Below are 144,179 nucleotides of genomic sequence, written 5' to 3'. Positions count from 1 at the left end.
GTGGTGGTACATGCTTGTTCCGCACCCCAAATAATTATATAGATCCACCTACCCCGAAGGGCTAGGCCCTTCCCTGGGGACTTTTCATGAAACAAGGGCATGCGTTCTAGGCTCTTATCTTCTCTCACTGGTATGTTTAAGGGGCCAGCCCTCTAAGGTGCATAACTTGGGCCTGTTGGGCGGTTTCTGAAGATCTTTGCCTCTAGCCACCAGAAGCAATTTGCGCAGGCCCTCTGGCTCTACAAAGGAGGACTTTGCTGGAAGCGGGTTTCACTGGCTCCCTGTACCTCCCTTCTCCTCTGGTTTGCCCTCCACAAACCCCATGGCCTCCTATGTGTTTTTCAGGGGACCTGGGGGGGGGGGGAGTGTAATGTAAGTCTTTTGCCAACTAGTCCTCTGGTGGAATTAGGTGGCTTGTGTTTGCAGCTGCCCATTGTTAGAAATTGGGATTCTGGTTGACTAGGATGGAGGCCCTGGTCAAACAGTAACCATGATCCTAGTCAGGGTAAGTAACACACAGGAGGGGAGAGGATGTAACCTTATGGCAACAGCGGCCGACTTTGAAGGTAGGGAGCCATGTTTGAGTCTTAGCATCGGCTCAACTTCCTGTGATTCTGGGCAAATCATTTAATCTCCCCATGCCTACCAAAAATGAATGTGTTCTTGTGCAACGTCACTGGTGCTCATGTAAAGCGCTCCAATACCTTCGGGTCGGGTTCGCACAAAAAAAATCTGCAGAAAAAAAAAACTAAATTAACTTGTGCTTAACTTAAGAGGTAATATGTAACGTATTTGTGTAACACTTCAAATGGTAAAACAGTGCAAACACCACACAAAAAGATTCCACACTAAGGTAAGGAAATTGCTCTTAATTCAATAAATAAAACAAGACAAAACAACAAAAATAGCACTTAGAAGCAATAAGCACTTATTCGGGATAGCTGGTCGCACCAGACTAGGACAAAGTCAAAAGGTCAGGCTGACCTCAATGGAGCACAGGCCAGATACCAGGACCTTGTAAAGTCCAATGAAAAAAAGTACCTTGATCCTGGTTGCAACTGTGAAGATGCATGGTGCAGCTGAGCGATGCATAGGCGTCGATCCTGCAGTTGAGATGATGCATTGATTTTCTCCACATAATGAAGGCGATGAGCCAGTTCTGAAGATGATGCACTGGTTCTAAAATGCAATGGTTCAGAACCTGATGCACTGGGTTTCTCCACACAAGGGCGAGGGGATGTGTCTATCATCTCTCTGTAATGGTGGTAATGCATTGGTTCTGATGGTGATGCGCTGGATCCGAGTGTGATGCGCTGGTCCTGTTCCCGCAACAGCCACGGTACGTTGATTCTGATCTTGCAGAAGAGGATGCGTTTGTTCTGCTGGAGTAAGCACCTTAGGCCCACTTCCAATGGTCAAGATGCAGGAGCAGGAGTGGAAGTCTGTTATGTCCCAGACACTTCAGACCAGGAGGCTAGTCAGCTAGCACTTGGAGACACTATGGTTTCAAGTCATGGAGATTCAGTCTTTATCCAGTAAGAGCAAGCAGCTGGACAACATAGAAAGGAAGCAGTTCTTCCAGAGCAGCATTCAAGCAGAGCAGCAGTTCTTCAGCACATCAGTTTTTCCTCCTGGCAGAGTGGTTTTAGACATCCTTAATGGTCTACTTTAATGGGTGGCACAATCAGTGCTGCCACTAATAGTACTTAATTTAAAGGCATTGGGCACATGTTGTGACTTTTTCTAGGGGCTTATAAGCAAATTGAATATGCCAATTGAATATGATCCAATGTTATCATGATTTTAAGGAGAGACCACAAGCACTTTAGCATTGGTTCGGAGTAGAAAATTGCAAAGACTTAAAGCCAACAAAAATGAGGACAGAAAAAAAGGAGGATGGCAAAACATTTGGGGTGACCCTACTGAGAGGCCATTTTCCAGCATCCATAATTCTGGTGTTGTCGCCGTCCAGGTCCAGGGTCTTGATCTTTGTTTCTCTCTTGTGTCAGGGTTTATATGTGTGGGTTGAAAGTTACATTTGCCAGGCAATAGCCAATCCTAGGATGCCAAATCATCCCTCCTTCCCTACCCCAATACTTATGCACAGCATTCTGGGACAATCTAATTTAGCAGAACTTTTTTTACCCCAGTCAGAGCTCCTGTGCACACTCAGATTTGGTACTATTATACTGGGATAATCCTTTCTTTTGGTCAGTTCGAACTGGTTCTGGAACACTTTTCCCTTGCACTGCTTTTGGAGTGCAATACAGGGAGCTAGCCCACGTGTTAGCTACAGCTGATTGTGACAGGGAAGGCCGCTTTGAAGGTTATTCAGTCACTGCACACAACCAGCAGGAAGAGAACCTATTAAGAAGGAAAACTTCCTCTCCCCAACCAGGGCCCTTTGTCCACTGTCTGTGATCAACCCACTTCTCACCGCTCACAGGGGAGACTACCATGTGACATTTGAAAGCTACTAAGCTTTTGGCAGAAAAATGGGAACTTTTCAAAAGTGCCTTTTGCTCATTAGCTAGACACAATTTAATTGCACCATTTAATTGAATGTTGTGTAACTATAACAATATAAAACAAAGAAATTAGTCCTTGAATTATTTTTCTAGATGGTACCAATCCAAATTTAGTATTTACTAAATGTGAAAATGTATCCCAATGTTTCCCTATGGAAGCAATCTGCTATGCTGCACGACAAATAGCTTTTGGGGATATCCCACTTTAAGGACATGTTCAGCATTAACTTTTACTTGTTATACCTTTAAAAACCATGCACCTTGCCCTTATGGGCAGCTTGGCCTAATTAGAGGTGACCAATATTTAAAAGGAAGATTAAGGCTTCTCAAAAAGGAGTTATTTTGACATGTCGATTCTGCAGTTTAAACCTGCCACAGGCATGTTACCTGTACGCAGCTACCTGGCTGTGCCCGAAGTTAGTCTCTCACACACCAACTGTGCACACATGCATGTAGTCATGTGTAGCCAGACCAGAACCTGTTACCCTAGTTGCTCCTTTGTGCCCTGATCTTAAAGGCGGGCACTGGGGTCAAAAAAGATCAGTCCAATTACCATGAAATTACCAAGAGTGAAACTCAGGTAGTGAGAGTTATCCACAGTAAAGGTCCAAAAACCGGATGATCAACAGAAAAAAATCTTGGTGAACTAAATGTTTGGAGGCTTTCCAAGTCTCATTGGGTTTCAATTTCAACCAAGGAATTACGATGTAGGCAGTCGAAAGTGAATCCGGACGGTCATTCTGGCTGTCTTCCGATGAGCTCAAGAAACCCGTCGGCCATGTGGAGGCCTGCCCGTAATCCCTTAGGACGGCGTTTCCGCCCTAGAGCTTATGATGCCTGTTTCTAGTAGGCTTTCCATTTCGGGATTTCCAATATGGAAAACCTGTCAGAAAGCAACATTGGGGGCCCCTAGCAGGGCCCCCTTCAGCTTGCAGCCTCCAGTTGGGGGCTGAGGGGCCACCTATGGTGTCCCCTGTTAATCCCTGCACCATTTGGCAGGCACCCTGAGGTACCTGCCACGCAGTGCAGGGATGAACACAGACTCTCCCATTTCTCTATGGGAGCTTGTGCTATGGCCGGTTGACACCATAGAAAAATAGAAGTATGCGACCGCACCATGTGCGGTTGCATTGCAATAGTGGTGTCGGGACCGCCAACCGTAAGTCGGTCTGTCCCAAGACCGTAACAGTGGTACGTCTGCTGACATCGAAATTAGGCCCTTATTGTTTCAAGTTTGCGGACCAGGAGAGAAATTAGTGCTTCGTTGGTGATGTTTCTGTATTACCTGACTGGAATCTTGTTGGTCTATTTTGTAGGTCGATTGTGCGTAGGCTTGAATGGAATCATGAAATGTATGGGACAGTGGTCAGACCATTCGATGTCTTTAGGTTGGGAGTGGATTAAGCTGTCCAAGGACAATAGAATGATAACAAGTGTTCTGCCTTTGATACAGGTTGGATCTGAGTGGAGTTGTGATAAGTTTAAAAGTGTTGCTTTGTCAAGCATGTTGCAGTAGAGAATAAAATTCTTGTTTCCCCAAAAAATGTTGAGGTTACACAAATAGATGTTGTATGTGAGCAAGTTATTGGTTTATGGCTATGCATTCATTTATATGGTTGATGAAGTTTGTCTGTTTTTTGGTGATCTGTATTAGGTACAGAAGAAGGTCCGTCCCTGAATCAAGAATTCAAAGGATGGGAATTCCAGGCATGATAGGATTGTAAAGAAGATTGAGCCTTTAAAGGTGATAGCTTGACCACCTGTCTTCCGATCTGATCAATCTTCTCTGAGGATGATATACCCATCTGGAATGAGGAGGTCAATGATGTTCTGACAAATGTTGTTGAACCAAGATTCTGTGATGCAGATGCACATCAGATGTACATTATTTGATTTGATTAGTGTGGCAATTTGTAAATGGTGTGCAAAACGCTTCGCTACCATTGCGGAGGTTGCACTTTATGTACCTGCTGTTAGTTGTAAGGGAATTTAAGCTTTTTTGTGCGGACATAAAAATCAGATTGTCATGCTTTGCTTGCTTATTGACATGCATTAGTAAGATTTTATTTTATGTTGACAGTAATGTGATTGATTGTTCCTAGTTTGTACATAGTGGTTGATATGAAGGTACTGATAGAAGGAGTAGTTGGCCAGCCAAATGGTCTGGCTAATTTCTTGTTGTGCCTTAAGAAGGTGACTGTGATTGAATTTGGGTTAGAGGCAGAGGCTAATATTGGGAATTCATTTTATGTGAGGGTTAGTGGAGATTTTGAAATTTGGGAAAGGTAGAGATTACTATCTAAACTGCCAAGAAATTATGTATTTATTAGGCTTAGCTGTGACGGAGGGGGGAGGGGTTCTTTGCTGTGATTGTCTCTTTTGCTGTCAAGGGCTGAGTTGGAGTTATTTTGCTAGTCCTTTACCAGTTTTGATCACTCGAGGGGTGGGCGAGACTTCCCGGATGAGGCAGAGTCTGGCCGTTGGATCAGTGGTTTGAATTCCCAGTGATGCTTGCTTTCCAACAGAGATGACCGTGCGTGCCAGGAAAAGGCATCGCTGGGACCAATCTCCACACTGTGCTGACCCACCCACACCGCTATATCAGCAACACAACACTGCAACGGCTGAGACATTGACTCTGTCCAGGAGTGTCATGGGATGTTTCTGCAGCACAGCCCACAGTCACACATCTGAGGCCGCAATCAGAACAGGCAGAGATCCAACCTGAGTTACATTAGTGATGGTGGGCAATTCTATATTCGGTCCTACAGCTTGTCGGGCGGTCCCAATTCCCGATAGGGTGCGCCATCCTAATCAGCCCCATAGTCTTCACTAATATAGTTGTTTAAAATTTCGATTTTTAAATAAATATACATTTAAATAATAAACATTAATTACATTAAATATTAATACTAATATAATCAAGCTAAAACATATTTAATATATTTTTGAAAAATATAACAATTAATATTATAATAAATGAAAGCACATATTACCTACTGGCGGTCGCCAGTAGGTATATATAGTTAGGATTTTTTCTCTATGGGATTTTTGAAAATTCTATGTCTAATAACTTTGGCGTTTGTGGACGGAATTGGCTGAAATTTTCAGGAAAATGGAACATTTTGTTTCTGAGCAGCCCCTGACAATTTGGGGGGGTTTCATCAAGGGGGGGCCGAGAAAAAAGGGGGGTCCCAAAACGCATTTTTCCCATGTTAATTTCCATAGGGCGGTTGGCCTCACTTTTAGCTCGAACGGCTGAATGGATTTGCACGAAACTTGGCAAAATTGTAGGGACTGTTAGCCTGATGTGCCTTTGCTAGGTCTCAATATATGTGCTCCAGTGGATTTTGAGTAATTTAGGTTCAAAAAAATATATATATCTGGGCGGAGCCTAACCACACATCTGATCTGATTGGCTGTCAGCACTTCATCCAAGAAGTGTTGGCAGCCATCTTGGGACCAATATACATGATAGCACCTCATTAAAAAGCATTGTAGTTAATAGAGGGTTTTAGGACTTTAGTTACATTATAAATCATTTGTTGATGGTACCATACTCGTTTTAGGAATTGTGGTGGGTTCTAAGGTGATTTTACCATGTGAAAAAACCTTCTGCTGTGATATCATGAACATTGTTTGAAAGAAAACTAATATCTCATGATTTTCCCACAGTGGTTTGGAAGGGGATCTATAAGCTAAACTGAAAGCATATTTTCTGTAAATTCACATTATCTTTCTCAGTCATGTGAAAATGAAGTCTGACATTCTCAGTAAAACATGTACATCCAACAAGGACAGAGACTGTCAGTTGATTCCTTTGTGTTCTACTGCAGCCTCCTAGAGTGTTCTAAAGAACAACTAGAGCGCTAACAGTCCTACTTATTACAAAGGTATGGCACACCTGAAGCCATCTTGATTGGAATAAAGTGGTAACTCTTAAAACATTTAATTTAAAAAGAAACAACATGAGGGGGTATATTTTGCCATAGAAAGTATGATTAGTGCTGCAGAATGAAAAATTAGGGCACATTTTGAGTGACTTCTCAAATCCTTTTCTATTTCATTAAAACATTCTGACATGCAGTCTCCCAAAATGGCCACCAGAGACAAAAGAGCCCAAATGTAGCCCAAATATCACCCAGATGTAGCCCAAGTATAGCCCAATGACAGAATGTCCCAGAGTGTTCTAAAGAACAACTAGAGCGCTAACAGTCCTACTTATTACAAAGGTATGGCACACCTGAAGCCATCTTGATTGGAATAAAGTGGTAACTCTTAAAACATTTAATTTAAAAAGAAACAACATGAGGGGGTATATTTTGCCATAGAAAGTATGATTAGTGCTGCAGAATGAAAAATTAGGGCACATTTTGAGTGACTTCTCAAATCCTTTTCTATTTCATTAAAACATTCTGACATGCAGTCTCCCAAAATGGCCACCAGAGACAAAAGAGCCCAAATGTAGCCCAAATATCACCCAGATGTAGCCCAAGTATAGCCCAATGACAGAATGTCCCAGAGTGTTCTAAAGAACAACTAGAGCGCTAACAGTCCTACTTATTACAAAGGTATAGCACACCTGGAGCCATCGTGATGGGAATAAAGTGGTAACTCTTAAGACATTTAATTTAAAAAGGAACAAAATGAGGGGGTATATTATGCAATAGAAGGTATTATTAGTGCTGCAGAAAGAAAAATTAGGGCACATTTTGAGTGACTTTTCAAATCCTCTTCTATTTCATTAAAACATTCTGACATGCAGTCTCCCAAAATGGCCACCAGAGACAAAAGAGCCCAAATGTAGCCCAAATATCACCCAGATGTAGCCCAAGTATAGCCCAATGACAGAATGTCCCAGAGTGTTCTAAAGAACAACTAGAGCGCTAACAGTCCTACTTATTACAAAGGTATGGCACACCTGAAGCCATCTTGATTGGAATAAAGTGGTAACTCTTAAAACATTTAATTTAAAAAGGAACAAAATGAGGGGGTATATTTTGCCATATGAATTATGATTAGTGCTGCAGAAAGAAAAATTAGGGCACATTTTGAGTGACTTCTCAAACCCTCTTCAATTTCATTAAAAAATTCTGACATAGTCTCGCAAGATGGCCACCAGAGACAAAAGAGCCTAAATGTAGCCCAAATATCACCCAGATGTACCCCAAGTATAGCCCAATGACAGAATGTCCCAGAGTGTTCTAAAGAACAACTAGAGCGCTAACAGTCTTACTTATGACAAAAGTATGGCACACCAGAAGCCATCTTGATTGGAATGAAGTGGTAAGTCTGAAGACACTCAATTTAAAAAGGAACAACATGAGGGGGTTAATTTTGCCATAGAAAGTATGATTAGTGCTTCAGAAAGAAAAATTAGGGATCATTTTGAGTGACTTCTCAAATCCTCTTCTATTTCATTAAAAGAATTCTGACATGCAGACTGAAACATGCACTTTGAATACCAGCAGCAGACGTCCCTGGTGAGCAGTAGCTTTACTACAGTGATCTAATGTGCAACTAGAGTGCTAACATTCAGAATTTATGGCAAATGTGTGACACATCTGAATGCCTTCTTGATGGAACCAAAGTAAACAAGCATTGAAAATGCAATAGATCTCGCCCTCGTTTAAGTTAAAGCCATTCTGTTTGTAATGAGGTGGCTTTTTAGCTTTGCTTTTATTAGTGTTTTTTCAACTTTCATGTAAATAACGCACCGTTTTCACCAAATCGACTTTGCCCAATCACACCCTTCCCTTCGGCCAACAAATCCCAAAAATTCGGCACACCTGCCGATCCACTCTCCCTACAGCTCACCCAAGCCCCGTCCCTCTAGCGCAACTGGAACACCCCAAATTCACCTTCTCCATGCGCACCAAAAACGCCCATTGAATAACATGACAATTCGCTACTCCGCACAAAAATTGCTCTTTAAAGCACTTCCACTGCTCCGATCCGCTTCAAACTTGGCTGGAAACTAGTTCCAGCGATTCCCTAACATCTCACCAAAAATCAGCCCAATCCATCCACTGGAACGGGGACGAATTTCAACCCGAATACGCGCCCCCGCAAACACAAAAAAAGCCATAAAACGGCCAAATCTCGACCAAAAACCGCTAAAATCCCTCAAAACCTTGCCAACACCAATACGCACGAAACTGAACCGGCCCCTCAGCCCTAGGCTCCGGGAACCCTACTTAATTGACCCAAAATCCCTAAAAAAGCAACATAATACACACGAAAACGCCCTAACAACCCTAAAATGCATATAAGTATATGTATGCATGCATTTATGTTTGTATTTATATAGATATACAGATGATATATGTTTATATATGTATGTATATATATATATATTCACTGAAAAAACCATAGGCTATAGACCATATATAGTTAGGAATTAGCATTTACAAAACCTTGAAAATTCACTGAAAAAACCATAGGTTATAGACCATATATAGTTAGGAATTAGCATTTACAAAACCTTGAAAATTCACTGAAAAAACCATAGGTTATAGACCATATATAGTTAGGAATTCGCATTTACAAAACCTTATTTTACTCACACAAAACCATTGAAATTCCATATATAGTTAGTTGCACTAACTATATATCGCGCACCCGCAATCCACTGCTGATGATGTCACATATTACATCATTCATGACATGGTCAGTGACATCACTGATGACATCACTGATGACATCTCAAATGACATCACTGATGACATCACTGATGACAACATCCAGTGACTGTATGTTTCTGTAAAGTTAAAATATGTCTTACATATTGAAGAATGAGTGGATGTATAAGTGTCTGGATGAAGGATTTAGTAGGTGCATGACTGACTGTATGAGTGAGTGATTAAATGTGTCTCACTGAGTGCATGGGTTAGTGACTAAACTGTCTTAATTTGTGCATCATTATGTCTGTTGTTCTGTAAACTGTTGCATGTGTTGATAAGTAGCTATATGAGTAACTATATGGGTTATTGATTGGTTGCCCAAGTATTTGTATGGGAGACTGAGTGTGTGTGTGGGTGGCTGGGAGGTGTATGACTCTGTGCATAGATGTGTGAGCAGTTGATTCACTAGATGTATGGTTTCAAAAGTGCATGTGGAAACAGCTGTATGGGCGGTTGACTGTGTGCATGAGTGTATTGGTGAGTGAATGGATATCTCAGTGCTACATGTCAAAGTAAGTACATATGTAAAACACAGTACATGTGAGAGTTGACATATATAAATAACTGTGCATAAGAGCCAGTGAATGTGTGAGTGGCTGTATGGATCATTGTGAACTTGTATCAGGGATTGTATAAGAGAGTTAATATGTGTTAGTATATGTTTGAATAAGTAAAGTTTGTATAACTGTATAGTTGAGGAAATGGAGGTGTGATTGATTCTTTGATTGACTGACTAGGTGTGTGAGTAACTCCATGGATGAGTGACAGTCTGTGAGTGTCTGTTTACACTGATTGTATCTAAGGTTATATTAGAGTCTGAAGAGGTTCATCGTATTATCACATGAATGATATCATCAGTGATGTGATCAGTAATGTCAAATGAGATATCAGTGATGTCATCAGTGATGTAATTTGAGATGTCATCAGTGATGTCATTTGAGATGTCATCAGTGATGTCATCAGTGATGTCACTGACCATGTCATGAATGATGTAATATGTGACATCATCAGCAGTGGATTGCGGGTGCGCGATATATAGTTAGTGCAACTAACTATATATGGAATTTCAATGGTTTTGTGTGAGTAAAATAAGGTTTTGTAAATGCGAATTCCTAACTATATATGGTCTATAACCTATGGTTTTTTCAGTGAATATATATATACTTGTGTATATATATACATATTTGCATATATCTCATTAAAAAAATTCCTAACTTAATATTTTTAATTTAATGTTTTATACTTTTTTAAATGTAATACCATAAAAAATTAATCCATATACATATATCCAATAAAAGAAATATTTAAAACACAAACCATTTAAATAAAAAACTCAAACAAAATGCAAATGTATAAATTACTAAAAATAAAATAGATATCAAAAATATGAATGAGTATAAATATTATAATTTTAAATAAGCAAAAACATATTAATATACATGTAAACAATGTAAATTAAACTACAACATCTTAAAATGAATACATACACTATTCCCACTACAACTTATAAATAGTGGACAAAGAACCTAATTATGATGTCATGGCGATGCCCCATATCGGCCTGGAACCGCCCAAAATCCCAATTTGAATGCAACTGCCCATAAGGTAGTTGGAAACATCAATTTCATCATGGCAGCTTGTGAGGCGGGTGGAAAAAGCACCCAGCACAAGATGTCATATTAAAATGGAAGTTTGTAACATCCCTGCGCTGTGTGGCAGGCACCTCACGGAGAAAAGATGTTTAGGAGAAGGCTGACATGGAATGGCTGTCGAAACCAACATCATAATCCTGACTGCAGAACTGCCGTCATTTAGGGATTATGTTGTTTTACCGTCGGGCTCCTTGTGCCAATCGGAAATGCTTGTGACAGTCCCTCCGCCTTCTGCATAGTAATGTGGCGGGCGGTCTGCAGAAGCAGATGTTGGTGGGTCTGACACCGACTTACCGTCTGTGTCGGACCCACTGGCATTGTAATCAGCCCCAAAGTGTTGAACTCAGAAGGTGTAAAATGTACAGGTCCCTCTACAGCCAGTGCAACAGTAGTAAAAGTGCTAAATGTCAGAGGGGTCACATTTATCATCCCACTTGAGTCAGTAAAACAGTAGGGAAAGTGTTGGATTTTGGAGGAGTAAAATGTACTATTCCCCCTCTACTTAGTGCAACAGTAGTGAAAGTGTTGGATTGCAGAAGGGTAACATTTACTTTTCCCACTATATTCAATATAACAGTAGGGAAACTGTTGGATTGCGGAGGGGTAAAATGTACTATTCCCACTCCGGTCAATGCAACAGTAGAGAAAGTGTTGGATCACAGAGGGGTATAATTCACTACTGCTGTAAAAAATAGAAACCTTCTCAGGGGTCTCACTGATACTTGGTCCTTTTAAACCAACAAAGAAGAAATTGGCACAGAAGCTGAAATATAAAAAGAACATTTATTAACCTCAAATGAGGCAGACTACGTCACACAGAAGTCTTAGCAACTGAATGAGGCAGCCTAAGGAGTACAGAAAACCTGGGGCCTTATAAATGCTAAGGGTTACATAGTCAGGATAAGACCAAGGGGCAGTCCTGGCACATGTAAGCATGCAAAATGACTAATATGGGCATACAAGATCTGCTTGCTCAACAAAGTGGGAGGAGCTAACAGTTGCTAATTCTAGTGAACCCATCCGGGCATTTACAGTCTAGGAACAGTTGCAAGGACAGCTACAAGCTAAACTGAGCATGTGCGAAGGTGGAAGATGCTGAGAATAGTTTGTTTCTAGGCAGATTACAAGAGCAGTCAACACTGAGAGAGGACAGAGCACATGGCGAGGACGTGGCAGCACATGGCTAACAAAAATGGCTGCCAGAAATACAAAATGGCTTTCAGCTCATGCTAACAAATCCGTCCAATATTTAACACTGCCACTGCACTCTATGCGGCATTAGAAACAGACTATTTCACCTCAAGTGTAATAAATAATTTCAAAACTATAGTAAATAACAAAAAATATATATACATTTAAATATATCATTTCTATTTTTTACATTGAAAAATTACGTGTTTATTACAATGTTCAATACATATAATAAATTAATACAAATACTATTTTTATTAAAATACCAACATCTATCATCAAGATAATAATTAGAAATTAGAAAGCATAACACAATTAACACATACAATAATATATCCTTTTTTTAAGTTACTCTTTTTAATTTTGCTATTACTTACATAAATTCCTACCCTATATATCTACAGGCTACACATACACATACACATCTAAAAATGTATATTAAAATGTATAATATTTATAATAATTACACATTTTACATAAGTATATATCTATTAGAATCTTAATAGTAATTAACTACTGCAAATAAAACAATTACATTTGATTACATTTCCACCCTTTATCTGTACAAAACAAACAACACACATGTAATATATAAACATTTTAAAACATTAATTAAAGAATTTACATAATTAATAATCAATAAAAACAATGAGTACTAATAATTAAATAATAAATATATTAAATATATGTAATTAACTTCCCACCCTTCACCCCTACAAATACAACTCACACATGTACCCTAGGTAATATTTTATTTACATGTTTACATAATAGATCATCATTTAAACTTTTATTAAAAATTAACTTTATTCATTATTATTATAATTTCCTACACATCTTTTAAAAATACAAACAACACAAATCCCCCCCAAAAATATATATTACAAAACTTACATAATTAATTATGAATCAAATAATTACTAATAGTAAATAATGTATATATAATTCGAATTAATTCATCATCATCATCATCATCAAAGCTTTATTCGATATACAAAATATCATAAAAGCACATAGAAGTATAAAACCAGAGTTCATTGACATTACATTTTCTTAAAAAGATTGTGATAAAAACCAATCATATTTCAATAAATACTTTAAAATACATATTAAACTTTTACCAGCTTTGTGATTTTTTTTTTTTTTTTAAACATACAGCTAAGACTAAGAACATCTAATGGCCTTCAATCTAATCAGCCAAGCCCAACTAAGAAATTTGGCCACCCCACACACTAAGGTTGTACTAGTGTCGGCCTTGAGTATTCTGAGTGCAGAGGAGTGGTCCCTGGTTCCGAGCAACAGACACACAGGTTTGAGCCATTTCTGCCTAGGTTTTGCATAGGCTGGACATACAAAAAAGAGATGAGGGATGCTTTCAGACACACCTTCCCAGATTGGGCATGCGGAAGAGATTTGGTACGGCGGCTTCCATTTGCAGGTGTAATCTCAGAGGGGGAGTGTTCCCAGCCTGAACTGAATAAAAAGAGACCTATCTCTGGGTTTCTTGATAAAGTCCAGGTATAACTCCAAGCGAGGCTTTAGTTTATGCTGTCTGAATGCCTCCGTGAGCCTACCTTGGTTTGGGTCCCTTAGTTCTTTGTCATCGCCTCATGTCCAGTAGGCTCGCTTAGTTTTGGTCTTGGATAAGGAGACCCCAGGCTCCCAGTCAGTTGGCAAGCCAGATTTGCGCAAGAGCTTCTTAATATTATGAATCCAGCTAATTTTATGAGCACCATAAAGATTCATAACTTCTCTCAAACCATCTAAATACCTTGAGAACTCCGGTGTCCGCCATAACCGAGCCCAATATAAGAGAGGGCGTAATCTGAATTAATTCACTTCCCACCCAATACCCATACAAAATCCACAACCCTCATGTTAAATCTAACTTAAAAAAATATTGATCCAAATAACATACATAATTAATAATTATTAATAATACAAAAACAAATTATTAATTAATTATAATTAATAAGCTAACCACCACCCCCCTACAAAACACAGAACCCACACCATATAATTTAAATATGTATTAATTATAATTAATTTACTTCCCACCCTTTACTCCTACAAAACCCAAAACCCACAATTAAAACCTAAAGACAAAAAATATTCATTATAAAATTAACATAAATAATGATCAATTAAATTATTGATATTATTTTAAAAATATTTATTATTGAATATAATTAATTTACTTCCCACCCTGTACCCCTACAAAACCCACAACTCTTACCTAAAACTTAATAAAATATTAATTATAAAAATTAATATAAATAATTTTCAATTAAATAATTAATATTAACTTTAAACTTTTATTAATTATATTTAATTAATTTACTTCCCACCCTATTCCACTATAAAACTCCACAACCTGCTACGCTAAATTAAAAAAATATTACATTAAATTTAAAAACTACTATTAATTTACAAACCATATTAAAACATCTAACAATATCTATACAAACATTTTAAAACATATACAAAAAACATATATATTAAAACACGCGCAAATAATACAAATTTATGTTAACAACAACATTAAGATCAATATTCTTGTCCCAATATTCTTGCTCACAAACATGTTTTGATTGGATCAATGAGAAATCAAATGATATCAAGTTCACCATTCTTTGGAATAAATGCACAATCGACTTTCCGGACGTCTCCATCAAAGTTGAAAACCAAGGGAGAGGAACACATTGCTGGGATATGGGAGCCATAATCCGAGGGGCCTACGGGACATTCTGCCCTTTGGCCAGTTCCTGAGGATCAGGAGAAACTGCTCCCACAAGAAAGATTACTTCAATGAATCTGATGACTTCATCAATCGACTTGTGGAACGGGGTAACCAGAAAATGATGGTTACATGCGCTAGGAAGAGAGCTTTGTTTAAACCTAGGGAATCCCTGCTGACGCATAAACAATGCCCAATGGATGCCTTTGTTAGGATGATATGCATTACAACCTACAGCACTCGTAGCAATGAAATAAAGCAAATATTCAACAGGCACTGGAAAGTCATCTCTAACGATCTGGAGATAACAAACCCTCCGATTGCACTCTTTTAAAAAAGGCAAGAACGTTCGGGACTATGTTGTAAGATAACTCTTGAAAGTACTTCCTCAACCCACAATTAAAACAATGTGCCGCCTACCGGAGATTGTCGGCCGCCACAAGTGTGGCAAGTGCAAAGCCTGTAAATGGACCATTGAAACAAAACAGCTTTGCTATAAACAACACAAAGTCGACTTACAGGTACACACGAATTGCAATACTTCAGACATAATTTATGCAATTCTATGCCCCTGTGAAAAGATCTTTATTGACCAAACACGACAGAAGGTTAAGGCACAGATCTTGCAGCGTTGTATTCGGATTAAGTGTAGTTCTGCTGAGGCACCCTTGGTAGATCACTTCCAGGCACTAGGCCATCAACCCGAATCAATCAAGTGGGTGGTACTAGAGAAGGTCACCCTGGGTGTCTGAGGTGGTGATCTCACTTCGGTTCTGAATGTACGGGAGTGTAAATGGATGCACACCATGGACACTGTCCAGAGTGGCCTGAATGAACTAGATTGTAGAAAAACAAGGGTCCTTAGAGCAAACAACAGATGAAAAGAAACAATAAATATATACCAAATGGAAATATATTGTTAGGGGAAATGTCCAGCCGGACAGTTTTATTTCCCTGATATAAAGGTAATTATAAACCAATAGAACACTGAGTGTGATAGAAGCGGGACACCGGCCGGTGTCTGGCTAACACACTAAGAAGACATACAACATACAAATTAACAGGCAATAACAGGACATCTGAGTAGAATAAAACATAAACCAGACAATCTAAAATATACACATATGCAAGAGAAAAGTAACAATTTATGCATTTAGTGTAATTTTGTCGACGACGTTTCGAACCATACTTAATAAAGGTTCATTCTCAGGACAGAGGATCATTGCCTTAAAGTTACACATTCGCAAAGATATCACTAATAGGAATATACATTTGCCATAACAAGAGAAAAGAGGGGAGACATAAAAAGATAAGGGCATGTCATTAGAACATTGTCAGGGCTGCGTTCATAAATTGCATGACTCATACCATGCCAAGGTGCAATCGGCCAAGGGGTGTGGTACATGCTAAGTGCAGGCAGTGGAAAATAACACGAGGAGTAAGACTGGTGGCGCCGGGTATCTATGGTCCATGGCAGTGATTATGACTAGTGCATGACAAAGTGCAATGAATACGCACGTGTGAAGTGAGGAGGCAGCAAACTAGCATGCCAATAAATACAGTGAACTGTGACAGTGCGTGACATTTGTGGGGAAGTCGAGTGGCTTACCAATTGTGTAGCACTCAGTTGAGAAAGGTCTTTTGTATTAATAATTTAAATTTGCTTGGAAGCAAAAAACCATAACTTTCATCATCTAATCCAGCACTTCTATACTAACTCATTGAAGCCTCAGAAATAGAGGAATCCACCGCTATAGGCAAGGAAGTTATCACCAAAAACATAAAATCCTGCTGATTGATCACCAAGCCAAACAATGAAGATCAATTCGAGCTTTTAAGAACAGTACTTTAACAAATAGACATATCCTAGAAAAAGTCGCATCCCAAGAAACTGTGTGAAAATAGCAAAGTTGGAAACTCCACAGACCTCGAAATTGTACTAAGGGCTCCGGTGGCGGATGCTTAATACCCTCTGTTATCCCTATCTAGGTGAATCCTGACAGCTAATAACTATCAAAAAGAAGCAGACATCTATACTGCATTTGATTACTCTTTGAAAAGGGATTTGTTTTTAGGAATATCACGTGGCTACTCCAGGAAGAAGGCGCTGGCCGCCGAAACGCGCGTAGAGTCAAATAATTTTGCCACTCGTCTTATTGAATTTATGAATTTATTGTTCTTTGTATTTTTTAAAAATTGTTTTCACCTGTAAAACGATACTGTATAATTTTTAAACCTTGTGTCATATTAAATGAAATGTTTTCTGTTTTAATTAAATGAATAAAATGTTATGTCTTTTTAGCCAGCTGTAGCTACCTGTTTATTATTCCCTATCAAGCATACATTTCAAACTGTTGATTGCCTAGGTTGTTACTTTACATATAAAACAAATTGCATTCCACCAGGATTGATAGGTAACATTCGTAGCTTACTTCCAATTAGAGGTAATAACATGAAAAGCTATAGCAAGGAAAAGGTCAAGTAAAGGGTAATTCCTGGAGGGGAGAGGAAGTTCCGACGAGAGGGAGCCAAGGAAAATTAGTGAGGGCGAAAAGGGGACCTGGAACTGAAAAATCTTTTGAATTTGCTTCCAGACCAATTGCCAAAACTAGGAAATAGGAGGGCAGTCAAATAACATATGTTTGGGGTCAGACATGAGTCCCTTTCTCACTGCTCCATCAGGATTCAAGCAAGCCGGGCCGAAGAAGGCTGAAATGCCAGAAACCGGTCCCCGGTAGCTTGTCTCCTTTATGGTGAAGAATTGGCTTGGTAGTTTAGTCTGCCCTGTTCCCATGATGCACTGGGCCAGGGACAGACTGATTTGCATATAGCCAGGTTCTGAGCTGGGATGGGGCAGTGAGATAAATAACGGTGATGGATCAAGCCCTTATCTTTGGACTGGGTAAGAGTGGTCTGTTTAACTCAGACACTCTGTTCATCACCACCCCCTTTTCTAAATCGTTTTTGGCCACTATAGGTGTGGCAGGGTATACTCAGACATGAGTCCCTTTCTCACTGCTCCATCAGGATTCAAGCAAGCCGGGCCGAAGAAGGGTGAAATGCCAGAAACCGGTCCCCGGTAGCTTGTCTCCTTTCTGGTGAAGAATTGGCTTGGTAGTTTAGTCTGCCCTGTTCCCATGATGCACTGGGCCAGGGACAGACTGATTTGCATATAGCCAGGTTCTGAGCTGGGATGGGGCAGTGAGATAAATAACGGTGATGGATCAAGCCCTGATCTTTGGACTGGGTAAGAGTGGTCTGTTTAACTCAGACACTCTGTTCATCACCACCCCCTTTTCTAAATATGTTTGGGGTCAGCAGAGGGGGATGGACAGGACCAACAGGAAGAGGGAGTGTCTGTTGAGAAACGGGATAGAGCGAGTGGGGTAAATAAAATTCTATGGTAAATGAAAAATAAAGTCTTGGTAGTATTAGCAGCCCTGGAGGTCTTATGTATTTTAGTCCAAATTTTGTCCCAAAAAAGGACCGGCCATGCCTGAGAAAAGTCCAGCTCCCAAGCAAGCTCAGTACGAGATTTTAATCTATCATTGGTAAGACGAAAAGAATTATATAAAGCGGAAGCAGAAGGAGACGTTTCCAGCAAAAGGGAAGTGGGTTTGCGATCTACCGGGATTTCGTTAGAGGATGGAAGAGCTTGAGATATGAAAGCAAGACTGGATAGAGGGTGTTATATTGCGTTCGGGCAGAAACGGGTAAAGAGAAAAGAGACTGAAGATGCTGAAATGAGAGAGGTTTACCTTGAAGTAATAATTGAGATATCCAGGAGAGACCTCGAGAATGCCAAGTTCTCCAATATATGGTACGGTTGCGGATTTTGAGAAGAGTGTTATTCCAAATCAGTTGTTCGTGAAGAGAGAGAAGAGATGAGAAAGAGGAAGAGATGTAGGGGGAAAGGAGGTTACGAGAATATGAAAGAATATGTGATCGAAGGCGAGTTAAGGAAGATGTAAAAGACAAGAATTCCCGGAAGGTGAAAGGGGAAATGAAAGAAGATTCCATGCTTAACCAAACAGGGGGATGATGTGGCAAATTAGATGATAACCAGCGAGTCGATTGTTTCAGGGAAAAAGCGCGATGATATTGTTTGAAATCGGGAAAGCGCACTCCGGATTGAGCTTTATCTTTACGTAAAGAAGCAAGGGCTATTCGGGACCGTTTACCATTCCAAAGGAATTTCAGTAATAGAGAATCAATTTTTCTTAAAGAAAGAGAGGGGAATGTGTAGAGGGAGCATGGAAATAGTGTAAAGAAGTAGGGGAGACAACATCATCTTTATGGAGTTGAGTCGACCCCCCCAGGACAGAAAGAGCGGATGCCAGCGAGTGATAGCTGTTTCCATTTTCTTATATACATAGTCAAAATTTAGCTTGAGAGTATCGGAAATCAAAGGGGCAAACCATACCCCGAGGTATTTAATTTTGGATGGTTGCCATGCAAATGCTGTACAAGAAAAAAGATGTTTCTGACAAAGAGGATTTAAAGGTAGGATCTCACATTTATCGGCGTTCAAGCGGTATCCGGAGACTGCCGAAAAAGAAGAAACCTGTTGAAGAAAAGAGGGAATGGAAATAGCTGGGTCATAGCAATAGAAAAGAATATCATCGGCATAAACCGAGAGCTTGACTTGTTGGGAACCAAAAGGAAAACCAGAAATAGTGTCATCTAAACGAATTTTAGTAAGGAAGGGTTCTAAAGCTAAAATAAAAAGTAAGGGAGATAGTGGGCATCCTTGTCTAACTCCTCTGTGTAGAGAGAAGTAATCCGAAGACATCCCATTAACAAAAATAGAGGCTTGGGGATTAGAATAAAGTAAAGAGATAACAGAAATGAATTTAGAGGTAATACCAATCCAACGCAAAGCCTGAAACACGAAATCCCAACCAATGCGATCGAAAGCCTTCTCTGCATCTAGGGAAATAGCTGCAAAAGGAAGAGTGAGTGAAGAAGATTTACCAAGTATGCTACGAAAAACTCGAGAATTATCTGAGGAGAGACGCCCTTTGACAAAACCAGAATGTTCTGGTCCAATGATATCCGGTAGAAGAGGATCCATACGTAAGGCCAATATTTTCACTAGAATTTTATAATCAGTGTTAACTAAAGATATCGGTCTATAGTTTTTACATAAAGAGTGATCTTTATCCTCCTTTGGGATTAAGCAAATTAAGGCCTGTTGGAAGGAACCGCTAGAGGAGCCAGCGTCGGAAAAGGATTGAAATAAAAGTAAAAGTTTGGGAAGAAGAAGAGAAGCAAATTGACTGTAAAATTCGATTGTAAAGCCGTCAGGGCCTGGAGATTTACCATGATGGAGCTTAGAAACAGCATGGGAGATTTCAGAAAGAGAAATATCGCGTTCCAGAGTGGTAAAATCAACATGAGAAGTTGGAGGAGAAGGGAGAGATTGAAAATAAGCAAGAAGATCATAAGGAGTAGGAGTTTGCTCTGGGGTATAAAGTGTATCATAGAATTTAGCAAATTCTGTAAGAATTTCTTTATCTTTAAATGTGGATTCACCAGAAGAGGTTTTAATAGATTGGACTTTTGTGCGTTCTTTACGAATCTTCAAGTAGTTAGCCAAGAGCTTCCCCATTTTATTCTTCCCACCATAATATCTAGAATTACATTTGAGGAGGATATTAGAAGCGGCATCTGTTGTAAATTTATTAAAAGAGATTTTTGCGTCAATAAGAGCTTTAAGGGAGGAATCAGATTTAGTGGTGAAGTAAGTGTGTTCTAAAGCTTTGATATCTGCTAAAATGTTCTCCGATTTCGCCGCATGTAGTTTTTTCCGCTGCAACACAAAGTTAATAATAAAACCCCTAGAGGCTGCTTTAAATGAGTCCCAAACCATGACAAAGGGAGAATCTGGAGTTTGATTTAAAACAAAAAATTCCTTGGCAAAAGCAGTAAATTTAGCACCAAAAGTGGGGTCTGAAAGTAAAGCATTGTTGAAACGCCATCTGCCAGAATGTGGGGAGAATGGGAGTAAGTCTAGGTCTAAAATAACTGGGGCGTGGTCTGAGAGTAAAATGGGGCCAATCTCTGAGCGAATAGCGTGTTGGGATAAGGGTTGACTGAGAAAAATATGATCGATACGGGATTGGGATTGATGAGGAGGGGAGAAGAAACTATATTCACGAAGTTCAGGATTACATAGTCTCCAAATATCTACAAGGGCATTATTTTTAAAGGAATTAAGAAATTGCGTATGCATTCTAGAGGGGGTAAATTTGACTTTTGAGTGTCGATCAAGGAAGGGATCTACAATCTGGTTACAATCTCCAGCAAGGAGTATGTACTCACCAGTAAGAGAAGACAATTTGGTAGAAATAGCAGGCCAGAAAGACTTATCGATTGCAGTAGGGGCGTACACATTAAAAAGGGTAAGTGGGATATTATCGATGAGTAAATTAACAATGAGCCAACGGCCATCAACATCACATTCATGAGTAATCGAGGAAACATTCAACTTTTTATGTAACAAGAGTGCAACTCCATTCTTTCTAGAAGTCGTAGGGGAACAAAAAACATGACCCACCCAGCAACGCTTAAGATTCAAAGCCTCCGATTCAGTTAAATGGGTTTCTTGAAGGAGGGCAACATCAGTTTTAAGTCTTGCTAAATGCGAGAGAACCCTCTGCCTTTTGATGGGGTTATTTAAACCTTTAACGTTCCATGTGGTTACACGGAATGAAACAATTTAGAAAACAGCTATAACAACATGCTTAATAATGCATAAAAATACAATTGAGAAGGAATGAGAAGAATAGAAGAGAAAACTGAGAAGAAAAAGGAGTCAAGGATGAGAACAGTGACGGTTGCAAAAAAGAAGAGAAAGAGAAGGAAAGAAGAAAAGGAGGAAAAAGAGTAAAGTCGAGAGGAGTTCAAAAAATGAGAAGTAGGAAAGAGGACAGCAACAATAGAGAATAAAGAGACAGTACATATCCGGAACGAACGACTGAGAGACATACTTACGAAAATGAAAATACCAAACAAATAAGGGGAATGGTGGTGGCAGGAGGTGACGACGAGATACCAGAGCGATCACAAAAACCTCAAGTATTATGACATCCAAAAAGGCAGCACAAGGGGGAAGTAGGGTAGAAACGGAATAATGTGATGAAGGGGAATGCCTGTTGAGAAAGGAGAAACATGAGGATAAATGTTTGAGCGTACAAAGGGCAAAAAGAGAAACAAAGAGAAATGGGATGGAAAAAAGTGAACACATATTGTCCAACATATAAGAAGAGCAATGAATGCTTCATAAGAACAACAATGCAAACAATGAAAAACCAGGACTACAATCAAATGCATGCATCAATAAAGAGAGTTAGTAAGCCAGTCAACCAGGATTAGGCATATCCATGACTTCAGGACCATGTCGTCGAAGAAAAGCTTGTAAGACCGCAGGATCTTCGTAGGTGGTTGTTTTGTCTTTATAAGTAACTTTGAAGAGACAAGGATGCAAAAGACCGTATCTGGCATTGAGGGCTCTGAGCAGCGGTCTCATGTCTAAGAACTTCTTCCTGCGTTCTGCGGTGGCCCTAGAGACATCCTGGGGGATGTAGAGACGATGGCCTTCCCAAAGATCTGTTTCTTGAGTTTGGCGGCTGAAAGAACTTGGAGAAGGTCAGTGTAATGAAGGAAAAGCATGATAACTCCTCTAGGCTTGGTAGCAACTCTAGGACCAAGACGGTGAGCTTGTTGAATGTTGATGGACGATAGAGCTGGTGCATCCAAGATCTTAGCGAGGAAGGACTGGAAGAAAGTGGTAGGATTAGACCCTTCTGAAAGTTCCGGAAGGCCGTAAAGGCGTAAGTTGTTCCTGCAATTTCTGTTCTCCAAATCTTTCGTCTGTCGCTTGCTTAAGTAGTAAGATCTCTGCTTCCATGGATGGGATGCGAGAACAAGAGGATTGGAATGAATCTGTTGTCTGTTCCAAAGTGAGAACACGTGCATCTAGAGACGACCACTTCTCCTGCATCGCCTTCATATTCTTGGTGGTAGCTTCCATAAAAGGCTTGAAAGCACGTAGTTCCTCTAATATGAGATCCATAGAGGAAGGAGAAGAGGAAGAACTTCCAGGTGAAGGTGGATCCTTTTTGAGACGTTTAGATGAAACCAAAGAGGATGGCGTTTTACCCCCGTTGGAAGCTTTTGGAATGGCTCCGTGTGGCGACTCTGATTTTGATGAACGGCTGTCCTCCATGTCTGGAATAGGAGAGTCAGAGTCTGAACCAATCGGAACTTTAGAAGTAGATATGAGCTTCAAATTGCGGATTTTCCCCATGAACGCTCAACAAAACAATTGGCAGGAGTCAAAGAGCCCAGTGAGAGAATGCAGGTTGCCAGGTACAGCAGAAAAAGGGCATAAATTGCAGTCAGGTTAATATCAGAGAAGAGAAATTCAGCAAAACACCCTGAAGGACGAGAGAAAACAAAGGGCGCAGTGTTACGTGGCAATCTTTAAGTGATGTCTTTGTAGCCAGAAGGACAGAGCTGAGTGAGTCATATCAAAGAAGAGCCATGCAATTGCTTCTCCAGTAACAAAAGGAATGTCATGCCAGTGACTGAGCATTGAGATACTGTGAGAATAGCGAAGACATGGTGCAATACTGAGATATGCCTTGCGCAGAGAAGAAATTTTCCACAAACTGAAGAATAATCATATGAAAAGGAAATGGCAACAAGAACAATTGCAGGAAATATCAGGAATTCCAGCTGATAAAGAGATATAGTAGGTGAGGGTCATAAATAACCCTTTCGTTGAGTGCCGATGGAAAGTTGGAAAATGCCTTGTGAGAGATGTGAAGAGGCCCAAAATGGTGGGTGGAGAAAGGCAGGACACTGCAAGTACGAGTAGACAGGCGCTCTGAGGCACATCAGAGTGTAGTATGCAGGCTCACCTGGAAAAACGCTGCATTCTCTGTGCTGGAGGGAAGGTGATAGCACTTATGAAAAGCGCATGATTATTTTGCCTCAGGAAGTTTCCCGCCGGCCGCTGTGTGAAAAAGCGGCCGGCGCACAAAATGGCGGCCGCGATTCTGAGCCTCCACTCTTCCGTGAGAAAAGGAGCCAAAATGAGTGTGGAGCTGGGAAACGGAGGCGGCGGATAGCACGCCTCACATTCCGATCCACGAAGTCGCCTTACAGCGTGCAGGAATGGCCTTCTGTGCTGCAGGAACAAAGAGGATGCCGAAGCTCGGTGCGCAGCTCCGGGTCTACGCCGCCATCTTCACCGGCGGTCAAGCCACGCCCCAATCTGCTCGTTTCTAAGTAAGTGTCAGTAGCATCTTTCTTGCTGGCATTTATCCCCCTTATCCATCCTATTAGCTCCTGCAGGGACTCTAGCTCAATGCATTTTCCCTCTCATCGTCTCTGACATAGGAGCCCCCGGGCCCAACTTCTATTTTGCGTCCAGATTTATCGCTCTGCTGTTAAATCTGTAAACCTACCTTGTTATTCCTCTTCATTTGCATAACTGGCATCCCGCATCACCAGACTAATGTACATCATTTGATTGCTTCAAGGTGCTCCCCCCTCACCTCCCTCCAACATTTGTTCGAGCTGAAGACCCCGGGATAAGGCTCAATTAACCTGTGTCTATCTAGGGGTCGAAACGCTGATGGTCTTTTTTGCGACTTGTCAAACATAGACAACAGAGATGTATTATCTGCGCCTATATTCTGTTCTGTTCTGTATTAATCTGCCAGATTTAGGCTGGACAGGTTCAGTTATTGTCTTTCCTTTTCTATTACCCATACCAACACACATTCCTTCCTGAGCACTCTATTCCCTTCTCCGAGCACCATTTTTATGGAATATACAGACGTAAATATCTTGCTGCTTGCGATAATTATATGACATACAGATAATCATGTGATATAAATAAAATCACATTCATCTGAGTCTATCATGGTGATGTTTGAATGATTCAACTTTATTGTTTGTAAAGTTGATTTCCACTGTGACTGCATCCTTTTGTACTCAATATTTCTGTGTCACGATACTTCCAACTCGATATTTGTGTCAGTCTATATTACTGACTCAATGTTTTGTCTGAACACCACAGCCAAGACCTGGATTGACCTCCCCTCCATGTCTGTACTGCCCCTTGCTTGAAGACTTCCAAAAGAGACTCAAGGCCTGGCCCTTCGACTGAGATACAGCGACCCGATACCCTTAGCGGTGACAGAGTTGGGCTTTACAAATGGGGATTGATCGATTGATTGGCAAGTGCAATTTTTGAAACACTAATATAAAATCTGACTTGACCATTAAGTTGGATTTCAAATAAACTTGCAGAAAATGCAAAAACACAGAGTACATAAAAATGTTTAAAAAAAGGAAAAACAGAGCAGAAGAGGGAAAAATGGAGGGCAGAGAAACGAGCAGTAAAGTAAAAACGAAGGGCAGAAAGGTCAAAACAGAGCATGAAATGAGCAGAGGAGGCACAAACAGGGCAGCAGGTAGACAGACAGCATAGGGTAGCAAATTGCGGGCAAGCTGGATAGGAAACTGTTTCAGGGGGGAGATGGCACGAGGAGGACCTGGTCAATGGGGTCACGATGAGGCCTCCATTAAGTAGGTAAGAGGGTGGGTGGTGTGCTGGGTGGTGCGAGGAGGGAAACAGCAGGAAGAAGGAACAAACAAGCGGTAAGGCAAAACAGAGCAGAATAGGGCAAAATAGAGGCCAGAAAAACTAGCAAAAAGGCAAACCAGAGGGCAGAAAAAGAAGCAGAAAAGGCAAACTGGACGGCAAAAAAAAAGCAGAAAAGGCAAAACAGAGGGAAAAAACCAAGCAGAAAAGGCACATTACAGCGGAAGAGGACGAATCAGAGGGCAGAAAAACTAGCATAAAAGGCAAAACAAAGGGAAGAAAAACAAGCATAAAAGGCAAATTACAGCAGAAGAGGACGAATCAGAGGGTAGAAAAACAAGCAGTGAAGGCAAAATTGAGAGCAGAAAAACAAGCAGAAAGGCAAAACAGAGGCTGAAAACTAGCAGAAAAGGCAAAACAGAGGGCAGAAAAATAAGCAGTAAAAGCAAAACAGAGGGCCAAAAAACAAGCAGGAAAGGCAAAAAAGAGGGCAAAAAAACAAGCAGAAAAAGCAAAACAGAGGACAGAAAAACAAGCAGAAAAGGCATAACAGATCAAGAAATGAGCAGGGAAAGCACTAACAAAGGGCAGCAGATAGACAGGCAGCAGAGGGTAACAGACTGTGGGCAAGCTGGACAGTACCTGCATCATTGAATCATTTTCTACTTCCAAACTAAAGCTACACATTAAAGGTGTTAGAATGTAATCCAGTGCTTATCTACTGGAGAGCCAGCACTGAGAAGATAAAAACAACTTTGGAAGTTTTCACAGCAAGGGCATGTAAAACACAAAATATACATGTACTACTTATTAAATGTGGGCATTTTGGGCATACTGTAGTGGTGTTTTTTAAGCATTAAAACGAAGGTTTGGCCTAGCAAAGGGTGCAATATGCCAAGTCAAATTGAAAGTTCTAAATCAGCTTACCCAAGCTGCAGGATGGACCTGGAGGCATGCTTTGCATTGTAACTTAAGGGGTGGCACAATGAGTGCTGGAGGTCCACTATTGGCATTTAACTTACAAGTCGAAGGTACACATTGGCGCCATATATTAGGTACGTTAAACATTCCAAACAGAAGTGTTGTCAATTTTGACATGATTTTTAAGTAAAGTACAAGCACTTAGCACTGGACAGCAGTGATCCAGTTTGTAGAATGAAAACCAGCACCATAATGTAGTCAAAATATAAGGGTACCCACGCAAAAAGGGGTATTTTCTAAAGCTGGGCAAAGTTCACCAAGTTTTGCTATGCGGAACTCTGTAAAGTTTTAAAAAACTCTGCTGTGCTACTTAGAGCTTCGCAAGAGGTGGAGTGCACTGGATAAATTCTGTTTGCAGTGATTTTCAGTGCCAGTTGCTTGTCTGCACTGTGCAATCATTGCAAACGGCACCATGCACAGTGCAAGCGGAAGCTGCTCCCTTTCTGTCGCTTGAGTAGATTTTTACTCGAGCAGCAGCTTTCTCAACACGAATGGACAGTTTTTCACTGCTAGCGGCGTGAGCATATGCGATCACTCGCAATGAGAAATATGCCCACCTGCGTTGAGAAATCTCACTGGGACGTTCATTTTCCACGCTCACCAACTTGATGTTGACGAATAAGGAAAAGTCTCACCGGCAAGAGGATTTTCCTCACTCGCCAACTTGACGTTGACGTTCAAGAGCAAGGGAAAAAACTCCACTCATCTACGCAGAGTGGAGTTTTTCGGACTTCCGCGATCTCCGCGTACTGCGGAAATTCGCAAACTCAGTGAGTGGAGTGGAGTTCACTGCCCAGACTTTGGGCCTGATTCTGATGCGGTTTGGAAAGCTTCCCGAACGAATCGGTTTGGAAATGGTTTTCAACCCAATCAGAACGGGTGAGTCCGACCGACGGAGTACGATGCATCCAGATGCTTCCAGATACGATTTGTTTGGACTACCGTTGACTTCAATATGAGCATATGTTCCTAACTGCATCATAATTGGGCCCTGGGTCGGGAAGACACGTTCCTGATCCGATTTGGAAGGAGCAAGTGCCATTAGGACATTAGAAGGCCTTCCTAACCGCATCTGAATCAGGCTAGGTGGGAATGCTTTTCTAACCGCAACAGAATCATGCCCTTTGTATTTTCCTACAATATGGGCCATGAAACTTGATTGTTGAATAAAACAATCTATTGGGAGCTACTCCAAAGAAGTGTTCGGATTTTTGGCTATCCTTCATTTCCAGCAGGGCATGCGCCTCAGGATACGTTGAATGCTGCTACCAAAGTTGTAGTCCCTATATGGAGGCAACTTACTGGCTGCAGCTTTATCAACATTGCTGTAGATGATGCTGCGACACTTCGGTCACTCATTGGTGGATGACGTGGAACAAGCAATGAGCTTAGCTAGGACAGGAGACTCAGGGCCGGTGCGATCGGTGCCACTGCACCGGGAGATAACTTGGGGTCTGCCGTCATTTTTACAGGTAATGTTATAATTTTAAAAGCACTAACCTGCTGGCACGTTCCCGGACTCCAGCAATTTTTGTAGGCATCAATTAAAACATTCAAGATAACTCTGGTTATTTATTGTGTTCCTGGAAAGAGACCAGATCCAGTGGAAGTTTTGATTCATCCGAAGGTAGCGCAGAGGGTCAAAAAGCCTGCTGCTAAGAACGTGTACCATGCAGATAATAAAGTGCATGTAAATAGGTCAGTGGGTTACTGCTTCTGCAAGAGAGCTACTTTTGTTACTTGTCGTTTGTAAGTCGAAATCATAATATAGAACATTGAACTATTAACTGTCATCAAAGAGCTGTGTGTAAACATCAAGGTATATGTTAGAGCTATGTTTTGTTGCCCAGTCTTTCATTATCCAAATCTTACCAAAAGGGTTCATTTGGGTGGAAAACCGTTCTTGCTATTACAGAGAACCCCTAACAATGGTGTTACATTTTAAATTCTGAATTTGTGCTTTTCCAGAATATGGACTCTTAAACTATATTGCCTACCAGTATCGATGACATGTCACTCGTACACTACACCTTGTAGTCCTGTCTGATGTAACATTTCCTATACACTGATTTACACACCTATGATTGTCTCTGTGCAATGTGTGTGTGATGTAAAGTGCTTTGACACCTTACACTGTTATAAGTGGTGCTATAAAACTAAATGAATCCGAGAGACAGTGGTTCTGGAGACTTGAGGAGCACTGTTAAAGGACGGTGGTGAGGGAATCCGTGGCAGAGGTGGTCATTGGGAGGGGGGGTGCCAACCGACATTGTCGCACAGGGCACCACCAGCGCTAAAGCCAGCCCTGAGGAGACTCCATAAAGCAAGTGCTCACACATTATGAGTAGTCCAACATGGCTGCAATTTTTCACATAAATGTGCGTTTATGCTGTTGTAACCAGTGTCTACCATATACAGAACTGGACTGGGGGGACATCTATGAAGATGAATACCAGGGCCTCCTCCTTACACCCATAACAGACTAGCACCAGGAGGAACTGGGTTTCTTGGTAATGGAAAAACAGCAAATGTCTCGCCCTCCACATAATTGGGAAATGATGTCAAGAGAATGTGACAGATGGAACAGCTGCTCCTTTTTGGCATGTGTCTCGCTTCACCAAACTCCAAACAAGTTCCATACTCATTTATTAAACGTATTTCATATTGCACACAGCTAATTCCCAGAAGCAGATGGCATCATACAGGAACTATTTTTTATTGCAGCAGGAGTACCTCAAACCCAAAGTTATTTTTGTCGAAAAGGATAAAACGTCATTACATCGAAAAACAATGGTTCAATAGAGAGTGAAGTCAAAGGTTATCTGGTAAAAGTCCTACATTGGTTTAGAAGAAGCCAAGATTGGAACCTATGTTTTCAGTTTCAAAGGTCAGCAAAATGGACCTCTACCCTCAGACCAATGGAAATCAGAGCAGAGTTGCCTTTTTACAAACTCTTGTTAACACTGCTTCGACACAGCTTGTTACTCTCCTCTCTGCTGCTCCGGTTCTCCGGCAGCCCCAGCACGGGTGAATATGAGCCTCGAATTACCATAATGTTGCAGAGCCATCCGGTGTCACTTCTTGACTGCCTCTCCAATTTAAGAAATCCATCCGAAGTGGCTGCAGAGCAATGATAGCTTTTGTGCCCTGATATTTCAGATAGAAACAATTTCCAGTCATTTGGAAATGTTCAGAGAATTGGAACGGCAATGCTTACACTTCTGCTGTGCTATTTTCACGCCAGTCTGGCTGGAAGCTGTTAGGAGGACCGGGCTTGCCAATTTATACCCCTCCGTCCTGCACACGGCGCGAGGCAATCATCACCGCGCGACCACGATAGCAGTCTCTCTCTCCCTTTTCTATCGCTGTAATGGGGAAATCGCTAGCAAAACCAATTTTATGTGGGTCTTTCAGACCGATTATGTGCAAATACGGTAGTGGGTTTCTTTTCCTTTTATTCCCTGGACTGAAGCGAGAACAATATGTTTAAAATGTCAATCCAATGTATTGAGCTGCAGGTCAACTTCAGTGTGTAGCTTTCTTTTATTTCAATGCACGGCGTCCATTTTATTTCAATTCACTCGACCAGGCGAGGCATATTTTAAGAGGTGCATTGATCATCTAATGGCATAGCGGGTTTATGCACTTTTTAGACAATGCCATAGAGTAGTACTTACCTGGCTTGAACTTCAGATGTCAGTTTTGTTCTTGAAGTCGGCTGAGATTTGGACTAGGATTGTACAGCCTTATTCATGAAGGCTAAATCGGCTCGCAAAGGGCCGGATTCTGAGAATCCGGCCCTTTGCGAGTGCGATTTTTGCATTTGGGATTCAGCATCCCAAATGCAAAAATCGGTAATTGCTAAATCGCTAAATTGCGAGGAATTACATTTAAGGAATCTCTATTTGAGATTCCTTAAATGCAATTCATGAAGCATTTGAAAATTGCGAAAATGCAATTTTGGGCTGCTATTTACCGAGAGGTCAGACCTCTCGGTAAATAGCAAAAACTTAGAAAAATGCTTTTAAAAGCATTTTTCTAAGTTGCATGTTGCACACACACATGTCCTTTGGACATGTGTGTGCGCAACACCTGTTTCAATTTGCATTTAAGGGGTGCTACAGGGTGTCCTTTGGACACCCCTGGCACCCTTTAAATCGCTATCTTATTTTTGAGTAGCAAATTGCTAATCGCAAATAAGGAATACTCCCCATGCATTCCTATGGGCCTTTTGGCCCATAGGAATGCATGGGGAGTTATTCCTTATTTGCGATTAGCAATTAGCTAATCGCAAATAAGGAATCAGTGGGAATCGCAATTAATATTGCGATTCCTACATGATTACCGTTTTGCGAGTCTCAAATAGCGATTCCTTATGATTCGCTGTTTGAGCCTCGCAAAACGGCCCGATCATGAATCAGGCTGTATGTCTCTTGACCCGAGATAGCAACACACATATCTAGGTTAGAAGGACTTGCCAGAAAACGAGAAAGATGCCTTCCAGTCAGAGATCTTAGTTGTGAGGAAGGTGGAAACTGGTCGTCTGGCTAAAATAGTCAGAAGTCACATCTACCATTCTCAACATTCTTCTACACATTCATGAGACTGTTGAAAAGCAGACAGTCTGGCCCACAGGGCTAGCAGGCAGTGCCTGATGGGCTGGTCTGACAGATTAGCATGTGGGCCGTTTTGTTAACAGTTTGTGGGCCGGTTTTATGGCCAGATGGACCCGTTTTTACTGTGGATTTCCCTGCTATCACCACAAACACAGCCTCCAGTAGAGACAAATGCATGCATTCTCCGCTAGTTTTCAAAATACCCCTGCAGGGCCGTCTAAGGTATGAGGTGCATTTTCCTGGTTAGTGCGCCCAGCACTAACCAGGTAAATGGACCACATTATAGTGAATCCGCTGCCCCCGGGGCAGCCGTGAACTCGCACTGACCTGCCATGCAGAACCATCTGCAGCCCCTTCTGTAATACTAAAGTGCCCAGGAGGCGCACAAAGTGGGCGCAAAAGCCAGTTGCGTCCCCGGGGGACTTCAGTAATGCGGCCCCAGCAGCGTTCCCCACTGTGTATACTTGTTCAGTACCCATGTTTTGGTATGGAATTCCATCAAGCCACACCAGCATGGTAAAATTCCTATCACAAATTTGTTTCCCTACAAAGTAGCTCCTCCCATGGTGTAAGCAGCTAATATGGAGTACACATATCCTGATGCTACGGTGGCAATGTCTAAATACAATAGACTTTCTAGCACAAATGTGGAGTAGTTGGGGTCTGCCACGCTGATGTCTGGAACTTCTGCCTAAAAATACTACATTGAGCCCTGGATGTTGCTTGCCTCTCCTTGAAAATTGTAAACACAATCAGTTTTGCCCTTCATTTGTCTGTAGGGAAAACTGTATTGATCTAAATGTGTTTTTCCATTAAATCACTTATTCTGTATTCCCGTACATGACATCACCATGAACTGATTTGTAATTTGTGATGCACTGATTGATTCCTAGTTTGTAATTCTCAATCTGTGACACTTGAGTGACAGCTTAATATAAAAAAAAAATACAACATGGAATGCTGGGATTAGAAGATCAATATAAAGAAGTTGTGAGCGGAAACACAAGAGACTAAGGGGCCTATTACAATGTCAGTCATAAGGCCTCCAAACTCAGGTCGGATGCCTTACGACACATCATCGGTTTCAATTCCTATCGGCTGATTTTGATTCAGCCCGTCGGAATTGAAACCGGCTGGTCATTCCGTCTTGCTTCCGATGAGCTTAAGGAGCCCGTCGGCCAGTTGGAACCGGCCCCTAATCCAAATGGATGGAGGTTTACGCCGTTTAGCTTATGATACATGGTTTGTGGAAGAGTTTCGATGCTGGCCTTTCTAACATGAAAACACTGTCAAAAAGTGTGTTTGCGGGCCCCTAGCAGGTCCCCCTTTCCTTTGCCTTTGTGGCCTCCAGTTGGTGGCCGAGGGGCCACCCATGTTTCCCCTCTGTTAATCCCTGAGTTGCCTGTCATGGGGTTTAGGTATTTACACCAACTCACATTTCGCTATGGGAACATATGCCACGGACGGTTTACAGCCGTAACAAATGGTCCCATAAAGAAATGTGTCGCCGCATCTTAATGAGGTGGTCGGGACTGCTGACAGGAGGTCATTCGGTTACTTTTCTGAGACGTTGTCGGGAAGATGCCTGTCCGCCCAACATCGTAATAGGCCCCCTGAGAATGAAAACCTAACATTTAAAAAAAATAAAAATAAACATGAACTATAGTACTGGATGCAAACATTGGTCACATTTTGTGCACCAGTAATTTATTTTCCCTATGGAGTGATAGGTTCCTTCGAAAAATAGGGAATCAGTGAAACTTCAGTGAGAGAAGGCAGTGGTTGACTGGACCACGACCTTCTTCCCCTGAAACCGCATCCATGATTCCCAAAGGGTAAGGTGTCCAAGGAATTCTGATTTCACTATGATAATCACTTACCACCTCAACTGGAGAGTCAATGGTTGGGGACCAGATTTACAATTGCAAACCATTGATAAATAGGTTACTGAATCACAATTTAGAATGGGTCCCCCAAGCACACACCTTCAAATTGTGAATCGGTAGTCCTTGCTAAACCCATTTAGGGATTTGGAAAAACCTTTTTTGAATGACTAAATGGGCTGAGTACCTCTGAAAAAGGTTTTACTAGACACAAAACCTCTGATTTAGCGAATCAGTGAGTGTGCAACTAGTAAAAATATTTGTCCGTCTGGCCCTAATTTCTGCTTTGTTTGGCATGTTCTTTTAGAGAGTTTTACAATCCATCAAGTGCAATTACAACGCTTTTGTTTGCACTAAACTGGTCTAAGAACCTCATTCTCATGTTCTTCAATGCAGTACTTGCGGTGTATCACAATTCTTATATTGCAATAGACGGAGCGGGCCAGTGTTTGCAACTTCTGGAGAGTAGCAGTCTACTACTATGCATTGTCCTGAACAGTGTACTACTATTCAGGGTTACAGTATTATTTGTCATGCTAATGAATTCCTTTTATTTTAATTGCTGTTAGGAACAGAATGAAGACACTAGGTCTTGATGACCAGGTGGAGAACTCCCCTAGACAATAATACCGTAGGCCAATACAAAGGGATAGGTCTTTAAGCCGTCTTCAAATTGTAGAAAGTCATCCTATACACCCATAGTCGGCATGAATACTCAAACGTTTTGCAAGTTGAACCAGGTCAACCTGAGGGGTCTGGTCGCACATTAAGTTGGAAAAACTGGACACTGTTGTTTAGTGCAGATCTTTCTGGACAGATAAGAGTGTTTTGAACTGTAGAAGCTAATGGGGAGAATTCAGGGTTGTGCACCGTTAGCATTTTCTTCAGACAGAAAACCTAGCAAACTGCTTGTGTCTGCAGTATTACATATTTGCTGAACTTCTAGACTGATGGTTATCAGGTTGTAATAGTACTGGGAATAGTTACTGCTAGGATCAAAGCAATGTTGCATAGCTAAGTCAATAGGTAGATGGTGTCTCCTGCAAATGTCTTAGGGTATATAAGATACTTGCATTGACTGTGCGAAATTGAGGTGAGAATGACAGCTGTGATTAAAAGATACCGCCAAGGAAATGCACCTCATGATGAGAGGACAGGAAAGGCACAATGGAAACAGGCTAATTGAAAGCTAGGGAAACAAGAGGCTATTGAGGCAAAATCAAGATCTCAGTTGCTGACGTGTTGTCAGAACGTTCACTCTCATGTGTCTCATCACGACCTGTGATGAAGAGCAGGCAATTAGGTGAAGATACCCAGATCTTTTCTAAATACTGGTGCTTGGTTTAGGTCCTATCAGTGTATATGTGGATGGCATCTTCATACTGGATAAATATGTGGCAAAACAGTGCAATGTATACATTGAAGAAGAATGGAGAAGATGCTGGATCTTAATACTAAGCAGGGGGTGTCCATGATCCTGGAAAGAAATGAAGGTAGCTGTTCTTGGTTTATGTGGATGGCCAGCAATGAGGTGGAGCAAGATTAAGCAGGTGCAAATCCCCAGCCGTGCTTAACTTAACCGCAACCATTCCTCCAAGTGGTGGAAGCCCTTGCAAACCTGGTTCTAGAACCTCAAGACACCTGCCTCGCACCTCTCTCTCTCTCTCTCTCTCTCTCTCTCTCTCTCTCTCTCTCTCTTTCTCTCTCACCTTTCTGTCTCTCTCTCACTTTCTCTCTGTGTGACTTTTGTGCCACTTTTTTCACTCTTTGTGCCTGTTCTCTCTCTCGTTGTGCCTTTTCTCTCACTATTTCTTTGGCTTTTTGTGCCTTTTCTCCTGTTCTTTGTACCTTTACTCTTGGTCGTTTTGCCTTTTCTCTCACTCTTTCTGTGACTTTCTGAGCCTTTTCATTCATTATTTGGGCATTTTCCCTCATTCTGTGTCTTTTCTCCCACTCCTTCTGAAACTTTTGCTCCTTTACACTCTCTACTTGTGCTTTTTCTTACGCTCTTTTGCCTTTTCTCTCAGTCTTGATATGACTTTTCTGCATCGTTTCTTTCCCTCTTCTTGCCTTTTCTCTTACTGATTCTGCTACTTTTTTGTACCTTTTCACTTGCTCTTTGAGCCTTTTCTCTTTTTTTCTGACTGGTGCAATCTCGTCATCTCTGCGTGCCTCCTCCCCTCAACTCTTTACTGCCCTCTCTGCAGCCCTACCCTCCTGCTCCCACTCCTTTCCTGTTCCTTGCAACTGTTCCTTCCCTGCCATCATCATGCTCTTTTCAGCCCACTCACTGCTCTATGTGCTCCTCACCACTCTTAGGACTTTTGCTTAATGGCAGCTGCAACATTGACAAGCCAATGGTGTGCCAAAGATGAGGCAAAGGCAAGACCATCTGTGCCCGATTGTGCCTGAAACGCTTCTAACACCGGAAACCCTGACCCACCCAAGACCCAAGACCTTCCGCAACCCATCCCTCTCCTTCCTGCCTTAAACTCTGAACATTCCACCACCATCTGCAGGCATGCCACACCACACAACAAGGGAGGAGCTCTCACCTGCTCCCTCTACCATTTCACCTGCATCACGGAGCCTGCAACAACATCCAAGAACATACCCACAACTCCCATCCCCACATTCACCTACCAAAAAACACACCTGCACCCCTCATACTCCAACATCATGCATTTTTTTATTTATTTGACATTTATATGGTGCAGCGAATCATCCCCAGGGGGATCTCTCTGCACAGGCAGCACCATGGCAGAACCCTCACCCAGCCTGGCCCCCTAGAACAACCAGGTTTTTAGACTCTTCTTAAAGTGTCCAGCGAGGACCGGCAACGCATCATTTCCGGTAGCATGTTCCAATAGAGGGGGCAAGATACAAAAAAGCATGCCCCCCCATCCTAGATTTATTGATCTTGCAAGGGATTAAAAGATTTTGATTGCTGAATCTCAGCTGGCGACCCAGGGTATACGCTCTTACCTTCTTCCTTAGGTATACTGGTCCCAGGACTTGCCTTGCCTTGAACACCAATATAAGAAGTTTAAAGACTGCTCTCTTCCTGACTGGCAGCCATTGTAGGGCTTGCAGCACGGGTCGGGACGGGAAACGTCTGGGCTTATTCAAAGCCATTCTTGCAGCAGTATTTTGGAATACCTGGAGCCTAGAGAAAAGCTCTTCACTGGCTCCTACCAAGAGTGCGTTACCATAGTCCAACCTACTCACAATCAGCGCCTGGATGAGAGTCTTTGTTACATCCAAAGGGATCCTGGAAATACTTTCCTTAGCATTTTCAAGATCCCAAAACAGGAACTGGACAGTGTCTTTACATGGTCTTCAGAGGATAGTTTGCTATCCAATAGGACTCCTAAATTCCTAACCTGTTTTGTGGGGGAAGGAGACTTCCCCAGTTCCGGTGACAGATGGGTCCGATTCGAATTGGATTATCACCTGCGTGTCATCCGCATACAAAATCGTCTCGAAGCCGCAGGATCTTATAATGGCAGACAGCGGGGACACATATATGTTGAACAGAATAGGGCTTAGGATGAAGCCCTGGAATACCCCTTATCAAGATGGGCGGTTGCTGACATAAATGAGTCTAATTTGACCATTTGTGATCTGTTTGACAGAAAGCATTGCAACCATGCCGGTGCTTGGCCCTCGGCACCAATCTCCTGCAATCTGCAAAGCAGGATGGTATGCAAGATGGTGTCAAAGGCTGCCGACAAATCAAGAAGCACCAGCATAGTGGGTGTCCCTTTGTCTAGGGACATTATAATGTTGTCAGTAACTTCCATCAGGGCTGCCTCTGTGCTGTCTCCTGCTCGGAAACCCGATTGGGCAGGGTCTAGCAGTTGGTTCTGCTCCAGATAGACTGTCAGTTGCTGGTTAATCATCTTCTCCATGACTTTCGAACAGCATGGCAGAGGAGAAATAGGCCTGTAATTTTTCATCTCTGATTGATCAGCTGACGTTTTTTTCAGGAGCGGTCTGATCAGTGCATTCTTCCACTTACCTGGAAAGATAGCCGTGTCCAGGGAGATGTTACAGACTTCAGTGAGCGAGGGAGCTAAGACGGTGGACAATTTTGCCATGATGAAAGGAGGGGCGCAGTCTGACTCTGAGCCTGACTTAGTTGCTGCAAGTGCCACCCTCACTTGCTCCATGGTGTTGATGGAAAAAGAGTCGAGCTTGGGTAAGGAGGGGGTCCTAATATTCAGGTTGAGTGCCCTTGCAGCCTCTCCTCCCCCCACAGAGTTATAGATGTTGTCTATCTTTTCTCTGAAATGGGTGGCAAAATTATCGCATAGATCTTGAGTATGGGGGCCTGCTGCACTACTCACAGTGGGATTGGTAAATTCCTTTAGTATCTTAAACAGTTCCAGTGAGGAATTATTTGCCTCCCTTATTCGCACGCTCAAATGTTCTCTTCAAGCAGTTTTGCAGTGGCCTAGGTAGACTCTATGTGCCACATTATAAGCCAGCTTGTCCTCAGTACATTTAGTTCTCCTCCATTTTCTTTCATGACCCCTGCAACGGCCCTTCTCTTCTTTTAGTTCTTCCGAATACCACGGCGCAGGCGCTTGTTTCTTGTTTATTTTCACTGCTTTAAGAGGGGCAATGCAGTCCAGGGCAGTCCCGACCACAACCTCTCTACTATCCAATGCATTATTGCTGTCTAGCCCCCCTTCTGCAGAAGGGGCTAAGAAGGCCCCGCCGAATGCCTCAGGCTTGACTTTCCTCCAAGACCTATGAACGGCCTTCCTTCCAAGGGGCATTTTTGCGCCTTCTGGCTGGCTAAAGGAGAATCTTAAGGCCCGGTGGTCAGTCCATGTTAACTCCTGAGGTGTTTCTACAGACAGGAAGGGGACGTTGGTAAAGATTGAATCCAGGGTGTGGCCCATGCGATGCGTCGGCTCATACACTCGGGAAAGAAGCCCCAATGATTCCATTGCCGATAAAAGGGCCCTAGATTCTATATCCGAAGACTCTTCCAGATGGTGGTTGAAATCCCCCACTAGCACGAAGCAATCCGATTGTAGGCTATAAGGGGCAAGGGTTTCAAGGAAGGAGGAGCAGAACAGTTGCTTGCTTTCCCCCGGGGGATGGTACAGTACCGCGCCCATCCATCTGGTGTCCTTCAAGGACTCTATATGAAATACCAGTAGCTCTATGTATGTTGTGAGCACTGAGTCTACTACCTTGATATGGTGAGGAGCCCTCGTTGCTACTGCCACCCCACCTCCCCGTTTACCTTCCCTGTCTAGTCTAGTCACCTTGTAATCTTCAGGAAATGCAACGGCTAGCTCTGGTGTTGAATGGCTTTGAAGCCAGGTGTCGGTCAGAAGGCATAGATCAGGCTGTCCTTCTTCCAGAAGGTCCCATAGTTCCCCCGAGTGTTTAGATATTGACCTGGCATTCACATACATCCCCTGGAAGAGTCCTCTGTGTGTTCGATTACCTGACTGGGGGAGTCCCCATTGCGCAAATTCGTCCCCTGTTCACTAGGTGGCTGAGGGGTAGAAAGGTTGTGAGTTAAGGACCTTGCATGCTCTCCCGACCACCCACAGTCCCAACAATGGCCATCCGATGCCTCCCTACTGGCTGAAATATCTCCCCTTCATCCCTGCCTCATTCCCCAGAGTTGCTCTCTTGTGTAGCTGATAAAAGTCATCCTGTCCTAAGGCAGGGAGTCAAGGGCAGCACTTCCTGGCAACCGGTAGCGTCCAGGCACGAACTGGCGAGGATGGGCTCGCCTATGGTGCGCCAGCGGCGCGCCAGCGGCGCGAGTCCGCTGCGCTCCTGCGCCCTATGTCAGCTTTTGTAGCCCCCTCCTAAAAGACTAGGACGCCAACCGACCAAAGATGGCTGCCGCAAATGGCGTGTAGCTGGGCTAGAAGGCAGCCTCTATAAACAGCAAACAGCCCTTCTAAAGAAGCCACAGTGGACTGGAGAATTGCTAAATTAAAAAGAAGAGAAAAGTGAAAAGTTAGCCCTGAAAGTCCTCGTTAAAAACAACAATACCACAGGTAAGAGAATGCTCTGGTAGCCTGTTGTGCCTACCGAAGTGTCTGCTCCCTACTGCGGCGCTCCCGCGCCCTCTGTCAGCTTTTGTAGCCCCCTCCTAAAAGACTAGGACGCCAACCGACCAATGATGGCTGCCACTAACGGCGTGTAGCTGGGCTAGAAGGCAGCCTCTCTCCACAGCAAACGGCCCTTCTGAAGAAGCAGCGGTGGACCGGAGAGTTGCCAAATTAAAAAGAAGTAAAAAGTGAAAAGTTCGACCTGAAAGTCCCTGTTAAAAACAACAATACCACAGGTAAGAGAATTCTCTGGTAGCCTGTCATGCCTACCCAAGTGTCTGCTCACTACTGTGGCGGTCCCTCGCCCTGTGTCAGCTTTTGTAGCCCCCTCCTAAAAGACTAGGACGCCAACCGACCAATGATGGCTGCCACTAATGGCGTGTAGCTGGGCTAGAAGGCAGCCGCTCTCCACAGCAAACAGCCCTTCTGAAGAAGCTGCGGTGGACCGGAGAGTTGCTAAATTAAAAAGAAGAGAAAAGTGAAAAGTTAGCCCTGAAAGTCCTCGTTAAAAACAACAATACCACAGCTAAGAGAATGCTCTAGTAGCCTGTCATGCCTGCCGAAGTGTCTGCTCCCTACTGCGGCGCTCCCGCGCCCTGTGTCAGCTTTTGTAGCCCCCTCCTAAAAGACTAGGACACCAACCGACCAATGATGGCTGCCACTAATGGCGTGTAGCTGGGCTAGAAGGCAGCCTCTCTCCACAGCAATTGGCCCTTCTGAAGAAGCCGTGGTGGACCGGAGAGTTGCCAAATTAAAAAGAAATGAAAAGTGAAAAGTTTGCCCTGAAAGTCCCTGTTATTAAAACAACAATACCACAGGTAAGAGAATGCTCTGGTAGCCTGTCATGCCTACCCAAGTGTCTGCTCCCTACTGTGGTCGGTCCCGCGCCCTGTTTCAGCTTTTGTAGCCCCCTCCTAAAAGACTAGCATGCCAACCGACCAATGATAGCCGCCGCTAATGGCGTGTAGCTGGGCTAGAAAGCAGCCTCTCTCCACAGCAAATGGCCCTTCTGAAGAAGCTGCGGTGGACCGGAGAGTTGCCAAATTAAAAAGAAGTGAAAAGTGAAAAGTTCCCCCCGAAAGTCCCAGTTAAAAACAACAATACCACAGGTAACAGAATGCGCTGGTAGCCAGTCGTGCCTACCGAAGTGTCTGCCCCCTACTGCCCATCCCTTCTTTGCCTTGACACCCACTCACTCAGTAATAGATTACAATGGAGCTCAAGGACCTAGTGGACGCCGCTGCATCGGACCTCCTCTATCTCATGGAAACATGGCTGACCACAACCTCAACACCAGACATCATTACCATCATCCCAGCTGAATACAACATCACCAGGCAAGACCACAAAAACAGGGCCAGAGGGGAAATCACCATTGTCTATAAATACACGTTCATCTGCACCAGCTCCACTGAAGTCTGAACAAATCACATGGAACATTTCAACTTCCAATTAAAGATCACAGCAAATTTCACCCTGGGTGGGACTCTGGTCTGCTGCCCCTATCCCTTGAGCTAACTTCTCAAACAACAATATGGACTTCATCACCCCCCCTAGTGCTTGACTCCAGTGCTTTAATCCTCCTAGGAGACTTAAATTTCCATCTAGAAGACAGTACCTACCTCAACTCAGAAGCCCTTCTTGACAACCTCAGAAACTTGCGACTAATACAACACATCACTGAGCCCACCAACACAGTCGGACACATCTTAGGTCCTGTCTTCACATCCTTCAACAACATCATGATTGTTGGACCCAGCCCTTTTTGCAGGATCACCCCAAATGTTTAGCTTTCCTTTACCTTCCCTTGCTAAACCTATTTTTGTTGACTGTAAGGACTCTGTGCACTTTTTCCCAGCTAACCAGCTGTAGAGTGCTTGTGATTTTTCCTTTTAATTTACTTATAAGTCCCTAGTAAGTGGTACTACATGTCCCACGGGCCTATAAATGAAATGCTACTAGTGGGTCAGTCAGTAGCACTTTTTGTGTCATCTACTAAAGTGCCCGTATAAAACATGTGTAAGGCCTATGACTGTAGCCTGTAATGCAGTTTTAAACAGCCATTCAGGGGCAGGTCGTTCCTCCGTTTGAGAGGAGGAGAGTCTCCCCACAGGCCAGAGCTGAAAAACAAAATGGTAATAAAGTTTGTTTATTGTTATTGTTATTGTTATTGTTATTTTTAACTACAGCTTGTGTAGCGCCAAATCACCTACAGGTCTCAAGGCGCTTTTTGACAGAAGAAAGCTAAGCTAACAAAAAACAGAAGCATAGAGCTATACCCTTAAGTGGAGCTTAAAGCTTCTCTGAACAGGAATGTTTTTAAGGATTTCCTGAACTGCAACAGATTAGATTCTTTACGAAGAGATTCAGGAAGTTTGTTCCAAACCTGTGGCACAACCACCGAAAAAGATCTACCACCTTTCGTAGCTAATTTATAGCGAGGGCTGGACAGTAGTTGAGTATCTGAAGACCTTAGTGATCGTGTCGGTCTATAGACTCCAAGGCGTTCTTTAATGTAAGCCGGAGCTTGACCATAGATTGCCTTATGAGCAATGCACAAACTTTTAAACTCCACCCGTTGTTTTATGGGGAGCCAATGTAGCTTACATAACAATGGTGCTGCATGAGTGCGTCTAGGTAGCCGAAAGATCAGCCTAACTGCATCGTTCAGGACTACTTGCAGTCTCTTTATCAGAGTTTGGGGGAGACCCAAATACAGGGCTTTCCCGTAGTCAAGTCTCGAAATGATTGTAGCAGAGACAATTGTCCGGAGCGTAGAGGGGGAAAGCAAAAAGACTAACTTGCGTAGCTGTCTAATTAAGTTAGTACAGGTCCCAACCACTGAGGAGATCTGGCTGACCATTGACAGCTCATGGTCAATCTTAATGCCAAGACTTTTAACGTTGGCGCAGGGTTTAGGGATCGGGCCAAGATCTTGCGGCCAAAACAAATCACCCCACGGAGACGCTTCCGATGAAACCACCAGGACCACAGTTTTTTTGGGATTGATCTTCAATGAGTTTGCTGTCATCCAATTCACCGTATGGCTAAGTATTTTTTGAGCATGGGTCTGCGCCGATGCAGTGTTATCGATGCTGAGTAACAACTGAGTATCATCCGCATAGTTATAGATTTTGCAGCCCATGCTTACTAAAGAGTCAATTAGAGGCTGCAGGTAAAGATTAAAAAGGAGTGGGGACAGGGCAGATCCCTGGGGGACCCCACACTTCAGGGTACCAAAATTTTATGTACAATCTTTCAATTGAATCCTTTGGATCTTTCAGAAAGAAAGGATTTAAGTCATTTGTAGGCTACATCTTGTATCCCAAACGCGGCCAATCTGTCCAAGAGCAGGGTATGGCTGACAGTATCGAATGCCGCTGACAGATCTAATAATATCAGGGCACTCGGTTTTTTACTGTCAGCCATACTTCTGAGCTCATCAAGCACCGAAAGCATCACTAATTCGGTGCTATGATACGATCAGAAACCAGCTTGACGTTCGTGGAGAAGATGGGGTGACTCCAGGAAAGATGACAAAGACAACAAAACATGTTGTTCCAAAATCTTGGACAAAAAAGGAAGCTGAGATATAGGCCTATAGTTTTTTAGGTTGGTGGAATCAGCCCCTGGCTTCTTTATTAGGGGCCTGACTCGAGCTTCTTTAAAGCCGAATGGGAGCTGACCGGAATCTAGTGATTTGTTTAGTGGGGAGACAAAAAGACTTCGCAAAGCCGGAAGTGCCATCTGAAAGATACTGGGAGGACAAGGACCTGCAGGGGAACCGGATTTTGTTTGATTCATGAGCTGTCCCAAGATCATAGAATCAATCGGAGGAAATTTAGAGATGGTGTATATTGATGGGGGGGATGGGGGATGTGAAAGACAGGGGTACTTGCTCGAGGTATTCTTAATGTCAGTCAGAATAGTTTGTACTTTGTCAAGGAAATAGTGTTGGAAGGTATTACAGTCAATGGAAGATTCTGATCTTTCTACTTTCTTACTCAACTCAGATAGGATCTTAAAGGTTTCTTTTTGAACATTGTCCGCATTCTTAATTCGGGTTTCAGAGTACTCCCCTTTAGTTGATTGAATATAATTCTTGTACAATTTAAGAAACGGTTTATAGTGGTCTTTATCAACGAGATCGTTTGATTTCCTCCAACGTCTCTCCAACAGGCGTAATTTAATTTTATGTTCCCTCAAGGAGGAATTGAACCATGGGGCTCCCTTTACCGTTCTATTTATTTTTTGATTTCTTTCAGGTGCTAATTGGTCAATAGCCTGACCAAGATTTTGCATAAGATAAAAGTATTCCTGATGGAGGTCCCCATGCGCATCGTGAGACTGTAAGTTTTTAAGAAGAGTGTCCGACAAAGTTTCTGAGTCAATTTTCTTCCATTGTCTAACTTTTTTAGATTTAAGAGATAAAGGTTGAGGCAAAAGGCCATCAACTGGAATGTCACAGTTTAGCATATAGTGATCTGACCATATGCAGAGTATAATGTCTGTTAGTGCTACAGCCGGGTCAGAAGTCCAGACAAGATCCAGCGTGTGACCTTTGATATGAGTGGGAGTCTCTACTAATTGTTTAAGTCCAAGTCGTGTCATAGTATTTTCCAACAGTCGCGTTGCCCCGTCTTTACATAAGTTGTCCCAGTGGACATTAAAATCTCCAAATATAAGGACCTTTTGATAACGTGTACAGATGTCTGAAATAATTGGGGTCAATAAGTCATTAAACAATGTAGTAGATTTTGGTGGGCGGTAGACTATAAGGATGACCAAACAGGTGTTTTTCAGTGTAATCTTCACCCCGAGTATGTCCGCTAACTCAATTGTTTCGGCCATTAGTTTAGTAACTTTCAAATGCTTTTTAAAAAGAATGGCTACCCCGCCCCCACGAGCATTGTCGGCACGATTATGCCAAATTGCATCGTAGTCAGAAGGAAGAGAGGCAATAATATCAGGTAAAGAATTATCGCCCAACCACGTTTCTGTGAGAGTTAAAATATCAATGTCATTATCCTGAAAAAGAGTAAAAATCTCGAGATGGTGTTTTTGTAGGGATCTGGTGTTTAGACTAGTTAACTTCAAGATGGGATGGCGCCCCATGCTACTCCTATCAGTGGACAATATGCTGGACTCTTTTAAGTTAGTTAAGATGGTTGAGGGTAATATCAGAGTGCTAGTATGCCACAGGTGTAACTCACCCGAGGAGTAGGTCAATCGACGAGCAGGGGAGTGAGCCCTAGAGCCCGGTCATGCGCGGACGGGCGCAGATGGGTATGAATCTGGCACGACTCCGGCGCACGACCGTCGTCTCCGCTGTGCGCGTCTGCTGCGCGGAGTCATAGCCATCTCCTTTTAAGCGCTACTAGAGCGCGTCACCCGCCCGGCCCACACCTAATATGGCTGCCAAACCCAGGAACCAACCCTCGGCGTCGATGCTCGGCCGAGAGCGGTCCGGGGGCAGAGGGAGGGGGGAAGTGGACACAAAGCACAAGGGAGCAACAGGAAGTCTCCAAGCTTATTAAATCAAGCCTTAAATTAAAACAAAGTTTAAAATGCGCTAAATGCTAAAAGATGCCCAAGATAGGCAGGGGAGACCTCCCGGCTTCCGCCTCAGGAGGGGAGAGTTACTTCTGTCAATAATCGCTCGCACGGGCTCACCAAGCCCCTTTTAAGCGCTACTAGCGCACGTCACCCTCCCGGCCCACATTCAATATGGCCGCCATTTTACCATTTCTGTTTGGACAAACCAAAAATCCTGAAGTGAGTGACAGGACGAGGTGGGCCAGTGCTGCTGTGTGGCAGCAGCAGGGAGCTGTGACAGTGCTCTTTAAAATGCGCATGTCTCTTTGGCTGGCCATCTTGGGATGACCAGACAGAAATATGCATGTTAAAGTTCTCTAACCCAGCTGTCTTTCACAGCTGGGTTAGGGAAAGCACAGGCCACAGTGCTCTTTAGAGAGTTGTGAGAGGGCGCTCCCTCCAATCCTGAGGCATCTCTCATGCTGAGCACTGGAGCCTGCCTGTAAGAGAGCTGAACGGTGGAGGAGCATGTTGCGTCGTGCCGCAAGGTAAGAAGTTTTTGTATTTTTTTTATTTTTTTGCGTCCCCCCCAACCCACCACCCTTGGTATATGACAGCCACCACTGCTGCTATTTCAACCTGGCAAAATACATGTTTTGCCAGACCTAAACCTTCCTTTTAAATACTTAAGAGTTACCTCTACGGTAGGCCCTTAAAATTAAAAGTTACCAAAGGGGATGATGGATGGAGCGCTTGAGCGAATAAAACACTCACCTCCAGTCAACTGATCTGGGTTAATCCCTCATCATTCTTTAGCTCACTCCACCACCCCAGTCCAGACATGACCATATGCAAATCAGTCTGACCCTGTGCCTCATGGAAAAAGTCCAGCCCGAACTGCCAAGCCATGTCTTCCCTGGTCTTGAAACACGTATACAGGGACCTGTTTCTGGCTATTCAGCCGTCATCAGCCAGGCTAGCTTGAATACAGTGGCATAGTGAGCAAGGGACCCTCGTCTGGGCATACCCTGCACACTTAGGGCGAACAAAGCGATACCAAAGGAGATGATGGACGGAGCGCTTGAGCAAATCAAACACTCACCCCCAGTCAACTTATCTGGGTTTAATCCATCATCCTTCTTTAGCTCACTACACCTCCCCAGTTCAGACATGGCCATATGCAAATCAGTCTGACCCTGTGCCTCATGGGAACAATCCAGCCCGAACTGCCAAGCCATGTCTTCCCTGGACCAGAAACAAGTATCCTGGGACCGGTTTCCGGCTATTCAGCCATCATCAGCCAGGCTAGCTTGAATCCAGTTGCAAAGTGAGCAAGGGACCCACGTCTGGGCATGGTCAAAATAACAACAATGACCTCACCCTGACTAACAATAGGCGCAGTATTAGATGGTCTCGTCTTGAAAAAAAAAACAGAACAGATAGCGAAATTGTGTAAATTGGCGATTCCCTTTCTGACAGAGGTTGCAGCCCTACCTGAACCCCTATTGTCTGTGGATTCTCTATCACAACTTGAGGTGCTCTATGGGGACCTAGCAACTAACCTAGCTGAGGTATTGAATCCCAGGGTGTCTAAGAAGGCAAAGGGGTCCCCTGCTCTTCCTGGTATAATAAGGCATGCAGGAAAGCCAAGTTAGAGCTAGTGATGGCCCTCAAAGATAACAATAGAATAGCGATCAAAGACAGAAGGGCTCGGTATAAAAGGCTCACCAAGTGCGCGAGGGAAGAGTGGGAGCAGGAAAAGTGGACCAGTTTATCTGCCGCCCTGGACACCAAAGACTAACAGGACAGGTTAATCGTAAACTGCTATAGAACCCAACCTAGCACCAGTAGTATGGGAAGGACATTTCCGGGCTCTCTACTCGAGCGAGGCTCCCCCGGATAAACACCCTAACCTCCCAACATTTCTCCCACATAATACTCTGTTAGAGGAGTGTGAGGTAACGATGGATGAGGTGTGCATCGCTATTAACAAAATTGCTTCAAAGAAAGCACCAAGTCTGGACAAACTCCCGGGTGACCTCTCCAAGCACCAGCCGAAAATTTGGGGTCCCTATTTCTGGACTGTATTTAATGCAATCATAAGAGGTATGGCTCTCCCCAGTACTTGGCTGGGAGCAGAGATATTCCCTATCTTTAAAAAAGGGCTCACTTCTGCTTCCATTCAACTAAAGACCTATAAGTCTCATTGATGTTCCCCAAAAGATCTTTGCGAGACTTATTTTGGAACGGCTCCAGGACTGGATGGAGGAGCATGCAATACTCAGCCCTTATCAGGCGGGGTTCAAGAAGAACATCTCGACCATGTACCAAATCTTTCGACTAGTGCTATTGCACTGGAAAACGGCACGTATAGAGCGTGGCAGCCTCTATATGGTGTTCGTTGACCTATGCTCCGCCTTTGATCTTGTACCCAGGAGCAAACTCTGGAGTGCTCTTCGTGAGCTTGGGTGTTCCAATCCACTTCCTTTCAGTCCTGATAAGACTACATGAGGCTAACTTTGTGCAAGTTAGATGTGGGAAGAGTGGCAAATTAACATCTAGATTCCATGTTGACTGGGCGTGAGGCAGGGCTGTGTGCTTGCACCGACCCTGTTTTGTCTCTACGTCAACGGGGTAATTGCGCACCTTCTCGGCGTCCAGCATAATGACGCACCCAAGCTAGCAGGGAATAGGGTACCGGGGATAATGTTCGCTGATGATACCCTCTTGCTCTCTATATCCCCAATGGCCATTCAACAAACGTTGGATAGTTTTGTAGAATTTTTTGTTTCTCTGGGACTGGAGATCAACTCACTTAAAACAAAATACATGATCTTCAACCCGCCTAAAACCACAAGACCCAATCCCGCCATAGGTAAAACAAGATTGGAAAGTGTAAGCACCTTTGTTTACCTAGGGGTCACAAATAATGAGAGCCTTTCGTGGGGTCCCCAGCAAACTAAATCCCAACTAAAACTTGCCCAATTATCTGGTGGGATCCTCAAACTATCTAATGTCTCAATGATTAAACCTCTTTACCCCACCTTTGGGGTCTGCAAATGTCAAGCTATGGGTGCAAGTAGTTACGGCGGTGAACTATGGGGTAATTGTAACAACACCCAATTCACTAGGGTAAGAACAACTTTCTAAGGCACTTGCTAGCCCTTCTGCCCAGTACCCCGCTCTTCCCATTAGGAGTCGATATGGGGATTTTGCCAATCGATAAGGAGTTAGCCCTAAAACCACTAAGGTTCTGGCGTCGGCTTTGGGCCACGCCAGAGCTGATTAACAATAGGTAGGAGCTCAGGGAAATACTCACTTCCCTGAGTATACTCAAAATCCCCTGGCTTATGTATATCGAGGAGGAATTGACCAGGTTGGGACTTTACGTCCTATGGTCTGACCTTGAGCAGGGTTGCAAGGCGATTTCGGCCATCAGGCTGGCGAAGGTATATCGCGCTGAGAACTTGAATGTGGCTCTGTGTAATCCCAATATCGGCTCCAGAACCGCTACTTTTCTTTTGATGAAAGATACATATCGTTTTGAATGTTTCCTAGATATAATTTACCCTGTGTTAGCCAGAAAACTGTATGTGCAATGGAGATATGGCGTTCTAACCCTAAGAACCTTCACATACAAATGGGTCATGTCTGCTCCGAAAAATTGCCCTCAGTGCGAATGTGAAAGCGAATCGGAGACACATGTCTTCTTTTTTTGCCCTGCCTATTTAAAATCGAGGAGGCATTGGCTTATCCCATTGTGCAAAAACCTTGGTTTCCAGCAATGTGCGCATGCACTCAGAATATTGAATGAAAACTGACACCGCTGGACCAATTGTTTTTGCTGTTTCAAAGTTTCTGGCAGCTATTTGGCGTATTCGTACTGTTTTAATTGACCAGGGTTAATGCATGGTATATGGGCTAACTGATAAACTTGCTCTGTCTCTTTCTTTAACATTTAAAAATACTGACATGTTTTTAATAGAATTCAATTTTATTGTTCTAATTTGGAAGTGATTTGCAATATTTAATTGTCATGTATAAACTGTAACACCTATACATCTGCCCATGTTTTAACCTGTGCTTTTATGGTTTTTTTTTCCGAAATAAAGATTTTATGATGATGACTTTTAAGTTTTACATGTCCTAGTAATGAAATACAATTGAATTCAGTTTTCACTAATGCAAGGCCTATCCCTCCCATAGGATAATATAGGGATTACCTTATTATAATTTATAAGTGTAATTTCCATTTAGGAAGACATTTGAACCCCAATTTTGGTGTCTCTGGAACCATAATTTAAAATGCCAATTTATGGTGAAGGTGAATTTTAAAATGCCACTTTTAGAAAGTTAAACAAGAAATTGGGCAACCCAATAGGCCCTTGGAGGCTTGGGTAAAATACATTCAGTGTTGGGTAACAGTGCCACCAAGGGATTTTTTTCAAAGTAGAAAGTCTCAAGTAGTATTTCAAAAAATGAATTGTTTAGAGCCCTTTCATTGGCTTTGACATGGATTTCAAAACTGATTATTTAATTTTAAAGCAAATGTATCGTAGCACTAATGCACAGAAAATAAACAATATAAAGTGGATGTATAGTTTTTAGAATACAAATTGATGTAGAAAAAATGTGTTATTAAAAAGGGTACAAAATACAATTCACATACAGACAAATGCGATAGAGATTCCTGACTGTAATTCTTTAGTCTCATGGGCACTTTTGCCATAACTCTTTTCAAACAGAACACAGGCAAATCATCTTTGATTATATAATGAATAATTCCTGAAATAATGGTTGAAATGAAAATGGATTTAGTTGTCAACGTTTCAGTCTGTGCTGTGAAGACATCTTTAAGACCATCTTCAAGACAGATTGTTCCTATGTGGATATAAAGGCTCAGAACATTCAGACCGAGAAAGTAAGAGTAATCAGGTTGATCCCGAAAAATCTTGACGAACGCATGGGTTGCTCTGGTGCAACATTATAATGTTTCTAGACGGGCTTTAAATCGACGTTACAGTTTAACAGTGTGCATTTACTAAAAGAAGGGTGCCACTACATTATATCCGACTCTCTGAACATGATTCTTTTGTCATTCTGCATAGAATTGCTCCATGTACCTGAACATATTATCATGTTCTGAGTCCTTCAGGGTCTTCATCAAAGGCTTGTCCATGGAGCGAGACATTGAGGTATAGCCTGGAAAAGCAGAAAAGACAGAAATTTTTGATTCAGGGGCTATATGCTAAAAGCCATTGGTATGGATTACATCTCTGGAGATTTTTATAAATTCTTTGCTGGGGTGTTCAATGAGTATATGGTTGAGCTTTTCCAGGAGATTACAAAGGGAAGCACTCCACCCAAGAGCTGGGCTGTGGCTAAAATTGTTGTTTTTCAAAAAAAGAATAAATCATCTGCAGAGCTGGGATCAAATCAGCCAATTACGTTCATTAACAGTGGTTCCAAGACTTATTCAAATATTTTGGCCAATCGTCTCTCTGTGGTTATAGAGCGGCTTGAGTCCCTTGTTCAGCATGGCTTTATCCTGGGGAAAGGAGCCGCAGATCATATCCATCGAGTCATCTCCCAGCTTCAATAACTCGGTGAAGGCCCTCTGTTATAAACCCAGAGTGAAGATCTTTTTAATGGGAAGCCTGTCAGATGAAATAGCCATCAAACGGGGGACTAGGCAGGATTATCCTTGCTCCCTCCTTCTATTTGTGTTATATATTAACCCATGTATCAGGCGAATTCAGCAAAGTAAGGCAATTAGATCACTGAAATTGGTGGGGGGGGGGTGACAAAAAGCCTGGCTTATGCTGACGATCTGGCCATTGTTACCCCCATGCCTAGTTGCGCACTTTTGGAAATTGAAAAGGAAGCCAAGGTATTTGGGTGATTTTCAGGCTAGGCTTTAAATTAGGAGGAAACCCAAATTATAATGAATGAAGAAGCCCATATCTGATGGGAGTGTGACTGAAGAAGCACTTTATCATGGTGTTATTATTAATTCAGAAGTGTAAAATCGTGGAAACTAATCTGATACCTGTTAGACCTGGCATCATTGGCATGAGTCTCTCCTCCATTTTTTCTGTTTGCCTCTTCTGTTTACGATCTATTGCTGGAATATTGCTTTGGGCACTGTGCCACTGCTGATCAGTGCCACAGTGCAAGTGCTCCCTATGTTAAATTGATACATTAATTGGATTCCATGTTTGGCTTATTTGGTTTACTATCAGTCCCTAGTAGAGTGCACCAGAAGTGCCAGGGCTTGTAAATACAAATGCTGCTGGTGGGCTTGCAGCACTGGTTGTGCCACCCACAGAAGCGGCCTAGTAAAATATGTCTAAGGTCTGCCATTGCAGAACCTGCGTGCAGTCTGGTACTGCCATGCTGACTGCGCAAGTACACCTACTTGCCAGTCCCTAAAACCTTCCCTTAACATCATGTTAGTCACCCCTATGGTAGGCCCACGGGCAGGTTGCATTGTAAGCATAAGGTAGGACAAGCCCTGATGTGTGTGGCATGTCCTAATAGTGAATTACAGCCATTTTCATTTTTCACTATTGCAAGGCTACCTGCTCTTCTTAGGCCAGACTGGGCTGCTGGAATTATTCCACTATATAATCCTAACAGACTCAGAGAGCATGGTGGAAAGTCGAGTTTAGTATCCCTGAACTCAGGATTTAATAACACATCCTTTAGGATGGATGGTTTTTAGATTCTGAGTTTGAAACTAGCACTTTTAGAAAGTGACTAGTTTCTTGTCTAACTATTTACCTGTCTCTGCTGGTTTGGTGTGTGTGCCACAGGGGCTGGGTGGCTCCAGAGGTCTGAATGAGTCAGTGTGGGGTGAATGAGGCATTTGCGTTTAGAGTGGGGGAAGAGTAGTTCCTGATAGCCTGCCCTGCTTGGCACAATACTGGCTCCACCTCCTGCTGGGCGGCTGAGGACCCTGCCCTGCACAGTGAATAGGCCAGGTGCCTCGGCCTGGCAACACCCACAACAAACCCAGGATGGGGGGAAATTCCCCTGCATGGACAAAGGGATCAAAGCAGAAAAGGGGCATAAGAGAAGGACCCCTGAACCAAGAGTTTAGATCACTTCTGACAAGGAAACCTATACCAAGGACAAGAAGCCTGCTGATCCAAGGACTTGCCTACCCCTTCTGCCAGAGTGCTGTTTGCTGGGGGGAATCCTGCAGTTGCTTCTTTAGTTTTGGCAAGGAACAAGGAGAGAGGAACTGAGTGTGTACTCTCAAGCTTTGCCAAGAAAATCTCCAAGGACTGAAAGAGTGCCAGTCTCCTGCTGAAGTCACAGGGCTAAAGGACTTCGTCATCTACTCGAACTGGAGCGCGGTGTTTCCAGTATTCTAAAGAAATCAGCAATCTCGACGTCAACGGACGCCGCCGAATCCAGCTCGACATCGCGAGTAACTGCTCCAGTGTCCCGCACCTTCGGTGCCGGCCGCCGGGCCCGATCGGCGCCAGTAGCGACTCCAGTGAGTAGCGAGTTCGGCTCCAGCTCCAAGTGACCCTGTGTTGACGCTGCCGCTGATTGCATCGAAGCCGCAGCCCTTCTTGACGCCGTGAGCGCTGCTTACTCTTGCAACAACAACATCGACGGCGATGCCATATCCCGCTTCGCCACTGTGAGCGCTGCTCCAGCCTGACATCTGTCGACGCTGCTGCAAAGCGCCCCGACTCCGAGGCCCGATCGACGCCGAAGACTCGACGCCGATACATCTCGCTGCCGTGGATCATCGTTTCTTCATTCTCAAAGGTACTCTGTTTGTGGGGTCTGTTTCGACTCCGGGCTCGACGTAGCGCTCCTCGCGGTCAACACCGAACCTTTGGGATAACTTTGCCTCGACGTCGTGTGACTCCTGTGGGGGTTACATTGTTGCCAAGAACTGTGCTTTAAAGAAGAAGATTTACTTTTGTTGCTAAAGAATCGTTTACTAAAAAGAGACTTTACCTGAACTATTATTTTTCCTTCCAAAGAGTATTTATTAAGATTGTGGTATATTTTTGTCGTTATTTGGCCTTGTGCTAAGCCTTATATAAACATCCTTATTTTTATAATACCTTCTGTGTTGTGTCCATTTGTGGTGTATTCACTCTATTACTGTATGTGGTCATACATGCTTAACACACTGCCTCTGAGATAAGTCTATCTGCTCTGCCAAGCTACCAAGGGGGTGAGCAGGGGTTATCTGAGTGTGTGATCCCCTTGCCCTGACTAGATGAGGTGGGTCCCTATTTGTCAGACGTGCATACCTCTGCCAACTAGAGACCAGCCGGTTCTAACAATACCCCAGATTCATAAGACTAAGCAAGACTTTGGGAGATGGAATAACTTGAGACCCTCACTGATTGGTCAGAGTAATTTGATAGAAATTATATTTCTACCCAAAGTCTTGTATTTTTTTCAGGCTATTCCATTGGAATTCGGCATTAACTGGTTTAAGGTACTTAATGGGATATTAACATGATTTACTTGGGCGTATGCTAATTCCAGGAGAGCTCTCAGATGTATGACCCTACCGAGAGATTGCAATGGGTTAGCAGTGTCCAATCGTAAGCTATACTACTGGGCTGCAATTTGCTGTTCTTTTGTATAGGAAGGAGTCCGTTGCTGGTCAGGATCCTTAGACTCCATCTATCTATGAGCTGCTCTTAGGGGAAGAAAGTAGAGGGTGTCTGCTCCAGCAAATCGAATTTAGGTACTATAAGAGAGTGCGATTTAAGTTGTTAATGACAGCCTTCCACATTTGGAGTAAAGTCTGCAAAAGATTGGGTTTGGGCAGACTTAACTATTATACCACAATATAGGCCAATATTCTGCTGCCTGAAATTTTTCGTGATATGTATTTTAGTAAATGGAAGACACTTTGAGTCTCTACTCTTGGGGATTTTTTTACTACAAATTTAGTTAAGACTTTTGAAATTCATAAAGATCATGAAGATTTTTTTAAATATCTATAGATTAGGCATTTTTTAAGAAAGAAGGGTGGGTAAACCTCTGATTTTGAAAGAATTGAAACCATCGAGAGGGTCATCGCTGATAGAACCCCAATAGGACTTTATATAGAGTTTTGAATACAATTATGCCAGATGATCTGTCTAGGCATGTAACAGGTTGGGAAGACAAGAATAACTCATCACCTGGTGACCTGGTTAAGTCACTAGAAAGTGCCCAGAAGCTTTTAATTTCTGCTAGCTTACAGGCCCAACATTTTAGGACTTGTTTTTACCTGTATATAACACCAGGAAAGAAAGCAAAGTGGGGGAGGGACCACGGGGGCAAGATGCCCAAGGTGTAAAGCATTCAGGGTGAACCTTGCGCATATGCTGGCTACTTGTCCAGTGTTAGACAGGTTTAAAGCAGAAATTATTGAGTTCTTCTTAAATAAACTAGGGATTGCTACTAGACTGCCACCTGGATTAATATTATTATGGGTTTATCACAAGGCAGCTCCAGTTAATGTACAATCCTTCATGTTTGTGGCTATAGCTGTTTATTGGTTGTGTTTGACTTCAGCCTGGCTTGACCCTTCCCCACCGCTATTTCATCAATGGTTTATGCACCTCTTATCAGTTTATCATTTGGAAAAGGCAATTTATTCTCAAAAAAGTAAAAAGGCACAAACAAATATGATGAAAGTTTGGCTCCCCCTTAGCAATTGGGAACTGATAAATGCCGTAGGGAATAGCGGCGATAGCTAGTTCGGCTTGATGGGAGCAGGCAGCACACCTTTTGGATATGCACTTATTTCCACCCTTATATTTATGCCGACATGTATGTAAAGAGAATTCTTCTTCCTGTCTCCTTTCTTCTTATTAGATGTCTGATGTGATCTATAGATATTGTGTAGATGAAGCTCCTTATGGAATTATGTATTGTCATTCTTTTTACGGACTTGATGTATTTAATAAATTGTCTGCTTGGTGGGCGGTGGGGTAATTGTTATTTATATCATGTAAAAAACAAATGAACATTTAAAAAAAAAAGAAAAGTGTAGCCTAGACAAAACAGCTTAGCAGTTTTAGAAGTGAAATTCTTGAAGTCCATTCTTCCATGCAGAATGGCTTTCCCATATTGCTGGCTGGTTAGTGAAATCGGACATGAACCCCCATTTGACCATGCAATCAGGGTCACTTTGACTATGTTCTAAAGGAGAATTTTCACTGATAGGAACACAGAACAATTTTATATAGTGGGTCGGTTCAGTTTTCAAAGAGAACCCCACTTGTTCTGTGGCGCTGGACTGTTAAAATATTAGGCCTTCTGTGCTTTAATTTGTCTTTGAAAAGTGGTAGCAAATTGATTTATTGGTTATGCTTCTATGTATGAAGTGTGTCCAGCTCAGCAGCATTCTTTGTCTTTTTCATGTTTGGTACAGCAGTCCCAATGTGAAATGTATCTGGGCGATCAATATTAAAGAATGTCAAGCAGCAGCATCAAGACATACATGGCGTATTCAGGCATTGTTGGATTTCAGCACCTGTTTGCAGTGCTCCCCCACTTTTTTCCCGATTTGAGACCGCTAGATGCTGGTTTTCTGACTGTGAGAGTGCCCTGGACTCTGCTCTGAGTAGGCCCCTGGCCAGTGCTATGATGAAAACTCCCACTGCTATGTTGAGAAGACTAGTGAAAACACACTCATGCTTTAGGGTGCACTTTTTTATTAGGGAACACCAATGATGGGCATGATCGACCCTATAAGTCCCTAGTAGATAATAGGGCAGGGGAATTAAAACTACCTGTAAGTCCCTATTATATAATAGGGCATGGAAGTTTAGAGGTCAGCAGCCCTTTCTGCACTTGCATGTGCGCACTGCTGAGCGAATGAGGTCACTTTAAAAGCAGCCCTGTGCTGCAGCACTGCTTTCTAAAGTAAAGGTCCCTACAACCTCAACTTTGGTGGAAATGTCACTTAAAAAGTGATAATCTACAATACTGTTGCATATTCTGAACATTCAAGGTCTCCGCTAGGTGTCCCGAGGGGGAAGAGGAGGCTGGTGGGCATGTAACTATATGCCCTGGTGTTGGAAAAATTGCACATTTCGTTTTCCCCATTGTGTGTTGTAGATCATCATCTACATAGAATAACATTGAAATCGTTTATGAACTCATAAATAATGCATGGAATTAAATAAAATATACTTTAATGACTTAGGAGAATGGTATTGATAAATCCAACAAGATGCTATTGCTGAATGTATACTAAATTGTACAGAAAAGAAGTTATAAGACTTTCTTGTCTACAAACCAAAAATTCAGTCTTCCTGTAGTCTTCCTTGATTGGTTAAATTTTAACAGAATTAGCCAGGCTGCTTTGATGAAGTGATAAGTCGCTCACCCAGGGAGATGCTATCTGGTGGAGAGGGGTCTTTGCTACACAGGAATGCCAAAGCAGGGGGGAAGGGTCATAAAGCATAAAGCTTCAAAGGAGGAATAGGACAGGCAGGGAATGCCAGGTCCAGCTACCCCTATCCCCTCTGACCCAGCAAGACGGGAGGCTTAAGGAATGCATCTGACAATGTTAGGGGGTGGAGAACTATGGAAATGAGCCATGCTGAGAGTTGATTTAGTTAGCTCTTCAAGTTCTGCTGAGATTTGAGCCAGGTTGAATTTTGGAGGAATAGTGCTTTCTGGGAGGAGATCATATCACCCTTTGGAGGAAGTGGGCATGCTTTGGGGTGTTGCCTCCCACTTCATTGGACAGGTGTGCTGTCCTGTATGACCCCAGAGTCACCACTGAAATAAATGTGAGAGGTGCAGGGCATCTCATTTCTGCTTCTTGAAGCTCGGAGAAGAAGAAGGATTGCCACGCTGAAACCTTGATTTTCACCACCAGGCCCGATATTCTGACTGACTGCGTCTGCTGGATTATCTGAAACTACAGCCCTGTGGATTTACCTTTGCTTCTGAATGATTAAAGAGTGGACTCCCTGCAAGCTACAGGTTAACAGAGCTCACCTGCATCATCACCACCAAGAGTCCCCTGTCTGGAGTGCGTCCAGTGTCCAGGTGCATAGTGGGAATTGTGGTCTCACACTTTCAAGGACCATCTTGAAGCTTCCAAACCCTTGTATTGTGTTTTGGACACTTTGGACCATCAAGTGGAACTGCAGGAAGAAGTTCTTGAAGTTTGAAGCAACTTTAGACAAAAGCTCCCTAAGGTGACCAACCCAACAGCGAGAGCCAAGCTGGCCACCTGCAACAGCGAACCGGAACGGATTCCAGGTTCATCCCACTGAAGATCTCTAGACATCCAACATCCAGAGTTTGACTGGGAGCTCCCTTAAAGTCAACTCCGCGAACCCCCACCGAATCTGGACTGGTGAAGAGCTTTGAGGGACCCCAGCAGAAATAGCTTCAGAAAAGTCCGAAGGTAACAATTTGACCGGTGCCTTCCGCTCAGTGTATCTGTGCAGGTCTCCATCCCGGTCGGCTTGGAACTTTGACTTTTTCCCAGTCATGTGAGACGAGATGTCCCAGGTTGGTGCTATATGTGTCTAAGTGCTATAAAGTGTTTTTTCTTTAAAAATCATATCTCCCGGATTTTTATTGTGAGTTGTGTATTAATTATTTACTGAATTGTTGTTTTTAATGATTTACCTACCTGTCTCCTAAATTAAGCTTGCCTGCTCACAGCCAAGCTACCTAGAGCTGAGCGAGGGACTAATTTACTGAGACCTGTACTGAGCCCTAGACTGTGTTAGTGGCCTTATTGTCAGTGGTAGATGCCTATTTACCACTACTATTAACCCACTTTCCAAAATGCATGAACACATATCAAAACATTGCAGTTCACAAATTACCATTAAAATGTTTCTTAAGTGCAGTGGTGTAGTGGGAAGACATTCCACAACTGATGGAACCTAAAGAGAGAAAAATGTATACGCCCCTTGATGCCAAATGTTCTTTAAGGGATCACGAGGAAGCAGCAATGCATATAATTGGCAAAGTAGTGATTGGCCATGAACCTGAGTCAACAACACTATATTGAAGGACTTTCTTTGGAGAATTTGGAGCCAAATCAAACATAAATGTAAAGTTGCAAAACATGGAGATTCTACCAAACGAAAAGCTGTTTTATGACCTACCCTGCTCACGAGTTAAAACGTTATAATGTCATACATTCTGCTAGAGGGGTTATGCTGTCAAGTTCAGTGGTGTGTTCATGTGCCAAGTGATCCCATCATTAAGTCTGTGGCACAGTAGATTGTGCTTACAATGTTATATTACATGTATTATGAGTGCAAGGTAGTGGAACGTGTAAAAGAAATGGAAAGATTTCTACATTTTACCATGATTTGGTCTGTGAGTAAAGACAACTTTATCTCTCTTGCTCGATCTCTTGAAATGAACACAATACATAAAATAATATTGCACAGACATACAAAGAGGGCCTTGGGTCAGCCTACTTCAACCATTGCTCTATTGTTGTGTCATTCACATTACAGTTCAGCCGACAGCTACTATATATAGAGTGGGCACTGGGTTAGTCATTGGCTTTTCTGACAGTGCCATTCAGTCACTCACATACTTTGTCATCTCACAGGACAACAATTGGGCACTTGGAGAGCTGTGCCCTGTAAGTAGTGACATTTTGCCTGTTTATGTTGGAGTGTACATTAGGGAGGAGCAAAGTAGCCTCTCAAGTCATTGCTTATAGATTCGAAAAAGTGAATTTTTAAGCAGATTAACCTGTACATTTACATTTTTTATTTTACTAGGGGCTGGCCTTTCTGTTTTTGCTTTAATTTTGAGTAACCTCCAACAGTACATCTAGAAATCATCATTTCAAGAAACAGTTGTTTTGCTTTAAAGACAGAAGCACATGCCAAACATGTAGGCCCTGATTTAGAAAGGTAACTTACACTTCATAGTAATTTAGATTTTTGAGTAAATTTACTACTTTTTGCTTATTCACAAAATCCGACTGCAAGTTACTGCTAAAAAGAAAACAGTAGTAAGTCCAGCATCACATATTGCCATCAGACTGGTACTGCAACACCCTTCCTCAGAAAATAATGAGGTAAGCAATTAAAATAAAACTCCAAAGGACATGATCTCAAATTAAAATAAATGATTGAAAATAGTTAAAAACATAAATAAATATAATTTAATGGTAGAAAATATGTATAAATAGTAAATATTTATTATAAAATTATGAACTATTTTAACCCCCTATTTTGATATAAAAAATAATGTAAAAATTTTGGTTAAAAAGTTACTAAATTAATGTTAAACAATTCTTTGTACACTTTTACTAATTATTAATGCACCTTCAGGTGGGAATTATTTTTTTTATTTAAACTCTGGAGAAATATTTAAATTTAATTTAATAAATTCAATTAATGATTTCTTTCAAAATTAGGTTACAGTGCAGTAGCATTTATTGATGTTGTTATGAATGTAAGATAAACATATAAAATGAAGGTAAATTATTACTCAATATAACATATAAAATATATTTATTATTTATTTTTTGGCTAAATAATGTGTTTAAAAGGTACCTTACCCTTTACTATGGGGAGACTCTAGCAGATCTCAGCAATTTACAGTGCCTCACATGACTAATGAAATATTAGCTAGGCCCTCTAGCACCAACGACATAACCGCAGCAATACATCTCCCTATTACTGGTTGAATTACTATTCATCTGTCAGCTTAGTTAAAAAATGTTTTGAAAATGCAACCATTTTGTCTTCATTACCATGCAAATTTCTGAAAATAAACATATTTTCTTCCGAATACGACTTCAATTTTGGACAAACAAACTCAGTTTTCCAAATATCTTTTGTAAAAGAAACATAATTTATGATTTCAAAGTACCATTTTCGATTTTTAGTAAACATGGGGTCACCAAACATCAACATTTCATTTTCATCACATGCTCACGCATGCAAATGATTCATAAGGACACAATCTGCTCCAAATTTTCAGCCTTTACAATCACATGCCACATACACTCACCATGCTACCAAGGATGCCTATCAAATGGCAATATTATTCACCATTATATCAGAGGCACCACTGTGTTAAGCCTGTACACCTTAATGGCCAGGGTGCTCACAGCGCATTAGTAATGGCCATTATTATGCCTAGGGTGGGCCCTCATTTGTTAAGGGAGGGACAAAAATAGGTCAGTAATTCCCACATTCGCCAATGATGGTTGCCAATATGCTCAACTGACTAAGAAAACCCAAAATATGTCAATTATTTAGCAGGAATGGCCACAATTTTGCTAGAGATGAGCCCGATTTTATTGGAAGTAACAAATACTTTTAGTGGCCCTTGACACCAAGCGTAGATTTCAGGAGGGCAACACTGATTATTAGGCAGAAACACATACGTAGACAGACACACATACATGTGCACTCATGTATGCACATACATGAATGTACGGTGAGGCTCACCAGTGGGTCTTAGTTCTGAACTGAGACCCCCAATCTCCTCATCTCTTGGACTGATCATATATCCAACTCACACACTTTCTTTCTTGGTCCTGATGGCCCAAACAATGGTGTCTCCGCTCTGGTTCCAGCTATGACTACTGCTAGCACTCTTGTTCTCTGACTCATTGTTCACACGCATAAAGTGACTGAGAGTGGGGCCACAATGTATCCACTTTCCTACTAACTTCATTAGACTGAGAGTGGATGCATGTGGTCATGTTGTAGGCCCTACATTGCACCACTTTTTATGTTTGTGTCTTAGCATGAGGCTATTCCATTGGTTCTATTGGTTGCAACTTTAAATATCATTACATAATCCCTCTGAATGATGTACTTGGCTGAGCTTCACTTTTGAAAGAACTACTTCAAATGGGTTGATGAGCAACCAGTAGCTTCCAAGTTACTCATTGGTGCCATTTAACCATGTTAAATTTGTCTAAAAAATGTGATTCTCTTAAATTCAAAATTCAATTGGCTTTGGTTGACTTGCAAATATTTAACTAGCATTATTGAGACCATGCCTTAGAACCAGCATTAAAATATTTTGACACTAACATTGTTTCACCTCTGATATATGGAGCTGTATTACATCTTAGCAGTAGCAATATAAGATTAGATATGTTAAAATGTCAAGCCCTTAGACATCTACTGCAGATGTAAAGTTCAATTTCTCACTTTGAGTAAGACTTAAACTGGGATGGTAGAGATTAGTTGATTTATAAGGAAAAAGCCCCAATTAATGGATTAGAGCAGAGCAGGTTGAGAGGAACACCTTATTCCTTACATTTATCGATTACACTGCAGCTTTCGATCACGTGGATTGCAACAAACTTTGGCTGAAACTCTACAACTGGGGCATTCCGAAGCGTCTCTTAGACGTCCTAATACTCCTCCACTCCAATACCTGGATTAAAATCAAGCTTGGGGCTGGCACACACGTCTTGAAGCCGATCAGGACGACAAAGGGATTAAAACAGGGTTGCCTTCTAGCGCCCATCCTATTTAATCTCTTTTTAGCAGATCTGCCTGCAGAATTAGAGAAATGCTGTAATCACGCACCCAAGTTAGGGCACTTCACCCTCTCAAATCTGTTATATGCCGACGACCTTCTGTTGATAAGCCGCACCCAAGTAGGCCTCCAGCACCTCCTGAACGCAACCTTTGCCTTCTCAGCAAAGAATGCCCTCCAAATAAATCTTCATAAGTCAAAATCCATGACGGTCAATTACAGGAAAAAACTGAATCCTTGCTGGTACCTGAATGGAGAAGAACTTGATAGGGTGGCCTCATATAAATATCTGGGTGTCCTCTTGGATTCAAACAACAACTCTAGACCTCAACTCCATTCCATCCGAGGGAAAGCCACAATGACTTACCTGGCATTAAAATCTCTAAAGGCAAAACTCCCTGATCTCACACTAAAAACATTTCTTGAAATCTTGCGTGCGAAACTACAACCAACTCTCACGTATGGGAGTGAATCACTTCATGGGAAGGATGCCGAACTCCTGGACACGGTTATAGCCAACTCCTATAGGGCCATTTTCAACCTTCCTACATATGTCTCCCCTGCCCAGATTTGTTCTGAATTCGGCATTATCAGACAAACTCTAGAAAGGCGGAGTGCGTACGTAGCAACCTGGCGCAAAATCCGCAATGCAGAAGCCGACTCCCTAAATGCCAACATATTGGCTGAGCTACTACGGCACCGCACGTCGCTGCATAGAGTTTATCTTTTTGAATCAATTGAAGTCCTAGGTTTGTCTAACACTTGGGAAACGTCTACAGAACTCCAGGCCTTTTAAAAACTGGCTAAAAAATCAGCACGCATCATCTCTGCGATTGAAGACAAGAAAGTCTTGGCAAACAGAGCGCACGGATGGACAACCCTGGGTGGATATGGCAAAATACAGTCACAAGCATACCTTAACATCGGGATGAAAATACAAGTCAAAGAAAAGTTTTTAAAACTGCGCCTTGGCGTAATACCGATATTGCCACACTTACCCCCTGGGTGAGACCACCCGTTTTGCAACAGTGTCGCCTGTGCAACTCTGGCATGGAGGATATTGTCCACGTGATATGTATATGCCCTAGACTGAGGGACCTGAGGCGCTATCTCCTGCTTCCATCTTTTAAGTGACACGCTGTACGGACCTGTAGGCAGGCAGTTATACTATGCTTTACCTCCAGCAACACAACATTTGACTGCCAGGTCGTGAAGTTATTTGACTCATTAAAAAAAAGACTTGACATTGTTTGAAGTTCTTCACTAGCACCCGAGGACATCATTGATCTGTTTACAGTAATGCATTATTCTTTTTAAATCCTAATTACAGTTCAGTTTTTTAATGTCGCCACTGGTATTTTATATTTTTGTAAAGATTTTAATTAATCATGGTCAAATAAAAATAGTACTTACTTACTTACATTCTGAGTCTGATTTGGTGAGAAATTAAAAAACGTTGAAACCTTTTCGTTTACAAACGTTGCTGAACACCAGTTTTGTATAAATGTATTGGGTACCTGTGAATATAGAATATCAAAGCAGGAACAAAGCAATGCATGCCTTCTGCTGTAAACAACTACAGTACACACAGATTTGGATAAATTGGGGAATATAACATTTCTTGTGCTTATAGCGAATAGAAATGTAGTTCTCAACGATCAATGAAATCGCCATTACAGCAAATGGTTAGACAATTATTTACAAAATTGTATTGAAGTGACCTTCCCTAGTTGACACAATGCACCTGGATTACTGTTGGGTCAAATAAATATTGCCGGTCGTGCAGGTCATGTAACTTGGCTTTGTTCTGGGTTATAGGATGTGTAGAATATCCTCTTGTAAAATTGCTTGAATATCAATGACATTCATGACATGAACCCGACCTTTGAGTTATTAGACTGAGGTTAAAGTATCATGATTGGTAGTATGTTAGAAAGTTATTTGAAATGTGCAGAAAAATACTTTCAGTGGTGCCCTTTTGAGAGAGTTTAGGTGGTACTCAATGCTAATGTAATAGGCTTGGAATAGAGTTTTCTATTTGATTATTGCAAACGCTTTTGTCTATTTGATGTTTGCATATGCTTTCATTACAGTCTTTGATTCATACATTAATGGGCAAAATGTATTTTGGTAGATAATTAGAGGTCGTCAGGCGCCATGTCCAATCCCGCACAATTATTATAAATCGTTTTCAATTTTAGCATCAACATTTGTAGGTCAGGCATTAGCCAATAACTTTTGTTTTTAATAATGATATATACTGCATAGCATAACATATTCTTTGTATGATATACACTACATAATATAACCTACACTATGTACTATATTCCATACAGACTTGCATACATAAGCTTTCGGTTTACACTGTTCTTCCATTGGTCTTTTGTAGTATCATTCACATTTTGCCTCCGCCCACCACAGCATACAGTATGGGACATAGAGACAGCCCATTTCTGCCATTGGTTTACGTGACCGTGAGTGATAGAATTCTGACCTTTCAAAGTGCAGATCTCCCCAATAAATAATCCGCTTCAGTGACAGAGACTACTTGTCCGACGCAGGCTTTTACATTAAAAACATATTTTTACTTTTAGATAATGCGTGCTTTACTTAGGTGAGATCCTGGCAGCATTTCCGACACTGCTATCATGCTGTTTGTCACACGTGTTTTCGTACAAAAAACACTCACAAGCGAAATAATCATTGGCACAGCCAAAAGTTCAGCAGCCAACACCAGTCCACCTTGACATTGCCACGCTAGTTAATAGTTACTCTGTAAAATTATAAACTATGAATTAATGATGTTTCATGCTGATGCAGATGCTGGCTGTTTTACACTGGGCTATATTAGGATGCAATCATAAAAAAGCAATAAATAGTTTGACATTGTGCTGTCAGATCCCACGCCTCTGACAAGCTGAGGAAGGCTTGAAAGTTTGCTGAGAAATCCCCCGCAGGGTATAACACATTCTGACCAAAGTAAGATAAATCTGAATAAGTGAATTTGCTGGTCTCGTGCGCCTCCCAGAAGCATTGAGTGTTTTAGTAATTACATTTTTATTTAGATCAGTTCTCAAGACTTATTAAGGGCTGTGGACGTTGAAAGCAGGAATACTGACTACGGAGTGCACTCTTTGATTAAAGTCAGGATTGATGGGAACACATTAAGCACTAGCAAATGGATATCAGTGTCGAAGTCAAGCAAAACATACATATTTAAACCTTACCTCATTTCCCCCAGTATCTGAGAAACCCAAAGATCTGAGTGCAAAGGTCAGTGTCTCCTCTCCTTGTTTGTCATCTTGAATAGAGAACTGGTGGATTTAGAGGGTATAATGCTTGTGCATGTCCTGTGATTATGTGCAACAAAGGTATTATCTTGCACTCTTCCCTCCATCCATAGTAAGGGCCTCATTTGAATGTCGGTTGGAGTTTAAACCAGCTGGTCAATCCAACTGGCTTCTAAAGGGCTCTACGAGCCCGTCAGGCAGTTGGAAACCAGTCATAATCCCTTACGGACGGTGTTTCTGCCATCAAAATTATAATGTTGGCTTCCAACAGGTTTTCCATGTCGGCTTTGCGACATGTAAAGCCTGTTGGAAAGTGACTTTGGGGGCCCTAGCAGGGCCCCCTTCACTCCACGGCATACAGTTGTGGGCCAGGGGGCACCATAACAGTCCCCTCTAAATCTGTGCACCGTGTGGCAAGCACAGTGTAGCTGCCACACAGTGCAGGGATTTAAAGGAACTCCCTTTTCTCTATGGGTTTCTGACAGCTGCACCAGCTCCCATACGGAAATGGGAGTTTGCGTCCGCACCATGTGAGGTTGCATCGCAATTGCGGTTTTGGACCACACACCCGAGGTCAGTCGGTTTCGAAACCACAGAGAAGTCAGTCGGAGGCAACTCCAACAGACATCATAAACAGGCTCTAAGTGTGATGAGTGAGTGAGCCCCACTGTCTAAGTAGGAATCATTCTTTTCAGGGGTAGCTACTCCAGTTTCAGATCTTCTTTTTATCCACTATCCCAGTGTTGTGTTTACCTTGGAAGGTGACATTGTAAAACCAGCTGTTCCTGCTCCCTCACCTTTACTGATACATTTACTCCAGAGCCTAGAGGTTTATAGCACAACATGTGTATTTGTAAAGTGCAATTTCACCCCAAAGGTATCTTGGTGCTGAATAACAGAGGTTCATTGTTACCCAACTCAATGGTACTCATTTTATTGACCTCAGAAGGATAAAAGGCTGAGTGGATCCGCTGGGATTTGAACCTGTGACCATGAGATCAAACACAGTCCCCTACAGTGGCCACATTAGTCCACTGAGCCACCAGACCCAGCTCATCCCAACCTTTGTTTCTTGCCTCAGGGAGAGGAAGAATCAGATCTCTTTCAAGGGTGTCCCCGTTACCCTCAGCATCTTCTTCTAGGTGCCCAGGAGAATGTTCGTTTCACCGTCCCCAACACTGCCGGCCAGTCTGGAGGTGACAAGTGAGTTCCTTCCTAATGTCTTGTAAGGTTGATTCAGTCCCATGGAAGTTCTCCATCCTGATGTTTGGGAGTGCTGTATGATGCTCCTCTCAACAAAGAACTGAAGGTGACTTCTGCCCTCCTTTTCTTGCAAAAGTTTCAAGGGGATCAATGTGGAGGAAATAAACTAGAAGAATGTGAATGAGGAGCTTTTCGGTGATACTTTCAAGAGTCTGATGTTTGGAGCTCTTTTAGGTTGCCTGCGCCGAGTTGTCTAAGAATTAAACTGGAGTGAACTGGGCAAAGCACTTTTCATGGAACTGGTCCCTATTTTAGTAGGCATGGCTACTTAGGGTAGACTGTTGCTGAATAGAACATACTGCTGAGGTCTGTCAGCTGATATTCAGCTCAGATTCTTAATAATCAGTCTGTTGTGAGTCAAAATCGTGAACATTTACGCCGATCAGACCCTATTAATATCCCCTCAATGCAAAGCAGCAAAAAGGGGCTTTGGGTCTGTAGAAAGTGCACCTGCTTGTCACTAAACACCTTTTGCACTGGAAAGTAAATCACTGTGACCTCGTCGGCCACCATATGACGGGCACAAAGCAGGAGTGAATCTGGCCTTGAATCACAAATGCCTCTCCTCATGGTAACTCAGGGCCATATGTAGGTAATTTGCGTTTTGCAATTCTCAAATTGCGATTTTTTGGGAATCGCAGTTAAAATGTAAAATAAAATGTAAATTGATACTTGTATAGCGCACTACTCACCCGCAAGGGTCTCAAGGCGCCTAGTACGAATACCGCTGTGGAACATATCCTGGCTTTCCCTGTGGGGTGTCCACTCCTGGGCACCCCCAAGGTGGAGGCCAGGCATCCTTAGCGTTGTGGGGGCCGTTGTGGAGATTAAGAAAACTATTGCCCAGAGTTGCAGAGTGGGACTCCATGATTGGAATAGGCACAGAGGCGAGAATTATCAAGTCCATGGAATTTTGAGCCCAAGACCCGCCGAGACGGGGAATTGAACCCTGGTCCCGGGCCAGACCTCTGCAACAGGGTCCGCCGCTCTAACCATTGAGCCACACTTAGAGAATCACAAAACTAAATGTAGGTAGGTTTAGCAATTTTTTTTTGCGAATCCCAATTATTCCTTATTTGCGAATCGCAAATTGAGATTCACAAATAAGGAATACCTTCTCATTCATTCCCATGGGCTATGAGGCTCATAGGAATGAATTGGAAGACATTCTCAATTTGCAATTCTTAATTAGAGACTCGCAAATTGAGAATGCAATTTCAGGGTTGCAAGGGTGTCAATAGGACACCCTGTTGCACCCCTGAAATTAACATGTGTGCACATGTGGCCCCACATACATGCCCTAAGGGCATGTATGTGACCTACATGGCACTTTGCAAAAATGCCAAAAAGTGAATTTTTCAAAGAAATCGCAATTTACCACCAACCTGAAGTTGGTGGTATTTTGCGATTCCTTAAGCCACAATTCACACAACTTGGGTGCTTCCTACATTGCATTTAAGAAATCGCAATTTGAAATTCCTTATTTTGTAGTGTGCTACTTAGGGCCGGATGTATCAAAATATCGTTTAGCGATTTCTAAATAGCGATTTTTTGCGAATCGCTATTTAGAAATCGCAAAACGGTATGTATGTACAAAATCGCTATTTTTTAGAGATTCCTTATCATTCTTTATTTGCGAATTCGCAATTTGCGAAATCGCAAATAAAGAATGATTTCCAATGCATTCGTATGGGCCTGGAGGCCCATAGGAATGATGGTGCAATAATTCTCAAATTGGGAATTCGCAATTTTTCTAATCGCAATTTGAGAATTATTACAAGGGTGCAGGGGTGTCTCAAAGACACCCTGCTGCACCCCTTAAATCTACATGTGTGTGCATGTGGCACACATACCTGCCCTATGGGCAGGTATGTGTGTCACATACCACCCTCACAAATGCCAAATAGGGCATTATTAAGAGAAATCGCAAATTACCACCAACTACAAGTTGGTGGTACATTGCGATTCATTAACACAAATTCGCACTTCAAAAATGTATCATACATATCATTTAAGGAATCGCAAAATTTGCGATTCCTTAAATGCTATGGCAAAATAAGGAATAGCAAATTATTGTGATTCCATAAATTGCGATTGTTTGGTACATTGGAAAGAATGCAAAAAGGCCGTTTGCGAATCGCAAAGGCCAAAATTCTGCGAATTTCGGCCCTTGCGATTCAAAAACGGCTTGATACATATGGCCCTTAGTGCACTGGCCTAATTGCGATTGCGCAGCATTTGCGAACGCCATTGGGCTTCCTACATATGGCCCTCAGGGTCACTCCCTGCACACCGAAGAACAAAAGCCTCGAAAATTGGTCTTTTACTCAAATATAGTGGAGAGGCTGTAGGGGACTAAGGGGGCAAGTGATACAGCTTATTTATTAAAACATAGAGCGCGTCGGTCAATTGTTAGGGTATGAATGCATTGCTCTCTCGCTCACGGCCCCCCACAATTACATGATCGCCGAAAAGCGCTTCGACGCCTCGTTAGGTGTACTAGGCGCTTGCAACCACAATTGATTTTTTATCATGAAGAAAACGGTGTTTGAGGAGTTCTGTAATAGAGAATGACATTCTATTCATAGGCCGCAGCTACTTGTTTTTGTTTATTTTATATAACAAAAAAGCAGCGGCCCTATTTGCATTAAAAAACTTCCTACTCAAGAAAGAACTTTGTCGAACATGCAGGTGGATGTTATACATGCACTACATGCTTTAATAGAAATCTAATGGAAATTATAGAATGCGAGACTGGCTTCTGTGGATGAACTCGCAGTAGCCGGAGGAAATGTAAAACTGGTGTTGGCTCGCGGCATTAATTTCACACCTGCTGATGTTCCATTAGTAACTTAAAATGAGAGACCTTAATCGCTCTGGAGACGGTGATCGGTCGACAGATTTATATTGCTACAGACCCGGGCAGCCTATTGTACCAAAAAAACTGATGCATTTAATAAATACTTAAATTTGAAACCTTATACCAATATCTTATTTCAATCTACAACACAGCCCTCTTATCATGTTTTAGAAAACACTATTGCAACCACGGAGGTTGATTTTATTCAGTTTAATTTATTCGTTTGAAGGCAGGGCATCTGGGATCTTTTCTTTATCGCCGCATGGCTAAGAACGTGTGGCGCGCGCACACGCACACAAGATATGGATACCAGAGGGCAATGAATTTGTTGATTTTCATGATCAGGCACGCTAAACTGTAACATCTAAAATTGACAGGTAGCAACTAAACGAGAGTATCCTATGAGGAATGATCTATAACGATAAAAATTTAAAAAAAGATAATTATCAGAATAACCACTTCAACGAACAGTAATGAACCTGGATAGTTTCTACCACGTGAAAACAAAAGTTTAAACACCCAAAGCTGAGCATTGCGAGTGGTTTAAAAAGCATATCCCGATGGATGCATAACTTGTGGAGTGGTAACAACTCTGAAGTTTTTTACCAACTTGTCTGCAAACACACAAAAATAGCTTCCTGATAAAAGAAGGGAAAATTTGAACTTCAGAGAGCGTCTTGGCTTGAGGCAGCTCCAAGATGACACACGTGTGGTCATCAGAGAGGCTAATAAAGGAGGAAACATTGTGGTAAAGAATGGTGGTGATTATGAACAAGAAGTTTATGCACAATTAAATGATGTAAATTGCTATGAGAAATTACGGTCTAATCCAATATTTGAATTAACAAGTAAAATGAACAGGACACTGAAAAAATGGCATGATACCTGTCTATTAGACAAAGATGAATACTTATATCTACGGGTAGACAGGCCCAGATATCCCTGCCTCTACACCCTTCCAAAAATTTCCACCGGAGAGGCCCATTGTGTCATGTATAGGTGGACCCACAGAAAAGTTATCGGAATTTATTGATATCTTTTTCAACCCTTGGCATCTAAACTGCCTTCTTTCATCAAAGACACAACACATATATTGAATCTATTAAGTGATATGAGTTGGGGACCCGGGATGGAATTGGTGACACTGGATGTTATAGCACTTTATGCTAGTATTAAAAATGACATGGGTATAAAGGCACTAAGGCATATCCTGGGAGCCAGGCATGTCAGCCTCTGGGAACACATGGCGATGTTAATCTCTGTCACTGAACTATTCCTAAACGATCATTTCTTTTTCTTCAAAGAAGACTGGTACAGAAAGACTCAGGGGCGAGCCACCTCAGCCCCAGGCTTTTTTGACAAATTAAATTACCCCCGTATGGCCATGCTTCCATTTATTGTATTTCATTGTGGGCTTGGCTGCGGAGCCGAACGTGGGTGTGACGTGGGTGTGACTAGCAGCTTAGCCTGAAACTGGGCTGCCTGTGCAAGTCAGATTTGTCAGTATTTTTTCTGTGGCCAATCTGACATGCACAGCTGCGACTTCCACATGGAAGGCTACCCTGGAGATGTCAGCAAAGACACAGCCCCTTTGGTCTTCAATGGAGAGTTGTGCTTGCATGCCCCAGCCAATCCTAACACTACTATTTTGCTGCTTAGTATTATAGGCAGTATAAGAGCAGTGCTTAAATTGCCTGGGCAGCACTGGCTTATTTTTCCTGGCTAGGTTACATCTAAACAAGCAGGCAGAGTGAGGCAGGAGGATTAACCTTGTGACTCGGAGTGCTTCCATTGTAAAGGTAAGTCTCTTTAAAATATTCAAATATACCACTTTAGAAGTCAGCAGCCGCCACTGGTAGTGGGCCTGTAGCACTTATGGTGACACCCACTTAAGTGGCCCTTTTAAACATTTTTCATCTCTGCCTTTGCAGACTGTGTGTAAACTGCCAATTAGACTTGGCAAAATAAACCTTTTGCAAAGCCCCAATCTTTATTTTTAATACATGTAACTCACCTCTAGGGTGGGCCCTAAATATCCCATAGGGCATAGTGTATTGTATTTAAAATGTTGGACATGTACATTAAGTTTACCTATCCTCGTAGTGAAAAACCCACAAATTCGTTTTTCACTATTGTGTGGCCTTCTTCTCATATAGGATGACATTGGGCTACCTTATTACGTTTAATAAGTGCTAATCTTTCTTTGGGGGTAGGTAGGTCGAACTATCATGTTTGAAGTCTGAAAAATTGTATTTAAAAACAGTCTTAAATGTTAAAGATGGAATTTTAGTCACAATTCTGAAAATGCCACTTTTAGAAAGTTGGCATATTTTGTCCTAACCATTTGATGCCTGGAGCCTGTTTCCTGGGTAATCTGACAAGGCATAATTGTTAGTTTGCTTTTGCCTATTCCTCCTAGACAAACACACAATAGAGGGTTTGGATGTTGGCAGGATGGGCAGTCCTGACTTGACTACAGGTGGAGAAATATCATCTTTCACACTTGCACTTCAAAGACTCTCCCTCTGCTCACAAAGAACTTCACACTAGACTACTGTGCCTGCAGACAGACTGGGACTAGGGCAGGGAGGCAGGGCATTTCAAACAGCTCTATAAGCTACCTGAATGACTTGAAAGACTAGTTAGCTGACATCCTGTTCTGAGCTTCAGGGACACAACAACCTCCAGAGGCCTCTGCAACTGAACAACTGACCTGTTGCACTGGACCTGCCTGGACCTGCAACTGGACCTACCAGAGCCCTGATAGCCTTTGCTGGAACGTAATAAGATCCCCAAAAGGTGCCACCCAGATCCTGGACCTTTGGTGTGGCATCAGTTTAGCTCCTCCTAGAAGAAAAAGAGAAATCCTGAAATGTGGGTGCTAGGCGACCACAAATGGGTCCATTTGCACCAAGATCTTCCATCCCACGCAGACAGCCAATGCAAAGCTATTGTGAACCCAAGTCTTTGCGCTACAGTGACTAACAGCGGTGACTGGCATCACAAGATCTGCACTCTGTGCTACAGAGTTGACAGCCGCCAGTGACCGCCTGTAACCTCCAATGCGAAACTCAAGCGACGACCCTCCCGGACACCCCAAAGGATTTTAATGGTACTCCGACGAGTGTCCATGATGCCCGGCCTGCTCATGCTACAGCGATGCCTTCCCTGGTCTCGCGGCCTCTTCCACAACAAACTGGACTCTTTGCTCTGGACTTTAAAAGGTAACTTTTTCAGCTGTATCAACCTGGTCCCTGTATCCAACCCATACTCCATCGTGATTGACCTGAACTTGTGACTTTCGATCGGGCTCGCACAACCAGATAATTATAAATGTCATTTTGTGCTTTTAGGAAATATACTTACTTGAAATCTTTGTAGCTGCATAGCTTCGGTCCTACTGATTAGAATTTTGTCATTTTGGTGTCAAATAATTTATTACATTTCACTATATTTTTCTATATTGGTATGGGAATTGTCTTGTGTTTGTGTTCTCACTTTATTCCTGTTTGTGTGCTGCATAACTATTTTACACATTGCCTCTAAGTTAAGCCTGACTGCTTTTGTGACAAGCTACCAGATAATCACAGGTTAATTTAGTCGCGTGTTGTGGAACACCTTGATAAGGACAGTAGCTGTTGCTCGAGGAGGGTTCACCTCAAACCCCCTTAAGAAACCACCCAATTTCTAACATGCATTGTTTGACAAGAATATTTGCTCGTTTTGAGGTGTGGACTTTTGTTGCTGTGGTGATGAGTTGTCCTGTTTTTCCTTGCTTTTTAGATTTTGTGCTGCATTACTTGAATGTGATTTTGTTATGGTTTGGTTTGAGGTAGCAGTTAGGAGGACTACATAGATTTTTGCAAAGCTCAGTAGACCCTCTTGCTATGTGAACAGTAGAAATGATCCTCTTCAAACTGTGTTGAACTGCCACCAGCTAAGTAGTCTCCATGCACATCTAAAAGCAAAGATCCCTTTCTGCTCAGAGTATTGAACACTATGGCCTTGATTACAAGTGCCATCAATGTTGTTGATCATGTGTCGGTGCAGGGATCATAATTACAAATCGAGCAAAGTTTATGTCAACCTGTAATTTAATGGCTGCATAAAGCACACAAGCACACACACCACAGTTAAAGTTCAGAAGATCAAACATGTCAAAACGTACCAGGAGAAAAGTCCAGTTAATACAGGAAAAGGTGAATTTTGGTGTATTAACACCAAAATCTGCATGTTACATTCCATTTTTGGGCAAAATTCACAATACGTCCAATTAACTGCACACAATAAATTCTGGATTTTATTAAATGTGATAACCATTGCATCGCATACCTATGCACTTAAGAGTAAGGCCTTTGGCTCTACCTGTAGACACTCACAGCCTAACATGTTGCTGGTTTGCACTCACACCTGTAACATGAATGGTATCTGAAAGCAGAGACTGCCAGGTGAATAACCAACAGCGGGATATTAACAGGAAATGATAACAAAATGAAGGGTTGTACAGCTCTGTCATTTGTGTTACACCATCCTTTCACCCTCCCCAAGTTTGGAAAAAAGCTGATTAGGCCGGCCTGACTATGTAGGACGTAATTTATTTTATAATAACAGCAGGATTTTACCAGTAAGAAAGGATTTTCATTGTGTATTGATTGTCACAGGAACTCCTGGCAACTACGGCGCACCCACCAGAACATGCCCTGGTACTATCCCAATAACTCTGTGCCTTTTTTAGAACAAAGCAGGTGAACGGGGAAAGTAAACATGAAAAAAGTGTTGTGACAGGACTGGGACAATGGGAAAGACGAGCAACACATCATGAGAGGTGATGCCGATTATGAGCAAATCTTAGGGGCATTTTAGCAACAACTTGCGAAAATAATCGCAAACCACGCTTAGCGTGATTTTATTTATCCCCTCCTATTGCTGGATTTTATCAAAGAGATAACGCAGTATTACCAACGTTTATCTCCACGGAGATAATAAATCCAGCGATAGCGGCGAATCCCATGTTGAATGCGAGATTTCCAGTGATAAAAATCCTATCGCTTAGGAAAATCTCGGTAATAGGCAGGTGGGGACTTAGCCATAGAATGCACCTCCCATTGACTATAATGGCTAAGTCACGTCTTTACCAGGTGTAAAATCCTGGTGCTAATCGGGGTTAGCACGCGTTTTTATATCGCGTTGTGGGTATTGCTAATAGGCGATAGCTGTGTTAGCGACTGCTTTCAGTCGCTACCAGTTTGGATACAACCACTTTGCATGTCATTAGCGATAAATATCGCTGACATGCAAAGCGGGCCCCACACTGGTCGCTATCGCCTGGAAACTGTTGTTAACTGCTGTTAGCGACAGCTTGGTAATTGGGCAATAAAAAATAGCTGCTTTATCAGCCAAAAGTGCCACTAAAGCGGCGATAACGACCTTGCTAATATGCTTCCGAGTTCCCCCTAAAAATACGGTAGTAAATCTAAGTGACCGAGCCTTAAAAAATAAAGATATTGCAGTCCTTAGATGCCCCAACACCTACAGAGGACATCTTTAAAATTAAGATGGAAACAGCAATTAATTTTATTTTTAGAAAAATCAGACTAGGAGTATTTTTTCAAAATAAACTTCATATTGAGCAAGAGGTTCATACAGGGCTACAACCAAAATCTACTTTTAAACCCCCTCCTCAGCAATGACAGTCTAGGTTTTGGCTTTTGAACAAGCCGTCAATAAGAGAGGTTGGTAATTTGGCAGGCAACACCCATAAGGGGTTTAACAATTTGAGCAAAGCAGAAAGAAGAGCATGGAAAATGCTGAGAGCAGATGATTCCATTGTAATAAAACTGTCAGACAATGGGGGAGCAATGGTGATTCTCCCAAAAAGATGTATCAGGAAGAGTGCATGAAATTGCTTAATCACACACAACATTACAAGAGACTCTCTAGAGACCTCTCAAGTGAAGTCCAGGAAGAGGTAGCTTTCAAAGTCAATGAGGGCTTAGAGAACGGATGGATAACAAAACCCGAGGCAGATTTTTAATCCAAAAACAACCTCAAGTCCCCTACTTTTACACGATTCCAAAAGTGCATAAATAAAAATGTCTACCTTTTTGGAGATTGATAGTCTCGGGAATTGGTTATATTTTAAATCCCCTCTCACAGTTCTGTAAGTTGTTTCTGAGGACGTTGGTCGAGAAAATGGCAACCTACTTACAAGATACCAAAGATGTACTTTATTTGATAAAGGATTTTCTCTTTGATACATCTAAGGAACTCCTCATATGTCTCGACGTGGTGTCCTTATACACAAATATCTAGCAGGAGGCCCCTCTAGAAGTAGTGGAAGGAAACCTCAATATTATTCACAGAACCCATGAAGTGTGTCAGAGCTTCAGGAGAAAAAGCCAGCTCCACAGACTAGAGGCGGGGTGCCTTGGCATAGCCCTAATACAATCTTGGCTTTTGCTGTTCCTGCTCCCAATGTGAACAGCAAATCTGGGCTCTAGCCAGAGGAAAAGAGATGGCCTTGGAGTGCTTCGGGCTGTAAGCACCCATATGCAGCTCCACCTATTTAGAAGCTATGTTGACACTGGTTAAGCACCTACAAGGATCTAAATGACTCAGTGCGAAAACAGAACTGGCGAGTGGAAAGGGGATTTGAAGTGGTCGGGTAATGCCTGCGAAGCTCATTACATTTTCACAAAGTGCCCCAATTGTGTAAGGAAGTATTTTTACTGAAAAGGCTCTAGTGGCTCCCCAGATATGGTGAGGCTAAGAAAGGTATCCGGTGACCGGGTCTCTAGAGTGGCGAACAAGCATATAGTACCTCATTGGGGAATAGAGCAGTGGTGACTTGGTCTGGGCCCCTGACAGGGATGCAAGTGGCTCAGCAAAGAAAGAGATGTAAAGTTGATGAGAGTGTACCACTTAAACCTTTGGTGTTCTGACTCCACGAAATTCCCCAACCAAAGACAAACTCGGGCAGGTAGTGTCCCCTTTCGGTGGAACCAGCGGAGCCCCCAAATCTCATTGGGCCACTGTGAATGTCCTGTAATTGATACTTTTTACTCATTGCATTCATAATTTTTAAAGGTGAAACTGGCAGCAAAGTACTACACATGATGACCACCAATATAGCAGGTAAAAGACCTCAATCAAAGAAATGCTCACCACGAAAGGCGCCACTATTGGTGACAAAACACATACTATGTACAGAGGATCTCCACTGTAGAAGCTGTCACCAGGTATGCCAAAAGAATGTGTCAGGAAATTTCTGCTAGAAATTAAAAGGGAGGTGGCAACAATCAGGTCTGACTTGAAAGAACTCCTCAAAGAAGTGCAAAAGATGTGCAAGAATTGGGCAGAAAAGTCAGTCACTTAAAGACCACAATTGATAATCCAGCAAGTGGGGATCCATCTTGTGACACTGGAAAAAAAATGAAGAAATTCATCTAAAACAAGAAGACATGGAAAATAGGTCAAGGCAGAAAAATGTGAGAATCAGAGGCCTTCCCAGGAGTGGCAGGAATGAGCAATCTTAAAGATGCCCCACTGGACCCCATTGCCTGGATAATTTTCTACAACAAAAAGGAAGAAATGAAGGAAAAGACTTGAGATTGCAACTCAACTGAGAATGATGGTAACAAATTCTTCCTTTTCCATGATTTAGTGGCTAGCACTCCTCGGAGACAGAGGGCATTCAAGCCTATAATGGAATACCTCCAGGCCGAAAAAATACAAAATACCACACCAAAGTATACAGAAAGTGGTCAAGACTGATTTGCATATGGCGTGATCTACACTGTAGTTGCATGGTGTGCAAAATAGCGATGGACAGGGATGCTGCCTGAGTGATTACTAGTAGCTGAGAATAATTCAGGCACTCCATCTATCACTTTTTTGTGAACACAGTTAACAAGGCAGGCAAAGTTTTGGCCACACAGCTGAAAGCAACAACCAAACCCACAACAATACAGGGAATCAAGACCAACAGTGACTAATTATCTCAAACTGATGAGGGTATAAGCGGTGCCTTTTGGGAACTTTACACCTCCCTTCACAGACAGGAAACATGCACTGGGCTCAGCCATGAGCTTGAAACCTTTAATACATTTCAAGGAATTTTTAACAGAATCTGACATTGCCACTTTGCTCTGATACCTCATCACATTTGTTACTTTTGAATGCAACTTCACTGGCGGAATGAAAGAAAAAGATATTCCTTGGATTCAATGTAAGAATTCTCTTAGTCACTTTCCCACTTTTCCCTTTAGACATTATTTTTATTTAAAAAATGCCACAAATAGAGAAATGACCTAACAGTGTAGAGGTATTTATATCTAACAAAAACCAAATTTAGGTCAGTGTCTTTCATCAGACTTCTCAATATTGGAGACAATGTATTAACATCTCAGCTTGAATAACTATAACTTCTATACAATATGGATCCCCAGCACCAGCCTTCAGACCACAAAGGTAAAAGGGGATGAGGGTAAAGTGGAAATAGGTTCTCTCCCCTCACTGCCATGAGCTGGAACACCTTCTCCACCTCAGGTCTGCCTCATTGCTGACCCAATTCAGGAAGGATGTCAAGGCCTGGCTCTTCGATTGAACACCTGCACCCAGATGGATCGCAGCCCCCCCTCAGCACCTAGAGACGCTTACGGGTGAGTAGCCGTGCTTTATAACACCCTGATTGATTGAAGAGTAGGCTCTATACCATATAGAAACAGAACAACAGTACTGCCTACTAAATGAAAGAGACCCTCTGTAACCCCAGCCCATAGTAGGAGCAGAGTGAAAGGATCTTTCTGCAGAGGGGCCTTGCAAGACAATCTAGATGTATGGGCAGAATATTTGCCTCCCGCAAAATGGTATGGGTAGCACTCTCATATATATGTGATATTTCAGTTTATAAATGACAGAAAGTTTAACTGGGTACCACACCATTGCGTCTATGCCCAGCTGGATACATTCCTTATGGATGGACTGAAATTCTTTTCTTTTCAAATGAGTCTCTCAACTTGGTTCAGAAAAGATGAGGTCCATGCTGTGTCCAAAAAGCACTTTTGTAATATGAAACACTTTTAGGCCCCAATTTACTAACACTTTACCTTGGGTGATGCAAATCAGTGTAAAGTGTAGGATTGGGATTTACTTTCCAATGCAAAACTTTTTTGTGTGCTGGAAAGTAGCCCTAAAATTAAACTAGTGATATGCACTTCTTTGCAGTACTTGTTATCAAGGGGGCATAACATGAGTGGTACATGAGCAGTTCAATGCAATCACAGATGGGTTTTGCTGCAAAGCCATATATACTGAAAAAGGTAGACATGCCTTTACACCAAACATATTTGCTCCTTAATGCAGCCATAAACGTGGAGAAACGTTTTCTTTTCAACAAACTTCTCCAATTTTGCATGTGTGCTGCTGGAAATTTCTGCCAACCCTATGCCAGACAACACACTGTATCAGTGATGACCAGGAATAAACACATGAACAGAAAAGTTGGATAACTGTCTATTCAAAGTGCAGAAATTAAAAGCTCAGAGCACATAGAGATCAAATGACAACTACCAAACAGTCAAGTACAGACCACTCCTTGTGTGTAAAACAAATAATAATGTAACACTCTACATTCAACATTAAATAAACATGCATTGGTAACAGAAACTACTAATAACATAAAACAAGTAGGCGTAGAATACCAAACATCCTCCCCTTAAATAAGTAACAAAACAAAATGTTATCAATATATTTCACAGTCCTTCAAATGTTAGGAATGGAAAACAGGGACTTAAAATATGCTCTCCGACAAATGAATCACACAACCCCCCACAGTTGTGAACCAAGCTACCCTTTGCCTCACACAAGTACCCCACACCACTCTCCTGAGATTGGCAAGACAGTGTCTGACTGTCTCTGTCACTCAACCCACACTCTTCTGGGTGGTCTCCACAGATACACACCAGGACTTCTACCATGGGGGAACCCCTCTCCCTGCACCTCTCATCTAGAGTCATTAGAGGTTCCCTACCACCACTAGGAATATGATTCCCTGTGTCAGTTCCCCAATCTACTTCACAGACACTGCACACCATTGGAGCTGTCTCATAAACCCGAGCCCCCTGGTGTATGTCAACCCCTTCCCTCAAGTCCGGCCCCACATCTCTGGGTGTTTGTACTTCCCCCTCAGCACTAGACAACACAATCTTTCTGCCACAATCTGAGCTGGACTCCACCTCCAACTCAGCAAAGTTCACTTCCTGAGCTAAACGCTTTTCTATTTCAGTGGAGACCCTTGCGGCCTTAAGCCTCTTGAGTTCCCAGTCTAATTCCCTGTCCTCCCGCTCAATAGCAAGGAACCACTTACTTTTCTATCCTCCACTGTCAGAGAAGTCTTCCTCCTCAGAATCGCCTGTTAGTGCTGCTTCCCAAATTCTGACCTTATAGGAATACAGGTGGGCCTCAAGATCCCTCCATGTGGGCCCTCTCTCCACAGGCAGCTCCCTCTCTTTGCAAAAAGCTTTTATCTCCTCCATTATGTAGATATACAAATGGGAAAAGTTGACTTCTATTTTGCCAAGACTGCAACACTAACCAGAGACTCAGTATCAAAAATACTTCTAGAGGACACCAATACACAGAACAAACAGTAAGTGGCTGTGTAGTGGTCTGCACTAGTCCAGTGATGTACACCAATCACTGTGGGTCAAGTACAAATACAAGTTCAAATCCCACCGCTGACCAGCAATGTTAGAACTGGGGGTCTCTAGTTGGCAGAGGTAGGTACCTTTGACCAAATAGGGACCATTGCTTTTAGTCAGGGTAAGGGGGATACACACTTTAGATAACCCCTACGCACCCCTTGGTAGCTTGGCACAAGCAGACAGGCTTATTCCAAAGGTAATGTGTAAAGTATTTGTACCAACACTCACAATAACACAGTGAAAACACCACAAATGGACACCACACCAGTTTGGAAAAATAAAATATCTTTATCTAAACTAAATAAGACCAAAACGACAAAAATTCAACATACAGATAGAATGTCTGTAAAAAGGTTGATGCAAAAATAAACTTGTAGATGGTAAATGCAACACTTTTCTCTCAAAGTACCTTAGATGTGTAACGCAGAACAAACAAAAGGGTACAGAGAAGGCGATGTGTCAACTCTTCCGGTGCTCTGGTTGCAATGCAACAAGATGGTGCCTCGATAGGTTGCTATGATCCGGTGCAATGCAATAAAATGGTGTCTTTGGTGCGATGCGTCATCGTGGATGCGATGCGTGCATGCCCAAGGGCGGTGTGGCGAAATTGGTAGTTTCTTGTGCCACGACAGTCTGGTGATACGCTTCTCTGGTGATGTGAAGGCGAACAGTGCAGGCAGCGACACGCTTCCTTGGTGATGCGATGGCAGCTTCTCCCTCGTTGCGTTGGCTTCCAGCTCCCAGCAGCAATGGTCGCACACACAGTTACATGCACCTCAGGGCAGGTCAGAACTTCCAGCAAGGAAGTCAGGGAAGCTTGGGGTGAAGTCCTTTTGTGCCTGGTACTTCAGAAACAGGAAGCCGGCTCTTCTCAGGCCCTTGGAGACTTGTCATCAGATGGACACAGCACAAAGCAAACTCCTTCTTCAAGCAGGGGACACAGCGCGCAGGAAGGTCCCTTGATCCTCTCCTCAGCAGAAACAGCAAACTGCAGGCCAGCCCCAGACACACAGCAAGGGAAGTACTTATCCTTCAGCTCTTCAACTTTTCTTCTTGATCCCGAAGTAGTCTTGGAAACTTTTATATCCCTGTGTTTCCACAACAGGAGGCCAGCTCTCCTCGGGCCCTTGAAGACTTTCTTTTCAGGACACAGCACACAGCAAAGTCCTTGTCAAGCAGGGGGACACAGCACACAGCAACGTACCTTGTCCTTCCTTTGGCAGAAATAGCAACTGCAGCCCAACCCCAGACACACAGCAAGGGCAGTACTTTTCCTTCAGCTCTTTAGCTTTTCTCCTCAGCAAAGGTTCCTCCTTGATTCCAAAGTAGTGTAAAATTCAACTCTCATATCTATATACCAAAAGTCTTTGTTATCTATGTGTGAGGGGTCCTGGACCCAGTCCAAACCAGTTCTGGGTGCCCTCTGCCAGAGCACAACGTCTTCCTTTGTCGGTGTGGGCCAGGGTCATCAGACACACCACAGGAGGTGGAGCCATCATTGTGAAAGGAAGGCACAGCCATATTCAGGCCCATGTGCTACTCCTCCCGCCACTCCAAATGCAGATAGGTCTATTCAGCCTAGTGCTGACTCACCCAGACTCCTGGAGCCACCACAAACCCTGCCACTGTCAAACCAGACAGTCAATCCACAAACAGGCAGAAGAACACAGAAAGGTTGAACAAGAAAATAGCAACTTTCTAAAAGTGTTATTTTCAAACACAGAATTTAAAAACCATCCATCCTAAAAGATGTGTTATTAAGTTCTGAGTTCAGGGATACCAGACTCCAATTTTCTATCTCACTCCCATGGGAAGATATGCAGGTAAACATGTTACACAGCATTCCCTATTCTCTCCTACGGGCAAAATAGCCTTTTAATAGTGAAAAACAAAATTGGCAGTATTTCACTATCAGGACATTTTACATACACTAGTACATGTCCTACTTTTCAAATACACTGCACCCTGCCCAGATGGGGTCCTTGGGCCTACCATAGGGGTGTCCTAGGTGTAAGGAAAGGGAAGGGTAAGGCATGGCAAGTGGGTACACTAGCCAGGTCGACATGGCAGTTAGCAAACTGTGTGCAGGCACTGCGGTGGCAGGCCTGAGACATCTCTTTGGGGTTACTCATGTGGGTGGGACAACAAGTGCTGCAAGCCCGCTAGTAGCATTTGAGTTACAAGCCCTGGCACACTTAGTGCACTTTATTAGGGACCTACTGGTAAGACAAATATTCCAATCATGGATAACCAATCACCATAACAATTTACACAAAGAGCATACATACTTTACCACTGATCAGCATTGGTAAAGTGCCCAGAGTCCTATAGCCAACAACCACAAGTCAGGAAAAAAAGACAGAAGAACCAAAAAGTTTGGGGTTAACCCTGCAAAAAGGGCCATTTCCAACATTATTTCTCCAGTAGTACTATGTGACATATCATTTTTTTCAGATAATGTAAGTTTCAAATTATTGGCTAAAGAAGCAGCTGGCTGTATTCCTTCCTTGATAGTTCTGTTTGCCATTTGCACTAACCTATTGGATTGTGGATTGAACAACCCAAATGTAAAATGTTTCATAATACATGGGCACCATTTTCTGAAATTAATTGAACTAGCGGTACCTCAATTCTTATTTTTTTTTTTAAACTGCATTGTTGAATCTGTATTGGCACTACCTATACATTGATGGTGTATCCATTTGGAATAGTAGTCTACTGTAACAATCATGTATTGTTTACCAGCAGACATGGTTAACAATAGTCCTGCAAAATCCACAACCACTTTTTTCCATGGCCTATTGGGAAAGGTGTGGTGTCATCCTCAAATTCCATTTTCTATTAGAATGTAAACACTCACTACACATGCTCACAAACATATGTATCTGACTGTCCATGTTAGTTAATAATTTTTTTATTTTTAATTCTTAGTGGCGGTACATCTCAAATACCATGAATGTGCACATGATTTAAATAATTAAATAAACTTGTTAAAGAAATTAATTCATCACAGCTCAACAAGATTTCTGAAGCCAAGCTCAATTCCCCTGAAACCTATGAAAAGCACGGTAAATTACCATAAATATGCTCAATATTTGCCCCACCAACACTCATATACTTACGTACTATAAAATGTCATCATTCTCCATATTTACCCTCCCGTTCTACTTTGTCAGAATAAGTGTGTGTAATTGCAAAAAATCAATGGATGTTATATAGCAATCACAATCCTCACCATCATTTTTAGAAATTGATTGGTAACCTTGAAAGGAAATCTGCATGAACTTTCACTCTTCTTGTAATATGTTCAACACTGAAGTCATACTCTCGTATTACATCTAAAAAGACGTGCAGATCACAACCAGGCTCATGTTCACGGATCAGAAATATTGATGGTTTATGATTAAGGCTCCCGGTTTTCTGTTTAAACGGATTTTTACATATAAATACAGACAGAAAACCTTTTGTTTTTTGTCTGTATTTATATATAGAAACGGGAAAATACTTACAAAACAGATGCTCCAGCCGCCTCTGTGCTCCTCTATAAAATCTGAGTCAGAGGTGCACAGGGGCTGCCAGAGGAAATTGTAAACTGCTGCCCTCACACTGCCGCTCCAAAGAGGGGTGAACAAGTGGAGCTGGGAGCGCTGTGCCAAAAGAGGCCCTCCAAGACCCCTCACAGCGGGGGTCAGGCAAGGTGTAAATTGTTGGAGCAGTGCAAGCAGCTGATGTCCATTAAGAGGTGTGAAAACACTCCAGGACATCGGCTGAAGCCCCAGCAACCTTTTGTTTTTGTTGTTGTAGGGGAGGGAGAAAGGAGGGTTATGTGCCAGGGCACAGTCGGGGACAGACATGCCTCTAACAATGAATAGCTCGCACGGGAGGGGGTCAAAGGGAGTGCATTAAGAACACCATGTATTTTAAAATATAGTAGATTGTTGAAGGTGGAGCGACGGTCCCATGAAACGGAGGATGGGTCCTACGAAGGGAGTGAGGCACCCCTGGCAGGGACCAAATGAACCCAAGATTGCGCTTCCCAAGACGGATTGAGTGAGTCAGATATGCCTTGCAACACCAGCGATTTTCAAGCGAGGTGAGCCCAACACTCAGGGTGAGCAAGAGTGGGGCATGTGATGGCGACGAAATCCAGCAGATATAATAGAAAGGTGGTTCCATTCCAGGATTTCCGGGCCATGATTAGTGCATATTACTCTTGTCTCCATAGGCCCTAGGCGCTAGAGAGGTTTCCCTTCTCTGGGTAGTTATAGGGAGGGCCTCCCCTCTCCCGTCAGCCACCGGACAGGTGAGCATGCGTTCCCTCAGTAGGACCATAGGGGTAGAACGATCTGGGTGGGTGGGCGCAATGCCTCATCAGGGCAGGAAGAAACTTGCCTTCAATCTCCAATGAAGGCAGGGAAGCTGCCAATGTGAATAATGCATTTAGCATAGGTTCCAATGTTTAAAAAAACTGCTATAACAGCCTAGTGCAAATTTGCATGTCAATTTAAATAAATGTGGTAAAATATAAGTTCCAGCCTCTTTTTTTTCTTGCGACAAAAATAAATATGGATAAATACAGACGGAAATGTTGGAAAAATAAATACCATAAAACCGGGAGCCCTATTTATGATCAGTTTTCAAAATAAAACGATTACCTCATAATATGCTTTGAATTTTTCCACTGCTCGAGCTACTGCTTACCTTTAGATTTTGCTGTCATTTCTTTCAGCATCGCTTTATGTCTTACACACAAACACTATTGTTTGCTCCACCCCATCCAAACTTCAATACAACACCGATGTCATTAGCATCGACAGCAACTCCATATTAATGACCCAGTATAAAAGGTTTCAATGCAGATGCATTTACAATTCGTCTTTTAGCTATTGTGGACACTTTTTCCTGTTCATGCACATTTATTTTAGTAATCTTTATAGTGTGTCTGTTTAAGTAGAATAACCAATTATAAAGCTTGCAAAATAATCACATAAACCAAGAAATGATTATACCTGGTCTTTGTCCAACAGTTTCAGGGCCTATAACACTGCATTCAATAAATCATTTTTGAGAATATTCCAGATTGTGTGAGCAAGTGACCTAAATACTCTTCTTTTTGTGTCAAGAAATAGCACTTGTCATTAGCTACAGTTAATTGTCCGTGTCTAGGAAATGGCAATATATTACGCAAGCTAGTGTTGAGTGTAGTAATTTCCTCAGCATACACTAAATACATCATCTTTTAAACAGGACACCATTCACATCCATGAATATTTGATTCATTTATTTCTGAAACACACTTGCAGCCAATGCTAAACCGAATGGCATCCTTGAGTATTTGTATGCTGAAAAAAGGAGTTAGGACAGTTGTCTAATTTTGTTAGTCTTTAGTCAATGACACCTGAATGTATGCATGTATGGTTTGGAATTACAAGATAAAAGTCATTTAACATATCCGATAATTATTGAATGTGCAAAATACCTCAAGGCGCGTTAGATTTCAGGTGGCCAAACCTGCTGAAATTTAACAGGGGAAAAGCAGACAGTAATAACCATATCATGCAGATATTGGTGCAGTTAACACCAAAATGTGTCTGTTGTTCCCCACAAACTCGTAATAGGTGCTATTTATCACCCACTATACATAAAGTAGCCCATGAAATCATTATTTATCTGATGCTCTAGATGCCACCCACAATCATAATCAGGGCCTTAGCGATTCCCAACACAGCTAATTTTTCTTTTAATTGATGCAGAGTATAACATTCAAACACATTATTTTTATTCAAGAAGCATAAATATGCACACAGTCTCACTTCCCCACCTTTTTTTTCTTGTGTGATAACAATGGCAAAAGTCCACTTTGCATTATCAACAGCTTTGATAATGCCTTGTTCATACAATTTATCAAGTTTCAACTTCAAGTCACCCCTCACACTCAATAGAACATTCCTGACTATATGTGCCATGCCACAGTTATAGCGTGTCATAATCATTTTTCATCTAAGTCTGTTTAGTATTTTTTTATTTTATCAATCGTCTCTGAAATAAACAGCATTTACATTTTTCAATGTAGTAAAACAAAAAGGTTTCCCTTTGGTATTGTTTAACTTAAAGCCAATCACGCCACACCAGTGCACTCATATCAAACACATCTTTTTGAACCAACAACAAAATATAAAGCACTTACAAGGAAAAGTTATATTCAAAATATATCACACATTTTTATTTTTCATTTAAAATCATTGCCCCCAAAGTGCAAGTACATTAAAATAGATCGCATGAGAAAATTTAATTAAAAAACACAATGTATGTTCACAAAAGCTAGCAGCAGAAAACCAGGCAATTGACTTTGTCTTGCTGATGTTAATTCAGAATAACTCGGTACAACAGAGGGCATGAGTTTTTCATTCCATGTCACCACAATACTGTTGACCTTTCCAAATTTAACAGCAAATAGAGCGTCAGGACAGATTAAATATATTTCTCCTTATTACTGGTTTCACCTATTTCAAGATAAAACAAAACATTCTTTTACCTTAAAAAAAATTCAAAATTCTAAGACAATTTAAAAAGAGTTTATGGAGTTTGTAGTGCTACTACAATCTAGTCCGAACAAGGCTCAAATGTACATTCACTATGTATACCGTAAATCCTATGTGATCAGAGCTACAAACATTGTTAACACATAATTAGAGACAGCTTCCTGCCCCCACAAATGTTACTCAGCGTGCAATTGCTTATTGCCCCTCCTAGTTCTCAATTATTGTTTGTAAGTGCTTCACCTTTGGTCCAGTTACAGACAACACAATCATTCCTCCTCACAAACCAATTTAATTCATACTCTATGTATATTCTGACTCACCTGTGCGATCGCACATGTGTGAGAATCCTCCTCGGTTTTGTTAAAAGGAGTATTGCAATGTCACAGTTAAAAAATCTGTGGAGTATAGTAGAATTACTATTATTAATCCAAGTATGATAACATTGGGCAATCATTACAATTACAGATTTATTTCCTATGGATTTTATACAGTAGGAATTTACCTTTTATAAGCCCCATGTATGTTCTTTAAAAATGGTTCCCTTTATTAGTCAATGATATAACCTTAGGGCCCACCCTGTCAATCAAAGCATCAATTAACAAAGACATAATGATAAGGCTCACTAATTTTGACATCACCTAAATCAGCTGCACAATATAGATCCTTTTGTTATTACCTTATTCATTGGTACATGGTAATAATCTGTTTACCACTCGATGGACTATTGCTTTCCCAATGTTCTCGATCGGTTCACCTATTTGAAAAGAAAATAACCTATTTTGTTTTAATTTGTACGCCCTCTTTTTAAAACCTAATGGTCATTGAAATATCATAGATATGGCAAACAATATCTCACCTTTTTAAAGACACCGGGACCTACATATGATGTTAGTTCTTGGAGACGGGGTATGTTGTGGTCGTGGCTGTATCCGTCGTAATTGATACAAAGAAAAATCAATCAAAAAGAGATAGTTACTCTCTGTTTGGGACTAGTATTAAGCAGATATGTATGGTATAAAACATCCCTAACATTCCCTTACTCTTCAGTCGATGATCCGGACCTCCCGGGGTATTTATAGCTCACTGCGTTTTCCCAATTGAACTTTAAATGTCCGTCAATCTCCATTATATAGACCGTTCTGGATATTTACACTCCTTCGCTAACATTTTTAATTGGGTTCAGTTAATATATCGGGGTCTGTCTATGTTGGCTGCAATAACTAAAGCTCGCTGCCCTCACCTTAATAACATACTAATATGCCACATTCATGCCCAATGTGTTGCCGCTCACCTTTTTAATCCAACGACCTAGTTTCCCCGTAGTCGACTTGCTGCGTACTGTGTATCGCCACTCGATAATGGAGAGAACGCACCAGGCCGGGATGGCTCTTTTTAACTACATCATTATCCGACGACCTCGGCATCAACACGCCTCCTCCTGCTGATGCATGGCTTTCACCAATACTTTATTGCTCCCTCTCAGCAAACAAAACACTGCTTGAAGCTCGTATTTTACATTTAAATTCTAATCGCGGAATACCTACCATCTTCCGCCCTGATCTCAATAATCTGTTTTTTGTGTGAAGTGACGTAATAATATAAAGAAATTACCACTCACAATTACAACACACCTTCAACTTCATAAATGATAATAATGTTAAGCCCTTACTCTTGTAATTGGCTCATAAATAATCAAAATCATTTTAAGGCGAATCACCTATTTTATGCACCTGAGTCTTTAAATATGCTAATGTGTCCATATAATGATACACATGGTCTGCCACGTAGGCTGTACTACCTGTAGGCTGTCTCCTATTACACAGGTTTTTTACCTTGTAAATACTTAATGGAAACAATCCCACAGGATCAAGCCTAACCTATAATGCTTAATACACATTTCTCTAAGTCACCAAGTAAGGGTTAAGTACTATATTCTACCAATCCAACAACATATATTAACATGCTCATTTAAGTGACCTGTACTTATATCAAGGATTATATGGATATTACTGAGGCACAATTCTCATCCAATCTTCCTTGGTGTTTACCCCTTATTGACCGTATCCAAGGTTGAGATGTACCACTGCTCTCTGTTCTTTCTTTTTATTTCCACATTGCCGCCCCTTCTGGGGCACTCAATTTTTTCAATAACAAACAAAGAAAATTCATTTTGTTTATGATTTAGTCTCACAAAATGATCGACCAGTGGGGCATTCATTTTTCTGGTCTTTAATGCTGACCTGTGTTCAAGGAGTCTCAACCTTAGTTATCTTCTTGTCTCCCAGACATTGCAAGTCCACAGGGGCATAGTAACAGATATATTAAGTTGCTGCTCCTACAGTTATTCAGACTCTTGACTGTCATGATATAGTCATTGTGGGTCAAGGATTTAAATGTTTCAAAACATCAGAAAAAACATCTAGCATTTTTTCTACTAGAAAAACAGATGTGTTGGTACCTAGATAAAGGGTGAGCCTTAATATACCCAGATGTATCCAATCCAGTATGTCTATTCCTTTCTTTGTGAAAGTCACATAAATCTTGGTAAATATTGAGCAATCTTTAAATATTAAATACGCTTTAAAAAACCTGTGGTTTGTATGCTGTGTACTACATATGTCACAATATTAATATCCAACTTCCTGAGAATAATATTCTCCCAATGTTGTTTGGATCAAGGATTTAGTAACAAGACAATTCTCGCATATGGAGCACTTACCACATTTATGGTTTCCTACTACTTTGTTGCCTGTGATAGTGCTCTGATTTTCATGGAATTCCTCCCGATAGGTATGGACTAGATTTTCCTGCATGTTATCATTGCGTCTGAAGGCAAAAATGGGTTTGGGAATTTTGATCTCATTGCCCTCATTCAAAATATTCCAATTGGAATTGATAACATTCTTCAGTCTGTTACTAACATTTGAGAACTGGCTCACAAATACTCATTTTCAGTCAGTTATAGTTTTCTGTGTCTTGAAATTGGGGTCTGGGTTCAACATACTGTCCCGGTTACAAAAACGGGCCCATTTGAAGGATTGTTTGATAAGTTTCTTAGGATAACTCCTATCTTTCAATTTGTTGCTTCAACATTCTGCGTGTTTATAGTAATTCTCAATATTTGTACAATTCCTCCTCAATCGGAGGAACTGTCCAAACGGTACATTGTCACGCTGTGACCGAGGGTGACAACTCCTGCAGTGTAGGAGGGTGTATTTGTCAGTGGACTTAGTGAAAAGTTCCCCTTCCAAGGATCCCTCCATATCCATTATCGTAATGTCCAAAAAATGAACCGCACAGATGTCATATGAAACTATAAATCTAAGGTAACATCCGCAAGGTTCAGCCATTCATGGAACTCATCTAGGGTACTGGCGTCTTCTTTCTCAAATGAAGAAAATGTCATCAATGAAGCGGCGCCACATCTTGATGTTTTCATGGAAGGGCGCCGCCTCATTGAAGACATGTCTCTCCTCAAATGTGGCCACATATAGGCATGCCAGGCTAGGAGCACAGGTTGCTCCCATGCTCGTGCCCTTGCCCGGAGAAACAATTCATCTTTGAATAAAAATATATTGTTTTTATGTACTAATGTGATAAATTGTACTATGAATTCTTTACTGGCCCCTCTCAGGTCCTGACTTTAGATTCAACAACCTTTTCAAAGATTTCCACATTTTTACACACCTTTATGATAGCCGGTGTGATTGTGGATTTATCCCGGAGGCCTAAAATATTCACTGTTGGGGTATATTCCTTATCCTCAAAGAATTTCTTTAATCTTATTTTACAAAAAAACGCTTTGAGGTCCTTTTCTAGATTAAATTTGTTCACATTTGCAGTGGGTGCAAATGTGAACCCTTCTTCTAGGACTCCCAATTCTACTTCACTAAGGGTATATGCTGAGAGGTTGATAATACGAAATTTATTTGTCTCGGATCTCGCTACCTCCAATATCTCTGGTTCCTCATCTTGAGGTATTTCTGAGGTTGATTGCTCTGATACTCTCCTCTCTGCGCTGGTTGATAGTCCTGCGGTTGGTTCCTCAGATACTGCCCCCAGCTTTGAGTGGGTATCCGATCTATTCTTGCGTCCCTCCTTGGGCGATGCTCTAAAAAAGATGGTCCCCCATTGTATGTTCCAGATGGAGTAGGCCCACTATTCTCACTGTTTAAAGGACCCTCCTTCTCACTTCTGGAACCAGAGGTATCGGAAAAGGTGACCCCTTTCCTACCCCCTCTTCGATAAATCGGTCTCTCCTCAAAATTTCTATCATATCTAGGTTGTTGAAAGTACTCTTTATTGGTGTAGGGATACCCCATTTCTAAGCTAAATGTATTATTATCCTTTTTCAACTTGATTGTTTTCTTGTTTATGAGGTAATCTTTATACCCATCCACTTCCTGGTTCAATTCATCTAGTTGTTTTTTTGCCTCATCAAATTCTGACATTTCTCTTGGAGCATTTTCTAACTCTCTATTTCTTGGTTTTCTAAAATGACCATTTCTTGTGCTGTCTCAATTATAAGCAGGATCCAGTCCCTGCTGCACCTGTTTGCGATGTGGGTCCATAGTTCTATGAATTTCTGATTATCAATAAATAGGCCAGGTTCATTACAGACCTGAAGACCTATTTGGATCACCCCTAATTTTGCATATTCAACAAGACACTCTGCGTGTAACTCTGTTTGCACTAATTTTTTCTTAAGATTAAGAACATTCCCCCATTTATCATTATTACCAGTAATCACCATGATTTTATTCGCACTGTTAGACGAGGCACCAATGACCCTATTGAAATTGATCCTCCGTGAATCTGAAGGTTTTGAATTGGTCTATGATACTTTAGAATATAATTATGTCACTGAGAAGTGATCACAACAGAATTAAATGCTCTCCAGCCGCAAGGCTGTGCTTAAATTATCCTCAAATAAGGAGAGGGGCTCTTAGAACCAAAGGAAATAGAGCACCCAAATACTATGTAGTAAAATAACAAGGTTTCCCTTTGGTATTGTTTAACTTAAAGGCCAATCATGCCACACCAGTGCACTCATATCAAACACACTTTTTGAGCCAACAACAAAATATAAAGCACTTACAAGGAAAAGTTATAATCAAAATATATCACAAGTTTTTATTTATAATTTAAAATAAATCGCATGAGAAAATTTAATTAAAAAACACAATGCATGTTCACAAAAGCTAGCAGGAGAAAACCAGACAAATAACTTTGTTTTGCTGATGTTAATTCAGAATAAATCGGTACAACATAGGGCATGAGTTTTTCATTCCCTTTCATCACAATACTGTTGACCCTTCCAAATTTAACAGCAAATAGAGCGTCAACACGTTTCAGTGGTGTCAAATCGATAAAACCACCTTCATCAGGACAGATTAAATATATTTCTCCTATTACTGGTGTCACCTATTTCAAGATAAAACAAAACATTATTTTACCTTCAAAAAATAATTTAAAATTCTAAGGCAATTTACAAAGAGTTCATGGAGTTTGTAGTGCTACTACAATCTATTCTGAACAAGGCTCAAATGTACATTCACTATGTATACCTTAAATCGTATGTGATCAGAGCTACAAACATTATTAACACATAATTAGAGACAGCTTCCTGCCCCCAAAAATGTTACTCTGCATGCGATTGCTTATTGCCCCTCCCAGTTCTCAATTATTCTTTGTAAGTGCTTCACTTTTGGTCCATTTACAGACTACACAATCATTCCTCCTCACAAACCAATTGAATTCAAACTTTATGTATATTCTGACTCACCTGTGCGATCGCATATGTGTGAGAATCCTCCTCGGTTTTTTTAAAAGGAGTATTTCAATGTCACAGTTAAAAAATCTGTGGAGTATAGTAGAATTACTATTATGAATCCAAGTATGATAACAAAGGACAATCCTTAAAATTACAGATATAATCCCTATGGATTTTATACAGTAGGAATTTACGTTTTATAAGCCCTGTGTTTGTTCTTTAAAAGTGGTTCCCTTGATCAGTCAATGATATAACTTTAGTGCCAACCCTGTCAATCAATACTGGGGTGAATGTATGACATTGTTCTGCATTCTGTCCATCAACTGTTATGTTTGCAAATGTCACCCCGAGTGGGATGGGTATGCTCAAACGTGAGTCCCACGCTCTCCACACCACTGGAGTCAAGCTATCCTGGCTGAAGACGGCTGCTAGCCAGAAACCGGTCCTAGGATGCTTGATTCTGCTCCAGGAAAGACATGGCTTGGCAGTTCGGGCTGGACAGTTCCCATGAGGCACAGGGTCAAGGCTGATTTGCATATGGCCATGTCTTAACTGGGGTGGCGTGGAGTGCAAAAAAACGATGGATTTAGGCCCAGATCTCTGTACTGGGGTGAATGTATGACATTGTTCTGCATTCTGTCCATCAACTGTTATTTTTGCAATTGTCACCCCGAGTGGGATGGGTATGCTCAGACGTGAGTCCCATGCTCTCCACACCACTGGAGTCAAGCTATCCTGGCTGAAGACGGCTGATAGCCAGAGACCGGTCCTAGGATGCTTGATTCCGGTCCAATAACGACATGGCTTGGCAGTTCGGGTTGGACTGTTCCCATGAAGCACAGGGTCAAGGCTGATTTGCATATGGCCATGTCTGAACTGGGGTGGTGTGGAGTGCAAAAAAATTATGGATTTTGTCCCAGATCTCTGTACTGGGATGAATGTATGACATTGTTCTGCATTCTGTCCATCAACTGTTGTTTTTGCGCCTGCACTGTGAAAACACAGGCCGTCTTTAAAGCAGCCGCTCCATTTTCACATGAATGCGCTACCCTGGGGGCAATGCACGTTTGCGGCTTCCTTGGGGGCAGTGCATTCTATGTAATACATGGTGCGCTTTGACAGCTGGAAAACGTTTGAGACTAGGACTACTAATTCAGCTCTAACTTAAATGTTGCCTATAGTAATTGGGGAATAACCACTGCCATTAGTGAGAGAGAAGTGGGACTCAGGAACCTGCCTAGGGAACACTAAAGCCCAACATTAGGGGATTGTGTATATTGTTTGTGCATGCTGTGTTTTACTTTGTGGTCATATATAAATACCCTTTTTTCAAGAAAGCATTTCATTTGATTGAACCAATATTTACTCTCGTTGTTTTGTATTCACATTGTATCTGTATGTGTATTTTGGGTTTTGAGCCTATAATCACCCCCCTGCATCTATCTCCACCCAAGAAGCCTTGAACTGCTCGACCCACACTACTACTGAGAGTCAAGCTCTGCAGCGGCACTTGACCTAGTTTCTCAGGACCCACTGTAAGTCGGGCTCTTGAATCAGGAGTAAATGGCCTCATTTCCTTCGGTTTGGGCCATGTAGCCCCTGCTTGCTCAATGGCCCTAAGAAAGGAGTTATGATACAGGAGAAGATAAACAGATGTATGTCTTAGTACATAGCGCAATTATATTTTCTCGCCCTTTCTTGCAACAAAGCACAACAACTTTAGTTGCTGTGCTGTGCTTACTGTGAAATTAGTCAATCTGAACCATAGTTTTTAACTTAGCTCTTTAACCATACAAAGCAGGCACCTGCTGCCCCCTTGTCTGGTTTCATTCCAAGCTTCCATGAAGAGATTGAAGAGACCATCAAGAGGGAGGGAGTGGACAGAATTGCATGCAGATAGATCCAGTGTTGGGACTTGCAGAATCCATGCCCCGCCCAAAAAGGGCCACATTTACAGCTCTCAGTTGAAATCTGGAACCTCCTACCTCACTCTTTCTTGCTAGGCCTTACTTCTCCTGTGCCAGCCCTAAATGCAGACTGTGACAAGGATTTCCGAGGTTCAGAGTAATGAAGGTTTCCAAGTAAGTAATTGAGTCATTAGTTGACCATCACCCCCAACCATGTCAGCATACGGAAATGTTGGCACTATGACATATCAAATTATTTATCCAATGAACATTAGAAATCATTCCTTAACTAGAAAAAATGCAGATAATTCTGTCCTTTCATCAAAAAATAAATTTTACATAAAGGACTGCTGAGAGAAGCCACTTCAGTTGTGGAGTTCACATCTAATATAGATTCTGGACTCGGGAGTGTAAACATATGAGATGCATTGAGAAAAAACTTAGCATTTGCATCCTGAGAGCTGAAGACCTTGCAGCATCAAACTCTGTTTTTATCAGCCATGTCTCTTTGACTCATTCATAGGATGCAATTGGTATTTCACAAACAGCTTTTCCCTGTGGGAGCAGATATGAAATGAACTTTGAAAGTCTGTCCTGATACAGCTTGATATCTTTTCTTCTCTTTTATCACATTGCTAGCATAAACGCCCCCATTAAGAGCACGTTTGAAATGTTTTATTTAATCTGCAGGATGCTGAAGCCTTCTTTGTTGTAGCTCAGCTCAAATTGTTTTCAATGTATTCACATTTCCACCCTCAAGAAAATTCTTGCCATTTTTAATATACATATATTTATAGTCGTTTGATAAACAATATTAAATAATGTGTGCCCGTTGTAACCTTAGTGTATTTCTTCAAATCTGTAAAGCTAATAGCTGTGAAAATCCACAATCATAATGCACCCTTTACTGTCTCCAGTTCTCAGCTGATAGCCTCACATACAATAGAAATGTCACATAGATATGAAATAATTGATGCAATCATCGATCAAGTCAAGTACTGTGAAATTTCAATTCCAATGTGATCAAGAGGGTAATGTTACCCTATTTAAAGTTAGGGTAATGCATATATTTGTATGATGCCAACTCAGGCCTGATTACTATCTAGAGGGATTTACGTACAGTGATACTAGGTGTGTGAAACTAACAATTGGGCAGGCACGGTTCCCACCTTTTTCCAGACAAGAAGTGTGTCCATCAGGCTGAATAAATATCAGCCGGACAGACACTCTTCTTGTTCAGGTCAGGCAGCCAGGAGCAAGACATATGCTAAATGCACAAGCACCTGATTGCCTGAGCTGAACTTTGCCATGCTAAGGATTTCTGAGGATGTGACCTCTTCAGTCTGGCAAAAGTGCCTCGAGGCTCTTCCTTTAGTGATGAGGGTGAGCAACACCGATAGCATCGAACCTGGGCACTTCAGTTTTAAGCCCTGCTGTGCTCAGGGCCAAGTGTCAAACAGAGACACCTCATCACAGATTGGATTTGGGGTCAGCAGCCTCACTGACTGTATCCCACTCTGTGACAATTGAGAGACTGTTCCTAATGTCAGCCAATGAGTGAAGGCAGCCGTCTCAACCCTCCTGGGACCTCCAAGGTATCCCTCCCGTAGAGCTGCAGTGACGATACGTTTAACTTTTTTCTATGTTTGGTGCACGCATGCATGTATGTGTATGTATTTGTGAGGGAGAGTTCTGAATGGGTGTTTGTGCGTGCATGTGTGAAGAGTTGAATGTGAGTAGATGTGTATCTGAGTATCCTCCCGCATCCCTCCCTGCTAAAATTGCTGACCTTACTAAAATTGGGACCGGTATCTATTAACCTAAATCTGGCTATTGAACATGAATCCCCCATAAAATGAGGAATAAACATATGTCCACCTTTATTTGCAGTTCAGATGTTGCATGGTATTTTCTTTTCTGTGCCAACTACCCATCCCATTTACCACCTGTGCTAAGCAGGTTGTGAAGGGGAGTGGATAAGCTGGTCCAGGGCGGTGTGATGGGAGACTGTTGGGGAGAGTGGCAGCTGGCATGAAAGGATGTGAACTGGAAGAGGGGAGCATTGTGTTCTACATTGTGATGTAGGAAGGGGCCAGGCATGGACTGGGAACTGGTGTCAACCTGTACTTGCACCTTATTACTAAAGCGATTTTATCACTCAAATTTTGTGGACATTGAAATCAGGTCTGATTCCCACAGCAGGAAATTCATATGCATGAACACTGGTCAGTTTGTAATTGGGCAGAGTGGAGTCCCACTTAAAGTTATCGCTCCATCCAACACGTAATCAGGATCTAAGAGTGCTAGCAACAATCAAATCTAAAAAGTAATGACTAAACGAGTAAACACATGCCGAAAAGGGCACATCTGCAGTGAAGTCTACAATGGATGTCTTCAGCATTGCATCCATGTCTGATTTTGAGTCCAGAACCCAAAAGATAAAACATAGTGGTCAGCACCTCTTTCTTGGTACAACCCCTTTCAGGTTCCCAGCATGGAGTGCCTTGCGGTAAGCTTCTTCTCAAGGGCTGGTTTCTCAGCAGAAGAAAATCCTTTAATCCCAGTGATCGAGGTCGTAGAATTACACCTTTAAGTGATGGCAATGAACAGGGTATCCCAATGCTCCTCTTGCAGGCAGTACACAGCCTTCTTGCAGGATGCACAGATGAGTCCTTGTTGTGTAGATAAACACCATACACTTGCAAAGTAGAGCCTCAGCTACAGCAGCACATACTGTCAGCTTGTTTGTAGCTCTGTGCCTCCTCCTCCAATGAAAATCCTCTTATGCATCTCCTACATTCCATTCCTGACATTCTGTACAACTTAACCCACAGCTACCTTTTTCTATGCAAGAACAAAGTAATACAAACGATAATATCAAAAGTAATAACAAAAAAATACATCATGCAAAGACAAATTATTGCACAATCTACATATTGCTGTAAATGTAATCACCCAACCATAGAGGTGGTCTCCTGTTCTTCTTTTTGGAATCCATTCTCTTAGTACCTGTGTTTGCACAAGAATTGGTTCCTGGGGAAGATCCCTAAGCCAATTCAGAAGACAGTTCAAAAAATGGTTTAGAGGACAACTCTGGAAAAGAAACAGAAACCACACTCCCCTAGTCCCATAAAGTGTCATCATCAGAGTTACAAACTTCCCGTTCCTGATTACGTTCAGTGTTCCCTTGAGAATAGCTGCATTTTCACTCCCCTCATCCTGTAGCCAACCACAATCGTCTTTACTTCCTTTCTCACCCAAAGCTTTCCAAAGCTCCCTAGATCATTTGGCTACTCTATTTAAATACCTCACTTTACCATTACTCGACCTCACCGCATTATGGAAAACTTCCACCACTTACTCGTTAGGATAATATTGTGATTCACCCTTACAGACTTTACCACAGACTTTATGCTTAGCATCATATTATACCTTATTTTTGTTTTGTTCCTCCAGCATTCTGCTAAAAACATCCTTCACAGACCATTCCGACCTGAATTTATTTCGAGCTAGGATTATTACACCTCATGACAACGAAATGTGCCTTTCCTGAGACATCATTCCTAGTGACACAATAAGACCACACCATTTTACCAAGTTCTGGGATCGAATTTATATTACTACTGATTGCACACTGAATAGTTCCTGTGATCACTGGGTTAAACCTCTCCATATTTCCATTGACACTAGGATTGTTCAATGAGGTTGTTCTATATCTTATACCCAGTCTTTCAAATAATGATTTAGCACTACCATATAGAAATTGCAGACCATTACCACTTAAAAAGTGTACTGGAATAACTTCAGCTAAGAAAATATGGTCAAGAAATTTTAAACTTAATCGGTGTCAGCTTTATACACCACGATCACCACTGGTCAGCGAGTTTGTAGTTAAAACTATCAGCATTCAGATCAAAACTTCAAAATGAGGAAGCAAGGCAATTGTTTTTTGATGCAACAAAAATCACTCTCACATTCCACTGACTGCTCAAATACATTCTTGTTTTTTAGTAGCTGCTTAGTATGGTATGCCTTCTCTGCAAAATTGGGAACATGATTTGCACAAAATTCTGTCATTCTTAAAAAGGAACACACATCGGGCCTGATTCACAAAGGCAAAGTTAGACCAAAAGTCCAGCTTTACTCATAGTAACTTACCCTTGTGAATACCGAAAAGTAATGAAGTTAGACCTTCGGTCTAAGTTCACTACTTTCCAAAAGTCACAAAAGTAAGTTACTATGAGTAAAGTTAGACTTTTGGTCTAAGTTAGACGTTTGGTCTAACTTTACCATTAGGAAAACCGAAAAGTAGTAAAGTTAAACTTTGAATCTAAGTTAGACTTTTGGTCTAACTTTACCTTTGTGAATCGGGCTTTACTTGCTGGAGTTGATGCTCCCTCAATTGCTCTCACCAAGGTGGGGCTAGGTTTAATACTATTCTCATCTATGGTGTGACCTAACTATGAACCACTCTTCTCAAGTATGCACTTTGAGAATTCAATGATTATCCCTTTCTGTTCTAAAATGTTTACCACCGTTTCCAACCTGGCATCATGTTCTAGCTCATCTTTTCCAAATATTAAGTTTTCATCTTGAAAAAAAACATACCCATTTTCTTGCCAAACTGGTTAACCATGAACTGCTAAAATACAGCTGGCTTTGAAGCCAACCCAAATGGCTTGCACCTAAACTGGAAACAACTAAAAGGTTTGAGTTTGAGTTTAAAATTACTTTTAGAGCCCACGTATACCAGCGGTTTCTTGGCGCTATAGCTAACAGGATCCGGGGCTAAAAGGCTAGGAGAGCTAAAGGAGTGTTATTCGAAAGACTTCGTGAATAAGTGGGTCTTGAGGTGTTTACGGAATTGTGAGTAGAGAGTGATGGAATGAAGTTCAAGGGGAAGGGAGTTCCAAAGGGTTGGGGCAAGGGTGGCAAATTTAGAGCCTCCCCACTTCTTTCTCCGGTAGCGTGGGATGGTGAGGAGGGATTGGGAAGACGAGCGGAGTTCCCTGGTGGGAACATATGGAACGATCTCGGAGGAGATGAACGCTGGTGCCAGGCCAAGTCGGGCCAGGAAAGTGATGGAGGCGAGCTTGAATTGAATTCTGGCTCGCACGGGGAGCCAGTGTAGAGATTTCAGAAGAGGGGTAGAGTGGTGAAATTTTGGAAGTTTGAAGGCCAGGCGGGCCGCCTGGTTTTGTATCTGCTGTAGGCGCCGCAAGCTATATGCAGGAATGCCGGCATACAGGGCGTTGCCGTAATCCAGGCGGGACACCACCATGGCCAGGATGATAAGTTTGAGAGCAGAGAAAGTGAAGAAACGAGACACCCTGGGTATAGTGCGCGTTGAAAGGAAAGAAGAAGATACCACAGAGCTAACCTGGGAGTGAAGGGTGAGTTGAGAATTGAGTTTTATGCCTAGGGTTTTGACAGAGGAGGAGGGTGCAGGAGAGGGGCCAAGAGAGGGAGGCCAGAAAAGAAAGGACCAGGGGCTGGATGAACCGCCCGTCAACACCAACTCGGTCTTGTCGGGGTTAAGTTTGAGGTGATTGTGGTTCATCCAGTCCCTGATATGAAGCATGACAGATTGAAAGTTTAGAACAGAAGAGGGGGAAGAGGATAGATTGAAAACAAGCTGGAGGTCATCCGCATAATTAAATACGGCGACCTCCATCTGTTGGAGAGAGAAAATCAGAGGAGCGATGTACAGATTAAACAGAAGGGGGGAGAGGGAAGAACCTTGGGGAACCCCGCACTGAACTTTCCGGACGTCCGCTGTGAAGTCACCCAGGCGAACGGCCTGGGTGCGGTCGCTCAGGAAGGAGGATAACCAGACTAGGGCGGTCCCCCCGATCCCCGCCGCCTTGATACGGGAAAGTAAGATGGTGTGGTCCACCGTATCAAAGGCGGCTGAGAGATCGAGGAGCACAAGGGCCTGGTGCTGATTGGTATCCATACCCTCCCTGAGGTTGTCCAGGACCGAAATGACAACGGACTCCGTAGAGTGTGCAGGGCGGAAGCTGGCTTGGCGAGGGGCAAGGGCTCCATGCTTCTCCACAAAGGAGCTCAGAGCGCAGGTGACATGGCGCTCGAGCACCTTGGCCAAAAATGGCAAGAGGGAGATGGGGCGGAAATTGGCGGGGACAGAAGGGTCTGCCCCGGGTTTTTTCAGAATAGGCACAATAACCGCGGACTTCAAGGGGTTGGGAACTACGCCTTGAGCAAGAGAGCTGTTAAGGAGGTGAAGGGGGGGGTCTGGGCAAGAGACAAAGATATGGCGGAGAATGTGAGCCGGACAGGGGTCGAGCGGAGAACCAGACTTGACCAGAGGCACCAAGGAGGTCAAGCATTCTCTAGTAATGAAGGGGAGGGTGGTGAGTTCACCCTTGGGAGGGGGACATTGGGGGTCAGCAAAGGAGGGAGAGGGGGGAGGGATGTTGGCCTTGATGGTAGCAATTTTATGAATGAAGTAATTATTGAGGGAAAGGCAGAGTTCTTCGGACGGGGCGGGCTTAAGGGTTGTTCTGTCCGAGAACGCCAGGTTGTGGACGATGGTGAATATCTCCTTAGACTGGTTTTCCGCAGCTAGAATTTTGGAGGAGAAATATGATGTTTTGGCCTCCAAGATGTCTTTTTTATACTGGGTAAGGGTGTTGGTATACTCCAGTTTTAAAGTGGGGCAATAGTTTCTCCTCCATGCCCGCTCCGCGCGGCGTACTTTTAGTTTGGTGGCCTTAAGCTCTTCGTTGAACCACCGATTGGCGTCCTTCTCACGTTTGGAGGTGATGCGCTTGAGCGGGGCAACGGAGTCGCGGCCAGAGGAGAGCCACTGGTCTATGGCATCAACCTGGGAGAGGGTGGAAAGGCCCTGTAGGGAGGGGAGGGAGGAGGTGAGAAGGGAGGAAAGATTTTCCAGGTTAACTCGACCCCATGAGCGAACCCCGGTGTTTTTGGGGCGGGGGAGCTTAGCTGGGGGGTGGATAGGAAGGAAAAATGAAATCAGGTGGTGGTCAGACCAAGAGCAAGGTGAAATGGAGAGAGATTCCACAGGGCAGTTCAGGGACCAGATCTGGTCAAGCGTATGACCTTTGATATGGGTGGGGGAGTGAACGTGGGATGTGAAGTTGAGGGATTGAAGGGTTTCGGAGAATTCATTAGAGGACGGACATTCGGCGGGGTCGGAGGGCCAGAAATTAAAGTCGCCAAGGAGCAGAATGGAGGAGTTATTGACTGTAATAGTGGCCAAGACTTCCAAGAAGTCAGGGAGAAACTGTAGGGGGGATTGAGGAGGGCGGTAGGTAAGAAAGCAGGTCAGGGGTGGAAAGGTGGAGGTAGTGCGAAACACCAGAGGTGTAATAAAAGATGGTAAAGCCAGGGATTCCAGGGAAAGACACATTTGGTGAGATGCTGAAGACAAGTCCATTGTGTAACACCATCTGGAATCCTTAAGACCAGTCACCATTTCAATGATTTTCGGAAATTGGAATCTGTCCACAATAATGTTGTTGCTCAAGTGGCTCACATCAACACATAATCTGAATTTGCGGTTGTTGCGCCGTACCGCGACTAATGGAAAAACCCAAATGGATGTTTCAATAGGCTCTATTATTACAGTTGAATATAATTTCTCATACTCTTTTGAAACCTCACCACTAATTATTATAGAGATATTCATTACTTTATGAGCCTTAGGAGTGGAAGTCTCCTTAAGGGTTGTATTAACCTTTCAGCTTGCTTAACATTGAACATGAAACTTTCAGCTTGCCTAACATTAAAATGAAGACTTATGGAAATTTACATTAAAATTAATTTGCAACAGTTTCATTTTGATCAACAACTATATCTTGATCATCCCTATTGGGGTAAAAAAAGCTATACATAGCTCTCTCTGGTGGTCATTTTGTTTGCTAAATATAGTTTACCTTGGGTGGATCTGTTCTTAAATTTAAATGAGAACCTTCTGAACCCCACCATGTCTATTTTTCCTCCATATCCATTTAGATGTATCTGACTAGCAATTGTTCACCTACCTTATTTATGAACAATTCCTTCCACATTTTTTTGTTTATAATGTTATATGGAGAGGCAGAGTTAACATATATTTTCAACCATACACCCCTGATGATCATACAACATTTGGTTTGTTCTTGGAAGTACCATAATTTATGTTTGACACTAGTTTGCTCTGTATACTCATGACCAAATTAATATTCAGCTCATCATTCTCAGATTCTGATATCCACATTTTCTATATTCTCATACACACAATTCACAGATTGGAAAGGGGCGACCACTCGGTCCCCCCGAACGTATGGTTGGGTGCCCCGATCCTCCCGGGAAACCATTTTGGGCGGGGGGCGTGTCTCGGCTGGTTTGCCCGAAGCGGCGTAGCCGGGGCGCGCCTTTTCCCGCCCAGGAGGGGTTGTCCTAGACACCTACACCGATGACCACGCCCAGTAGGCATACCGGAGGAGGGTACACGCCCTCCCGCAGAAGAATAAATTGAGCGGGAATCCGAAGAAGCGTCCTCTTGTTCCTGCGCTCTGAAGGCCGCACCCACACGTTGCTCGTGAGCCCTCGACGGAACAAGCAGCAATTTTGAGAACTTGTAATTCTTGTGTTTCTCTTTCAGTTACTCGAAGGCGAAGAGTCCAGGACCTCGTTGATCGTCTAGGAGCGGATAATCGAAACCATGGCTGGCAAGAAAGCAGGAAAGGGTTCCGAGACGGATAAAGTGCTACGCATGTTGGTGAACCGGATGGCTGGCATGGAGCGGAAACTCGGTCAAGTCCCATCGATCGGTCGAGGTTTGGCAGGGGTCAAACAACAACTGGCTGCACTGAGCAATCCTGGTAACCCTAAGAAGGTAATAGGCCCGGCCTTGCCGGGAATCGTCCCCGAGGGTAGAGGGAAGCGGGTCAAGAGAAGGGCGGTGTCAGGGGAGGTTCCGGTCCCAGAGGTTCCGGTCCCAGAGGTACCCCCGGCCACCCCTGTCACACCGGCAGACAACCCGTTACCAATCCCAGATGCGGGTCAACCGATCCCGGTAGTAATTACCCCCGCTAACGATGAAGATATGCCTCCTGAATTGGCCACCCAATTGGCCGCATGGCTCAATAAAAAGGCAGGGGGTGCCAAGGCGCCCGGAGACACGGCCGAAGAGGCCAAGCTACTAATCCAGCAATTGCGGCAGTCGCGAGATGCCGCAAAGGCGAATCTTCCTCTTGTTCCCCCACAGGTGACACCGGTAGGACCTGCAGTTGGTCTCAAGAAAACGGCGGGAACAACGACCGAACCGGGTAAGCTCGCTTTACCAATGGAGGGGGAGGGCTCATTACCCTCAAGGCGGGAGAGGGTGGCACAGCACATCCCTATGGCCACAAAAGAGTTAATATGGGGAGACAAGTATGTCAATATGTTTTCATTATTAACTGACCATCGCAAGATGGAGTATGCTAAAACCCAGAAAGATTTGTGGCACCCGAGCGTGTGGCGCGCCAAGATGGCGGAATTCAGGGTGGATGAAACGATAACGAATTGGGCAAAGGCCTTTGCAATCTTTACTGCAGTTATGGGGGAGCGTAAACCCGAGGTGTTAACTGAACTGTCTTGCTATCAAACTCGTATTATGGATTTTTATGCAATGTATGAGGGAGAGGAATGGAAAGGTTATGACATGAAATTCCGAAAAGCAAAAGAATATGATGCCTCTCTGACATGGGACTGCCTCGACTCGGTCTCATGGCATAAGCAGCTCCTGCCGGGGGCGGCAGGTACATCCTCGCCGGGCGGGAGTGGGTCTGGGGCCTTCCGCCAAAAGCCCGTGGTGCCCTTTCAAGCAGGCGCCGGTATCGATCACCAGCCGAGAACCGGCGGGAATGGCGGCAAGCGGGTGGTCTGTTGGGGCTTCAATCGAGGCAACTGTAACAGACCGCAAGGAGCATGTAGGTTCAAGCATGTGTGTGCGGGCTGTGGGAATTCCTCACACCCAGAGAGTTCATGTAGATCGAAAAATAACGGTGCGGGAGGAAAGGGAGGGTCCAAGCAAGAGTAATGTAGAACGTTGTGATCAATTGCCTACACCCGTTGATCTCATGGCTATGACTCCTTGGTTAAACAAATACCCTGATCATGTCTCCGCTGGGGTGTTGAGGAAGGGATTCTTGCACGGCTTCCACATCCCGGCGGGTGATTTTCGAGGGAACTCCTTTTGTAAAAACCAGTTATCGGCGCAACATAATCCAAGTGTGGTAGAGAGAAAAATTGCAAAGGAAGTCAGCTTAGGGCGAGTGGCAGGGCCCTTTCATCGCCCACCGGTGGCGGATTTCATCTGTTCCCTGTTAGGGGTTGTCCCGAAGAAAGACCCAGGGGAGTTTAGACTTATTCATAATCTGTCGGCTCCAAGGGGTTCCTCGGTGAACGAGGCCATTGACCCAGAAGTCTGTTCGGTGCGGTACGCATTGTTCGATGGAGCCGTGGCCATGCTGAATCGCCTGGGCCCCGGGGCGCTGATGGCGAAATCAGATATCGAGTCGGAGTTCCGGTTGCTCCCGGTACACCTGCAGGATCAGCGTTTGCTGGGTTTTGCATTCCAAGGGAGTTATTACATGGATAAATGCATGCCTATGGGTTGCTCCATTTCTTGTGCTTATTTCGAAATGTTCCGTTGTTTTTTAGAATGGGCATTTACCGAGGGCACAGGGCATAGGCATGTGATGCATTATCTCGATGACTTCCTGTTGTTGGGAGCGGCCGGCGACACGAAATGTGCGCAGGCGCTGCACGACTTCTGCATCCTCATGAGGGAGTTTGGAGTCCCATTGGCGCCAGGTAAGAGGGTTGGGCCATCTACTTCACTGGAGTTTCTGGGAATTGAGCTCGATTCTGTGGAGGGATGTTTCCGTTTGTCGTTGGAAAAGGTGGCCAAATTTAGGGCTTCCTTGAAGCTATGCCTTGGTAAGGAGAAAGTGACCCTGCACCAGTTACAGCAAGCAGTGGGTCAGCTTAACTTTGCCTTGAGAGTGATACCGATGGCCCGCCCCTTCTCACGCTCTATTGCACAAGCTATGGTTGGTCTCAAAGAAGGACACCACCGTGCGAGACTGTCTGCAGAGGTTCGCCAGGATATGCGCATTTGGTTGGCATTTCTGGCGGACTTCAACGGTCGAGTAGTGTGGAACAAGCCGCCAGCGTCTTCAGATGAACTAGGTCTGTGGACTGACTCGGCGGGGAGCGTGGGATTTGGCGCCATTTTGGTAATCGATGGTCGGCGCAAACATGGCCGGCGTGGTGGCACTCCAGCGGTCTCACAAGTAACATTGGGTTCCTGGAGCTATTCCCCATTTTGGTTGCTCTGATGGCATGGCCAGACGATTTCAGAGACCGCTCAGTGGTGTTTTGGTCTGATAATATGACTGTTGTCGAATGCATTAACCAACAAGCAGCACGCTGCAAGTGGATCTTGAGATTGTTGAAAGAGGTTGTGCTGCTTTGCATGAGACTGAATGTACAGTTCAGGGCGAAACATGTGCCGGGTGTACTGAATCATGCGGCTGATGCACTCTCTCGTTCACATATGCAGGCATTCAGGGGTTATCTACCTACAGCGGACCTAGTGGCGGCACCATTCCCCGAAGCACTTTGGCTAATCGGTGCCCCGGAGTACAAGACCTCGTGGCAGCAAGCTTAGCCCCCAGGACAAGGAAGGCATATGAAGGAGCGTTTCGTTCCTATTGCACATTTTTGGGTCCGGCAGGGGATCAGAGCTGGGGTCAGGAGGAATCCTTCCTGGGGTTCCTGGTAGCACTGCACAGGGAGGGCCGATCAGCGGCAACGGCCAATAGGCATAGGGCGGCCATTTCATTCATGGCGCAGGTGCATGGCATAAAAGACCCAACGGGTTCCTTTTTGGTGAAAAAAGCCCTTCGCGGCTGGCAGCGCCTCGAGGGCCGCAAGCAAGATGAAAGGCGCCCAATTGGCTTACATAGGTTGTCCCTACTCAGAGCGAAACTAGGCGGAACATGCTCCTCCCAATACGAAGCAGTTCTGTTCCGGCCAGCTTTCGCATTAGCTTTCCACGGGGCTATGCGGGTGAGCGAACTGGTCGCTAGAAATAAGAAAGACGTTGAGGGAGGCTTGTGCAGGGATCACGTCCAAATTAGGGGTGATTCGATGGTGGTTACGATAGCCAGGTCCAAGACCGACCAAGGGGCTATGGGAAATAGTGTTGTTGTGCAGCACGCGCGAGGGTCCCCCACGTGCCCGATAATGTGTATAGAGGAATACTTGGCACTGAGGGCGGCTATATGGGGGGGGGTTTGCTGAGGCACAAGGATGGCACCCCACTGACGAGGCTTCAGTTCCAGAGGGTGTTAGCACTGACAATCGCTGCGGCGGGCATGGACCCGTGCAATTTTGGGACCCACTCCTTTAGGATAGGGGCTGCTACTGAGGCTACAGCCAGGGGTCAGAGTGCGGACGAAGTGAAACAATTGGGGCAATGGTCCTCGAATTGCTTCAAAAGGTATGTGCGATTGCACATGTTGTAAAGAACAAGTGACATGCACTCACGCCTTTTGTCTTTTGTTTTAATTACAGTTTCGCAAGCCTGTCACGCGGGGCGGAATTTGCAGTCGACCCTGTACCAGGAGACTAGCGGTCATGGATCACCGTCTAGAGAGAGAGTGGTATGGGTCGTGGGCCACTCATACGTGAGGCGCGCCGGGGACGTATTCAAAGCAGGTGACGCGACTCGCGCAGCTGGGGAATACGGGTACAGAGTGGCCTTCCATGGGAAGGGCGGGCTCTGTTTTGACCAATTCGAGTCATTTGTTGAGGGTCTCTTAGGGCGGCAAAGGTCACCGTCATCTGTAGTCATAGTGCACCTGGGGGGCAATGACTTGGTGGCACTGGGTAGACGAGTGTTGTTTGAACAAGTTTTGTCTGCTGTTAGCTGGTTGGGGAAAAGAATCCCGGGGTGCACGATTGCCTGGTCCCACATGATTCCCAGGAAGGTATGGCGGGGGGGCCTTTCAGTGTCAGCACTGAACCATTCAGTGAAGAGGGTGAACAATAAAATTGGTAGATTGTTTCGCTCTGCGCAGTTGCATAGCATTCCTCATGGGTGTATTCGGGGTGATCACATGTATCTGAATGATGGGGTTCACCTGTCCCGGGAGGGGAATGATTTACTCATAGGAGACTTCATAGCATGGCTAAGGGGTTTGAGGAAGCATGACCTTTAGGAGGAGTTGGGGGGGCCGGATAGTCGGTCAACTATCCGGCCTGTGGCGGTAAGGTCATGATCGGTGAGCAGTAATTTCAAGGTCCCTAGAGGGGGGCGCCACCCAGAATGGATGGGAGCGCCCGGGGGGAGGCGGCACCCACTAAGGATGGGTCGCCTAAGGGGAGACGGCCATAGGCCCCTCCCAGGGGAGGAGGCGGCTATATGCCCCTCCTACTAATTTCCCGGGGGCCGGATATCCGCGACGGCGGATAGAGAGTGTGGGGATGGGGGGGAGTCCACGCTGTCCTTCCTACAGATACCTCACACGGGAACTCGGACGACCTTTAAGATGGCGTCGAGTGGAAAGGGGGCCCCCACCACGACAAGGGAAATTACAGTTGGCAATGAGGGTAGAGTCCTCTGCGCATGCGCCACTCACACCGTGAGGGCGAGAGTTTTGGTAGTAGGGATCTGACACCGGTTAAGACCTTGCCGTTGGCCCTTAATGCTAGGATGTACAATTTTAATTTAGAATGTATGCATTTGCAGGATGTTAGACTCGGCTAGGAAACCTTTGTATTAGAGATCTGTTAAGGTTAGCCAAAGAACATGTCTTCATCGAAATGTAATAAATGTAAAATTGTACATGATTATGAAACTTTTATTTAACGTTTTAAATTTTGTTTCATATTTTAATAAATACGGCCGGGAGGGTGACTCCCTCCCGCCTTCCAAAAGTTCAAGCCTGCGTCCGACTTCCCATCCTTGGGGATTGTGTTGGGAGGAGGTGACGGGCATCCCGGCCATAGCATTCTTCTTCCTGCAAACTTTAGCAAAGTGCCCTATAATGCCACAATTACTACATCTTTGTTTTGTTGCTGGGCTACATTTGCCATACGCTAAATTGTCCTTACTACTAAGGTGGTACCATTTAGCTTGTTCTCCTACTCTTACCTTTTCTTTTGAATTATAAATGGATGACTTCTGATCCAAATTATTGTTTTTATCAAATTATCTACAATTGAATCATTAGCTTCATGCTTGAGAGCCACTTCACACCTGCTTGAAATTTCCACTTTTGGTGCAATTGCTAGAACATCTTCCAAAGGGAAACCACAAATCACCCACAACCTTTCCCAAAACATGGGATTGCTAGCATGCATAACCCATTGGTCCCTGATGAAATCATCATTCAAAGCACCAAACTTGCAATCCCTGGGCAGTTTTCTTTTACCTCTGACACATACTTGCCTTCTTTCCACTGAAAAAATGTATAACAGGTGATCCCAATACACACTTTCAGTGCAAAATAGTTATGAATACCAAGGGGCTCATTATGATGGCAGAGATCCCTGTTACAAAGTATAATTGTAGTCACAAGGTAAATCCAAGTAGAGGTTTATTTATAAGTTACAGATGATAGTTGTAGGTTACAAGCTGATTGATGGTAGGTTCATCTCGCCAACAGTCATTCTTCCAGTCCACCAGGCACACCAACATTCCACACTGTCATCAGGCATTCTAAGGTTTCATACATACACTCAAGCATACTGGCTGAGCAGCTGTAAATGCAAGCACAACAATCCTGCCACCGCCAGCCATGCTGTGGCACGCCCTCCGCCATCTGGCTGGCATTTTCCCCTCGCCACATTACGATGGCGGGGGGAATCGTTCCACAGGCGTGGTGGGCGCAAAGCCCGCCCGCCATGCTTCCACTACAGGCAATCATCAAGATTGCCTGGCAGAGCGGAAAGGAGTATTTAAATGGTGCACTGCCACCATTTACATACTCCTTTCTGCTCTGCCAGACGGGATCTCTGCCATCATAATGATTTCCCAATCATCCCAGGGAGATGCGGATTCACATACCTGACCTTTAATGAAGGAGAAACGGTACCAATAGCATACAAATCACACTTGTACACACAAGCTGAAATGAAGTTCACTTCCACTGAAAAAATTCTGACAGCGGTTCAAACTGCAGTAGCAAAAGAGAGAGCTCTCGCGCAGGGTAAACGCATAATGATCGTTACACCTGTACCTGCCTTAGAGGCAGTCACGAAAGCGAGCATCCCAAATGCTAAAGCTCTACATCCGAGATGGATACAATGGGTTAACTCTCTAGCTGCAACAGACGTTGGTCCTCCCGCATCGTAATGAGACTCCTAGTAACTACTGACTCAGTCATTTGGGTATAAACGTTTAACCTTTGAGGACCAAATAAATGTAATAAAATCTTCTTTATCTGCTCTAGAGACATTCTATTTGTTGCATCCACAGCTTAAATGTAGTTTAAAAAGTGGGCTTTCCATTCCACCCACTTTAATGAAGGCTCAGAACCATATGGCCAAAATGCGAGTACCGTAAATACTAATCAAAAGCCTAGGATGCTAAAGTACTGACCCTGTTTCATATGTAAGATATATAGAGTGGAACTGGATGGCAATGAAGTCACAATTTACGTTTTCACCATGAATCCATACTGTTGTAGCTGCATCTGCCTGTACATTTGCCTCAGGTAGAGGGTTCCACATAACGTTGTGAACTGTGGAGTATGAGCTTGATGAGTATGCTGAAATGAGAACCAAGAATTCTTACAAGATGGTCACCATGCAAAGGTTGTAGCATGTGTACTCACACAATGACGTCGCCACCCAGAATCCATCAGTGAAGTCATTGCCAATGTGAAGGACCTTTGCAGTCACATGCACATGTTGTAATTGCATGCCATGGAATCCAGTATTTCAAAGGTAGGCACTTCGAACAGTAACTCTAACTTTGCGCACTAAAAGCATAACGCTAGACCTCTAGGATGACAATTAAGGGCCTTATTTGTGAAGGCTTGCAACACTTTTACGCCACCACTGCTTCACTTTTTGTGACACAGCAGAGGCAAAAATATTACGCCACATTGCGCCCTATTTACAAAGTGACGCATCTAGGAAGATGTGTCACTTTTGTGAATGTCTAAACAACATTACACCTGCGTCAGGTACAATGTATGCAGGGTGGAAGTTCCCACGTGAAAAAGCTAAGTTGAAGTTGTGCAGTGAAATCTATCCAATTTCACTGCGCCAGTTCTCGGATGCTACAGCGTCAAAACCGTATGCCTGCCTCATAGCAGGTGTAAGGGTGACGCAGTGCAATGGGAATATGCCTACCCCATGCATTGTTAGAGTTGCATCATGCTTGCGACACAACTCCAGCAATGCGTGACTTTTGAGCCAACAAATATGTCAGGATTCTTGACGTATTTGTCATTCCTTGCGACATGGAGCACCATACATTATATACGGCGCATCCATCGTGCAGCAAGGGGGGCGCCGTGAAAACAGACGCATCACTATTTATCACAGCAATGCCACCGTTTTCATAAATAAGGACCTCAGTGCTTATCTACTGTACATCGGAACATAACTGGAACCCAAACAGCAATAAATCCTTGAAGAGAATACCGTTCACAACATAAAAAATTCCCAACACAGCAGGCATGGATAGCTCTTCAGGTTCACGTTCATTGCAACATTGTTGCATAGATTAAAACCACACACTTGCAAGTTAGAATGTTTACTTCACCTGAAGAAAATCAGTTACAACAGCACATTGTCAGCTCGTCCATCTCTTTCTGCCGCCTTCTACCCCAATGAAATCATATTAAGTATCCCCACGGTTTCATTGCTGATATTCTATACAACTTTACTTACAAGAGCCCCCTGCTACAGAGTTACTCACAAGGTGTGAAGTGCTGGTGTGAAATTCATTGTTTTGCTATGGAAACTAACATAGGAAGTCCACTCCTACTTTTTACTTTTACTTTTCCCGCTCATGATTGCCGAATTTACTTGATATCCTGATTGGCCTGGTTCCTGACTACCTTATTACCCTAATTTAGTTGTCCCCGGCCGTTTGGACTTCTATTCCCCATAGCATACAGGGTAAGTACCTTAGTCCTGATAGCCATCTTTTGGGATTTCACGGGCGATTGCATGAAAACTCATGAAAAATTAAGTCTCAAGTAAAATGGCCACAACTTGAATCCCTGTACATCCTCAGGCCACTGTGCCCGCTGCCACTCCCGATCCGGACTTACTAATTAACTTGATTTCCTGATTGGCATGATAACTGACTATCTGATTACCCTGATTTCGCACCTACGTCTTTTATCCATCTTTGGGGAATTCACAGGTGATTGCATGAAAACTCATCTAAAAAGAAGACACAACTAAAATGGCCGCTACATGAAAACTAGTACTGTCTGATTCTCCCAAGCCTAAGGAGAGCCCCCCTCCCTTACTACTGGATATTTTGTATGCATTTTGAATGCATCCATTCACACTTTGTTCCTGTATTATACATCCATCCACACTATGTCCCTGTAGCCTACTCATCCAATTTGTACAGTCTGCCCCGCAATATTCACCCCCCATCGGGGCAGCCATCTTCCATTCTTCTCAGCCACCACTCCCCTCCTACATCCTAGTCAGGTTACCCTGACTCATGTTTTAGCCTGGAGCTCCACAAGGTGGCCTCATAAAGAACTGACACTACCAAGTAGGCTTGCTCTACATAAACAAAGAGCTTCACTGCCTGTAAGAATGTTCTACTGCATTTTCTTCTCTGCATAATCATACAGTTTTTGCTTATTACTCCCTCTTTTCAGAAAAACTGAGCTTTGATTCTGTGCTGAAAACCCCTGACCAATCCAGTTGAACTATCATGCCTCCTCTCAACCATACTCTTGTGACACTGGATTCATCCATCACTAGGCATGACCCTACTCTTGATCCCCGCCAAATCTTTCCAAAAATGTCAAGAAAAACTTTAAACACAAACTTCTAATATGCTACTAAGAAACCTTATTTGTTAATAACTACCTTAACTTAACCTCCATCATAAAAACTAACTTCATCTTGTACTTCAAACGACCCTCTAAATGGAAAAGTATCTTTCTCCACCATCATCCTATCACAAATTCCTGCAAAATCCCTTATGGTTTGAAACTATCCACCACTCCTTGCCCCACTTTTCCTTGCAAAATCGAGATCTCTATTTTCTTCTCCCAGAAATGACATCAACTCCCTCTCCTCAAGGAACCCCTCCAATCCTAACTATCCCTTGGATTCCGTACTAACTAACACCACACTCCATCACCAAGGGAATATTTCCCCTTATGGCGATTCTCCACCTAGACCACCTTGCAGTAATTGTTAACTCATTCCACCCTTCTCCCCGAGCCATCTTCCCTCCTCTGACCTCCTTGACCTCAACAAATCCCACCCCCTCACCACCTCGACTTCGAACACCCTTTCACCTCATTTTTCTATCCCTGTGATCCTGGGGACAAGTAGGATCCCTTCCTCCCCAGTCTCGCCCAGACCCCCACAACAACTCACCACTATCCATTCCTGTTCCCCTACAAAAATGACCCTAATCCCCTCAACTGCATGCTGGTTAACTGCTGATCGGCAGCCTAATCTATAACCGTCCAGCACTCTGACCATACTATTTTGAATACCTTGGTGCTGAACTTATAGTTCAGGGTTCCCCCCCTAATTGTCTGCATAACCTCTATCATCCCCCTGGTGACCCTCTTTCCTTTGTGGAGGAATTGTCCAAACTTCTTACCCAATCATCAATTTCCAATTCTAGAAACCTCTTCCTCTGAGACTTTAACCTTCACTGGATCAAAAATGACGATCCCTCGGTTAGTCTCATCAATGACTTTCATGATATCAGTGACTTGAAACAACTCTGCCATTCTTTAACACAATCCAAAGGTGCCACTTTTGTCGCTATCATCACTAGCGAGGAACTTGCTTCTCTTTCCCACATCATCCCCATTGACTGGTCCGACCACCACCTCATTCTCTTCATGATCAACAGCGTTGTGCCCCCCATCCACAAATACCATCAAACAAAAGAAATTGACCATAAATCTTCACCTTATTCCGCCGGGCAAACTGGAGAGTAAGATTAAAGCACATCTACAGCTTACTCCTCCCTCCCAAAGTACTAATGACCGTACGGAACAAATCCATTGTTGAAGTCCTTGACCAAATTGCCCCAGCCAAATTAAAACTGCAAAAACGTAACCCTTGATATGTTAGAGCCTGACATCTCCCCTGAAGGATATAACAGGGAAGCTATACCTTTGGTAGGAATGGTAAGGATGCTTATAGACTGCAAGGGCAGATCCACGTTTGGCAAAGTGTATGTTGTGGAAAAGGGGACCAACCTATTAGATTGGCATCATAAAAAGGAATTAGGCATTATACTAGATCCCAATAATAAATAACAAGTCCTTCTTGTTGAGCATGTTAGTGGGGCAAATGACATTTGTGAAGAATACCCTGAAATGTTCTCCAATAAGCTTGGATTGTTGAAAGATATTCAACAAAAAATAAAAGTATGACAGGGTGACAAACCAATTGAACACAAACTTCGTCCAGTTCCCCTTATGTTGAGGGAGCCTTTACAGAAGGAATTGAACACATTGTGTGATTTGAGTGTCATACAACCCACAGAGGTGTCTAAATGGTTGGCCCCCATTGTTTTAGCTGCTAAGGCCAGAGGGGAGGTAATCCGTTTGTGTGTGGTTTTACGCAGCCTAACTGACAATATATGGGTGGAGAGATTTCCTCTCCCTCATATAAATGAGATGTTAAGTACGATGGGTGATGCTAAGGTTTTTTTCTGTAATTGACTTATCCATGGCTAATCATTAGGCGGATCTCCATCCTGAGTCTAGACCATTCACAACGTTTTCCACTCCTTTTGGGTATACAAGTTCACAAGGATGCCTTTTGGCCTTGCTTCTGCGGCAGCAGTTTAAAAAAAATGCATAAAGTTTTAAGTGGCATAGCAAAAACCTTTTGTTTCCAAGACGATATATTAGTTTATGGGTCATCAGTAGAGGAACATGATCGCATTTTCAGAATAATGTTGAAAAACTGTTGGAGTCTGGTTTGACTGTCAAACAAAACAAGTGAAAAATTAGAGTCAGTTCTGTAGATTACCGTGGGCACACCTTATCGCGGGAAGGACTAAGGCCCAAATATAATTTGATTCAAGCAGTAAAGGATGCGCCTTACCCAAAGAACAAAGAAGAATTGATATCCTTTTTGTTTAGTTGAATAAATGGCAAAATATGTTAAAAGTTTCTCTGAAAAGTGGGAGTGTCTCCATGATCTCTTGAGAAAGAACAAGGAGTTTGTGTGGCAGACAGAACATAGTGTTATTTTAAACAAGTTGAAAGAAGAAATTATACATTTACTGGCACTAGGTTCGTTTGATCTATGAAAAAAATATTTCTTACAACTGACGCTTTTAATAATGCTTTGGGTGCCACATTGTCCAAAAAAGGGGAAAATGGTTAGACTATCATAGCTTTCGCCTCACGCTTTTTAACCACAGCTGAACGTAACTATTCATTAATTGAAAGGGAGGGCCTCACCTGTTTCTGGGCTGTTCACCATTTCATGTTTTATCTTTGGAGAATAAAATTCATCATTCACACTGACCATAAACCTCCACATCCATGTTCTCTGTCAGAAAAACACTCTGTGGTGTTCTTCGCATATCCAAATAGATATTGGGATTCGAAGGTTGTTGTTTCAAAACAGAGTATCTACCGGGTGAGGAAAATATAATTACAGTTTTCTTTTTTGAGCACCCTTCGATACTGATGTCCTGGATGAGCCACTGGATGTTCCTATTTTAGCAGTGCAGTTGCCAGGCATTACAGAGAGTGAATGGAAAGAAAGTGTATGCAAAGATAACAATTGGAATATGCTCAACAACTTGATTATCAATGGTTGGCCAGGAAAATACAAAGAAGTAGCTGAAGAATTGAAGGGCTTCCGGGAAGTAAGGCATGAATTAATATGTCTTAATGAAAGAATTGTGCTACCTGTTGGCCTTAGAGACAAAATTATTGATGTAGCACACGAAGGGCACCTTGGGAGGAGTATCAGTTCAAAAGTCTTTATTTCGAATATCAATTCATAAAAGACAATACATAGCAAAACACCATTATTTTATAAAACCATTGCATCAATCATTATCTTAAAAGTATACCTCAGTTTAAAAAGATATTAAACAACCAATTCGATAGACAGTTTAATAAAGACTTCAAATTATAATAACAGTCCACTGTGTAAATAGTATAAAAGGATAAACATTTAAAAGACAATAGGGTTTCTAGTTCGAATAATCCAGGCCCAGCCCAGATACTTGGCCACACCAACCACCACCATCTCAGATGTGTTTAAGCGAAATATCCTTATGGCTTCTAAGAACCCTTTGATTTCAAGATTGTTACATATGGGTTTAAGCCATTTCGGCCGCGGAACACGGTAGGCTGGGCATGCAAAGAAAAAGTGACCCAAGCTTTCCGGGTGATTAGGGCACCAAGGACAAGTATGGTTTGTGTTCCCAAGCCATTTGCCAGAAAAGGAATTAACTGGGAGTGATCTGACACGGAACTGATGGTATAGTTTCCGGTCGAGGGTTTTAGTGATCACATCCCAGTAGGATTCTAGAGCGGTGGACAGTTTATGAACCAAAAAATGCCCAGTTAGATTAGAAGCATCCGACTGGGCCACAGTTAGATGTTTTATTGAGGCCCAGTATAAATCCTTAAAGTCCTGTTTGGAGGGAAAAAGGGAAACCCCCGGGTTGGACCAAAGATGGTTAAGACCCATCTCTTCCAGTACAGATTTTACTTCCCTTAACCAGGGGATTTGGGAAGCCCCCCACAATGACCTAACTTCATCCAAATCCTTGGCGAATAGGCTAAGTTCTGGAGTAGTCCAGAGCCGTCGCCATAGGGCCACCAGGCGGAACCGAGCCATGTCATTGAAGGGTTTGCAACCCAAATCTAGCAACAATGGTTTGGTGGGTGTAGATTCAGGTAGACCCACCAAATTACGCAAAAATGTGTTTTGTGCCTTAACGAGGAGAGACAGATCTTTATACCCCCACACATCAGCGCCATATAATATGGCAGTATTAATTTTAGCTTCATAAATTTTTATCACCGGGGCAATACGTTTGGTCAGTGACTTTTTTTGCTCCTGTAATAAGCAGCCTGAGAGGCGAACAAACTTTAGATAAAGGGCCTCAATCTGGGGTTTCCAGCTAAATCGGTAGTCCAGGGTCACACCCAAATACGTCATTGAATCCACTTGTTCAATCAGGGTACCATTCAAAGTAATAGAGGTTTTAATGGGACTTTTATTACTAAATACCATGAATTTTGTTTTGTCAGTGTTGATCTGCAGATCATTAACCCTGCAAAACTCAGCAAACCTGCCGAGGGCTAATTGCAACCCTCTACGAGTTTTTGAGAGAAGCAGGGTGTCATCCGCAAAAATCAACATCGGGTATTTAAACCCACCCAGAGATGGTGCATCGGTCGGGGTATCAGAAAAGAATTTTACAACCTGATTGATAAACAAAAGGAATAAGGTGGGTGCCAACACGCATCCCTGTCGCACACCGCGTGTAACTGGGAAGCTGTCAGTCACCTGACCTTGTTTTCCCCATCTCACTTTGGCACAATTTTCATCGTGAAGTCTAATCACTAGATCAAGAAGTTCAGGTGGTAAACCCATGAGTCTAAGGGATTTCCACAATTTCTCTCTGGGTACTAAATCGAAGGCCGATTTGAGGTCCACAAAGGCGGCATAGATGGCGCCTCCACCCAGCTTGACTACCTTCCAAAACAACATATTAAGTCTAAAGACTTGATCTAGGGTACTGGTGCCTGCTCTAAACCCAGCTTGCATAGGGGACAGAATATAGTGGAGAAGTGTGGCTCAGGGGTTAGAGGCGGCAGACCTGGAGCTTGAGTTCGGCCCGGGACCAGGGTTCAATTCCCCGCCTCGGCGGGTCTTGGGCTCAAAAATTCCACGGACTCGTTAATTCTCGCTCCGGTGCCTTCTCGACTCACGGGTTCACACTCTGCGACTCTGGGCAATAGCTTGCTTAATCTCCACAACGGCCCCTCGCGGTGGGATGCCTGGGTTTCACCTTGTGGATACCCTGCCAGGGTATCTCACAGGGGAATACCAGGACGGGTTCCCTAAGCAAGCGCTGAGATGCCCCAGGGTAAGTTGTGCGCTATATAAGTCTCATTCATTTCATTTCATTTCAATATTTTCTTGCTCCATCCACCCCTGGATTCTCACAAGTACCATCCTGGCAGCTATTTTTTGGATAGAATCTATCAGGCTTATGGGGCGATAATTCCCCGGGTCTGAGCGGTCTCCTTTTTTATATACTGGTAAAATCTCCGCCCCTTTCCAGGAATTCGGAATGCTTGCCCCTGCAGCGATTGCATTCACAAGCATGGTTATGTAAGGAACCCAAATGTCTAAATTCATTTTAAAAAGATCAGAGGGTATTGCATCCATCCCTGGCGCTCTACCTGAGTGGACTGTACCCAAAGCGTACTTTGTATCAGAGATATTAAAAACAAGTGAACAATCAGGATTAGGGGGCAAAACTACGTCCATCTTTTGATGGAGATCCTGATTCACATCCGGAGCTCTAAACTGCGATGAGTAGAAAGCCATCCAGTCTTCCACTGAGACATGATTCGCGGGGGTTCTAGAATCTTGGTTCATACCCCACTTAACAATTTCCCAAAACTTAATTTGGTTTGATGTTAGGCATGCCGAAAGGAGCTCTGACCAATGGCGGTCCTCCCACTCCTTCTTCGCGGCCCATAGCGTTTTTTTATAGGATACTCGGGCCGTTCTGATAACTGCAATATCTCTAGATTTGATCGCTAGGATCAGTCTACTATGAGCTACCCTACAGCTTTTATTGTACCATTTGGTCCGAACTTTATCCTTCCTTACTTTTAAAGGGGTTGTTAGTAAAGTTTTTAATTCCGCGAAGCACTGATCGTGAAGATCACTAATCTGGGGAATGGTCTCCTGGGAGGATGATGCGACTACCATAGCGGCCAGGGTCTTTGCCACTTCTTCCTCTAAGCCTTTAATTATGGAGGGGTCTGCAACTACCCTAGACCACTTTACTCTTTTTCTGTCATTACACAGTAAAACCTCTGACGTTGGGCAGGTGGTAATAGAAGGCCCATCTCCAACTCCAAAAAGCTTAAGGCTCAACGAGAGGGGGTTATGATCGCTCTCTGGGCGTACCACAACCTCCATATCGATAACCTGGGACCAGAGCTCAAGTTTAATAAGAAAATAGTCGATACGACTTTTACAGACCCCATTGTTAAAGGTCGGTTGGCCTGATTTATCGGAGGGCGTGCGTCCATTAGCAGCACGCAGCCCCCACTCTAAACATAACCCCTGCCAGTGAAGTGCTGCCTCGGTGCCCTTGACGCCCCTTGTTATTGATAAGGGCGGGATGTCCCATACCATATCTTCATCAGCCCCTAGGTCCTCCCCCACACTGTTCAGAGGCTCAAATGAACTGTTCAAGTCTCCAGCGACCAAAACCAAACTGTCACTGCCTATTCTCCTAAAGAGTGAGTCCAAGTCATCTATAACTGACTGTTTGCGACCTCCAGGGCGTCCTCTAGCATAAATATTTATGAGAACTATGTCCTTTTTATTACCACTACTACACTTAACACACAGGAGGTCCGGATTGTCTACCGAAATCTCCAATAGACTAAACCCCAAAGACTGTCTTATCTATACCACTAACCCTCCTGAGGGTCTACCCTTAGGGCCCTGAATAGCCGGCTTGTAAAAGTTAAGGTACCCTACCCTATGAATCGGGGTAACTGCCCAACTTTCCTGTAGGATGACGATATCAAAGGAGTCAATAAAATCAACCCAATCTTCACTATCTATACGACCCCTTAGTCCTGCCATATTCCAGGAAACTATTTTAGCTATCCCCACTTGATTGCTAATGGGGCTATCACTAGGGTACATTTATCCTCTAACAGTTCAGCATTCACCCTCAACAGGGGACCAGATCTCTGGGGAGGTGAATTAAGGTGTACATCTGCATAGTCCTTACTATTACCCTCCTCAGTGGTCGGTTGGCTACAACCCATAGAATCCATACTACTGGGACTATCTGGACCATAGACATACCCCAGTCAATCAACACATTCCAACCCTGACAATGGATCAAACCTGTTTGAGAGACACGGGTAAAAAGGCGAGTTGAGAAACCTCTCCTCCACATTTCTCCCCACCAGTCTATGAGGAGGAAAGTTTCTGGTAGGGGGCGGGCCATGCCGTTTTGGGTAGAAGTAAGACAAGCTTAAGGACTGTACATCCCCTGTTCTTCCAAATCTTGCCTCTCTACGAATATAATCAACCACCCATGGATCCCGGAAGTTTATTAAAATACAATCGCCTTCCAAATCCTTTTGGCAATAACCCACCCAATCAACTCTACGGACTGTCAGTATCTTTGTAGAAGATGAGGGTGGAAGGGGACGATTTTTGTTAAGCCAGAAGGCTACTTTATTCATAAGATCTCCATGTGATTCTGATTGTCTATCCCTTAAGGGTGCAACACCTGTCAGGACAATGGTGTAAGGTGTGGCATCAAATGGTAGATCTGCTGGGGGAGGCCCTCTTCTAATAACTCTCTTCGAGGGTTGTGAACGCCCTGCTGCGACACTAGTACTGGATTTTTGGTGGGGGGTTGATTTAGAACTGCCTACCCCTGAGGTGGAAGCCTGTGCGGAACTCACAGGTTTAGGGGCAGATAACAGCGGTAACCCATGGGGTTTAAAGCTAGCCTTCTTGGGTAAAGCAGTTTGGATAACCGGGGTGGAGGGTAAATTTGGTGCACTAAGCGTCTTCGAGGTCCTGGCCTTAGGGACTGGTCTCGAGTCGCTAACATTTGACGGTGCCCCCGTAGAAGTAGCCTTGGTAATAATATCAGAGGGGCCTGGGGGTTTTGGGTTAGTAAAGCCAGAACCACTAGAAGAGACCGATTGCTTGGCCTGCTGGCTAACCAGTTTTTTAAGTAGACAAGAATTATCTTTAATTTTGGTCTCTAGGTTGTCAATTTTTAAATTCATAAGTCTAGTTCTCTCTAGTACCGGGAGTAAAAGTGTCTTAATTAGAATTTACATTTGTGCTAGCAAGTCAGCATTATTCACATTCATATTTACTATGCTAGTAAGAGGAACCCCTGTAGTAGTAGAAGCAGATGTGATGGTACCACCCGAAGGGATAGTGGGTAAAGGATCATCCCTTGAAAGGAGGGTTTCAGACACACGCCATGATGGACTAACGGTTTTGGGTGCCTTTGAAACTCCCCCTTTCTGCCGGCATTTATTACGCTTCCTTTTACCAGGACGATTCACCTCCAGAGTCTCCTCTTCAGAGGAGGAGTCTAGTAGTGAGGGTGTAGCAGAAAGAGCACTATCCTCTACACCACTCACGGATGAATCTGAATCACCAGGGTTATCATCAGAGATACAATGCAGTAAAGGGGAACCTTCAGTATCATTATGTATCTCAACAGGTACAAGAACCAGATTAGGGGGAGGTAGTTGGTTAGGTGTGGGGCTTGGAACTGTAACAATGTGCCCCAAAGAAGAACGTTTCCCATTTATTAAATCTAAAGACAACCTTTTTTCAACAAAAGCAATTTCTTTTTCCAATATACCCGTAGCTTTTGTTATGAAGGCATCTAATGGGCCTGAAACCACCCCCTTTGAAGTCTGAAGTGCAACAGAACGATCTCTCCCCGAACGTAGGGGTATTTTAGTAATTAAGCGAGGTATGCAGCCAAAATACAAAACTTGCAAACCCAGATGACACCCAACAGCAACAACAACAATATGGGCGACTGAGCCGCTTGACCAACTAATAGTCAAAATCACCAGGGCTTGTCCAAGACCAAAGGGGGTGGCCCAGCCCGGCCTCCTTCGGCCCCGGACGGCCACAGACGGTCCCGCCCTTGTCCCGGGCTTCTCCCGGGACGCTCCTGTGCGCTCCCGCGCCGCGGGGATACCACTTTACTTAAGTACGTGATCTGTCAAGGTGAAGGCTTAGCGTGGCTAGCAGGGAGAGCGGCCAGGTGACGGGAGGCGTGGTTAGCCGGGACTTCTGGGATTCGAAGTCCGGTCCCAATTGCTTGCAGCCCTGCAGCACAGAGATTGCCTTTCAGGCTAGTCCAGAGTCCCCTCAAGGCAGAGAGCAGCGCAGCGGGACCCGCGAAGCGGGTTCCGCAAGTTGTAAATGAAAAAACGGCTAGGAGAGCCCACACGAACTGCCAGCAAGGTCCTTACAGTGTCCCACGAAGTCCAGCGAAGGCGAGGCTTTACCAGGTGGAGGCTGGGCGTGGCTAGCAGGGAGAGCGGCCAGGTGACGGGAGGTGTGGTTAGCCGGGACTTCTGGGATTCGAAGTCCGGTCCCAATTGCTCGCAGCCCTGCAGCACAGAGATTGCCTTTCAGGCTAGTCCAGAGTCCCCTCAAGGCAGAGAGCAGTGCAGCGGGACCCGCGAAGCGGGTTCTGCAAGTTGTAAATGAAAAAACGGCTAGGAGAGCCCACACGAACTGTCAGCAAGGTCCTTACAGTGTCCCACGAAGTCCAGTGAAGGCGAGGCTTTACCAGGTGGAGGCTGGGCATGGCTAGCAGGGAGAGCGGCCAGGTGACGGGAGGCGTGGTTAGCCGGGACTTCTGGGATTCGAAGTCCGGTCCCAATTGCTCGCAGCCCTGCAGCACGGAGATTGCCTTTCAGGCTAGTCCAGAGTCCCCTCAAGGCAGAGAGCAGCGCAGCGGGACCCGTGAAGCGGGTTCCGCAAGTTGTAAATGAAAAAACGGCTAGGAGAGCCCACACGAACTGCCAGCAAGGTCCTTACAGTGTCCCACGAAGTCCAGCGAAGGTGAGGCTTTACCAGGTGGAGGCTGGGCGTGGCTAGCAGGGAGAGCGGCCAGGTGACGGGAGGCGTGGTTAGCCGGGACTTCTGGGATTCGAAGTCCGGTCCCAATTGCTCGCAGCCCTGCAGCACAGAGATTGCCTTTCAGGCTAGTCAAGAGTCCCCTCAAGGCAGAGAGCAGCGCAGCGGGACCCGCGAAGCGGGTTCCGCAAGTTGTAAATGAAAAAACGGCTGAGAGAGCCCACACGAACTGCCAACAAGGTCCTTACAGTGTCCCACGAAGTCCAGCGAAGGCGAGGCTTTACCAGGTGGAGGCTGGGCGTGGCTAGCAGGGAGAGCGGCCAGGTGACGGGAGACGTGGTTAGCCGGGACTTCTGGGATTCGAAGTCCGGTCCCAATTGCTCGCAGCCCTGCAGCACAGAGATTCCCTTTCAGGCTAGTCCAGAGTCCCCTCAAGGCAGAGAGCAGCGCAGCGGGACCCGCGAAGCGGGTTCCGCAAGTTGTAAATGAAAAAACGGCTAGGAGAGCCCACACGAACTGCCAGCAAGGTCCTTACAGTGTCCCACGAAGTCCAGCGAAGGCGAGGCTTTACCAGGTGGAGGCTGGGCGTGGCTAGCAGGGAGAGCGGCCAGGTGACGGGAGGCGTGGTTAGCCGGGACTTCTGGGATTCGAAGTCCGGTCCCAATTGCTCGCAGCCCTGCAGCACAGAGATTGCCTTTCAGGCTAGTCCAGAGTCCCCTCAAGGCAGAGAGCAGCGCAGCGGGACCCGCGAAGCGCGTTCCGCAAGTTGTAAATGAAAAAACGGCTAGGAGAGCCCACACGAACTGCCAGCAAGGTCCTTACAGTGTCCCACGAAGTCCAGCGAAGGCGAGGCTTTACCAGGTAGAGGCTGGGCGTGGCTAGCAGGGAGAGCAGCCAGGTGACGGGAGGCGTGGTTAGCCGGGACTTCTGGGATTCGAAGTCCGGTCCCAATTGCTCGCAGCCCTGCAGCACGGAGATTGCCTTTCTGGCTAGTCCAGAGTCCCCTCAAGGCAGAGAGCAGCGCAGCGGGACCCGTGAAGCGGGTTCCGCAAGTTGTAAATGAAAAAACGGCTAGGAGAGCCCACACGAACTGCCAGCAAGGTCCTTACAGTGTCCCACGAAGTCCAGCGAAGGCGAGGCTTTACCAGGTGGAGGCTGGGCGTGGCTAGCAGGGAGAGCGGCCAGGTGACGGGAGGCGTGGTTAGCCGGGACTTCTGGGATTCAAAGTCCGGTCCCAATTGCTCGCATCCCTGCAGCACAGAGATTGCCTTTCAGGCTAGTCAAGAGTCCCCTCAAGGCAGAGAGCAGCGCAGCGGGACCCGCGAAGCGGGTTCCGCAAGTTGTAAATGAAAAAACGGCTGGGAGAGCCCACACGAACTGCCAGCAAGGTCCTTACAGTGTCCCACGAAGTCCAGCGAAGGCGAGGCTTTACCAGGTGGAGGCTGGGCGTGGCTAGCAGGGAGAGCGGCCAGGTGACGGGAGGCGTGGTTAGCCGGGACTTCTGGGATTCGAAGTCCGGTCCCAATTGCTCGCAGCCCTGCAGCACGGAGATTGCCTTTCAGGCTAGTCCAGAGTCCCCTCAAGGCAGAGAGCAGCGCAGCGGGACCCGCGAAGCGGGTGCCGCAAGTTGTATATGAAAAAACGGCTAGGAGAGCCCACACGAACCTCCAGCAAGGTCCTTACAGTGTCCCACGAAGTCCAGCGAAGGCGAGGCTTTACCAGGTGGAGGCTGGGCATGGCTAGCAGGGAGAGCAGCCAGGTGACGGGAGGCGTGGTTAGCCGGGACTTCTGGGATTCGAGGTCTGGTCCCAATTGCTAGCAGCCCTGCAGCACGGAGATTGCCTTTCAGGCTAGTCCAGAGTCCCCTCAAGGCAGAGAGCAGCGCAGCGGGACCCGCGAAGCGGGTTCCGCACGTTGTAAATGAAAAAACGGCTAGGAGAGCCCACACGAACTGCCAGCAAGGTCCTTACAGTGTCCCACGAAGTCCAGCGAAGGCGAGGCTTTACCAGGTGGAGGCTGGGCGTGGCTAGCAGGGAGAGCGGCCAGGTGACAGGAGGCGTGGTTAGCCGGGACTTCTGGGATTCGAAGTCCAGTCCCAATTGCTCGCAGCCCTGCAGCACGGAGATTGCCTTTCAGGCTAGTCCAGAGTCCCCTCAAGGCAGAGAGCAGCGCAGCGGGACCCGCAAAGCGGGTTCCGCAAGTTGTAAATGAAAAAGCGGCTAGGAGAGCCCACACGAACTGCCAGCAAGGTCCTTACACCTTGGGAGGAGTATCACAAAGAGTAGAGTAAGGAATCATTGTTGGTTTCCTAATATGGATTCTTTGGTTGACCATAAAGTTAAAGGTTGCCTTAGCTGTGCAAGGAGTGATAAAACTAAATTCATATGTAAAGTGCCTTTATCCCCTGTAGATGTACCAAGTGTACCATGGAGCAAATTGGCCATGGACATAATAGGTCCTATGGAGTATATGGGTGTTCAAACGACATTTATGATTGTACTTATTGACTACGCATCCATTGGATAAAGTATAAGTATGTATCACGCACTACCACAAGCATTCTCATTGAATTTCTGGGGGAGTTATTCAGCAATGAAGGGGTTTCTGAAACATTGATTACGGTCAATGGTGTCCAGTTTACATCATTCGAAATTAAAGAATTCATTTAAGAACTGGGCATCAAACAAGAGCAAACTGCTCTGTACTTCCCAAAAGCTAATGGCTTAGTTGAAAGGACTAATTGTATGATTAAAGAACACATTCAACTAGCTATTGTAAATGGACAAAAGACATGGACAAATCATTATGAGATTGCATTTTTGTCTTATCACACTTCACCTAACCTAGTGACTGGGGTATCTCCTTTTCATTGCATCAGAGCAAGGGAGACAAGCACACAAATAAACCCACTATAGGTGAGCGACGGAAAACCAGTTTCAACTAATACACACAATACTGGTAGAAGAGTACAAAAACATCAGCTCCAGTACAAGAATTGGTATGACACAAAATATGGTGTCAAGGAACTTAAATGGAAAATTGAAGACTCTGTATTACTCAAAATTAGGCATGGGCATAAACTCCGTTCCGCTCGCGGAATTTGCGGATTTTCGGCAAATTCGCAATCCGCGAATTCTCGCGGATTTGCAGAAAATTAAAAAATTTGCACGCAGCGGATTTTTTTGCTTGGTGATACAATATTGCGGTGCGCGGCGTTCACTTACCGTCATTCAGCGTTAGCACAGTTGTTTTTCTCCATATTTTGCGTGTGCTGCGCCATTTTGGATCTTGCTGCGGGATCCCGCAGGAGTTTGGCGACCGCGATTACGTCATCGCGGCTTGCCACCTTGCACAGCACGCATCGCAAGAGTTTGCAATTGCGAACACGTAGATGCGGCGGGCAGCAACAATCTCGCACTCGCGAAATTGCAAAATTTGCAATTCTGCACAAGAAATCCACCAGCAAGCAGCATAAACCTTCTGAAAATGATGATTTTTATCAGAATAACTCCTCAGGCTGACATTTGCTTGCACTTTTTTTTACAAGGAGTCTATTTTGTGGGGGAAGGGTGGGAAGAAGGAAGAGCCCCACAGTCTCCAACTTCCTGTTCCTGTCCAGCAGGCTCCTCCCAGTGCTTTCTTCATGTGCTGGTCACTTTAATTTGGATCTTGACCTGGAAGGATTACTTTTTGTGGATACTGCTGGATATTTGGATTTGAGGCCTTTTTGACTTTCTTTGGATCACTTTTGGATTAGAAATTTCACAAGTAAGTTTGTTTGGGGCATTACAGTTGCTGCAACTACAATTTTGGAATTTTCGATTTTTGGGCTGTTGTTGGGACCTTTTGCCCAGGGGTACTCAGTGGTGGATGGACTTAGTCTCTCTGTTGGGTCTCTTTAATGTAAACATCATGGAAGGCATGGATGGCATGGGATTGTGGTGATTTTTGTGTTTTTTTCGATTTTTTGGGGTGTTGATGGGGACTGGCCATGTGGGTGGAGGCCATTTTGAGTGCTGGTACAGGCAGGCCCTGGCCATGTGCTGGGGGGCAATGGGCCATTTTGAATGCAGGCAGTGTTCTCAGGCCTGCACCCATTTTGCCTCGCTTTCATCCATTATGCCCAGGGGTAGTGACTAGTGAGTGGTGCATGGGCCTAGTCTTTCTGTGGGGTGTCTTGAATTTAAACATCATTGAGGGCATGGATGGCATGTGATTGTGCTGATTTTTGTGTGTTTTTCGATTTTTTGGGCTGCTGTTGGGGCCTTTTGCCCAGGGGTAGTGAGTGGTGCGTGGACTGAGTCTTTCTGTGGGGTCTCTTTAATGTAAACATCATGGAGGGCATGGATGGCATGGGATTGTGCTGATTTTAGTGTGTTTTTCGATTTTTTGGGGTGTTGATGGGGACTGGCCATGCGGGTGGGGGCCATTTTGAGTGCTGGTACAGACAGGCCCTGGCCATGTGCTGGGGGGCGAGGGACCATTTTGAAGGCAGGCAGTGTTTTCAGGCCTGCACCCATTTTGCCTAGCTTTCATCCATTATGCCCAGGGGTAGTGAGTGGTGCATGGGCCTAGTCTTTCTGTGGGGTGTCTTGAATTTAAACATCATTGAGGGCATGGATGGCATGGGATTGGGCTGATTTTTGTGTGTTTTTCGATTTTTTTGGCTGCTGTTGGGGCCTTTTGCCCAGGGGTAGTGAGTGGTGCGTGGACTGAGTCTTTCTGTGGGGTCTCTTTAATGTAAACATCATGGAGGGCATGGATGGCATGGGATTGTGCTGATTTTAGTGTGTTTTTCGATTTTTTGGGGTGTTGATGGGGACTGGCCATGCGGGTGGGGGCCATTTTGAGTGCTGGTACAGACAGGCCCTGGCCATGTGCTGGGGGGCGAGGGGCCATTTTGAAGGCAGGCAGTGTTCTCAGGCCTGCACCCATTTTGCCTAGCTTTCATCCATTATGCCCAGGGGTAGTGAGTGGTGCATGGGCCTAGTCTTTCTGTGGGGTGTCTTGAATTTAAACATCATTGAGGGCATGGATGGCATGGGATTGGGCTGATTTTTGTGTGTTTTTCGATTTTTTTGGCTGCTGTTGGGGCCTTTTGCCCAGGGGTAGTGAGTGGTGCATGGACTGAGTCTTTCTGTGGGGTCTCTTTAATGTAAACATCATGGAGGGCATGGATGGCATGGGATTGTGCTGATTTTTGTGTGTTTTTCGATTTTTTGGGGTGATGATGGGGACTGGCCATGTGGGTTGGGGCCATTTTGAGTGCTGGTACAGGCAGGCCCTGGCCATTTGCTGGGGGCCAAGGGGCCATTTTGAAGGCAGGCAGTGTTCTCAGGCCTGCACCGATTTTGCCTAGCTTTCATCCATTATGCCCAGGGGTAGTGAGTGGTGCATGGGCCTAGTCTTTCTGTCGGGTGTCTTGAATTTAAACATCATAGAGGGCATGGATGGCATGGGATCGTGCTGATTTTTGTGTGTTTTTTGATTTTTTTGGCTGCTGTTGGGGCCTTTTGCCCAGGGGTAGTGAGTGGTGCATGGACTGAGTCTTTCTGTGGGGTCTCTTTAATGTAAACATCATGGTGGGCATGGATGGCATGGGATTGTGCTGATTTTTGTGTGTTTTTTGATTTTTTGGGGTGTTGATGGGGACTGGCCATGTGGCTGGGGGCCATTTTGAGTGCTGGTACAGGCAGGCCCTGGCCATGTGCTGGGGGGCAAGGGGCCATTTTGAAGGCAGGCAGTGTTCTCAGGCCTGCACCGATTTTGCCTAGCTTTCATCCATTATGCCCAGGGGTAGTGAGTGGTGCATGGGCCTAGTCTTTCTGTCGGGTGTCTTGAATTTAAACATCATTGAGGGCATGGATGGCATGGGATTGTGCTGATTTTTGTTTGTTTTTCGATTTTTTTGGCTGCTGTTGGGGCCTTTTGCCCAGGGGTAGTGAGTGGTGCATGGACTGAGTCTATCTGTGGGGTCTATTTAATGTAAACATCATGGAGGGCATGGATGGCATGGGATTGTGTGTTTTTCGACTTTTTGGGGTGTATAACTGATGTTCCTCTGTCTTCCATTGCTTTTAAGTGCACAAGAGAACCACCAGTGCCAGGAAGAAGTCCTGCAGCGGTGTTTGCAGCATAACGTCACGCGACATCACGTGTGGCCACAGACAAGACAACACTGCAACTCGTGCAACTGCGGCCTGCTGTTTTGACATCTGAAGAAGATGGCCCCAAAAAAAGTTCCCCGTAGCTCATCTAGCAAGAAAGTTGCCAGTAAGGCGCAGAAGAAGCAAGTGGCGCCACTTACCAAGGAGACTGGTGTGCCGCCCGCCACATTTTTTGGGAATAAAAAAAAAAGTACGCCTGCAGCAGCAGCGGGATCTGCTGGGGACCAAGCTGGGAGCAGCACCCCCGCTCCATTGGGCTCAGTGCCACCACCACCACGCCATCTTAAGTCCAAGCCCTTGAGTGCTTTAGAGGCAGCCAGTATAGATGTTCAATCACCATCGACCAGTGATGTTGGCTCATCGCAAGAAAGTAGCAGCATCCCTCAATCAACACAGGTTGTTATAACTCCTCTGACGAGTGTTCAACAACCACATGTGCAAGTACAAGCCCAAGCACATGTGGAAGGAGAGGCAGCGCAAGGAGATGCGCAAGCAGAGGTGCATGGAGCGGCACAAGTGCCCACAATAGTTGTTCCTGCCGAATTAGGGGCACATCAGGAAATCGACATTCAAGCCGAGGTATCATTTGAGGAAGCCACTCCTCCTGATCATTCATTGTCTTCCAGATCCCTACGAAGGAAAAGATCAAGGATGGTGTTTACATCTTCTTCAAGCCCCCTTCCTTCTGATGATATGGATGACAATTGGGAACCACCACAGCAGTCTGTGAGTGAGGCACACCATGATCTGACAAAGGTAGCTAAGCGTAAAAGGAAGGTCCCCGAAAGTCTTGTACTTATGGAGTGTGATGATGACGCTGAAGAAGAAGTGGCGTATACTCCTGCTGATGAAGACTCTCACGACGACGATGCAGTCATCATAAACGTCACTCCAGGCTCAGCGGGCATGCAGCAAACAGACATTTTTACCCTAGCCCGAAATGCTGCTGAGCGTGATGTTGGCGACGTGGGAATGGGACCACCACCATTGCAGTTAACTAGTACACCACCACCTACCGCTTCCATATTTTCTCGCCAGAAGGGACCTCCATCCACCTCGACCTCCATTTTCTCAATTAGTGGTGCTGCAAGGGCACAATGTAGTAAAGTTGGGCAACACACATCCTCCACTTCATCTGGCATTAGCATGACCAGTATCGCCTCCTCCGCCCCCCACAGACATTTGAAGTCCGCAGTTTGGGACTTCTTTAGTGTTAGCACAACAAGGGAAAACATAGCCATTTGTACCATTTGTAAGCTTGCAGTTAGTCGTGGTAAGCTTGGTACCAACTATGGTACCGGAGGCCAGAGAGGTCATCTTGAGAGACAGCACATTGTCAAATGGCATGCGCACCTAAAGGAGATCAAGGAAGCCTGAATTGCAAGTCAACAAACTGTATCCGTTGATGTTTCATCTGTGGATGACGAGGAGGAAGAAGCGTCAAACATTTCTTCACTTACACCCAGTACCCCTGTCAGCAGCACATCCCCTGCAAGATATATGAGCCACACTAAGAGTGTGGGAGAGAGTGAGAGACCAATCCAAAAAATTTCATCATCACCGAGCGTAACTGGGTTGAAGAAGTCATCATCGTCATCATCCCGTAAAATCATGGTCCAGCCCACCATTAGAATCATATTGTTTTCAGATGCGCCATTTGAACGCAACCACCCAATGACGCATCTGTATAACACTAAGCTGGCTAAAATGCTAGCTCTGGACCTTCTCCCTTTTTCTTTTGTGGAAGAGGTTGGTTTTCTTGAATTAGTGGCAACGCTCTGCCCTAAATGGAAGGTTCCTAGCCTTGCCAGAGTTGCGGTTCCAGCACTACATGAAGATGTGCTGGAGGTGATTGGGGCAGCTTTGCAGAAGAGTGCTGTTCGCACTATACATCTGACAACAGACATGTGGACCAGTTGCGCAGCCACTGATTGCATGTGTATCACTGCACACTGGGTCTCTTTTTCAGGGGTTACAGCAAAGCTAAGGGCAGGTGTTGACCCGGACACTGTTTTTAAAGCTGCTCGGAAACATGCAACACTAGCCATGTTTGGCATTGAGAAAAGTCATACAGGAGAAAACATTTTGCAGGAGTTTAACACAAAGGTCTTTCAATGGCTGTCCCCAATAAACGCAAGATTGGTTATGTTTCCATGGATAATGGCGCCAATGTAGTTAAGGCCATGGATATGGGTAACTATTTCAGAGTGCCGTGTTTGGCGCACTGTATGAACCTGGTTGTTAAAAAATTCTTGAGTGAAGAAAGTCCAGTGTGCGAGTTACTGAACACCTGCCGAAGAATGTGCACACATTTCAGCCATTCTTTTAAGGCCCGGAAGCATCTGAGGGTCCTGCTACATCAACGTAAACTGCCAGTGAAAGCACTCATCCAGGAGGTGGCAACACGTTGGAACTCAACCTTCTACATGCTTGAGCCTCTGTTTTAGCAGTGTGCGGATGTCGATCAGTATTTCTTTACACAGGGTGCAGCTATGAAGGACCTGAGGATACATGCGGAGCAATGGAAGCTAGTTCAAAGCCTGACAGACATGCTTCGTCCTTTTGAGGTCTTCACGCGTGCAGTCAGCAGGGAGGACTGTAATTTTGGAAAATCTATCACATTATTACGCATGCTAGAGCACCAACTGAAGGCGGTGTCTTCTACGTTCCAAAAAGATGAAAAAAAGCAAGAAGCTTTTGATTTGGCAGAGAAATTATTAGAGCGCCTACTTTGCGATGAACGTCTTCAAAAGATCCACACAGAACAGCATTACATTTGCGCTACTATTCTTGATCCACTGTACAAAAAGGCACTGGCAGGCAGAGTATTCTTTCCTTTTGATGACGCAGAAGTTACAAAGTACAAACGTTGGCTAGCTGTGTCAGCCATGAGATTTGAAAGAGAACGGCAGGAAACTGAAGGAAAAGGCAGTAAATCAGCATCAGCAGGCCATCCGGACTCAAAAGAATCCACTTCTGCACCTGTGGCTGTGGCAGAAGTGAGTGATTTTCCCTCTCAGACGTTAAAGACACCAGCAACCGGATCATCTGCACCAGACACAACAGTAACATTGTGTGAAGAAGAGGATTGGCTAACTCAGCTTGGGTTTGCTTCTCAAAAGGTCCCAGCAAAAAGTAAGCAAAGTGGAGGAACCGTGAAGAACCTTGAGTCGATGGTGCAGGACTATCTGAATGACTCAACAGAGGTCTATGTTCATGATGACCCATTGGTGTATTGGCATGGGAAAAAAGAATTGTGGCCAGAGATCTCCAACCTGGCTATAAATTACTTGTCTTGCCCACTCGGAAGCGTGTCTTCTGAACGTGTTTTCAGTGCTGCTGGTGGCACTGTAACTTGCAAAAGGACCCGCCTCTCGCCCAAAAATGTGAGGAGGTTAGCAATGATGAAGATGAATCAGCACCTCATACCACCAGATTACAAAATACGAGAATACACGCAGGAAGAAGACGAGGAGGACACCAACTTACATGAGGGAAGTTCTTCTCTGTTAGGTGACCTACTCCCGCCTGAATTCGCAGAGTATGAGGACGAACTCTTCTTCCCTGACACCAAGCCCTGAAAATGATCCAATAAATCAATAACTTTCTTTTTCGTCCTTATTCACTTTTATTCCTGTGTGTCTGTCTTTCTTTGTTTTGCAAAATCTATGTAAAAAAACTTTAATCACCTCATCACAAAAACAAGCCCATCAGCAGAACTGTCTTCACTTATTTGCTTATTGATTTGAAGGTGCCGCAGTCTGCATTCCTCAGGTTCACAAGTTCACAAGAACATGCTCCTCTATCCTCCTCCTCCAGACTCCTATTTCCCTCAAAGCAGATGGCTGGATTACGCCCAATGAAGAAATACTCTGCACTTGTGGGGGTGTTCTACTTCTTTTCGGGTGAGTTGACGGGTCTGGGACCATTGCTGGGAAGGTCTAATACCGGATAAAAGTGGTTTGGAGAAAATCGGAGCAGAAAAAGATTTTGCACTTTTGATCACTTGCCTGTCTTTGGGGTGCTGTTTGGCGGGCTTTTAGGTTGTTGTGGGTGGGTTTTGGGGTCTGGGAGCACTGCTGGCACGGTCTAATGTGGATTGCATTTGTTTTTCAGGAAATCCATGGTGGAAAAGGGGAGTTAGGGCCTAGCTGCACAGCGCGTTTGGATAGAATTCCAGATAGTAGGCCCATTTTTGCTTTTTGCAAGTTTGGGGGTGTTCTGCTTTTTTGTGGGTGGCTGCAGGGGTCTGGGGGCATTGCTGGGAATGTCTAATACCGGATCAAAGTGGTTTGGACAAAATCGGAGGTGAACATTTTTTCGCATTGTTGCTGACTTGCTTGTCTTTGAGGTGCTGTTTGGGGGCTTCCTGGTGTTTGTGGCTGGGTTTTGGGGTCTTCGAGCAATGCTGGGTATGGATAGTTTTGATTGCAAGTGGTTTGAAGAAAATCCATGGTGGCAAAGGGGAGTTAGGTGCCTAGCTGCAGAGCGCACGTGGAGTGATGTTGGAAATTTGCCTGAAAATTACTAAGTCCCCATTTTTGTAGTTTTTATTTGTGGCTGTTTGTGGGCCTTCTACTTGTTTCCGCCTGGGTTTATGGCTCTGGGGCCATTGCTGGGAAGGTCTTATACAAGATAAAAGTGTTTTGGAGAAAATCAGAGTTGAAAAAGTTTTTGCCTTTTTGCTCACTATCATGTTTTCGGGGGCCTGTTTGGGAGAGTTCCTGGTGTTTGGGGGTGGCTTTTGGGGTCTGGGAGCACTGCTGGCACAGTCTAATGTTGATTGCATTTGGTTTCCAGGACATCCATGGTGGAAAAGTGGAGTTATGACCAAGCTGCACAGCGCATTTGGACAGAATTGAAAGAAGGCCGAAAATATTGTAAGTAGGAGATTTTCCATTTTTGCTTTTTGCCTGTTTGTGGGTTTTGTGCTTTTTTGTGGGTGGGTTGGCGGGACTTAGGGCATTGCTGGGAAGGTCTAATACCGGATAAAAGTGGTTTGGAGAAAATCACAGTTGAAAAAGTTTTTGCCTTTTTGCTCACTATGTTTTCGGGGGCCTGTTTGTGGGGGTTCCTGGTGTTTGGGGGTGGGTTTTGGGGTCTGGGAGCACTGCTGGGTATGGATACTTTTGATTGCAAGAGGTTTGAAGCAAATCCATGCTGGAAAAGGGGAGTTAGGGCATAGCTGCAGAGCGCGGGCAGAGTGATTTTGGAAATTTGCCTGAAAATGTCAAAGTCCCCATTTTTGTAGTTTTGCTTTTTGGCTGTTTGGAGGTCTTCTACTTGTTTCCGCCTGGGTTGGCGGCTCTGGGGCCATTGCTGGGAAGGTCTAATACCGGATAAAAGTGTTTTGGAGAAAATCAGATTTGAAAAAGTTTTTGCCTTTTTGCTCACTATCATGTTTTCGGGGACCTGTTTGGGGGGGTTCCTGGTGTTGCAGTGCCCCATCCCTGTTCCTGTACCCAGAGGTGTGGGTAGATAGGAGAGAGGGAGTGTGGAGGAGAAATGGCTAGCTCAGGAGGGTTGTTATCGCCTGAGTGTAGTGTGTGTATCTGGATTCCCCAGTATGGTGGGAGCCAGTGGTGGCAGCTAAAGTGTGTCCAGTGGGTGAAGTCCCATTCCCAGTTCCCAGAGTATGGTGCCTGGTGCTCAGTAAGAGGGATACAGGTCGAGAGTCAGGAGCAGTGAGGAACTGTCTCACCAGTCTGGAGGGGGCGTGTGGATGAGCGGTGTGTTGCACTGTAGGAGTAGGTGTGAGTTCTTTGTTTGATAAGAAGCTTGCACGGGAGCTGTACCTCTGGCGGTGTACTAGAGGTCTTGCAGAGGCATTGGGGAGTAACTCCAACAAGATTGACGTGTGCATCTTCTGGGCCTGTGTAGGAGAAGATGTTCATGTGTAGCCCAGCTAGGTCCCAATAGAATAGGAAGTTTTTAGGGGCCCACGTCTTGTCTCTGAGGAGAAGGAGTAGGAGGGACTGAGTGTCTCCATGTGCCTGAAACCCTGTCTCAGGGCCTGGAGGGTTCACAACGGGAGCGCCAGGTCGGGGGCCTAGACTGTACTTACAGATCATTTGAGGAGGAACTTCCTGTGTCTAGATAACAGGGAGTTTCTGTAACCAGAACTCAGGCGGTCCTGGTGTTGGGCAGTACCGCTCCTAAGTGGAGGGTACAGAAGTCCTGGTTGAGGGGTGAGATGGGGACAACCAACCCCAGTGGAAAAGCCAGTGGGTCAAGGGCCAGCCAGAAGGACTGAGCCATCTGTGAGTGACCATGGTGATGCCACTTCTGTTCTGAGAGCCAGGCAGACTGTCACGCGACACATTAGTGATGTGTCGCCCTTAAGAGGGGCATGCGTGCTCCCCGTGAAGTCCTGGTTCGCTGGGCATTCCCCAAGGAGGGGAAGGCCAGGTTCGAGTTGTAGCCTGACCTGGAAGGCAGGGCATCTGTAATCAGTGTTCTGGCCGGGTTGCCTTCTAGGGGTACCCCTGTGAGCATAGGAAGGACCCATCTGAAAGGAGAGGGACTGTGTGTTTCCCAGAAGGGGTGGTGCATGCCTCGCCGGGATCCTTGGGGTCCCTGGCTGACTATGGTAGTACTTCCCTGAGAGCAGGTGCGGCCCATCTTAAAGGAGAGGGACCCTGCTCTACAGTGGGAGGGTGCAGAACTCTAGAAGGGGGTGCAGAGGGAGGGAGTCCTTGCCTCTGACCCGGGTACATCCGGTGAATGTAGATCCCAGGCGGTAGACCAGTGATGGAGAGAGGTCCTGAACTGGTGGGAGAGTTATGTTATGGAGGGTGCTTCCCTGGGAGGGTGCAGAACCCCAAAAGTAGAGGTAGGGTGGGGCATTCTTGCCTGTGACCTCTGGTCAGCCTGAGGGTGCAGACCCTAGGCTGAAGGATCAGTGGTAGTTTGGAACTACCCTGAGAAGGAGAGTGGAGAATGGCTATTGTGTGCCATGGGTTAATGCCCCCCACTCTGTGGATTGGTCAGGACCTGTGACATCTGGAAGGCCTAGGGCCTGGTCCTGGTTGTGGACAACTAGAGAGTACCAGTGGGGTATCCGAGTTGGGCCAGAGAGTTCTTATTTGGAAGAAACCATGTGGGTTCAGAATGGCGTAGAACCAGAGGGTGTCCCTGCCGTGCGGGCCCACGTCCGTGTTCTATCACCCAAAGCAGGGAAGCCCATCAAGGGAGTGATTGGTCTACCCTGCGTTTTGGCTGGAAGGGCATTGTGTTGGAGTTGGCCCTTTTGGCAGGTTCACCCCGAAACTTTTTGAATTTTCCTAGACTGTTTCTGTAACCTGGTGTTGGTGATTTTAGGCCTCTGTGCATTTTTTCACTGTGGTCCAGTGTAAAGTGTGTGCGCTCTCTGTGTATTTGTGGTGAGAGTTTCCTGCCCTCCATTAGGAATGCATGGATGCAGGATGTGTGTGTCCATAGTAGTTCCTGATGTGTGGGGAGTGCAGGGTTTGGTATGTGAAAACCTGTGAGATTAAATGCTGCGCCATGATGTGCGCGGATTTATTGTGTCTAGTGTCGAAGTGCACTTTTAGAAGTTGGCATTTCTGTGTGCAGTGAATGTGAATTGGACTGTCTGGCTTGTGATTGACAGGAGCTGGCTGGTGTGCCTGGCTCCAGGAGTCAGGATGGGTCTGCCCGGTGGTCAATGGGGACATCTACATGTTGATGGCAGGGAGGAGTGCACCTGGGACCTGAATAGGCCTGTGCCTTCCCTACACAATGCTGGCTCCACCCCCTGTGGTGCGTCTGATGTCCCTAGCCTGGCCAGTGAAAGGGAGAGAGGGGCTGAGCAAAACAAAGTGCTCAGGAGTTCCCCTGAACCAGTTGTAGCTGGTTCTCCCCCTGCCCTACAGCTTTAGACAAAAGAAAATGCTGTATAAACGTAGGGGCTGTGTCCCCATGAGGTGGTTCTGCTTGGGGGTGCTGATCCTGCAGGGCGTGCTCCTGCTGGGGCCCAGGAGGACTTGCCAGGAGGCTGCCTCCCTGGGCCCAGCTATGTCCTGGAACTGTTTTGCTGGACTGCTTGTAGCCCTGGGACTTTGGGTCTGCCCCAGTACCTTGTTAGTGCTGGCTTTGTTTTTGAAATGCCCCTGGGTCTCTCTCTACGCACTGGAGTGTTCTGCGCCAATTATCTGGGGCGCTGGAGCTTCGCTGCATGACAATTAGGAGGGAGCCTACCCCTCATTGACCTTTTTTTTTCCTGTTCGGTGGTCACGAATGCGGGTGCCCATCCCGCTCCTTTTTATGTAAATTACGGGTGCCCACCCCGCATGGCCGTTGTGTTTATTTTATTTAAAATATGGGTGCCCACCCCGCGTTTTGCCGCAATTGAAATCGCCGCGGCGGCCCGAGTCAGGGACAGGGCGGAAGTCAGGCAACACTGTGCCTGGCGGCGGCGGGACTTCCGGTTTTTTGTGAGGGAAGTCCCATGCACACCGCAGCCGCCTGGAAAGTCATCCAGGTGAAGACGCTGGTGCCTGCCCGTGCGGGGCTCCCATGGCTGAGGGAGAGCCCCGCGGGTGCCTGCACATCGAGAAGGTGGTGGCCGTAGTGGAGTGAATCCCCTGGTCCCAGGAGGGGCCCCGGATGAAGAGGCGGGAAATAGGAAGTGCTGGCTGAGCCTCGCGGGCTCCATAGTGAAGTCCCGGGTCCCAGGAGGGGGCCTGGGTGAAGTAGGGAGAAATGCGTCAGCCGTTTGGTGGGGCTCCCGTGAAGCACAGAACAAACCCAGCACAGACCACACAGAACACCGGCGAAGTAGGAAGGATCTCCAGCACCAGTCCCGAAGTGCAGCGAGGAGCGCAGGATCCTGATTCTGAAGCCGGTGAGTGGATCCTCAAGATGGGGACAGTGTGGGAGCTGAGCGGTCCCGCCGTAGCGGGCTGCTGCACAGTTGGAAGATCAGTTACTTTGTGGAACATGTTTTGGCTTCAAGAGCTAGCGCGCTCTAACAAGAGGGGGCAGTGTCCTTTTCAAATGTATTGGCCTCAAATTTGTCCGAGTCGAAGGTGTCTCCAACGATTAGGGGGCATGTGTTTGGGGACAGAGCCTGAGTGGCTCCAATGCCTAGCCTAAGATAGTCCTAGAGCCTACGTGGCTCTAACATGGGGGTGGAGCTTTGTTAAGAAGCCCCAGTGAGGCCCCCGAGGACACAGCCGTGTCAGGGCTCATTTTGCCTTCTTGATCAGAGCCCCCGAGGCTCCAGCATGGGTCATGTTTTGTTTCTGAGCCTGCGGGCTCCAACGATGGGCAATTGTTTCCCATGGAGCAGCACAGTGGTTCCAGACCTCGGGTGAAGATCCCCAGCTACCCAGCAAGTAGTGGGCTGCTGCACCATTTAGGTGCAATTCCAGTAAGAGTCCCTCGGAGGGACAGAAGTGGCACAGAGGTGCCAGGCCTTCCACAGCTGCGCAGTACTTAGTGCCAGCTGCTGTGTTTCGGCCCTGTTCTTGTTCTCAGCTGCCCAGCAAGTAGTGGGTAGCTGCAAGGTTTAGGTTTGCACAGATGGCACACCCCTGACTGGCGCTGCAGTGGCAGTGCGCCCTGACATTCTGTACACAGGGCATTTGAGCCCCATTTGTGAATGGCCAGCTGGCCAGGGGGGCTGGTAGATGTATAGGGTGCAAGGCCCTAATGTGAATTATGAGCTGAAGTGATTGTGGTGCTAGGCAATGTAATGCATTCAGTATGTTTTACGCACCCTGTGTTTGATACCTCTAAACTGTGGTTTATGACTATGAGGTTATTTTGCATTTCATGTGGTTGTGTTAGTGAGATTATACTTCACTGTGCTTTACGCCCCTAATGTGAGTTATACTTAGGAAGAAGGGTCTAATGTGTTTAGACTACTGAGGACATTGCATAATGTGTTTATGCTGGTGAGGTTGGTGCAGGATGTAATTTGCGCCTGATGTGACTGTGCATACTGTAAAGTTATGTTACAGGTGAAGGTGGAGTACAGTGACTACCAGTGGCTACGGGTTGTAGGTTTATGATCTAGTTTTTACTTGCACCAATTTCTGCTAAGTGTTGATCCTGACAGTGGCCCCCGTGGCCCTGTCCTGTGTAATTAATCCCCTGTGAATACTGCCCGTGCCAGTTGGTACAATGTATATTGTGTGATTACTATCCGATGTGTTTTGAGAACACAAAGGCTATTTTTATATAACCTTGTGTGGAGTTCCTTTTGTAGTGTGCCTGGGATGTTGTTGCGGTGTGTGTGCACAAATGCTTTACACATTGCCTCAGGGACAAGCCTGACTGCTCGTGCCATGCTACCAAGGGGGTGAGCAGGGGTTATCTATGGTGTGTAACTCCCTTGCCCTGACTAGAGTGGTGGTTTCTGCCTGGCTTTGGCGCAAGCCTTAGCCAACCAGAAATCCCAGTTCTAACACTTAGCATTTGTGATACCGGTAGGTGTTGTTTTAAAGATGATTGATGGAAGATGCTATAGTATAGAGCAGTAATTCCCGAACTGTGCGCTGTGGCTCCCTGGGGAGCCGCCAGACCTAGCCAGGGGAGCCACGCAACAAGCACTTCAATGCATTTAATGTTGAAGGGTCTGTTAGCTTCAGTTGAACTAATAAGACTTAAATGCATGATGTCAATGATTTGTAAGTGACATTCCTGTAAACGTAGTGCTTAATTGATGGCATGTCGAGGGAGAAGACCTCCATATTTCACTAGATCCCCATGTTCTAACACTCCCAAAGTAAGCGGGAGATGCCTGATTTATTGTATTAGACTCGTTAATAGTTTTATTTTTTTCCAAACCCATTTTATACCAATGCAAGTTATCAGGAAAGTACAGTTGTCCTGTTTATTGAACACATTAAGTATTATTACGTATGGACACTTGTACTTGAAGCATAGGTCCTTCCTGTACATATGTCTTTCAATACACACACATTTCCAGACATCCTTGATCTCTCCTTGAGCACAGGGAAGTAAAACCCCATATACGGCATAATGCCAACATTTGGAAGCAAGAAAGAGAGGCGTTTAAAAAAAATAACAGGAATTTGTTTGTCTTGCATTGATTTGCAGGCATTTTTACAGGTGAGTCAGCAAAAATAAAACTGTATGTGGTTTAAAAAATCATGAGTCACCCTGCTGAGACCGGTGTGTTGGCAGGTATGACATGGGTAGAAATGGAAGTTCCTGCAATTAATTTTCAAGTGCAGAAACACTTTGGCATTGGGGCCTACATGCACAGGAGTGCTATCTAGCATTGTAAGTGGGATAAAACAGTTTGAGAGGGTAATGAAGTGCAACAAGGGATATTTTATTAGAGGTGCTGCCTTAGTAACACAAAGCACCCTGCATATATGATTATGATACCTTCATCAGCTTCATCCCAATTGTTTTCAGGGAGAAAAATGCAAGTAGTCTTCAAGTATTTTAGTCCAGTCATCAGCTGACATTGTGTTGGTCACTTCTGTAGTGACAAGTACGAAGATATGAATGAACAACTAACGTGACATTCTCAGGAAATTAATGAGAGAAAGATTCAAAAATTCCGCAGGGATACTGTGGACTATAAACCAGGAGAAGTTTATACGTGGGCAGAACTTTATGCACAATGCCGACAAAACTGACCATATTCTCAACAAATGGATACATCGCCATCTGGGAGTGAAACAACCGATAGAATACATCAACAACCTCCACAAAAGCAACCTCAAGAGTCCACTTCAAACTATGAACCAGCAACAGCAGTTACTTTTTTAGAACACAGTCACCCAGAAAAAGAAGACCCGGGAGGGGAAAAAGAAAAAGAGCATCCGAACACAAGGAGTACCACTACGACAAAGAAAGACAGGACAAAGAAGACAACACCCAAGGAACAACATCTTAGACTATAAATTGGAAGCACATGAACTTAGGATTCTACAGAGAGGCACATCATTTGTCCCCACCATACAAACTGACCATTTAGAACTGGAAGAAAGCCCCTTAAAACTCATGAGAAAACTTTGCCTTAGACATTTCTTTGAAAACGTTCTTCAAGATCAAACACCGAAAGAAGCAGAACAACTGCCAGGGCTCCCCATAGCACTTATCAAGCACCTATTAGCCAGAAAATACGAGACCTCTTTGAAAGCTTTGTTAAACAAGACCTATCCAAAATTAAACTACATCAAAAAAACAACTAAGAATCTGCACAAAAAGATATGGATAAACTAAGGAAAATAGCTAACAACACTAAAAGCGGACAAAGGAAGTGCCTTAGTAATTATGAATACTATGTTCTATGAAGTTCGAGTAACAGAACACGTCTCGGAGAGCACAACATATATGAAAATAAACATGAACCTAACTACCCAGTTTCTCAATTTACTACAAGACATAGTCAAAAAAGCACACGAAGATGGCGTGATTAAAGAAAGACTGAGAAGAAGTTCCCTTGAAAAAATATTCAATAAAACAACTTAATTTACAAATCAATTAGGACAATAAAGTTAAGAAAATTGTTCACAATTTATTAATGTTACAAAACATGTTAAGAAACACAAGTGGGCAAAAGCGCCACTGTACACAAATAAAAACAAATAAATTGGAGGAAAAATTGTTAAAACGGTTTTTTGACATACATGGAAATCAAAATCGACCAGCAATATTGATACAAGGAAGGGGGAACAGACAACAGTACGACATCCAATTGTACAGTACTAGGTGTATATTCAAACTCAATGTGATACCCATGTGCTATGCACAGTTTTTATATTGTATCAACACAGGTATCCGAGTCTAAGAATTATACTTGAAAAATGCGTCGACGCATTTCGGTGGTTAAAATAGTTTTGGACCACCTTTATCAAGACTCTATCTTTTGTCTGTCGTGTATCTGGGGTCAAAAACGATCACCCTTTGAATTCTTCTTTGGATAAACTCCCTGTACGTTTAGTTGTGGAAATGTGCGCTTTAGGCTAAGTGGATTGACATCAGTTTTCCTTCACACTTTTATATGACTGGCTTCAGTTTATCGGTTTAAAAATCCTGCAGATAAACGTGATGCGCTTGGCAATATTGCTCGTCAAGGAGCGTCTTTTTCTTTTTTAAAAGAAGTGGAAACCAGGGGCGCTCAATAGTTTCGAAACAATCGTTTCACTATTCGGCCGAAGAGAACTGCCTGCTTCTCTGGTTCCAGTCCGGACTGAAACCAGAGAAGCAGGCAGTTCTCTTCGGCCGAATAGTGAAATGATTGTTTCCGCCGGGAGGACAAGACGAAAGCGCCCCTGGTTTCCATTTATAATTTGATTCTAATTTCTCTATCTGTTTCTTGGCACACTAACTTAAATTGTTGCAATATCCCTATTTGTATATTTTAATGTGGACTATGAGCACACATATATTCAATTACATACATCTGCAGGTCACATTTCTACCTTCCAATATTGCCACTACGTTAATCCAACAATAGATATTGTCCTACGTAGATATCGATCACATCACCTGCACCGCATAGTCATACCGTGATATCGACCACCCAGTATGCCGACAAAAATATAACACTGATACGGATAACCTGTAAAACAGGCGACGACACAGACAATGCGCACACCGAAAACTGGATACTGAACATAGCAGCTCAACACAAAATAAACTGTAAGAAAGCTGCACGGATCAGCGTTTTTTAACAGTTAAACCTATGTTGACCTGGAGTCTTTTTGAAGGTTACCTTCTTACTCCTTTTTCATAATTTAAGGTACACCATCAAGTGCAATAGAACTACCGAGAGTAACATCTAACAAATACACCAATATGAACTGCAGCTTTAAGTTTATGATAGCTTCCAGACACTCTCACACAACAGTTGAAAGCTTAAAGGCAAGCCACTTTTTAGGAATATTACACTGCATGTTTCGTTCTCTTTTTTTAAACAAGCACTTTCTAGATATCGCCTGTAGACCACACCGTTTAGAGTGCTTAGTTAATCATGCATGTAGAATTAGTTCTCTGAAAAATATGTGTGCATTGATTATCTTTCAGCAATGCTCCCTGAGGAAGGGCAGGTTGCCCGAAATGCATTGAAACCATTAGAAGCTATGTATAGAAATGATATACGATGAAAGAAATGAATTTAATTTTGAATTGCAAATAACGAGAGAGAAAAATAAAGAAATTCATCAATGATAGTGTGAATTACAAATTTCTTCTGAAAAACAAGCAAGAAACCCATTTCTTTAGGACCAAAATAGGTCACAGGGGGAACGCAACCAATTGAACTTGGAAGTGCTATTTAAATATCAAATCAGAGACTTCAACATCCTTTTGGCACACTAGAGGTCACACTTCGCACTGCAACCCTGGTCTCACCAATGATGATGCAGGAGCAGCCACAGAGCCGCTGCTTGCACCGTGACCTGTGGGCACTGCACTCCACACTGCCTCTCTTCACACCGCTGCCCTCGGAATCCCTGACGTTGCCACTGCTACCGTCTCTGCCACTGCTGCCTACACAGTGACCTGTGGACAGCACTTGTGGAGAACACAGAGCACGGTCCCACTTCGCACCAGAGCCCTGGTCTCACCGATGATGCCACTCCAAGCTGACATCGACGTCACTGCCTGCACCGTGGTTTGGGGCACAACTTGTACGTTACTTGACGCACTGCCTATAGGTTGCTGCCTCTGTATATACTATACCAAGGTGAGGTATTGTGTACACAGAATCTAGTGGATCCACGAAGGTAGGCAAAGCTTAAAGTAGATAGAACCTTACTCTCTATTTGGGGCAGTTTGGTCAAGCAGTAAGGCCTCATCAGAAGGTAGTGTTAAGCATTTGTTGTACACACTCATGCAAGAAACGATTTCACACACTCAAGGACTGAACTCTGACCAATTTGTTTTGTTAAAAAATATTATTAAGTTGTATTTATTTCCTAGAACCAAGGCAGACCTGGTACAGGTAAGTGAAATGATACTTTACAGAAACCATACAGTTGAATGCAATTGTCTATACTTGGTTTTGGTTACAGATAAATCACTTGTAAAATGCAACTGGTAAATTACTGTACACTAACCTTATAATTACTTTGTGAACATTGGTTATATTACTTTGTAGGTTTCTTTTCTTCACAGTGTGGTATACCTGGATGCCACACTGGGACACTTCCTGAATAAAGGTAAGAAAAGGCAGTTTTGAAATACAATTACAGTTTTACAGGGTTACTCACATGACACTATTAGCCTTGAAAGAGCAAAAAGGAGGTTATGGTGCCTGAGTAGGACTCATCAGATGGGCACTAAGTTTGCACTGCCATCAACACAGAGTCAGCTGGGTGCAGAGTGCAGGGGCCACACATAAGCCAATGGGCGAAGCAAGTTCATTGGTTTGGGGACTGAGGATGGGTAGGTGAATGGGGTCTTTGGGACTTGAAGCCTTGTAATAGCAATTGCTCGCAGACTAAGTCGGTGGGGTGGTCGCAGTTGGGCTCCTTGGACCGCTTTGGTCAGAGAGTCGGTCGGGGTATCGCCTTGGACACGGCTGGAGAGGAACTCCCAGATAATGGCTGCAGGCTCAGGTTAGAAGCTTGTGGGGGTTCTGGGGTCACCGTAACCCAAGCTAGGATCACTGGGGGCCGCCTTAGGGTGTTGGAGCACTCTGGTTCGGGCTCAAGGCGCTAGGTGCTGAGTGGTGGGTGGCTCACAGAGTTGGCCGGAGTCAGAGTCGGTTGGTCCTGAACAATTCTGGTGCTCACGGGCGACAACGTCTTTGGATTGCGAAGGCAGAGCAGGTACTCTTGGTTCTTGAGGGCTGCATGACACACCGAGGTTTTGCTGGAGGAGTCCAAGCTCTGGACAGGCCAGTAGGGCTGGAGCCAAGTCAATGGGTGTCCTCTTCTTCATCTTTCAGCATGGCTGTTTGGTCCTTCTTCTTCTTGTTTCTTCTGGTTGGCTCTTGCCCGAGAAGGCAAGGCTCAGGGTTGCCCCTAAATACCAAATTTAGGGGCATTAGAGGTAGGTACAGGTCAGGCCAATGTGTCCCTTCCTTGGGGAAGGTGCACCCCCTTTTATGCCACCCTTCAGTGGGTGGGACGAATAAGCCTCACTGTGGTTGCTGGTTCCCCCATAGATGGTGGGGACAGAGAGTTGTGCTTCATCTTGCCTCCCCCCGAGGGGTGGGGTTTGCAAAGGTGGGCACACCTCTCCTTCTAACTTAGTTTCCCCGCTGATTCTTCTGCCCAAAGTGGGGGTCAGAACCAGTTAGGGCCAGTTGGTAGGAGCAGCAAATGGCTAGGTAGCTCACAAAGGTGACAAACCTATGAAGCTTCCTCTTCATGGACACATCCCATCCTGAGAGGGGAGGCTTGGTACATTGACCCAGGATGTGCTTTCTTTCAGGACCTCAAGAGTGGCAGGCTCACGACACAGGAGTCCGGAAACATATCTTGTGGTGGCAGCTAGTGAGCAGCCACTCAGCCAGGGCACTAGAGTTAGGTTGTTTTTCTGGGAGCATCTCTAAGATGAACTCTGAGTGAATTTTTCATTAAATCCCACACTAGCATCAGTGTAGGTTTAATGTCATGAAAAGTTTGATACTAACCTTCCCAGCTTTCAGTA

The sequence above is a fragment of the Lissotriton vulgaris genome, chromosome 6 (assembly GCF_964263255.1).
Source record: "Lissotriton vulgaris chromosome 6, aLisVul1.2, whole genome shotgun sequence".
Lineage (NCBI taxonomy): Eukaryota > Metazoa > Chordata > Amphibia > Caudata > Salamandridae > Lissotriton > Lissotriton vulgaris.
This window is presented reverse-complemented; position numbering follows the sequence as displayed.